The sequence below is a fragment of the Vanessa tameamea genome, chromosome 29 (genome assembly GCF_037043105.1).
Source record: "Vanessa tameamea isolate UH-Manoa-2023 chromosome 29, ilVanTame1 primary haplotype, whole genome shotgun sequence".
Lineage (NCBI taxonomy): Eukaryota > Metazoa > Arthropoda > Insecta > Lepidoptera > Nymphalidae > Vanessa > Vanessa tameamea.
The window spans coordinates 1,132,711-1,276,889 of NC_087337.1; the positions used below are offsets into that span (position 1 = coordinate 1,132,711).

At 35.5% G+C, this 144,179-nt stretch overlaps 6 protein-coding genes across 9 annotated transcripts; 2 read left to right on the plus strand and 4 right to left on the minus strand.

Moving 5' to 3' along the window:
- Window positions 1-3,093: 3,093 nt before the first annotated feature.
- On the minus strand, window positions 3,094-14,278 carry LOC113399279 (serine protease snake-like). Its single transcript, XM_026638374.2, has 11 exons — window positions 14,244-14,278; window positions 12,571-12,653; window positions 11,657-11,757; window positions 10,638-10,708; window positions 8,471-8,571; window positions 7,229-7,380; window positions 6,511-6,617; window positions 5,727-5,879; window positions 4,819-4,951; window positions 4,005-4,142; window positions 3,094-3,441 (listed from the first exon to the last, which is right to left on the minus strand). The coding sequence occupies exons 2-11, from the start codon at window positions 12,620-12,622 to the stop codon at window positions 3,274-3,276; spliced, it is 1,176 nt and encodes a 391-aa protein (XP_026494159.2). The 5' UTR covers window positions 12,623-12,653; window positions 14,244-14,278; the 3' UTR covers window positions 3,094-3,273.
- On the plus strand, window positions 4,055-47,633 carry LOC113403541 (cardioactive peptide). 2 transcript variants are annotated; one of them, XM_064219879.1, is made up of 5 exons: window positions 4,055-4,184; window positions 44,285-44,403; window positions 45,620-45,701; window positions 46,365-46,432; window positions 47,249-47,633. In XM_064219879.1, the coding sequence occupies exons 2-5, from the start codon at window positions 44,332-44,334 to the stop codon at window positions 47,402-47,404; spliced, it is 378 nt and encodes a 125-aa protein (XP_064075949.1). In that variant the 5' UTR covers window positions 4,055-4,184; window positions 44,285-44,331; the 3' UTR covers window positions 47,405-47,633. The 2 variants fall into 2 exon arrangements, with proteins under 2 accessions (XP_064075949.1, XP_064075948.1); XM_064219878.1 differs by lacking the exon at window positions 4,055-4,184 and adding an exon at window positions 34,062-34,170 and having other exon boundaries at window positions 47,249-47,632.
- Window positions 47,634-57,154: 9,521 nt separating this feature from the next.
- LOC113403542 (uncharacterized) lies at window positions 57,155-60,003 on the minus strand. Of its 2 annotated transcripts, XM_064219826.1 has the most exons (4): window positions 59,899-60,002; window positions 59,262-59,330; window positions 57,915-58,048; window positions 57,155-57,520 (listed from the first exon to the last, which is right to left on the minus strand). In XM_064219826.1, exons 1-4 carry the CDS (start codon window positions 59,936-59,938, stop codon window positions 57,362-57,364), a joined length of 402 nt encoding a protein of 133 aa, XP_064075896.1. In that variant the 5' UTR covers window positions 59,939-60,002; the 3' UTR covers window positions 57,155-57,361. The 2 variants fall into 2 exon arrangements, with proteins under 2 accessions (XP_064075896.1, XP_026499905.2); XM_026644120.2 differs by lacking the exon at window positions 59,262-59,330 and having other exon boundaries at window positions 59,899-60,003.
- A 5,545-nt stretch (window positions 60,004-65,548) lies between these two features.
- On the minus strand, window positions 65,549-86,920 carry LOC113396148 (serine protease snake-like). Its single transcript, XM_026633973.2, has 10 exons — window positions 86,673-86,920; window positions 84,844-84,944; window positions 74,739-74,836; window positions 73,617-73,753; window positions 72,606-72,757; window positions 72,108-72,217; window positions 70,448-70,600; window positions 69,826-69,955; window positions 68,826-68,957; window positions 65,549-65,843 (listed from the first exon to the last, which is right to left on the minus strand). Exons 1-10 carry the CDS (start codon window positions 86,737-86,739, stop codon window positions 65,676-65,678), a joined length of 1,248 nt encoding a protein of 415 aa, XP_026489758.2. The 5' UTR covers window positions 86,740-86,920; the 3' UTR covers window positions 65,549-65,675.
- An 8,479-nt stretch (window positions 86,921-95,399) lies between these two features.
- LOC113396147 (uncharacterized) lies at window positions 95,400-107,370 on the minus strand. The gene is made up of 9 exons (XM_026633972.2): window positions 106,960-107,370; window positions 104,137-104,252; window positions 102,974-103,095; window positions 99,668-99,834; window positions 99,030-99,332; window positions 97,813-97,977; window positions 97,500-97,580; window positions 96,949-97,155; window positions 95,400-95,658 (listed from the first exon to the last, which is right to left on the minus strand). Exons 1-9 carry the CDS (start codon window positions 107,215-107,217, stop codon window positions 95,557-95,559), a joined length of 1,521 nt encoding a protein of 506 aa, XP_026489757.2. The 5' UTR covers window positions 107,218-107,370; the 3' UTR covers window positions 95,400-95,556.
- A 1,199-nt stretch (window positions 107,371-108,569) lies between these two features.
- LOC113396152 (eukaryotic peptide chain release factor subunit 1) lies at window positions 108,570-135,038 on the plus strand. 2 transcript variants are annotated; one of them, XM_064219733.1, is made up of 9 exons: window positions 108,570-109,054; window positions 111,878-112,053; window positions 115,031-115,269; window positions 116,948-117,178; window positions 118,394-118,549; window positions 118,873-118,973; window positions 119,759-119,852; window positions 120,297-120,444; window positions 134,888-135,038. In XM_064219733.1, exons 1-9 carry the CDS (start codon window positions 108,972-108,974, stop codon window positions 134,971-134,973), a joined length of 1,314 nt encoding a protein of 437 aa, XP_064075803.1. In that variant the 5' UTR covers window positions 108,570-108,971; the 3' UTR covers window positions 134,974-135,038. The 2 variants fall into 2 exon arrangements, with proteins under 2 accessions (XP_064075803.1, XP_064075804.1); XM_064219734.1 differs by lacking the exon at window positions 134,888-135,038 and adding an exon at window positions 123,965-124,101.
- The last annotated feature ends 9,141 nt before the right edge of the window (window positions 135,039-144,179 follow it).

Consider the following 144,179-nt stretch of genomic DNA (forward strand, 5'->3'; position numbering starts at 1 on the left):
AACTAAGGTCAAATCTTGCAAGCTGTTCTGAATTTAAAGTTGATTTAGACAAGAGTTTATCCTCATTTAGTATATATTGTTGGAATAAACATTTTAGCCGAGCGACATCTGCGTCACGTCAAACAAATAACCTTTAAAAAAAAAAAAGGCGGGTGTTTTTGGCGGGAGAAACATTGGATCGCGATTATCATTTTGACTGTGTAGTGAGATTATTGATGGTTATTTGTCTTGTAGATTAAATGTTTTTATTTCTTTTGTGGTAGATTGATTGTTATTGTAAATTAAAGGTAATTGTCGTAGAGGTTAGCCTATTTGTTTTTTTTTTCTTTTAGTAATTCCTACTTCTGGTTCTAAAAATATATAAGACATATTTATTGATTTCCATACATGACATACCTACATACGAGTATATATTGTGTTTCAGTAAAAGTAAAAAATCAAATGTATATCTATATATACAAAAACGAAATACCGCTCGCTGATTAATCACGAAATCTCAGAAACTATAACACGTACAAACTTGTAATTTGGCAGGTAAGTTCCTTATAGGGTGTAGACATCCGGATTTTACGAAACTCCGTCCCTAAGGGGGTAAAACTGTGTTTGGAAGTTTGTGTTTTACTAATTTCGCGCGGACAAAGCTGCAGTTTCAGCTAGATTTATATAGTCCACTATTCATTTCGTTTCTGAAAGTTTCTTGAAGAATACTCTTTCCGAATTCGTGATCAAACATCACATTCAAGTTAATTCTGTAAAATTATCTTTTAAGAATGTTTGTTCTTAATATAATTTGATTGGTTTTTGGACTCGTATTAATGTCGCTAATATATCACTGTTCCACTGCTGGGTAAAAGCCTCCACTATTTTTTTTGAGGATAATGTTCAGAGTTTCCTCCAAAACGCTGCACCAATGCAGGTTCGTGGATACACGTGACAGATTCTCATCGAACACATGTAGGTTTCCTCACGATGTTTTCCTTATCGAGCACGAGATGATTATAAATACAAGTTATGCACATGAATTCAATGGTCTTTGCTCCGGGTATGAACTCAGAATCATTTGTTAAGTCAGTCTGCCAAATGTGCATCGTGAGATGTTACGTCCCTTGTACCTGTAGTTACACTGGCTCACTCACTCTTCAAACTGTAACAAAAATACTAAGTATTGCTGCTTGGTGGTAGAATACATGACGTGTGGATGGTAGCTTCTACCTACTCACCAAGTAAATTTTTCATCAGGTAAACTGGCCACGCATTGGGGACTCCCCATTCGTTGTACGTTTTTATGGACGATCTTACCATCAGTTGGACCTTCTGGTTCTTTGTCACCTTTGCTATAAAAAAATCAATGTGGAAAATTTCTTTAATACAAAGGGTTTAGCTACAATATACGTATATGTCGCATCCGGTCATACAGATACTTAACGGAACGAAACGCGCGCCTACGGTTGTGAATTTGACTTCTGTGTAGTTCGGTGCTAACTTCAGCGCGCTTTCGACAGAGTCGTGAAGGCGTCGCTCGTGTCGAGGCAGATCACTTACTGCAACGCATTCGCCGAGTGAGGTCACGGAACTGTCCTACCGTTGAAGTGCTGAGTGTTATCATTCTTATTTTGATTACTTTGTGTTTTAACCTAATAGTGTAATTAAATATTAACTAAGTGATCTTTGTATTCTTTTCACGATTAACCACTGTACGCCCACACGATGAACAATAATAGGGACAATAGATCTGATGTCCCTCTGACATATATATATAATTAGAATTAAATTAGAGAATAGACCGGTGTTACCACAGATTCAGAGTAGGCTTGATGATTGGCCGCATGTTCATTGCAGAGTAAGAAAATCGACCGTCATTTTTATACCTACTCATACCTACTTAGATATATCATTGTTTAAATAAAACGGAGACATACAATATTTTAATAAATCACATAACTATATCCTACAAATATTTTAGTATCTCAATTGATTCTCTCCGTTTATATTAAAATATTTATTTTGATTGATAATATGAGTTTTATTTTGACTCGAATTCGGAATTGTAATAAATGTCGGTACCAGCCATTCGTTTGCTCGATACCGAGCAAGAAAGATGTGCCGGAAAATTAATAATTATTATATAAAATTAGTATAATAATAGTCTTTAATTGTAATTCAAAATCTAGCTGAAATAGGGTGCAGTATTTTTTATGTATGATTTTCACAGGATCGACGATAATCTAGGCGCACCTGTATAGATACGCATTTGGCGCGCTTTAATATTCGACTAGGATCGACTTAGCCGCAAGGGCCCGAGAAATCGTGGACGACCTTTTTTTCGTAGCAAGCGTAAGTATGGCCGAGGGCCAAACGATATGCGTAGAGCACTGGTTATACAGCCAGGGAGGCAAATTACTCTAGACCTTGGCTCGGCGACCCCCCAAAATCTGGTTTTTGATTAGGTGGTAGGTGGTAGCTGAGTAGGTATTAACCACTCTGTTTGCAAAGCCCTACCAATTAATAATAAAGAAAAACATCACAACACTCACAACGGAATAGTTGCATTTGTATACACAGACATCTCGAATTATACAGCAAAAGGCAAATAGAGCGTAAGGAGCATTATAATGAGACAAAAAAAGCAAATACGAAATAACAAGTGAAATTGACAGCTCTCTTGACGTATTAACAAAAAGTCGCGACGTTTCATACCATTGCAAATATGTATTCGCTTTTTGAATTTGTATTCGCTTTTGTTGCTTCACAATAATCTTCCTAGCGCTACTAATGCCTTTTATTTAATGTGATAAATGAACAACAAACCTGATGGTGATCAATGGCTTACATCGTCAATGCGCCACCAACCATGGGAAGTAGGATGTTATGTACCTTGTGCCTGGAACACTGGTTCAATCACCCAAAACGGCACAACAATACTAAGTATTGCTGTCTGGTGGTAGAATGTCTGGTGAATGGGTGTTAACCACCCAAACCGGAATTCACGAAGTCCCCAAGTAAACTCGTGAAATAAAAATGATATACGTTGATATACATATCTCATATAAATTCCTGACATTTTGCTAGCGCTAGCGGTGAGTGTCGAGTTCGTACTTTAAGAATAACTTAATTCAAACTTGACTTAACTTAAAGCATTTATTTCTTACAACTTATAATGACAATGTTAAAGACAAGCAAGTAATCATTAGTAAAATCACTTAAATTAACTTCAATTTCTGAATTATATATTAAAAATTATGAATTGTCTAAAGTTTTCCGAAATTTCCGAAACTATGGCCATACGACAGACTCAATCCAATCTATATAGTTCGATACCCTGGTATAGAAACCTGGTGATCCAGGAATACCGCACCATTTTCCACTACTTATGATACCATTTATCAAATACATGCATTTTATCTCCGGGTGTTTTATTTGGATTGGACCCCCACTGTCGCCCTGAAAAATAAATTGTTTAATTAGTTGATTCTAAAGATATGAATTTAACCCTTTCAAGTCCTGTGTAACATTTGATTAAAACTTATTCAGACAGGGAAGCTCATCATGGAATAGAAAGGAGAAATGGTCCAGTGGTTAGAACGCGTGTATCTTGACTGATTGCGGTTTCATCCACCCAGCAGAACCAGTGAATTTTCATGTACTTAATTTGTGTTTGTATGAAAACATCGCGAGGAAACCAGAATTTGGGAATCTCAATGGAATTTTGCCACATATGTATCCAGCGTTAATAAGCTCCAAGCCTTCTCTCCACAACAAAAAGTGGGTATTAATATTTTCGGGTAAGGTCTGATGTTATTACAGATTACACATACAAGATGTATAATATCGTAGTTTTACAAACTATACATTAGGTTCAAAATTCAAATGGATTCCAATTTTAATTACAGGCACAAGGGACATAACATCTTAGTTACTAAGATTGGTGGCGCAACTTCCATGTCTTCTAGTACTTCTAGTATGGTCTATTCGATTATATTATATTAAATTTAAAAAAGACAAACCTGACAAGAATCTCTGCTCATGTATCTATGTCCATAACATATTTGTTTCGTAGGGTCATATCCGCTCGGCATGTTGCGGATCGCATGGATTTCGCTCTGCGCTCGGCATTCTTCGTTAGTGAACTTTTCGAGAGTCACCTGAAATATACGAAACGAAAGCTGGTATCTGCTGCAATATAGGTAAGATTAATTCGGACCTTAGTATTTACCAATTCTTCGAAGCTGAAGATACACCCTAGGTCAATAAAAAGATACATATTGATAAATTCTATCAAGTAATAATCTGTAGAAGACCGAAGTTTTTAGTTGGTACCATTTTTTTTCGCCTGCTAATCGCCTTTAAGCGTGTTGTACACATAAAGTGGGCGGGCATATGCAGGACCTGGCGGTGCTGAGTGTACCGCCCACGAATAAACCAGATGTACCCATTTCGTAACTTCGAGTGGCGTCTAGAAATCGCTGGATTACTTTGAACGGCTTATGCGGGCCTCCTATGGCGAGTTTCCGAGTTATGTCGCTTGCTCCGATCTTTTTTGGCTTACTGGGTCAGCGAAAGCACTCATCTCTTGTTCTCGTTCCACAGTCTCATTCTCCGCGTAGCAGAAGGAGACCAATTTCTAATACCTCTCGGTAACGAGCATAGTAGCATCACACTCGGGAGCTAGAGATTTCCACCGATAATTACCGCCAAGGAATGATACTGGGGTTCCTATGCGGCACACGCCATCAAGGTGTGGAATGACGTGTCCACGGCCGGAACTGAACCCAGGACCTTTAGATCTTTTTGGTTTATACCACTAAACTAAAAACTTACTTTCTGTAGTGTATCAGGATTAGTATCTCGCTTAAACTGAGTAGTACCCCATCCGGTAGCGAAGACTTCGGTATCATTAATGGGACTGCCATCATGGAGGCACGCTGGTACAGCGAATTGGCTCAGATGCATACTGAAAAATAATGCAATATTTTAAATACATGCGAGCCAACAAAAGGCGGTAGTATTAACTATTATAATTATTAAATAATACTCAAATATGAATGAATACACATAAAGAAAAATTAAAGGAACATCTCTGAGACGAACCTAAATGAAAGTTTTATGAAGTAAGGGAATAATAAATTACATCAGAAAAGTTTAGACCGCATATTGTACATGCTAGCTTAGTAGTCAGAATACATACGACAGCAATATCTGTGCAGTGGAGACCACTTACTGTCAGGTGGCCCATTTGCTCGTCCGCCTACCGATGCCATAAAATATATATATATACTATCCAGCCGCTCCGCTCCGTAAGGCTAGGCTGTTAATTCAATGGCTAATTAAGCCAACGACATACTTTATATAGGTCGCATCCGGTCTATCGTACAGACACTCAACGGAACGAAAACCGCGCCTACGGTTGTGAATTTGACTTCGGTGTAGTTCGGTGCTAACTTCAGCGCGCTTTCGACAGAGTCGTGAAGGCGTCGCTCGGGTCGAGGCAGATCACTTACTGCAACGCATTCGCCGAGTGAGGTCACGGAACTGTCCTACCGTTGAAGTGCTGAGTGTTATCATTCTTATTTTGATTACTTTGTGTTTTAACCTAATAGTGTAATTAAATATTAACTAAGTGATCTTTGTATTCTTTTCACGATTACCCACTGTAGCCCACACGATGAACAATAATAGGGACAATAGATCTGATGTCCCTCCGACATATCCGTTTGAGGTGATCTTACCTTCTGTCCGTCTCAATGAGAGCAATGTCATCATAAACCCTAGTTGGATTGTAGCTTGGATGTTTGTAAATCTCCTTGACACTGTACTCGGTCAACTCGGTGATCTCTTCTGATTGTCTCAAAAAACCAATTCGTACTTTTGTCACTGCACCGCTGTGAAATTAATTTTTGGTATAGAATTCAGTTGGTTGTATTGAATCAACTTATACGATGACAGGGCTCTGTGCAAGCCTGTGTAAGTATACACATTCATTAGATATTTTAACGTTAAACATCGATATATATTTACTTGGTGGCAGGGATTTGTGCAAGCCCGTCTGGATAGGTACCACCAACTCATCAGATATTCTACTGCCAAATAACAGTACTCTGTATTTTTGTGTTCCGGTTAGAAGGGTGAGTGAGCCAGTGTAATCACAGGCACAAGGGACATAACATCTTAGTTCCGGAGGTTAGCGGCGCATAGGTGACGTAAGGAATGGTTAATATTTCTTACAGCGCCTTTGTCTATGGGCGGTGGTGACCATCAGGTGGCACATATGCTCGTCCGCCAACCAATGCGATAAAAAAAACATATATTACATGGGTCGAGAAGCTTCAACAGTAAGACTTAGAACATTAAGAAGAGGAGTGGGGAGGAATGGAGATAATTAAATTTTCATCACAGCGAAGTGTGCGCTTATAAGTCTCCCTTAGCTTGATTCGCTCCTTGAGGTAGAAGGGAGTCGCTGGATTAAAAAAAATAATAAACGATAGATAGATAAACGTAATATCTTCTACCTACCTGAGTCTGCTGTGTGTGCAATGTCCAGCTGTCAGAACGAATCGATCACTGATCAATACTCCCGCGCATTTATACTGGACGTTATTCTTTCCATATCCGAGATGAGCCTAGACGTATTAAACGTACAAATTGAATTAAAAACAAAAATCGCTTTAATATATTGTAGTGAAGTCACACAAAATATATTTATACAAACAAAAAAATAGCACGCAGGTGTTAACCTAGCTTTATAACGGATCAGTTAATCCACGCAACTGCATCTGCTACAAAGTGTTTACGTTGACATAACAGATAAATTTTGATGAAACTGACTTCAATGATTCTTTACTATAACATAACATAACATAACATAATCAGCCTGTAAATTTCCCACTGCTGGGCTAAGGCCTCCTCTCCCGTTGAGGAGAAGGTATGGAGCATATTCCACCACGCTGCTCAAATGCGGGTTGGTGGAATACACATGTGGCAGAATTTCGTTGAAATTAGACACATGCAGGTTTCCTCACGATGTTTGCCTTCACCGCCGAGCACGAGATGAATTATAAACACAAATTAAGCACATGAAAATTCAGTGGTGCCTGCCTGGGTTTGAACCCGAAATCATCGGTTAAGATGCACGCGTTCTAACCTCTGGGCCATCTCGGCTCTTCTTTACTATAGACACTAAAAATAATCTTCTAAATCGCATAAAAATCGAAAATTTCAATAGTTTCTTTACCATGTGCGGGAATTCCCCTTGATAAGAATCCGTTCCTCCAATGATCAAACTCTCCGGCTTCCAGTTGCAGTTCTGCGCGCGAACTTTCCCCGCGTTCGGCGTCAGACTATACTGACACGGGTATACCAACATATCCTGATACTCCAGACACTCTGAAAAACGAAACCTGAATCTTTATTCTTGGTATTGTCATAGGTACATTATTTTGTAGCGTCCTAGTTTATAACACAAGGGGGGCGAGGGGGTATAGGTAAGTTTTGTCAATTTTCTTTACTATGACGTCGTGTATGTAAAAGTTCATGATGAACAGGTTAAGCCCCTCCAACCTTGGGAACTAAAATGATATGTCTCTTATATGGACCCTCACCCTTCACAGACAATACTAACCTAACAGGACAGTACCTACCCAGTACCTTCGCAGTCGGGTTTGCACATAGCTTTACCACCAGGAATATGAAGACCAATCATCGCAGATTCAAACAGGACAAGCAATGATTGTCGTGAGCTTAATCTGTGGTTGTGATACGTGCTCAGCGAGGTAGGAAATCACGAGGAACAGTTTTATCAGACGTATACTACCACGAGAAGTGTTTAGGCAAAAAGTATGGGTTGATTGGCCTTTTTCAAGTCGATATTATTCTGGATATTTCCAAGCTTTTTCTTAAATGCTACATGAATTAGTACCTCTTTCTCTTATTTGATACAGTCCATTTTTATAGCAAGAAAAATTTGATTATCCATCATTATCTCCAATCGCCGAGATGGCCCAGTGGTTAGAACGCTTGCATCTTAACCGATGATTGCGGGTTCAAACCCAGGCAAACACCACTGAATTTAATGTGCTTAATTTGTGTTTATAATTCATCTCGTGCTCGGCAGTGAAGGAAAACATCGTGAGGAAAACTGCATGTTTCTAATTTCAACGAAATTCTGCCACATGTGAATCCACCAATCGGCATTGGAGCAGCAAAGGGAGAGGAGGCCTTAGCCCAGCAGTAGGAAATTCACAGGCTGGTAATGTATGTAAAAATCTCCAATCGAGGGAACCCCTCAACAGTCAATAGCATGACCCCAAAAAATAAATTATGAATAATTTTAACTTTTTCTGCAGTTCTATTTTTAAATTTTGGTCCTTTTCTTTATGATTAATGGACAATCCCGACATTTTAGTTTAGTTTAATCTAAAAAGTTTGCTTATCAAAAATATCAATTCGAAACACAACAATAAAATACAATACTTACTTTGTAGCGATTTTCTCATCGGCAGAGTTATGTTAGATGACAGCGATTCGCAGGTCTCCTTATAGACTGGTGTTAACATTTTACGATTCCTCGTACTGTCTCTGAAAAAATACTCTGATGTATATCTAATCATAGCAATCAATCATATATTTAAAAAAAAAACCCGGACAAATGCGATTGAGACTCGTGTACTGAAGGTACCGTATCACAAGAAATAGTTACAATATATCAACGAATCTTTGGTTTTCGGTATTATTTCTATTGTGGTGTTACAAGATGCTTCTTGCCAAATATCATGTTCCAGGTCAACGGGAAGATTTATTTCTATTGTGGTGTTATTAATATCGTGATTCCAGGTCGAGCGAAAGTAGAATGTGCGTTTCGCAAATCAAAATATACTTTATTCAAGTAGGCTCTTGCAAGTCACCACCGGCAGGAATGTAAATTCTCATCATCATGGACTCATTGGTTATGACCAGTATCATAGATTAGTAAATTCAAAAAATATATGAATACTTATTGGTAATTCGACGTATTCCCGTTAGGAGGTAATAGGGGTGATTATATGCGATAATTCTAACCCCCATAAGCATGATGCAAAAGTGAACCATTTTTGAATTATCACGTTTTTTAGATTTTCTTCAAAATAAATAAAAAAAGCAACTTGAACTTGGTGAGCCATCTATATAATGAATGTTTACTTTTTTAATTGACGAAGACACATTACTAATTTCAATAGGAATATCCCGTTGACTAAAATAACATCAAATTGACCAGGAGTCATTGTGGTTGAACCATGTTTTTGTTACTGGTATTTGATTTTATCTCCTCATGAAATGTGTCATTATTTGTTTGCCACTAAACTGTCCGATTGAAAGCCCCAGTCTATTGTCTAGATATCAAATCCTAGGTTCAAATTCTAGATCGGAATTTACCGCCGAAAGATTCTCAGTAACAGCAACGGTGTGGTATTTGGGTATGAGTGCAGATCCTGTAAAGGGGACCCTTTCGAGTCGTCTCGGATTCGCCGTCCCATCGGACTATGAGAATGACAGAATAGAGAGTCCACCTGTGCTTGCTCATAATATGTGCTGTGTAGTTGACTGGCCTCCCTTGAGATTGGCCGACGTGGCCCAATCTCTCATTAGATCAACTACATTAAATTAGATTATATCTGTATTTAATAACAGACCCAATGAAATTAACATGATTTAAGAATAATTACGTGATAAGAAATAATGCAAGCCCGTCTGGGCAGGTACCACCCACTCATCAGATATTCTAACGCCAAACAGCAGTACTCAGTATTGTTGTGTTGCGGTTTGAAGAGAAGAAGAGAAGATGTTGGTGGCGCATTGGTGATGTAAGGAATGGAAAAGAATTTTAGGAAGGAAAACATTTATGAAGGAAAGGAATTTTAATTTGTATAATGGCAGATCTCCACATCTATCAGGGTAGTATATTAAGGGGGTCGTATGGAGGATTAACGGTTTTTCCTTAAGTGGTGATTACTGCTAGTTCACTCTACTTTAAGTCGCGTTAAAGAACTTCGTTCCAATCACTACATAGTATAAAACAAAGTTGCTTCCCGCTGTCTGTCTGTCCCTGTACATGCTTAGATCTTTAAAACTACGCAACGAATTTTGATGCGGTTTTTTAAATGATGGTGTGATTTAAGAGGAAAGTTTATACGTATAATACATGCACAATTTAGAAGAGAAACACTGATAATTTTAGAGCTTTCTAATATGATGTAAAAAACACATTTTTGCGCTTCATTTTGCAATGAATACTGGCTAAACCTCACGAGATACATAGATCAAAATAATTTTATGTCTATCTCTTAGGACTGACATTTTTACGAGAAATAATGGCTTATTTACGAAGCTATTTCAAGGAATACAGCATTTATCCAATTAAGTACCTTAAATACATTGTGCATTTAATATAGATCAATATAGCCCTTTACAGCGTGTAATTTAAATGAATATTTTCGAAGATATCACAGATTTAAAACGAAGGGACATGGCGGTTTGTATTGTCTAATGACAAAAAAGCTGTGAACGTTGTAAGACATTCTGTAGTATATTTAGTAATGGCATTGCACCCGTGCGAAGCCGGGTCGTGTCGCTAGTAATTTATTAATCATATATAAAATTTTACTTACATTTTTGGAGCCATAACCATTTGCAGTTTCTGCTCTTCGCAGCAAACTATCAGGTTAACTTTGTCACAGAGCTTAAATAAAACCGTAGTCTAATTAATAATCAAATTGACCATTATCAACTAGTTTCATAGAGATCACTCAGGAAGGCGAGCCCCTGTACAGTAACCAAGCCCGTCTGGGAAAGTACCGTTCACTCATCAGATATTCTGCAGCCAAACACTAGTACTCAGTATTCTTGTCTTTGGTTTGAAGGGTGAGTGAGCCATTATAACCACAGTCACAAGGGGCGTAACATCTCAGTTCCCAATGTTGGTGGCGCAATGGCGATGTAAGGAATGATTGATATTTCTTATAGCGCCATTGTCTATTGACACTTTTGAAAAAATTGGAAAAAGTGAGTTAAATACGTAATAAGCTTCCTTAAGCAACCACTTGGTGCAATAACCGTAACACATAGTTTCCGTAAGATGGCGTGAATGTCATTATGGTTTTGGCGCGAATCACGGCGACACTTGGAGAATGCCAAAGTTTTAAATGCATCTCCTGAAAAATTGCGTTTTCGCAAACTATCGAGCGTTGACGGTCTCGCACCGGGGGTGCGAATTATGCTACTTTTGTACCCAATAACTGACGACCACCACGGTACGCCACTCCGAGGTCCCGGGTTCGATTCCCGGCCGAGTCGATGTAGAAAAAGTTCATTAGTTTTCTATGTTGTCTTCGGTCTGGGTGTTTGTGGTACCGTCGTTACTTCTGATTTTGCATAACACAAGTGCTTTAGCTACTTACATTCGGATCAGAGTAATGTATGTGATGTAGTCCAATATTTATTTATTTATCTGATCCTAAAGCCTAGCTCTAGACGAAGGAAACACCAAATGTTCACTAGACCCGTTATTTTATACATAACATGATGTGATTCAAAAGCCTGGCTCCAGACGAAGGAACTCCTCGAATGTGCGTTGAACGTAATTTTATACATAAATCTTTTTTAAAATATTTTTTATTGTTTAACTTACGGGCGGTACAATCATCTGCTTTATTTGTTTGATAGCAGACTCACATTCCCGCACCCCTTTGCAAATCCCGGGCATGCCATTAGGGGTCGTACATTCGTCACCTAAAATCATTTTAAAATATTACAATCATCTATAGATAAAATAGAATCTGACCGTCTGTTTATAATATTCAAATAAACGCTTTTTACTAAATGCATATGTATGTACACGCGGTAGATATACCAAAATGACATGTTTTCGTCTGTATGTTTGTTCCGGCTAATCTCTTGAACTTCTGGACCGATTTTGAAGGGACTTTCACTGGGAGATAGCTGATGCAACAAGGAGTAACTTAGGCTACATCGATGTTGCCAAATTCAAAAGCGCATGTAATCGCGAGGACATTTAGTTTTTAATAAAACATTATTTTAATCTTAACTGATTATTATTACCGGTTCAAAACCAATTCTGAAATTGCATATGCTTGATTTGAGTGGAGGAAAACGTCGTGAGGAATCTGCATGTTAAAATTGACTTTACTCTGTCACGTAAGAGAACTTCGTTCCAAGGCAAAATTTGGTATAAATATTGATCTACAAAGTAAAAATTAGTAATTTTTAATCAATTGTTATATAAATAATAGCAACAGCCAAAATTCCCACTACTGGGCTAAGGCCTTCTCTCCTTTATTTTTGAGGAGAAGGTTCAGAGCTCATTCCACGTCGCTGCTCCAATGCGGATTGGTGAAATCAAATGTTGCAGAATTTCGTTGAAATTACACACATGCAGGTTTCCTCACGATGTTTTTCTTCCTCATGATGAATTATAAACACATATTAAGCACATGGATTGGAACTTAAAATCATCGTTTAAGATGTACGTGTTCTAACCACTGGGCCTGGGATTTTGTCTAACTAACTTAGTGTTAAAGTTACCTGTTTTCAGTCCGTGTATGGCCACGAATAGTCCAATAAATAAAACGAACATCGTTTGATCTCCTCCTTCCAGATTAAGCTGCCTGCAAATACACCCAAATCTTATGAATGCGAACAAATCCGTACAAACAACTCATTGACGCGTTTCGTTTGTTTTATTTCTAAATAATATTATTGTCTATGTTTTCATGTGTGGTTTTGCGATTAAACACAATCAATTAGTCATAGTATATACGAATACTAGCTGAAATTTGCCGCTTTACACGCGCGTTTATAAAAACAATCTTCCGATCCCCGTTTTACACCCATAGGGTTGGAGTTTCGTAAAATCCGTTCTCAGCGGATGTCTACACCCTATAAGGAATCGATCTGTCAAATTTCAAGTTTGTACGCGTTATAGTTTCTGAGATTTCGTGCTTTATCTGTGAGTGGTAGTTCGCTTATGTGTATATAGATGAATTATTAACACAAACGTAATTCTGTCCGTCTGTCTGTTACTCTTCCATAACCATACAACAGGATTCGATGGAAACTGATATCAAGCAATTTTACCAACTATTTCTCATTCAATATAACCTCACGCTGTCGTAGGGCGTTATGCAATTCCGTAGGTACCACCCACTCATCAGATATTCTACCGCCAAACAACAGTACTCAGCATTGATGTGTTACGCATTGAAGGGTTAGTCAGCCAATGTGGTGGTGATAACTATTTACGCTCAGTTGAACGATTCGCCAGTCTGCCTAACTATTTCTAATCGAAACTTTCTCCTGGTTGGCGAATTACAGCATAATTGTAACGAATTATGAAAATGAACTTAGACAGATCATCAATGACAGTCCTAGGCTATTGCTCGTTCAAGACAAATGACTCGACCATACTTATTTCAAAAAAGAGTAACTCAGTTTCTTGTCGGTTCTTCTAGGTAGAATCTACTTTCCGAAACGGTAAGCTTTTCATTTAAGTCATATAATATGAAAATTAATAAAATCAAATCTTTTTTAAAAATACGTTCATTAAAATGGCATATTATTCAATATAAGATTATACTGATGATATAAAAGCGTGGAGTTAATACTTGTCGACTTCCAGGCAGGAGACATGACATACATATATAATTGTATTTAACTAACATGACTGTATTTTAAATGTTAAAAAAGTGTAACTACTGAGTTTCATGGCGGTTCTTCTCGGTAGAATCTATGTATATTTCGAACTTGTCAAGGTCTACTTGAATAAGGTTTATTTTGATTTTGATCAAGAGTGTCAGAATTAATCATTTATTCAGAATCAAACAAATCAAAATTAAAAATAGTTACATTACATACATACATACATTAGTCGCCTGTAAATTTCCCACTGCTGGGCTAAGGCCTCCCCTCCCTTTGAGGAGAAGGTTTCGAGCATATTCCACCACGCTGCTCCAATGCGGGTTGGTTGAAATAGTACACTCACTATCCAAAAAACCACCTCCGTACTTCCGGTTGACATTTAATTCAACTTGTCAATCGGAATAGAGCTCCAAAAATGCCAGTACTATATTTTTTCTGTCGAGACCCTATATATATCGGAGCGAACTAAACGTTAGCGCGATTCAGAAATCAGCTCCTTCATACAAATCAAATTTAAATTACATTCATATTCGAAAATTAAAAAAAATAATAATACGTACCATCGATTACTACTAATTGCGTGGTCGTTGAAACCGGCTGATCGATCTTAATCGTATCTTCAAACGCACTTGAACTCACTCACTCACTCACTTCTAACACACAATTATTCGTATTAAATTAAATATATATAAATATTCAAATTATATATTAAAGCTGTTCAACCTTAATAACATATGTGTTTATTGCACCGAGGCTATATCCTGAAATGCTTTACAAACGACTAACCAGTGATGTGCTCGTGAATAACTATAAAATAGTCGATAGTTATTCACGATAATATATTAAATAATTGACATTTTTGCTTTGCTTTATCTGTTAGTTAGTGACGAGGTCGTGACATAACCTTTCGCGAATCATCACTATATTGTATAAAACAAAGTCGCTTCCCGCTGTCTGTCTGTCCATCTCAGATCATTAAAGCTACGCAACGGATCTTGATGCGGTTTTTTTAAATAGATAGAGTTGCTCAAGAGGAAGGAGGAGGTTTATATGTATAATACATGCACAATATAGTAGAGGAACATTGATAATTTTAGAGATTTCTAATGTGATGTCGGAAATAAACACATATTTTGACGCTTACATTGCAAACGCTGACTGAACCCTACGAGATAGATTAAAATAATGTACTACAGTATTATACACATTAAAAATGTCTACGAAAAGTCCGCAATGGTATCTCTATCTCTTAGGAATAACCCACAAAAACCATTTTTTATCCTTTACTTTTTACGAGATATAATGGTTTATTTACGAAAATATTTTAAGCAGTACAGCGTTAATCCTTATCCAAGTAAGTATTTTAAATTCATGTACATTTAACTGCGTTTTATATAGATCAATACGGCCCTTTACAGCATGTAATTTAAATGGATATTTTCGAAGATATTACAGATTTAAAACGCAGAGACATAGCGGTTTGTATTGTCTAATGACAAAAAAGCTGTGAACGTTGTAAGACATTCCGTAGTATATTTAGTATCAGCATTGCACCCGTGCGAAGCCGGGGCGGGTCGCTAGTTTGATATAAATAGTTAATGTTTATATGTTTGTGTATCGGAAATGATTTAATATAATAAATATTATAATATCTTAGCTCCCAAGGTTGGTGGTGCATGGTAGACGGTCGGAATAGTGTCGAGAGCGTATCATTACAGCTATATGTTGGTTAAATTAATGCCCTGATTTACAAAGCTGTTTAAATTCCACCCGTAGCTCGTAGCTGGACGCTAGTACATATATAGTATATTCAAGATACAAGACCACGTATTCTGAGTGTTGCTAGCAAGCAATATTTCGGTAAACAATTATTATCAGTTACGAACAGTTATTTTTGACGCTGATGAGATAATCGATTACCCGGATTTGAAGGGTGAGTGAGCCAGTGTTAAAGGCACGAGGATATATCATCTTAGTTTCCAAGGTTGGTGGCGGTTTGGTTATGTAAGAAATCATTAATATTTCATACGGCAGCAATTTCTATAGGCAGTGCCACATACCATCAGGTGGTCTATATCATTTACCCCACCTACCTTTATTATAAATGGAGGTTCTATCAAATGAAAATTTTACAAAATGAAGCTTGGTACATTATAAATTATAAAAAAAAGTACGTGTAATTATGTAAACTCTATTCCAACCATAACAGGAGAAAAGCCAAATAAACAATATTTGACAGCGAATTGACGCGACATCATCGGTCGAGAGCTCGATTAATCTATGATATTCACTATGGATCTGCGAAAAAATGGCGTTTTGAACGTCGACGAAACTGTAATCGGAATTTTGGAAGTGAAATTAAAGTGAAATTAAGTAGTTTAGTGTAATAGTGTTGTATTATAAATAAAGATATATTAATCATAAACTCTCAGTAGTGCTCAATATAGCTGAGTTATTAGCGAATCGCATGAAATACGTGAATCTAAGGTTTGTTTATCTTTATTCCTACTTCCATTGGAATAAGCTATACGCGTTAAATAAGACGAGGCGTGAAGTTGTCTATTTCGAGCGACTTGATACTTGATTGGCGGTTTAGTGAGCAACTTCATGCTGTAGTTTTCTTGTCTGCGCGCGCATCATAAAAAGTCACTCTCAACATTTTAAATAATACGCCAAATCAAATATAACTTCAAAAATTATTTTTATCTCTTAGTTTAATAGATAATATAATTACAGAACATTAATTAATTACTTTATTAAAGTAAGTTTAAGTGTCTATATACAATTTTTAGATTGAAGTAAAAACATTAAAACAAAAATTATCCTTTTTATCCGGCTAGGAAAGTTGAAATTCACGGCGTTTCTCTTCTATAATACGTATGTATAATAGGTATGAACCTTCCTCTTGAATCGCTATGTTTATTGATGAAAACTGCATTAAAATCCGTCGCGTAGTTTAAAAGATCCAAGCGTACAGACGGGAAGCGACTTTGTTTTATACTATATAAAGGTAAACATATTAATGCAAAGTATCTAATTGCAAATCTATATGCAATTGAAAATAAATAATAATTGAGAACCGGTATCGATTATAAGGCGAAATCAAAATAATTGCTTCAGAACTAGTATCATTGTTATTAAGACATTAGGCTGCTTAGACATTTAGCGTTTAAAAAACGCCCGGAATAAAAAGCTATCAAAACCGCTTTGGATTAATTTTCGAAGCAATCGCTGTCATTAGGGTTATTCTGTGAGAGGGAACTCGAAAATCACTACAAAAAACGAGCGTGATGTGTCAGAACGTGTATGATAAACGTGTCAAAATGACGTATAAACGTAAGTCGGATGTCAAAATTTCACCAGTGATATGGGATGTGAATTCCTATAGAATCACAGTGCTATTGCTTACAGACAGAAAGTACTAGATGTGAAACTTGACCTTTTAAGACTAAATTGCATCCAGCATTAACAATAGTTACTTAAATTACGATTAATAAAAATTACCTGTCATTAAATTGATGACCCGTGGTCCGCCATCTTGTTTATTTATACGGAAAAGAGTGTCAACTGGAATTGAAAGCGCTCTTGTGAAGCGTCGTTTCCCGCGCACCGCCTATGCGACGAATGCCAGTGTAACTACAAGGGACATAAAATCAAAATATACTTTATTCAAGTAGGCTTTTAAAATCACTTTTGAATCGTCATTTAACAAACTATTTAAAGTAAAGCTGCCACCGGTTCCGAATGTAGATTCTACCTAGAAGAACCGGCAAGAAACTCAGTAGTTACTGTTTTTCGACATCTAAAAATACAGTCATGTTAGTTAAATACAATTATATATGTATGTTATGTATAACATCTTAGTTCCCAAGGGTGGTGGCACATTGGTGATGTAATCAATGGTTAATATTAACATTAATGGTAATTATGGTGATGATAATAAAGGTAGTCAATGGGCAATTAGACCACCTGATGGTAAGTGATCACCACTGCCCATAGGCAATGGCCTTTGGGGCACACTTACCATCAGGTGGTCCATTTGCTCGTCCGCCTAACTATATCATAAATGTATATAACGGGGCGCGGTTACTTTGGTTGTTGATTTGGATAATTAATGAATCGAGTAGTTGGCAATGATGTTTGATGGCTGATTTACTTTTAAGAGCGGGTCGCCCCGAATGGAGTTGTAAGTGTCATGGCGACGCGAGCCGTTACGTTTTGACAAGCGACTCGAATGCGACGGTTGCTCGCGAACCCATTTGCTCTTAATCGAGATGAATCATTGTAATCCTTTGATATTTCTGGTGTACGATTATTGAATCAATTAATACAGTGATTAGACGATATTAAATACGTTTTATTTTGTGAATATCTCCATTGCACGCCCACATAGTCTTCCGAATGTCGGATCAATCCCCGAACCGAACTGTTCGACATCCTGCTCCTCCGACATATACATATATACATATATTCTTACAGAGCCAATGTACCTATTTGCCCATTAACTACCTTTATTATAAAAGCAAAAAAGGATAAATATAAATTTATAAAACGCCAAGTTTGAATTCAACCTTAATAGTCATAACTCCAGGTCAATAGATTCCATCAAGAAATATTATTTATACGAGGATTTATTTACTTGCAGTTCAATCATTTAAAAATCGTTTTAATAATTATAAATATACTAGGAAATCGCCCTGGGCTCGCACGGGTGCAACGGTTTGCAATTTTGGGTGCAAATCGGAAATTGTTTGATAACAGTTCTTTGTGCATCTGCGCATCAAGCGCCATCAATGGGAACTAAGATATTATTTGCCTGTACACTGGCTCACTCACCCTTCAAACCGGAACACAATAATACTGAGATATGTTCTTTAGCGGTAGAATATCTGATGTGTGGGTGATGGTACGTAGCCAGACGGGCTGCACAAAGCCCTGCCAACAAGTAAGTGGATGTTCGAGTTATGAATGTAATTTATCTCAAAGATTATAAAGATATTCTTCTAGTATATTTAGTACTAGCAACCCGCCCCGGATTTGCACGGGTGCAATTCTGATACTAAATATACTGCAGAATGTCTTAAAAGTAAAGGATAAAAATTGTTATTGTGGGTTATCCTTAAGAGATAGACATATACCATTGCGGACTTTTTTGAACATCTTTTTAAGGTGTACAATACTGTAGTACATTATTTTGATCTATCTCGTAGGGTTCAGCCAGCGTTTGCGATGTGAGCGCAAAAATTGTGTTCATTTACGACATAACTTCAGAAACCTCTAAAAATATCAGTGTTTCTGTACTATGTTATGCATGTATTATACATATAAACCTTCCACTTGAATCAATCTATCTTTAAAAAAAAAATGCATCAAAATCCGTTGTGTAATTTTAAAGATCTAAGCATACACAGGGACAGACCCGCTGTCTGTCTGTAAGCGACTTTGTTTTATACTGTGTAATGATCAGCATTGCACGCGTGCGAAGTCGGGGCGGGTCGCTGGTTGGAATATAAAACGAATTTGTAAACGTTCAAGGTTAGTCTCAGTCAAACTACCAATCAAAAAGCTATAAATACTTTAGTCTTGAATGCTTAACATAGATACGTTTGCCTCTGTAAAATAAACGAATGAGGCGCACGCGAAACTTGAATTTATTCAAAAGATTTTTTAACAATTTCGAAACCGATGACAGGTTTCTTTTGATTTAATTTCATTGTAAACTGCAAGTCACTCGTCTACATTTGGCGCTTAAACGATAGATCCTCATTTAAATGCTATATTAAAAGTAAAATAGTATACATCAGTTCGGTTAGAATTGGAGTTTGTCGATAGTAATTTACTTTAATTTTGTTTACGTTTTTTCTTATACAGCTGTAGTACCGCTCTATAACCGAGCAGTAACTTTTTCCGTTCTCTAAAATTAATTATTTGTTAAATCGTAACAATTCAGTAAATTGCAATCAAGAATCCTCTTTAATTTTCTGCACATACGGCTTGAGCTCTTCAAAATGAAACCATAACCGATGTTTTACGTGCAGCTATCGTCCCGTAATTACTGGGACAAAAGTCGGCTTACGCTATGAATATATGACACTAGCGACCAGCCCCGGCTTCGCACGGGTGCGATACTGATACTAAATATACTACAGAATGTCTTACAACGATTTGTTGTTCAGTTTTTCAGTCATTAGACAATACAAACCGCTATGTACCTGCGTTTTAAATTTATAATATCTTCGAAAATATTCATATAAATTACATGCTGTAATGGACAATATAGAACTATACTAAATGCACAATGTATTTAAGGTACGTAATTCGATAAAGATTAATGTGATATTGCTTTAAATCGCTCCGAAAATAAACCATTATTTCTCGTAAAAAATATTTACGACATCACTTCAGAAACCTCTAAAATGATCAGTGTTTCTCTAATATATTGTGCATGTACTATACATATAAACATTCCTCTTGAATCAATCTATCTATTGAAAAAAAACCGCATCAAAATCCGTTGTGTAATTTTAAAGATCTAAGCATACACAGGGACAGACAGCGGTAAGCGACTTTGTTTTATACTATGTAATGATGCATAGTACCATTATTTGCGTGTACTATAAAATAATATTGAATTAGTCATTTATATTAAGACCTTTTTCGAAATTGTTTCTTAATGCAACTTCTGTGTTTAGTAGAACGTCATCGTAATGGGACTGGGGTTGATGTTAAGTGGGTTGCTTATTTCACCTAAGTAAAATGTTTCATAAAATCTAGCTCGGTTAACATTTATGTATTCTCACACACTAGTCACGCGACATGGCTTCGCTTGTTTTGTTACAAGATTTTTTACAATACGGTTCAGGTTAGAAGTTTCGAGGTACCGTCGGTAGATTCATAGATACGTAAGATCAGCAAAAGAATCAATTATGTGCGTTATTTTTATTTTATATTTAATTATTTTACAATTTTATAATTAAATTAATAAACATAACATAACATAATCAGCCTGTAAATTTCCCACTGCTGGGCTAAGGCCTCCTCTCCCGTTGAGGAGAATGTATGGAGCATATTCCACCACGCTGCTCCAATGCGGGTTGGTGGAATACACATGTGGCACAATTTCGTTGAAATTAGGCACATGCAGGTTTCCTCACGATGTTTTCCTTCACCGCCGAGCACGAGATGAATTATAAACACAAATTAAGCACATGAAAATTCAGTGGTGCCTGCCTGGGTTTGAACCCGAAATCATCGGTTAAGATGCACGCGTTCTAACCACTGGGCCATCTCGGCTCAATTAAATTAATATATATTATATTAATATTAATTTAAATATAATTAAATTAATATATATTTAAAATTTATTTTCGATAGTCGTTTATGTTCGATAGTCTATATAAAAACATATGCATCTACATAGTTAAAAAGGAAATCGCTTCCCGTCTGTACGCTTGGATCACTTAAACTACGCAACGGATTTTAATACGGTTTTCATCAATAAACAGAGCGATTCAAGAGGAAGATTTATTTGTTTAATAAATGAATATCAACTTTCCTAGCCGGAAAAGATATACATATTTTTTCTTTTTATATTTGTAATTTAATATAAAAATTTGTTTATAGACACTTATTTTTGCTCCCTTCTCGATCTAGACGAAAGTTTTTCTAGAAATCTTGAATTTATGGGGGAATATATAAGTTTAAAGAGCCTGCTTGCATATATAATATTTTGATATAGATTTTTTTGAATTCGAAGACTATTTGCAGACGTCACGACAGCCGCGAGTCGTTTGCTGTTTGTTATTGAAGAGTTCCATAATCAGATCCTTAAACATTATACACTAAAAACGAAAATGGGCAATGAATACCTAAAACCCCATGGAGAATCAGTACTTTTGGAAAAAAAACGACATACGTACTGATCGAATGGATAACCTCCTTTTTTCAAGTCGGTTAAGAACAGAAGCCGAGTTGATTACTCTCAGTCACCCCCTCGACACGTCAACCCTCACACATTTCATCCCTTTTAGCAATATATATTAGCAGCACTATTATATTACACGATATGTAAAACGAATTCGATTTCATTTCGAATTTTATCAAAATCGGTGAAATAGTAACAGACAGACAGACAGATACAGAGTTACATTTGCATTAATAATAGCATTTTTGTATATCATATACTCGTACTATGAGTAATTGATTATGTTTAATCGTAAAACCACACATGTAAACATAAACAAGATTATTTGAAATAGAATATATAAATCAACGTATATTTATACATATATACTAATATTTTGTCTGTCTGGTAAAATTTGGGCTTTCTGCAAGCGCGCCTGGGTACCTCCCACTCATCAGATATTATGTAGTATTGTTGTGTGTCATAACATCTTAGTTCCCAAGGTTGCTTTGGTGACCACTTACCACCAGTACCATTTGCCGCATACAACAATAACAGCCTGTAAATTTCCTACTGCTGGGCTAAGGGCGAGGAGCCCTTTGAGGAGAAGGTTTGGAGCATATTCCAGCACGCTGCTCCAATACGGGTTGGATACAAATGTCGCAGAATTTCGTTGAAATTAGACACATGAAGGTTTCCTCACGATGTTTTCCTTCACCGCCGAGCACGAGATGGATTATAAACACAAATTAAGCACATGAAAATTCATTGGTGCTTGCCCTGGGTGCTGGGTCAAACCCGTAATCATCGGTAAAGATGCACGCTTTTAAACCACTGGGCCATGTCGGCTCCGCCGCATACCTATGTCATAAAAATATAATCTTCATGTTAAAAATATTGAACGTATTCTTTTGTTAGAAATATTTTTAACCTACAGCAGTTATCGTGGGCGAAGCCAAGCGACGCAACAAGAGAAATATAAATATTGTTAAAACGACGGTGTTTGCGGTAAGTGCCTTGGACAAGTGTTAAATTAAACAATTTTTCAATCTCTCTATAATCTTTTTAAAACCACAAAACTTAATATGAATATTTTTCTAAAGCATCTATCGTATATTTATACTTAAGTTTAACGATTAATAAATTTAAATTAATTAAAAAAATATATTACATTAATAAATAAAGCATATTATTCAACACAAGATTATATTGATGATAAAAAATCGTGGAGCTAATACTTGTTGACTTCCAGGCAGTATCATTACAAAGTCGCTTACCGCTGTCTGTCCCTATGTATGCTTAGATCTTTAAAATTACACAACGGATTTTGATGCGATTTTTTTTAGTAGATAGATTGATTCAAGAGGAAGGTTTAAATGTATAATACCTGCACAATATAGTAGAGAAACACTGATAATTTTAGAGATTTCCAACTTGATGTCGTAAATAAACACATGTTTTTGCGCTTACATTGCAAACGCTGGCTGAACCCTACGAGATAGATCAAAATAATATACTACAGTATTATACACCTTAAAAAGACCTTCAAAAATGTCTGGGATGGTGATATGTCTATCTCTTAGGGATAACCCACAATAACTATTTTTTATCCTTCACTTTTTACGAGGAATAATGGCTTATTTACGAAGCGATTTTAAGCAATACAGCATTAATTCTTATCCAATTAAGTGCCTTAAATACATTGTGCATTTAATATAGATCAATGTGGCCCTTTAAAGCATGTAATTTAAATGAATATTTTCGAAGATATCACAGATTTAAAACGCAGGGACATGGCGGTTTGTATTGTCTAATGACTGAAAAAACTGTGTACGTTGTAAGACATTCTGTAGTATACTTATTTTAGTATCAGCATTGCGCCCGTGCGAAGCCGGGGCGGGTCGCTAGTTATATATATAATTGTATTTAACCAACATAATGTATTTAAAATGGAAAAGAGCAACTACTGAGTTTGTTGCCGGTTCTTCTCGGTAGATACATTTGATCTAGTTAACATATTTCTGTAAAATGACGATTCAGAAGTATTTGTAACAGTATATGTTGATCTTACATAATACATCATATAACGTAACAGAATCTATGTTACCATATACCTTATCTTCTAGTTAATACTTTGAGGTTAAATAATAAAAGTTTCAATGAAAACAAAACCGTTAAACGGACGCGGGTTTACGAGTTCAGAAATGCTGAGTGGAGTTATCTAAATCGGTTTCGATTTTATCTACATAACCTTGAACATGAACGTTGGACATAAATTCCAGACAGATTATGTACGAACGCTAATCGTGGCGTCTTCGCTTGGACGCAATTAAAAAAAAAAAAGAAGCGTGTATTTGTTTACGCGCGTGTAAAGTTCTACTTATCCGACAGAATTGAAAACACTTTTGGTACTTATTTTTTATCATCATCATCATGATCAGGCTATGTTATTCCACAGCTGGACGTAGGCCTCCCCCAAGGCGCGCTACTGAGCCCGATCTTCTACCAGCCGCCTTCCGTACATCGTCGCTCCACCGACCGTGCCGCAGTGCAAGAACTGCCGTTTGTTTTTTTAAACATTTACTAAAAAAAATAACTAACCTAAATGACATTGGTGCATTCGTAGTTTTTTTTTTATTGTTCCGGGGCGTTAATATGTAACATTACCAACATACAAATGAGCACAATAATATATTCCTTTTAATACATTATTTGTGATTAAAAACGAAATTTCGATTCAACCGGGAAACGCAGCTAGCATTCTTGCCACCATTCCACGCGGTCATGAATTTTAAAGTAACTAGTAAGTAATTTTTTAAGTATTTATTATGTACACAGCCAAGATGGTCCAGTGGTAACAACGCGTGCATCTTAACCGATGATTGCGGGTTCAAAACCAGGCAAGCACCATAGGAAAAAAATGGCTGCTATTAATTGTAATATATATATGATATTTAATACAGAGTCACTGTGAACGTTAGCACTCACTAGAGCCCTCCCTCTAGTAATTCTTAATTGAGAATAGCTCAAGACAGAAAAAAATGGAGTGAGATGGAAGAGGCCTATACAAAGTCAAAGCCAAAGTCAAAAATTTTTATTCAATATAGAAGTGTTTACACTTGCTTATTGATTGTCAAAAATCTACCACCGGTTCGGAATTTAGCACCTCGGACCTGAGAAGAACCGGCGAAAGACACTCAGCGGGTCTTTTTTTTTTTTTTTTTTCTTTTCGTCGTGAAGTCCTTAGTTAAAATTAGATTTATAAAAAAAAAAAACTCTTATTACTATTATTATACTAAGGAATAAATGAGGCTTAAATAAATAAATAAAATATATATATTGTTCTATAAGTAGCTGCAATTTTAATTTAAAAAATAATATAATAATTATATTAAACCCAAATAATACAAAATAATCATAAAAATATATACGTATGGGAGCCCCGTTTAATATTCATTTTATTCTGTTTTTTAGTATTTCTTGTTATAGCGGCAACAGAAATACATCATCTGTGAAAATTTCACCTGTCTAACTACCACGATTCATGAGACACAGCCCGGTGACGGACGGTCGGACAGCGGAGTCTTCGGAGGTTCCGTTTTATCATTTGGGTACGGAACCCTAAAAAATGAGCCGCGGTATTAATTGCTTTAAATAAATATTATAATTATTCCCAAGCGAATAAACATAATCTAATTCCGTCCTTAAAAACTTCAAGTAATGTACACCACGATCAAATCTCTTAAAAAGTACGTTTATACGATTTCGTTATTGTATTTCATTAATATAGTATTTCTATCTGTTTTTTAACATTTTTATAAATAATAAATAAATATAAATATCGGACAACATCTCATACATTACTCTGATCCCAATGTAAGTAGCTAAAGCACTTGTGTTGTGGAAAATCAGAAGTAACGACGGCACCACAAACACCCAGACCCGAGACAACATAGAAAACCAATGAACTTTTTCTACATCGACTCGGCCGGGAATCGAACCCGGGACCTCGGAGTGGCGTACCCATGAAAACCGGTGTACACACTACTCAACCACGGAGGTCGTCAAATTATGTCTCGTTTGATATTTACATATATATACTAGCGGCTGTACCCGCGCGAAATTTGTAAATCACAAACTTGCAACCCCCGTTTTACACCCTTAGGGGTGGACTTTCGTAAAACCCGTTCTAAGCGGATGTCTACACCCTATAAGGAACCTACCTGCCAAATTTCAAATTTGTACGTGTTATAGTTTCTGAGATTTCGTGATTAATCCGTGAGTTGTATTTCGCTTTTATTAAAGCAGGAAGCCGAACAGTTTGTTTCGGGGATTGATCCGACATTCGGAAGACTATGTGGGCGTGCAATGGAGATATTCACAAAATAAAACGTATTTAATATCGTCTAATCACTGTATCAATTGATTCAATAATCGTACACCAGAAATATCAAAGGATTACAATGATTCATCTCGATTAAGATCGAATGGGTTCGCGAGCAACCGTCGCATTCGAGTCGCTTGTCAAAACGTAACGGCTCGCGTCGCCATGACACTTACAACTCCATTCGGGGCGACCCGCTCTTAAAAGTAAATCAGCCATCAAACATTATTGCCAACTACTCGATTCATTAATTATCCAAATCAACAAACAAACTAACCGCGCCCCGTTATATACATTTATATATATATGGTAACGTAACGTATGATTAGATCATAGATTAACTGTAATAAAAATATATTTTTTTTATGTAACAGATAGGCGGACCGGCAAATGGTCGACATGCTGGTAAGTGGTCACCACCGCCCATAGACATTGGCGCTGTTAGAAATATTACCCACCACTTCGCCGATGCGCCACCAACCTTGGGAACTCAGATGTTATGTCCCTCGGGCTGTAGCTACACTGGCTAACTATAGTAGTTTTAAATACAGAGTATATTAGTATTCAGTTATTACATATCCTTCCTAAGTCTAAAAAGCTATAAGTCAATAAACACTAACTCCATGCTTTTATAAAATATCTTTAATATAATCTTGTATTGAGTAATATGCCTTATTTATATTATTATTAATTATTTAAATAATGAGAAAAAAAGCCAGTGTCACGTCTTTCAAGAAGACGACAAGCTCGAAGTCCAGCGAAGAACTGCTGATGTTTTGTAAGAATATAAAATATAAAACGTCAAAATTTTGTATGATGTTGTAAATTAATTATATGCCTTATTTGTCAATGATTGTTTTACATGAGTTTTTACACATATATGATATATCTGTACTGGACAAACACAAAATACCTACACACACATATATTTAAAACGATCATAAACACAACTTAATATGAATATTCAGTGGTTACTCGGGTTTGAACCCGCTATCTTTAGTTACGATTCATAGGTTCGGCACACAGAGCCTTCTCTCTGTACTAAAGGTAACCTGCGGCTTTACTCGTGTGAAATGTATAAACTTTACCTATAGCACACAAACCGTTACCAATTTTACCTCCTCGAGGGGATAATTAAAAAAAGCTCATTTCATTCCCTGCCTCGTTGGTCAAGAGGCTAGATATAGGACCACAGAACCTGATTCTGGGCTCAAACCCCAGATCGAATCGATAATATGTTACTGGGTTCTCTGTCAAAAAATCTCAGTAACAGTCTGTTTGGAAGTTGGAAGTGTATACCGTGCCTCGGTGCGCACGTAAAGCCGTTGGTCCTGCGCCTGAACTCGAATCTTGTCGACCCATCGAATCTTGAGAGTGGGAATATAAAGTGCATCCTTTACGCACACACTCCTGCACAATAATACGTATCTGTAGGCTGGTCTTCATTGAGTTTGATAACCCTGTCCGAAATCGATCACGTCATCATCAGCGTACATAATAATAACATAATCAGCCTGTAAATTTCCCACTACTGGGTTAAGGCCTCCTCTCCCGTTGAGGAGAAGGTATGGAGCATATTCCACCACGCTGCTCCAATGCGGGTTGGTGGAATACACATGTGGCAGAATTTCGTTGAAATTAGACACATGCAGGTTTCCTCACGATGTTTTCCTTCACCGCCGAGCACGAGATGAATTATAAACAAATTAAGCACATGTAAATTCAGTGGTGCCTGCCTGGGTTTGAACCCGAAATCATCGGTTAAGATGCACGCGTTCTAACCACTGGGCCATCTCGGCTTTTTCAGCGTACAAAATTCCAAAATGATCAGTTCATTTGTTAAGATGTAAGAGTCTAACAGACAAACTCACTATTGTATGTATAGTATTAGCGAGGATAATGGAAGCTGTTTGTCATCCATCGTTCACCCCCTAAATTTCGAGGAATTTTCCCGAATTTCAATAAAGACGTAGTCGATCGGAAAATTGTTTCAACGCTGTGATAACATTATATATGACTCGTCTGTCAACGCGTCCTTGATCCTTGATCTTGCTAACAGGACCCGTACTCTATTTGACACCAATGATTTGCTCGCTAGGGTAACAATGACCACTCTATCAGAAAAAAGCACCGAATGTACCATTTTGGGTCACAGTCTTCAAAATTATCGATTATATTTCGTTTGCGATTATTCGAACAGCGATCACGTGGCGCCAGCCAAAGAGACAGGGTACTAAGGCACGTGCTTAACATCCTGGGTACTGGCGAATCCCACATACTTCATTTGAGAAGGGAAAAAGAGGCGATTATTTGATAATTATAACGACAAGAATTAGTAGTTAGTTAAATATTAAAGAAGAAATATGACGTAGAGGGAAAGAGGAAGCTATTATATAGACCACCTGATGGTAAGTGGTCGCCACCTGTAGATATTGGAGCTATTAAAAATATTAACCATTCCTTACAGTCCTGATGCGCTACTAATCTTGGGAGCTAATGTTTATTGTGCCTGTAGTTACACTGGCTCACTCACCCTTTAAACCGGAACACAACAGTAGTAAATATTGATATTTGGTGGTAGAATATCAGCCCTTCAGATAGTAGGCTAAGACGAAGAGGCTTCATATCGATCTTGTAAAAATTACAAGCTTAATGATTTAGATCCGTCTTATTGTTCACTTGAAACATTAAAAATTAAAAATATATTTAATTAAATTAGTTTGAATATATATCCTCAATAAATGTTAAGTATTTATAATGTAACATACGTACAGGTTAATTGCTATGTATGAATTATATTGACAAAGATGAGAACACGTCGAAAAAAATAGTCTCAATCTGCTGAAACAGGATTTTTGGAAAATTTCAGGTAGAAATTGGAAACTTAGAAAGCTTTGATTGTTTATATGACGTCAATCACCCCCCCCCCCCCCATGTACTTGTGGTGTATTAGGTTGTACTTTAGCTGAAGGCGCTGTTAATCTGGCATCATCTCATTAGAGATAGTATGTGATAACGCTTTGATTATTTATATGTCTAGTATAAGTCAAAGATGAGAGGCGTCGAAAACAGTGGCCAACGGTTGGCCACTAAGTAAAGTATGACGTTCGGCGAGTGTCAACCGTAGCTCTCACACACCAAGACAATAAAGTTGGCTCGTTTGTTTAAGTTCTTTTGTAATACGTTCCATCCAAATGTATGAATAATTTATTATTTTAATAGATGTAACATAAAATAATATATTAGGAAATTGACATTAAATCGCGAAAATCTTCATGAATAAATTGTTCCTTTGATCTAAATATTAATTTATACATTGGGCGTTATGTTAACATCGAATAAGAGCCAATGAAGCAACAATGTCTTATATAAATTTATATTATTTAAGGATAGACTCCCTAACTACACCAACACTTTATTTTAGTCAAATACTAGCTTCTCGACCCGGATTCGCATGTATCTAATTCTATTCCAACCATAACAGGAAAAAAGTCAAATAAACAACATTTGACAGCAATTTGACGCGATATCATTGGTCGAGAGCTTGATTAATCTATGATATTCACTATGGATTTGCAAAAAAATGGCGTTTTGAACGTCGACGAAACTGTTATCGGAATTTTGGAAGTAAAATTAAAGTGGATACAAGTAGTTAAGTGTAATAGTGTTGTATTATAAATGAATATATATTAATCATAAACTCTTAGTAGTACACAGTATAACTGAGTTATTAGCAAATCTCATGAAATACGTAAATCTAAGTTTTGTTTACCATTTTTCCTACTTTCATTGGAATAGGCTATAAGACGTTTATACGACATACATATAGCTATATAGCTATATTAGTTTACGCGGCGCATTACAGTCAATCAATCGAGTATCAAAATCAAAATATACTTTATTCAAATAGGCTCATAAAAGCACTTTTGAATCGTCACGATACACTTGAATCAAACGTTCTACCATCGGTCCGGAATGTAGATTCTAGCGAGAAGAACCGGCAAGAAACTCAATGATTACTCTTTTCTACTATTTTAATTACACTGTATTTCAGTAAATTTTAATTACATTTTAATATATCCTGCCTAGAATTCAACGAATACTTAGTCCACGCTTTTTTATCTTTAATATAAACTTGTATTGAGTATTATCAATCAACTTCGAAATTCATGAATTACACACATAAACCTTCCTCGTGGATCACTCCGTAGTTGAAAACCGAATTTAAATACGTTCGCTTGTTTTTGAGTTTATCGCGTACAGACAAACAGACGCAGCGCAACGACTTTGTTTTCTAAAACTTAGTTACTAACAAAGCGAGTCTCAAACGGTCGCGCTTTATTTAAATTAGTAATACCATTTTTATTTTTAAACAGTTATAAACAATTTGAGTTATAGAATATATAAAATTTTACTTGTGAGATGACGTCCGACAGAGATGTATGGAAGAAGACATGCTGCGCCGACCCCTAGTAAATTGAGATAAGGGCAGGAGGATGATGATGATGACACAATTTGTAGGCAGAGTGCAGAGCCGTCTCAAGCTATGCTGGGCCCCTTGGGCACCCATGAATTTGGGGCTCTTTTGGTAGATATTTACTACCATATACAAATAATTTGCTTATAGCCAGGCCTTAAGTTTAGTTTCAAATAACCATAGGATTGTTCCTATGGTTATTTTATAGTATATCTATTTCTATGAAGAGCACGTATAACTTTTTTTGCACTAAACAATAAAGGTTGAAATTTTAATACAAGGTAAGTTATAATTATTTACACCTTCTGTCCAATTTTCAACCATCTAACAATTTTTTTCACAAAGTTATAAGCAAAAACGCTTTTCACCCTCTCAACCCCCTAGCGTTCACCCCAGAGGATTGAACATTTTAATATGTTATTATTTTAACGTCCCAAACCACATAGAAAAAAATCATAATGATACTAATTATTTGACATTCACGGGCTTTATTGACTGGCTTAGTCGTCAACTAGCCTTTTTTGATAAATATGTTAGTTATTTCTTACAAATATATAACTTTCGAAAATTTACATAGCATACAAGTTGTTGGGCCCTCTCAGGATGGGGTCCTGGGCACGTGCCCTATATGTTTATGGTAAAGACGGTAATTGCAGAGTGTAGTCCACCTGATGATTAATTATAATTGGAGAGACATTTTCTGTTAATAGATAAAAACGTTAAATGATACTAGTAGGACGCCCGCGAAACTTCTCGTTTATTCAAAAGATTTTTTAGGAAATTCGAAACCTATGACAGGTTTTGTTTTGATTTCATCGTAAACTGCAAGTCACTCGTCTACATTTTGCGCCGCATGAAATCTTTTTAAATTAAAATTTTAAAGTAAAATAGTATAGTAGTTCAGTTAGAATTGGAGTTTGTCGATAGCAATTTACTTTAATTTTGTTTACGTTTTTTCTTATACAGCTGTAGTACCGCTCTATAACCGAGCAGTAACTTTTTCCGTTCTCTAAAATTAATTATTTGTTAAATCGTAACAATTCAGTAAATTGCAGTCAAGAATCCTCTTTAATTTTCTGCACATACGACTGGAGCTGTTCAAAATGAGACCATAACCGATGTTTTACGTGCAGCTATCGTCCCATAATCGCTGGGACAAAAATCGGCTTACGCTATTAAGATATAAGAAATGTTACTTTTAATATATACAGCCAAATTACATAAGTTACATAAGAATACCACTGTATATATATTTTGTGTCTCCCTCTAATATACCCAAAAATACCGCAATGGTTTACGAGTCGCCTAGCGATGTAAAAAGTCGCAAGTTCGATCCTAATTCCTTGGACTCTGATCGTCCCCACTTCTAACACTTTAGGCTTTAAGGGGTATATAGATAAAATGGGATATTGCTTTTGAAAAAATAATAGTTTTTTTTTTAAGAGTGAGTATTTTACTTAAAATAATTATTAGTTTATGTAAGTCAAATCTTACAAGCTGACTAAGTATCTGTTCCCCATATCATTCGGAGTTCCTTACCTGTAATTTTGTTTTATTCCACCAACCCGCATTGGAGCAGCGTGGTGGAATATGCTCCATACCTTCTCCTCAACGGGAGAGGAGGCCTTAGCCCAGCAGTGGGAATTTTACAGGCTGATTATGTACCTGTAATTTTAGTCCCGATGACATTGGAAAACTCTTCAAGGGATAAATCCTCTATAACATTTTTTGTATTAATTTATTTTTCTACTGGTTTCCAGGGATACGGACCGTAGATATGTTCGATCTCTGTGTAAAATGTCATTCAGAAACGTTTAGCCGTTCTAGCGTGACTGAAACATCTGAGAGGCGGAGGGATGTTTTTGTTGAACTCAATAGAACGTTAGAACTCATTACCAAATCGGGTTCTGATAATCCTGTTGAGTTTTATACAAAGGAAACGCAAGTATGCGTTTTCACAGCGAAAAATTCACCATTTTTCATTGTTTCAACGCTGGTGATACAAAGCAAAATTTGCCGTGCTGGGTATTGATGTTTAACAACACACACATTAACAGCCTGTAAATTTCCCACTGCTGGGCTAAGGCCTCCTCTACCTTTGAGGAGAAGGTTTGGAGCATACTCGGCCACGCTGCTCCAGTGCGGGTTGGTGGATACACATGTGGCAGAATTTCGTTGAAATTAGACACATGCAGGTTTCCTCACGACGTTTTCCTTTACCGAGCACGAGATGAATTATAAACACAAATTAAGCACATGAAAATTCAGTTGTACTTGTCAAGGTTTTAACTCGCAGTCAGAATGTGTCAAGGCTTGTACAAAACCCAAAAAAAAAAATTTAAAATTAAATAATACCCTAAAATTAAGAAAAATTTAAGACTTAATTAAAAATTTAAGGTTTCTTTTTGATGGGCGTGTACCACATTCGTCTTCACTTACACTTTCCATCAGGTGAGATGGAAGACAAACGCCTATTCCATTACAAATATAAAAAAAAAAGTGATCACCACTACCTATAAATATTGATGCCGTGAGAAATTTTAATCACATCTAACATCTCCAATGTGCCACTAACCTTAGGAACTAATTCATTTGCCTTGTGCCTGTAACACTGGCTCACTCACCCTTCAAACCAGAACACAATAATACTGAATACTGCTGTTTGGCAGTAGAATGTCTAATGAGTGGGAGGTACCTACCCAGGCAGGCTTGCACAAAGAGTTATCCAAGACATAACATCTGTGTCTCCAAGATAAGTTGGCGATATCGATGGCGACTTCCGTCCCATAAAATATGGCAGAATTCGTCCGACATGTGCAGGTTCACGAGTCGTACACCTCGGTTTGAACCAACGTCTTTCGGCTGTGATGTAAATGTCTTTAGACAGTTTACGTATTCAAAAATAAACTTATTTGTAAATCTGCAAAACAAAGCCATTTTGAATATGAATTGCTTTTTTTTTTACAGTCTTAATCTCTTGTCTTTTGAATTGAATTTCAATTAAAATGTGTTTCCGTGTTTAAAGTATTGCTGGTTGGCGGTAGAATATCTGAGGTACATAATCAGCCCTACCGATGTTGAGATATACGTTTTCACATAGTGAGTTACGATTTAATTCGCATAGATAATAGGAGGCAATTTCTTGGCGAGTTTATGGTGCTTGACATGGAATAATTTATCACGTATAGCTTTCATCATTCTTAGCTTTGAAAATGAAGGAAAACCACACTCATTGACTTGTATTAAACGGGCAACGTGTACAAAAACAGCGGGACTTCGAACAGAGACGGGGAGACTCTGAAATAATAATACCAATATATGACTGCGTGTATTTAAAAATATATTATATGTTGTTGTGAAAAGCGTAGACATACAATTTCGTAATTATATAATCAACTGAATTATGCAAACTGTTGCTATATATAAAAGTCTAAATCTAGTACTACAATATATAGCTTTAAATTGTTTGTTTGTAAGTACTGAATAGACTAAAAATATATATATTTTAAACTTTTTTTTTTCTAAAACTTTTTCTATTTGATTATTGACACGATATTATTACAATTTAAAATAAATATAAATGAAAATATAATGTAAAAATATTTTAGTATCAAAGCGCCACTCCACGCATGCCCCTGTTCTTCAGAGTCCGCCCGCCCAGAGTTTGCTTATATACCGCGACTCAGCAGTCCCGCTGCATTCCGTGTTCGACTCCCGGACGAGGTAAGTCTATATTATAAGTTTATTATAAATTAAAATAAGTCGTTTTTATTTTTATTAAGTCGATTTAGCACAGTGGTTAGAATGCGTGAACTTAGTCGAGATTACGAGTTCAAATTCAGACCAGCGCTGCTGAATTTTCATGTGCCTAATTTGTGTTTATAATTCATCTCGGTAAAAATATTGATACGGTATAAGAATCCACCAACCCGGTTTGTAGTAGCGCGGACTAAACTCCAAGCCAGTTATTAAATTCCTAAGGTTGAAGCATTCAATATAAAAATAAATATTATATATTTATCAATAAAATATATAATGTATACTATCAGAAGGTAGACAGTTTTCAATTATTGGTATTTATAAGACCATTCATACCTCGCAGCAATCAAATAAACAGTCAGTAACTCTTGATGTGAATTTTAAATGATTATAAAACAGGATCCCAAAAAACATTCAAAATCAAAATAATCTTTATTCAAGTAGACTCATAAAAGCACTTTTGTATCATGTAACAGTGTCCAATCAAATTTAAAGAACCGACAAGAAACTCAGTAGTTACTCTTTTTCAACATCTAAAAATACAGTCATGTTAGTTAAATACAATTATATATGTATGTCATGTCTCCTGCCTGGAAGTCGACGAGCGTTAACTCCACGCTTTTTTATCATCAATATAATCTTGTATCGAATAATATACGCCTTCTTTATCAATGTATATTTTACAAATGATTCGAATTTATGAAACGGCAAAGTTAAAAATGTCAAAAATGCTTCCGTTGACAAATTCAAAATAATTGTTAAATATTGTCTGTGTGCGAAATATTAGTATAGAATTTATTAGTGAGTTCATGTTATGATATCAATATTACTGAGGTTGGTACTCATCGGATATTCTACGGCCAAACACCAGTACTCAGTATTGTTGTGTTCCGGTTTGAAGGTTGAGCCAGTGTAACTACAGGCACAAGGGACATAACATCTTAGTTCCCAAGGTTGGTGGCGCATTGGTGATGGTTAATATTTCTTGTAGCGCCATTGTCTATGGGCGGTGACCTTTTACCATCAGGTCTTTGCTCATCCGCTAACCTATAACATAAAAAAAATCCTCGGTAACTCTACATCGGATGTTTTCGTCAATTTAGTGAATGGTCTTTTCAATTTAATATAATCATGCAATGTTTAAAATTTAATATTCTGCACCATGAGCGTGACATTTTCTTGAATAGAAAACTCTCTTTACAATAAATGATAATATAAATATAACTTATTAAGCTTATGAAACATTCTAATAATTAAATTTTGTTAGAATTCGAACATTACTCTCGAAGATTACTCCTTACATACAAACAAGTATTACGTCTTTACAATATCAGTAAAGAAATATGTCGTTTAGGAGTTTATTAATCAAATTAAATTATTCCGTTTCAATTTACGTAACGACTTACCTAGAATTTAAAATGCCTTAATGTTGAACGCAATTAACGCATCAAGTTACTCTGTAGTATTGAATATAATATCTTTTTGACGTGACAGGACTCCAGAGTCGTATGATATGTCACGCTTCATACTTTAACAGGTTAACTGGATATTAAGCTGGTTGTGTGGTCACAACCTAATTTACGTTTAGATTAATAATAATACTATAATAATTTCAGACCATATGTCAAATTTGTTAGTTTTTATGTTATCCTAGTGTTATTACAATAAATAATACTAAAAAAAAAAATAGGAAAACCATCACACCGTCAAAATGACACCGATCTTATCAATGTATAAAATCAAACATCAAAATCAAAGTATTCTTTATTCAAGTAGGCTTTTACAAGCACTTTTGAATCGTCTTTTACTGTTGTGTTCCGGTTAGAAGGGTGAGTGAGCCAGTGTAATCACAGGCACGAGGGACATAACATCTTAGTTCCCAAGGTTGGTGGCGCATAGGGGATGTAAGGAATGGTTAATATTTCTTACAGCGCCTTTGTCTATGGGCGGTGGTGACCACTTACCATCAGGTGGCCCATATGCTCGTCCGCCAAACAAAGCCATAAAAAAAAAACTATATTAAGTGAAGCTACCGCCGGTTCGGAATGTAGAGTCTACCGAGAAGAACCGCCTTGAAAATCAGTAGTTACACTTTTTTAACATTTAAAATACAGTCATGTTAGTTAAATACATTTATATATGTATAAAATACATCCTGCCTGGAAGTCAACAAGTATTAGCTCCACGCTTTTTTATCATCTATATAATCTTGTATTGGATAGTATGCCTTATTTACCAATGTAATTTTTTTTTACAAATTATTTGAATTTATGAAACGGCAAAGTTAAAAATATCTGCGGAATTTTATTATAGAAACGGATACCTTGCCCCAAGATTGATTTATCGACTTTGTGCCTGTTCCACTAATTCGTCAATAATATTTAGCTCAGATTATTTATATATCTTGGGCAAAACAAAAGCAGTAAGCCAAACAAGTCGGGTTTATGATTTCGGAAAAGGCATACTGTCATGGCGCCGCGTACACCAATAAAGCTATATGTATGTTATATAAACGTGTCAGATACGTGCGAAACCGGGACGGGGAGCTAGTATTTGACTACAATAAAGTGTATACTGGTACAGTTAGGGAGTCTATCCTTAAATAATATTAATTTATATAAGACATTGTTGCTTCATTGACTCTAATTCGATGTTAACATAACGCCCAATGTATAAATTAATATTTAGATCAAAGGAACAATTTATTCATGAAGATTTTCACGATTTAATGTCAATTTCCTAATATATTATTTTATGTTACATCTATTAAAATAATAAATTATTCATACATTTGGATGGAACGTATTACAAAAGAACTTAAACAAACGAGCCAACTTTATTGTCTTGGTGTGTGAGAGCTACGGTTAACACTCGCCGAACGTCATACTTTACTTAGTGGCCAACCGTTGGCCACTGTTTTCGACGCCTCTCATCTTTGACAGTCTATCTATACCTTTTTTTATGGCTTTCGTTGGCGGACGAGCATATGGGCCACCTCATGTTCAGTGGTCACCACCGCCCATAGACAAAGGCGCTGTACGAAATATTAACAATTCCTTAAATTAAAAAAAAACCCGTAAATTTATAGTAACACCAGTATCTGTTTGTCTATCTGTCTGACGGTCGGGAACCCTCAGAACGCGAGTCTGAATCACACTTGCCCAATTTTTTTAGTACAGACATGTATTTGAGTATTTTTTTCCATACTGAACTCAAATGAAATCGATTCCATAATCTTCTGTTCAAATCGTTATTAGGGTTCCGTAACCAAATGATAGAAACAGGACCCTACTCCTAAGAAATCGCTGTCTGTCCATCTGTCTGTCACCAGGCTGCATCTCAAGAACCGTTATAGGCACACAGTTGAAATTTTCACATATTATTTAGTTCAACAAATACTAAAAACAACAATAAAATAAATATTTAAGGGGGGCACCCATACAACAAACGCGATTTTGTTGCCTATATTTTATCGATATCAATAAAAGTATAGCTACCTCCCTGTTGTTTACCTAGTCAATGGTATGGAACCATTCCTACGCGAGTCTGACTCGCACTCGGCCTGTATTTTTCTATCCCCTGAGCAATATACAGTTTATAAATGAAAAAAGCGGCAAGCGGCAATTAAAATGAACAATCGCAAAATTTTAAAACCGTCGTCATTTTACACGACACTGTTCAAAGGGAATGTCTTTCTCGCGACAGACAGACGAAATACATCAAAAGTGACGTTTACAAGGGTTGATCTTGCCTACGAGGCAGAATTTATTTTAAATTATAACGTACTTTGTATCTTTGCGAATGTCAGGGAACTTTGACAACCCTAGTTTTATTGCGATACAGGTTGAACCCTTTAGAATTATAATTATATAACAAAATAATATTTTGATACAATAAAAAGGCCTCTTGCCACCATCGACGCTCCTGCTCTTAGTGAGCCTCGTGGAATTAGTCGTGATGATGGTAAAAGACCTGATGCATTAACATTGGTTCCCTGGAAACGAGTACGGGCCCTTGTGTGGGACGCCACATGCATTGACACGCTGGCCCCGTCTCATATCCGGGAAACAATGTTAAGAGCCGGTGCCGCTGCGGAATAAGCTGAAGCAAAAAAAATCTTTTCTTATGTCAAATTACTTATGAAATGCTGCTGGCATTCTGGCCACGATTCCACGCGGTCAAGATTCATACAGTAACTATTTTTAATTCATATTTGTATATATTTAAGCACTTAATGTTATCAATTCTTATGTTAATAAATTTTAATTTTTATAGCACACAAACTATCTTACAATTGGGTAACTTGTACCCCCTTGTAGGGAGAATTAAAAAATGTACCCATAGGCTTTACTTGGGGCTTAAACTTACTACGTCACTAAATTTAATCAGTATTTCTTCTTAACCGATGTTTGCGGGTTTAAACCCAGGCGAGCACCGATGAATTTTCATATGCTTAATTTGTGTTTATAATTCATCTCGTGCTCGGTGAAGGAAAACATCGTGAGGAAACCTGCATGTGACTAATTTTAACGAAATTTGCGAATATCATATATGAACAAAGCTCTCGACCAAGGATATTTCGTCGATTTGCTGTCAAATGTTGTTTATCTGGCTTTTTTCCTGTTATGGTTGAAATATAGTATATGTTCGTCTCCGGGATTAAAGCTATATCTAAACCAAACGTCATATATAAGCGTAAAGAGGTAACATAGTTACTTTGACATTTATTATATTGATAAAGATCACAACATGAAAATCACTCCAGTGGCGTCAATTTAAAAGCGGATGTAACAGCGAAACGAGGTTACTTATAATATTAAAACCCTTCTTCAAAAGGCGCTGTATCTTCTAATATCAGTCTTGATATATTTTAGACTAGCGACCCGTCCCGGCTTCGCACGGGTGCAATGCTTATACTAAATATACTACATAACGTCTTTATATACAACGTTCACAGTTTTTTCAGTCAGTTCCGGGCCATATTGATCTATATTAAATGCACAATGTATTTAAGGTACTTAATTGGATAAGGATTAGTGCTGTAATGCTTAAAATCGCTTCATCTACTATATTGTGCGTGTATTATACATATAAACCTTCCTCTTGAATCAATCTATCTATTAAAAAAAACGCTACAAAATCCGTTGCGTAGTTTTGAAGATCTAAGCGTACACAGGGACAGACAGACAGCGGGAAGCGACTTTATTTTATACTGTGTAATGATTACAACATGCACAGACATGTATGATTTAGCATTACGAAAACACGTAACCTCGCTCATCGTTACAGAATTGCATATATTCAATATAGTTAAGTACGTTTACCGTTCACGGAATTGAATTTATGACAATTGCGATTATTATACGCACTTGAGTCATTACGATAACAGAATTATCTTGTAATAATACGAATAGTCATAAAGAGACAATTTCGTACACTAGACGACAATTTCGGGGAGGGGCGGGTACTTTGGTGTAATCACACGGTACTTTTATAAATACGTATGTATCAATGACGCGCAAGAATAATATTATCGGGTGTGTGGCGTTGTGTGTTTAAGGCCACTGCTGGGATAGTTCCGTTGATTTTAAGCTTCGATTGTAAACCACTTCGCATCTGGAAGCCCTTGGGTAACTGAACAATAGGTAATATTTATAGTCCAAATTATTTACTTTAGTCGAGTTTTTCAATAATTTATTGCGGAACCAATTTGATTATTTCAATAAACATAGCCTTAGCCTCTAATACGGTGTTTTTTCATAATTAATAATATTGTATATTAATAGCGTGAGCCGATTTTTGTCCCAGCACTTATGGAACGATAGCTGCACGTAAAGCATCAGTTATGGTCTCGTTTTGAAGAGCTCCAGCCGTATGTGCAGAAAATTAAAGAGGATTCTTGATTGCAATTTATTAAATTGTTACGATTTAACAAAGAATTGATTTTAGAGAGCGAAGATACTGGCCAATTAGAGAGCGGTTACTACAAATGTAAATCGTGTGAACTGACGCCGTCGTACAATGAAATTAAATTTAAAAAAAAAACTGTCATAAGTTACGAAATTTGTAAAAATCTGTTTTCACAATAACATATTATGATTAAAATCGAAACTATTCATTTTAATTAGTTGTTTAAGAATTTGTTAGACTTAAATTGATATTATTTTATTTGGCATAATATTTAAGACTTGACGCAAATACGTATATGTCGGAGAAGTAGTCGGGTTTACAGCTTCCATCGCAGTGAAACGCAATCAACTTAAAGAATTCGTTATGTTAACAATTTATTGTCTTTTCACAAAATGTGTCAATGCAATATGGCATTGCTATAACGATGCCCGTTTCTAACGCGTCCTCCTCGAATGAATCAAACGGATATTCACAACTACAACTTTTTAAAATAAATTAATGCAATTACTGCAAATTCATTCTTAAAATATAGTTTAATATTAAAAATGAATATCTATTTGGTTCTTATTATTAAATATAGCTCTTAATTGACGAGATGGCCCAGTGGTTAGAACGCGTGCATCTTAACCGATGATATCGGGTTCAAACCAGGCAGGCACCACTGAATTTACATGTGCTTAATTTGTTTAAAATTCATCTCGTGCTCGGCGGTGAAGGAAAACATCGTGAGGAAAACCTGCATGTGTCTAATTTCAACGAAATTCTGCCACATGTGTATTCCACCAACCCGCATTGGAGCAGCGTGGTGGAATATGCTCATACCTTCTCCTCAACGGGAGAGGAGGCCTTAGCCCAGCAGTGGGAAATTTACAGGCTGATTATGATTATGTATTACATAGTCCGTTATGACGCATTACAGGTGGCGCTGCAAGACGAATCCGAATTAAGTCTTACTTATTGAATAATAGTGTTTTAGAAATTTACACAATAAAATATAAACATTGAAATGATAATTGACAATATATAATTATTATTTTATATTATTAATATTTTAAACCATTGCCGATGAATGGCGACTTGCGTCCATATATACGTTTTTTTTTTTTTTTTAATATTGTCTGTGACGCGAAACTATGCGACGATTGCTGGTTATTGAGAAATATATTCGCTGGAGAATTGTTATCAAGCTTGAATTTATTTCGTCAAACTGATCAACTGAAATTACAATAGTTATGTAAATATATAGAATTAGTTTTTTGTTGTAGCCGGGGCTTTCATTAATCGGGTTCGTAGGTAGGTGTTAAGCATAAAAAAGTAGCTTATATCATTCGTTGGAGTTCAAGCTCGCTGTGTAGTAAATTTAATCAAATTCAAAAATGACAAACAGACAGCCCCGGGACCGTAGGCAAGAATGCCTACTACACATATACTTGGTGGTAGGGCTTTGTTCAAGCCCGTTGGGTACCACCCACTCATCAGATATTCTACCGCCAAACAACAGTACTCAGTATTGTTGTGTTCCGGTTTGAAGGGTGAGTGAGACAGTGTAACTACATCTTAGTTCCCAAGGTTGGTGGCGCATTGGTATTTCTTACAGCGCCATTGTCTATGGGCGGTGGAGACCACTTACCATCAGGTGGCCACCAACCTATAACATAAGGTTGATAAGCAAGAAAATCACACAGTTCTTACCCGGGTTTGAACTTCCTTAGAATTAAAATTATCTTAAACCGTGTCATCTCGGCTTAGTTTAATTCAAGATCTCATCTGCTTAACCATTATAAATATACACTAATATTATAGACTTGTAGCATCTGTTTGTTTGTTGGTATTTCAAATAGTATATAGCATATAATGGTTTACCTGGTTGTAAGTGGTCACCACTATGGACGCTGTAAGAAATATTAAAAGCCGGGGTTACCCATTTGGGACACGATTACGATTTTTTAAATATTTTTTAGTGGATTATTGCAAATATTCTTTTCAAAAATTTGCTTTTTTTTCTTTTTAAATAAATAAAAGGAAATATCCCGGGAAAGTCGAAGTGTCCCGTGAAATTAAGACGTCTTGGGATACGAAGTTAAGCACAAATATCTCGAACTACAATTTGATTATAAAAGTAGAGGGTACAAGTTCGTTCATCTGTAACAGAACTGTCTTAACAAGTTAACCTTTGATTTCTGTAATTGTTAAGTGTTTAAATAGATAGATATTTACTCTTGGACCCTTAAAAGATAAAAGTTAATTTAACAATTTAACTTCATGATGTTGTTCAACATTTATAATGGATTAGAGGTCTTCCAAAAGCATTTGAGAATTATTTCGCAAGATATTTTTCTATCGTTTGAGAATCAAAGATCTAATGAGTCATATCAACAGAAACTCAGTAGTTACTAAGTTTCAAACGACTTTAAAAAAGGGAGGTTCTCTATCTGTCTGTGTATATACTGTAATCCGTCAGTCAGTATTATTGAGTTCTGATTTGAAAAGTGACTGCTCGAAGTATAAGGGATATCTCAGTTCCCAAGATTGGTGGCGCTTGGATGATGTTAATACTGCACAGATGTCTATGGGCGACGGTGACCACATACCATCAGATGCGCTTTTTAACATAACTAGGCCATACAAAAAAATATATATAAATTTATTCCGAATGTTTTGGATACTAGATTTTATTAAGACATTTTTAAACAATTTTTATTTTTTAAATATACAGAGAACGTAGTTTTTGTAATATCTTGATTATTTATATAATTTGGTTTGTGTGTGTGTTTTTTTGTTATAATATGTTGAAAAAATATTCATTTACTAGCAAAATTTCCACTAAAACTGATTTTATGTATGGCAACAATATTTTCAATAATCTTTATGTTATATAAGATTTTAAATTAACTTGTTTATTTTTTTTACTAACAGTATTTAAAACGGGATATTTACCATGTTTTTTATTTGTTCTCGTGAACAAGACATTCGTAGATAACGTCGAAATATCGAGCTCCACCAAATAAAAATAAAAAACATGGTAAATATCCCGTTTCAAATACTGTTAGTAATCTTTATGTTAATATAAAAAATGAGCTTTAAACACTCTTAGTATAATATATTAAATTTGAATACTAGCTGAATATGCGGGTTTACTAGCGCGAAACTTATAAAACTATAAGACACGAACCTTTACACAAATAAACCCCACGAGTGCACTAAAAAAGGCCATGTCAAATTACGTCTGAGCTTGTTTAACAGTGAAGAGTTAACAGACAGATTTAATATTACTATAGATATGTATCCGTTGGTATTTAGTAAAATGCATTTCATAGACAAGACATCCCGCAGAGCGCCACGATTTTAAACTAAAGATCGGAATGACATAGTATTTAACAATGATATTGTTTTATTAGAAAGTATATTTATGTTATACTAGCTTCCCGACCATAAAACATTTATATCGTAAAAATATTATACTTGTTGACACGCATCTTATATACATATATAATTGTATTTAACTAACATAGCTACTGAGTTTCTTGTCAGTTCTTCTCGGTAGAATCTGCATTTCCAACCGGTGGTAGCTTCACTTTAATATAGTTTGTAAAATGACGATTCAAAAGTTTTTGTTAAAGCCTACTTGAATAATGTATATTTTGATTTGATTTTGTTAAACCGTAAAAAAATGATTAATTTGTAATGACAATTTGCATGAAGGGGCTGATTTCTGAATCGCGCTAACGTTTGGTTCGCTCCAATATATATAGGGTCTCGACAGAAAAAATATAATATTGACATTTTTGGAGCTCTGTGTTCTATTGCAATTAAAAAGTTGTATTAAATGTCAACCGGAACCGGAAGTACGGAAATGGTTTTTTGGGTGGTGAGTGGACAATTGGTGTACGCGGCGCCAGGGAAGCTCCCAGTCATGATATTACCGACACCTTTAACAAACATTATTGTATTTCAGCTTTTTTTTTAATTTAAGCTTTGAAATATGACCATCTCAATGTAAACTTAACACATTTAAGGAGCGATATAATTGTATCGTAAATAACTGTCAGTTGCAATGATAATAAATTAAAAAAAAAAAGATATTTTGTCTTTCGAGCGGAACCTTTCCGTCTATATTATCTGTATGCAGTGTTTTAGCTTAAATAATTATTTTTTCCTTTTATTTCAGATACGCCATTTTGATTTTCAACTGTCAAGCTGTCAACTTTTCCCGCCATGTCCGTCTGTCGCGTTTCGTTAATGCTCTTAATCGCATTATGCGCCTTGGATTGCTGTCTTACAGCCACAGTATGTACATTTTATTATATCTTAAGAAATTAATAATAATAATAAATTATTATTATTATTAATTTATTAATAATAAATTAACGCTTGTCACGTCAATAGTCTAAATTTAAACGAAGTGAATCTATGAAGCGCCACCAATTATACAGTTATAATCGACCATTTACTAAAACGGTCACTGATTAACTAAGTTTTAGTTATATACCAAGAAAATATTATTTCAAAAGGCTCACCATCAAAAATTGACTACCACCCCATTAACATCTGCAACACCAGCGGCGTTGCCGGCCTTCAAGAAAAGTTTAGGCTCTTTTTTTTAAGTTACTAACAGTATCTAAAACGGGATATTTACCATGTTTTTTATTTTTATTTGGTGGAGCTCGATATTTCGACATTATCTACGAATGTCTTGTTCACGAGACTTTTTTTTAAGGTTCCCAAGTCTTATCGGTTACTATATTCAACAAACGAATCGTTTTCTTTACGGACAGTATGCACTATGAGATCAAGCGAAGTAGACAAAGTAGGATAAAAGTTTGAAGGTGACATTAGAAAAATACTATAATACTAATAAATTTAGCAGCCTGTAAACTAGTTAGCCAATCACGCAAAAACGACTAGACAGATTTGGGTGAAATTTCGAATAGAGATAGCTTAACACATAGAATTTTAGGCCGGCAATGCACCTGCAACCCCCCTGGTGTTGCAGATGTCCATGGGCGGTGGTAATCACTTGCCAACAAAAAAAAAAAAAAACTATCTAATATACTGCAAAGCTAGTATTTATGTATATTAAAAAAGTTAATTAAATAATTCAATAAAAAAAATAGTTTTAAATATAGTAACCGGATTAATAAATAATAGTCAAAGTCAAAGTCAAAAATCTTTATTCAATATAGAAGTGTTTACACTCGCTTATTGATAGTCAAAAATGAGAAGAACCGGCGAAAGAAACTCAGCGGGATATTTTTTTTTTTTCCATTTTGCATGTACAATAATAATTATATTTTAGTTATTTGAAACAGCCTGGAGGCGATAATTTCATTACTTTTTTTATATATAACTGAGCTATATAATACTATAAAAAAATGCTCTCGATTTTGTTTTTAATTTTTCGTACAGTTATCGTCGTAAGTCCGATACTATGAATTCGAATCATAATGGAAGCTACTATGACTCTTGAAATAACTCCATGACGTATTTGGTTTCATGTTTCCAGATCCCCAGATCTTACGACCCTCGGCTCAGTGATGATGTTATCCTGACAGCGAAGAAGAGGCCGTTCTGCAACGCTTTCACTGGTGACAATTTTACAATTGATTTGACAATTTGAAAGAAAGAATACTATCTTGAGAATCAGCTCACATTGCCATAATAAAGGCCATAAAAAATTTGGCATCAGCCGTCGCAACATAGTCGGTCGTAGTTCCGAGATTTTTTAATGTTATTGGCAGGCGGCATATATGCCACCATATGTTAAGTGGTCATCACCCCCAATTGATATTGGTGCTGTAAGAAATATTAACTAATTCTACATCGCCAATGCAACACCAATCTTGGGAACTAAGATGTTATGACCCTCGTGTGGTTAAACTGGCTCACTCACAATTCAAATCGGAACACAAACACACTATGTATTGCTGTTTGGCAACAGAACACCTTCACGCGGGCTCACAAAAAGCCCAAACACAACAACCATACACAGACAATCATCATGAATTTTATTTGCTTAATTTGTGTTTATATCTCTAATATATTTCTTCTGTTATATTAAATATATATAGTTAGAAGTGACGTTGGGCATGACCTCGTTCTGATGTCTCGGATTTTCCGTTCCACCAGATTATGAGAGTTAAGATGGACTGCTCTCCCTTGTTAAAATCCGTGGCTGAATATCATCATTTGACACTTGGCAGGTGAAAACTGCGGAGATTTGTAATTTAAATGTATGTTTATATTTCCAGGCTGCGGACGCAAGCGCTCTCAGACCATCCCCGGAATGCCAGTCCAGGAACTATACAGGCAACGTCAGGTAAAACGAGTTTATTAATTAAGAAAAAAAGCATATTTTTTCTATTACATATCTCATAGACATTAACGCAGTAAGAAAAATCATCATTCATCTGGGAACTAATATTTTATGTCCCTTGTACACTGCAGTTACACTGGCTTACTTAAACCAAAACACAATAATACTGAGTATTGCTGTTTAGCAGCAGACCACCTGATGAATGGGTGGTACCTACCCAGATGGGCACAAAGCCCTATCAATTAAATTGAATTCGAATTCATTTAAAAATTCTAATTTAGAATTTTTCGATTTTGGAATATATTCCGAAAATTACTCCGAGACCAAAAATTATATCTCCGCGTCAGTTAGTGGTGTAGTTTTCACGAATATTGAAGTCTTTTTATTTTGACGCCTGAATCTTTTTTAGTACTCGATGTCGCGATGTCTTCTGACGTTTTTACGATCGTATTCTGCACTGAATTTCGAAGTTGTTCTGACAGAATAGCGCTACCAACTCACTAAATCTCTACATAGAATAATACGAACTCACTTCCCGTCTGTACGCTTGGATCTTTTAAAGTGCGCAACGGATTTTAATACGGTTTTCATCAATGAACAGACTTATTCAAGAGGAATGTTTATATGTATAATACATACATACTTTTGTAGAGAAAAGCCCAGTATTTCAAGTTTCCTAGCCAGAAAAACAAGCATTTTTGTTTTTATGATTGTTTTTCAACCTAAAAGTTGTGTATATAGAACCTTATTGAACCGCGACTTTGTTTTATACTATCGGTAGATATTGATGATTATTTATATGATTCAAACATTTTCTAGTTCGGAGACGACGACACGATCGCGCCCATGGACTCCGATGCGAACGCCATCGACGAACTGTCCCACCAGATATTAAACGAGGCGAGATTATTCGAAGCGATCCAAGAAGCCAGCGCCGAAATCGCGAGACGGAAACAAAAAGAAATGTTCAATTAAAAAGGCAAAGAAGAAATGAAATGGCTGAATTAAAAAAAAAAAAACGAGTGTATTTAATGAAAAGAAAAGATAAACCGTAATGACTCTTATATTTTGTATGTTAAGGCTTATAATCAAGCGAAGTATTTTACTTACCGTAGCGTTTGATGACAATTTAAGGCGCCATTTTGAATATTTTCGGCGCGTAAAATTTTTATGGAAAAATATGCGCTATTCGTTAAATAAAATATATTCAAATTTAGCCTAGGAGGTGACATTATTAATTATTGTATATATTTTTAAATTATTAGAATATAGTTACGTAATTATTTAATTTTAAAAACAATGGAGACATTGTTATTTTCACCACGATTATTATTTAATAATTTTAAATACATAATTAAATTACTCCCGTAGTTTAAGAGCTATATTTGTTAATAATTGTTATTATTTTAAGAAATATTTATGTTTAAATCGAGAAAATAAATCAATCTCTCATAAATTATTTATTTTTATTAACACATACTCATTTAAAAACAAAGAACATTCATCGTTGCAAAAACTTAATAAAACAATCTTTATTAGGTTTTCTTTTATTCTTTTAATATAATTTTAAATAATGTTTTACTCGATTCGATTACATATCGAATACATATCCGAGAATCAATTTTCCCGCCATGACGAGTATCTGTCAACGTTCATGCTAACAGATTAAAAATATAATATTATAATGTTTAATAGACAAAGTGACAGATACTCTGTAATATACAGATAATAATAATTAATATAATATTTAATTAAATGTAATACATTCTAATTTAGTCGACGCCATCGTAAAAACATCGATATGGCTGTATATTTAAGACATTTGCCTTTAATATTTTAGTACCCAAAAAAATATGTATGTCAACTTCAATATACCATTTAAAACGGCTGCTGTCATTAGCTTATTTACAAATAAACGCTATTTAACGCAGTATCAATTCCATTTGCTTGAATAAAATGTTCGAAGTCGCTCAGCATGACTCCTGACCACTCATCTTCGATAAGCTTGGTTTTTGGTTTCCAGTATTGAACGTTTTTAGACAAAAACTGCAAAAAAAACGCAATTGTTTATAAAACTTAGCAGTTAAACGCGTTTAAACAATATCTATACTAATATTATAAATGAGAAATTAACTATTTTTGTTACCGCTGAAACGATTTAGATGGAATTTGGTATGGAGATAGTTTGAGTTCCGGGAAAGAGTATGGGCTACTTTTTTAATTCACCCTTCGACGGAATAAAATGGGGGATAGCGGTTTGTGTGATACAGCCGCGGAATTCTTGGGATTCATGAAACATTAGGAAAGGATTATCTACTAGGACGCGAATTATTTTATATAATACATTTTTAAGAACCTGAGTTACCCAGTGTCGTCTGGAATCCATCTTTTAATGCAATCACAGTATCGAATGTGTTCAACGTGCCTTAAACACGTTGCTTTATATGCCAAAGGTATCTTACATAGACAGACATACAAAATCAACTGACTGAGCTTATATTGATATATCTTTATAGTCAACCAGAATATCTTGATCTTTGTTTCGTACATATATAAATAAATAAATAACCTTGTCCTAGTAAATAGTAGAACATTTGACGAGTTAATTTTGAAATGTAATTTTTTTTTATATGATATCGCCCAATAAAAGATAATATTTAACAATCATAATTTACTTGGTGGTAGGGCTTTGTGCCACTCAAAAACTGCCACTAAAAAAACCACCCACTCATCAGATATTCTGCCGCCGAGCAGCAATATTTTGCATTGTTGTGTTCCGGTTTGAAGGTTGAGCCAGTGTAACTACAGGCACAAGGGACATAACATCTTAGTTCCCAAGGCTGGTGGCGCATTGGCGATGTAAGAGATGGTTAATATATCTAACAGCACCAATGTCTATGGGCGGTGGTGACCACTTAATACCATGTGGTCCATTTGCCGGTCCGTCTACGTATTACATCAAAAAAATCACTGTTAATTTGTCTCAAAGCGTCAATAGCGCAGTGGTTTACGAGCCTAGTGATGTAAAAACTCGCAGGATCTGATCCTGACCCCTTGGGCTATTTTACCCAATCCTAACACAAGTGATAAGCTTAAAAGGAAGGATAAATAGGAATATTAGTAATCCCTTAATTCATTTGGGGCGTTGCTAGTATTCCTTAAAAAAAAACTCGACACGAAATGCCACCCACCTGCAGTGTGTCCGGACCCCTTTTCCTCCTCAGATAGTTGAAGCAGCAGGATCTGAAGTACCTCGTGCCGCACGCGGATGCACACTCCTTCCCACACGAATTGCATGTCAAACCAGCTGTTAGCAAACTTCCTATAAAAATAAAAAAAAAAACATATGCAGTTCTAAAATGGACTCCCTGGCAACTTCCCATTCATTTTATTTAATACTAACCTTATTATTATTCTATATATAATTCTAAAATAAAAGTAACCTAATTTAGTCCTTATTACATTAACTATCTGCCAGTGAAAGTCCCGTCAAAATCGGTCCAGCCGTTCCAGAGATTAGCCGGAACAAACAGAGAGATAAAAATTGTGATACATATACATTTATTTAAAACGTTTATTTTAATATTACACTATATTTAAAACGTTTATTTTAATATTACACTATAACAGACATTCCAATTTTATTATACGTATAGGAAAATTACTGAGGGCAGACTACAAAGCTTTGAGGATGTCTTGACCACCATTGGCTATTTAAACCGTTATAATATTAATCTTGCTGTTGACATGGATACCCTTGTAATTACATCGAACTAAATGTTAAGATACGCAAAGCCGTAGGTTCAGCTAGCTAAATAATAAATACGAATAATTGATTTTCAATTGCATACCATCACTTGCAGACTAACTAAACGTAACATTATGTTTAAATCTTACTTTTAATCATTTGTAATTACAATAAAATAAAAAAATAAAACCAAAAGTAATCTGTAATTTTAGTAACACATCGATAGAATTCAAAATAATGTTTACTGTAAAATAATGGCTCAATTAAAATATAGCTTTTTTTTTTAAATAAACAAACGGAAATACGTCTGTTTTCTTTACTTCAATAAAAGGTTATATATTTAGGAAAAAACGTAGTGTAATTTTAATTTCGTATCACGATTTTTTTTTTAAATTCTAAAGTGATTTCGTTAATAGTGATTTTGGTTTCGGTTTAACTAAGACTGCGATGTGCGTGTTTATAATATTCGTAAAGAAGTATGTCGTTTAAGAGTTTAATCATTATCAAATGAATTTATTCAGTTTAAATTGATGTCACAACTCTTCTAGAATTTAAAACGACTTAATATTGAACGCAATTAACGCATCAAGTTGCTCTGTAGTATTGAATATAATATCGTTTTGACGTGACACGAATCCAGAGTCGTGTGATACGACATAGTATAGTTTTTTTGTATGTAGGGATAAACTCAGGAACTTGAACGGAGCGTGGAGTTAATGCTTGTTGACTTTCAGGCAGGAGACATGACATACTTATATAATTGTATTTAACTAACATGACTGTATTTTTAGACGTTGAAAAAGAGTAATCACTGAGTTACTTGCCGGTTCTTCTCGGTAGAATCTACATTCCGAACCGGTGGTAGCTTTACTTAAAATAGTTTGTTAAATGACGATTCAAAAGTGCTTGTAAAAGCCTACTTGAATAAAGTATATTTTATTGGTGAAATTTATTATTTTACATTTGGTAAAATGCTGAGTGCTATTGACTATAAAACATATTTATATCATCATTTTCTTAAGTTTTCGTGAATACTAACGAAAATCTAGGATTTTTTAAGTAAGGTTTTACAATAATATATATTGAATTATGGTAAGGTGTTGGGGTACTTTGAAAGCGACCAATGTATTCTAATTACGCAGCTTAGAGCCACAAAAGTTACTGACGCTGTTCAATTTATCTTACAATTGTTTTATTTTAATTGTATTTTAAAATCCAAGTATATTTATATTACTTAAACATCTTGTCATTTAGAAATAATGCAAAAATCAAAATCAAATTATACTTTGTTCAAGTGGGCTTTTACAAGCACTTTTGAATAGTCATTTAACAAACTTTATTAAATGAAGCTACCGCCGGTTCGGAATGCCGATTATACCGAGAAGAACCGGCAAGAAATTCAGTAGCGATTCTCTTTCAACATTTAAAAATACAAAGTAATTTCAGTTAAATACATTTATATATGTATGTTATGTCTCCTGCCTGGAAGTCAGCAAGCATTAACTCCACGCTTTTTTATCATCTATATAATCTTGTATCGAATAATATGCCTTCTTTACCAATGTAATTTTTACAAATTATTTGAATTTATTAAACGGCAAAGTATCCTTATTTATCCTTATAATTATGACACGGCTCAGAATAAGAGACATAAATATTTTAGTTTCGGTATATCTTCGCTCGCTCGTCTAAACACTTTGTTACAATACCCACGTTAGGTACAATGAATGTGACTAATAAAAAAAATGCCGTATAATTGCCCAAAATAACGGCAAAGATTTTATGTCCCTTGTGCCTGTATATACCCTGAATCACTCATTCTTCAAACCGGAACACAATACTAACCAAGAGATAAAACTTACCAATCAACATAAAAACAAAAACTGTTGTAACTTTAAACATGATAATGCAATAACAAAACGCAATACAAGATGGCCGTCCGACGCTCGTCCGCAGAATGAAGTTAACACGAAGTCTTCCTTTTTTATATTAAAGCTATGTTTACTTTAAGTTCGAGACTAAAATGTTTATTTAGAGGTTTTATTTCACACTAGTGATCCGCCCCTGCTTTCAATACTAAATATACTACAGAAAGTATTTACATACAACGTTAACAGCTTTTTAAGTCAATTCAGGGCCATATTGATCTATATTAAATGCACAATGTGTTTAAGGTACTTAATTAATGAAGTATTGCCATAAGCCATTATTTTATTTACTGTGGGTTATCCCTAAGAGACATACCATCAAGGACTTTGTACAATACTGTAGTATATTATTTTGATCTATCTCGTAGTGTTCAGCCAGCGTTTGCAATGTAAGCGCAAAAACATGTGTTCATTTACGACATCACGTTAGAAACCCTAAAATGATCAGTGTTTCTCTACTATATTGTGCGTGTATTATACATATAAACCTTCTTCTTGAATCAATCTATTAAAAAAAACCGTTTCAAAATCCGTTGCGTAGTTTTAAAGATCTAAGCATACGTAGGGACAGACAGCGGGAAGCGACTTTGTTTTATACTATGTAATGATATCTAAGTGTCACTTAAGAAAAATTATGCTTAAAATATTCGTAGTTTAAAATAGCTGGAATGAAAATCTTCGAAAGCAATTAGTTTTATAATATCTTTTAACACAAAAACGATCCATGATTGTATTCGTATTATACAATTTAAAAATTTTGAACATTTTCTTCTAACCTTTAATCCTGTCGTATAACCGTATTAACCCACAAAATAATTATTAACTCTGTGTTAGATAACGTCTGAAAGTAACGGAACTCATTTCGTCAATTTACGGTACGGTACGGAATTCAGATTCTAGAAGAAACTTGGCGGAATTCATAGTTTAACTAAAATACATGTAATTTAATCAAAGAATACAAAATTTATGCTCTTTTTCGAATATAATACATTCCTGTATTGTGTAATGAGCTTTATCTTGCTAGTTATCATTTGCGACTTAGGGGTTGGTCACTCGCGTTTTAGGGGTTGGTCGTCAGGTATGCGTAAAAAGTAGCCTATGTATGGGTTCGAGCCACAGACATACAAACAAACAGAGTTTTTTTCGTTTATATAATATTGAGTACATATAATTCTCCATGTTCGTCGAAAATTTATGACCGAGTTTCAAGTTCAACTGTAAATTGAACTGCTCTCCAGGTTTTCTATATTAAACATCTGTCTTCCTTATCGATATTTTTTATATATGAAACATTACCACAGATTGTACATCAAACTTTCAAACGTGGCAACTCTACCTGAGTACCGTCAGCAAAACAAAAAAACTCTTTATTCAAACTCCCGCAAGCACTTTTGAATCATTTTACAGAATTCCATTAGTATCATTAAAATCAGTTATTAGTCGTGACCACAAATTTAATTACTCTATGTTTAAATAAATACATTTCAATAACATATCCTATATGCTTAAGGAATACTCACTCTATCCTTTCTATCAGGACCGGATTTGGAGGTCTGGAGGCATCGGCAACCAGAGGAATGGAAGCCCCTAATTATTATTTTACAAATTAATTTGAACAATTTTATGCCTATCAGTAAAAGTTTTTCAATAATTTATTTGCTTTTTGACATTTTTACAGAAAAATAAACAACTATGACTATGCTCTGTCGCGGGTTCTTGGTTGGCTTGACATAAATAATTTGGTACTAAATGCAAAAAAGACTAAATGTATTTTGTTTTCTCTGCCAAATGTCGAATCAAATTCTTCTGCCGTCATTTTGAATAATGAAAGACTTGAGTTTGTTGAGTCGACGGCCTTTCTAGGGATAACCCTTGACTCCAAACTTCAGTGGGGACCCGTTTTGTATGCCCTGGCAGGGAAACTAAGTAGTGCCATTTATGCAATAAAAACAATAAGAAAATTCACGGACATAAGTACTGCTAGACTAGTTTATTTTAGTAATTTTCACAGTCTTATGTCTTATGGAATGTTGTTATGGGGTAATGCAGCAGATATTGAAATAGTATTTATTCTGCAGAAAAGAGCTATCCGAACTATTTACAATATTAGCTCTAGGACATCATTACGCGAAAAATTTAAAGAAATTGTTGTATTAACGGCTGCTTCACAAAATATTTATGATAATATAATGTTTATACAAAAGAATATACAAAAGTATTCCATAAAAGCGGATATACATATTATTAATACAAGAAATAATAATAAACTTGTAACCCCTTCTTTCCGTTCGTATGCGGTACAGAGAACGTTTTTGGGCAATGGTATACGCATATATAATAAGATACCGGGAAATGTAACCAATTTACCATTTACGAAATTTAAAAAGTTTATTAAGAATAAATTAATAAATAAATCTTATTATTCATTAAAAGAGTACTTTTTAGAAAAAAACGCCTCGATTTAGGCTCGGGTTCCATCACAGGACACTGATTATTGTAAAAAACAGCATTGTAAATCTGTTTATTTGAAAAGAGCAACTATGCGAGTTTCTTGCCGTTTCTTCTCGCTGGAGGCTGCTTTCCGAAACGGTGGTAGTGTTTAAATATCGACGATTCAAAAACGCTTCGTTGTGAAGTTTAGTTGAATAAAATTGATTGATTTTATTTGATTTTGATTTGATTAAAATACAATTCCATTATCTATGGATAGTATTTGTATTTACATAAATGTCAATGTACTTGATTTTGAAAATTATTTTCATTGTTTGCGTCATTGTCAATTTCAACAATTCTTAAGACTTTTTGTACTTTCAATTATGAAATTGTCTTCCAAAAAAAGATACAATTGGCTCATGGTAACTAAAGTAAGAAATGAAAATATTTGTTTCAAAACTATCTATGTATTCCGTAAAAAACACATCGAATGTTTTTTTTGTAGTTTTAGTACAGATTTTTCGATCATTGGACATATTTAAATTGTTTCATTTAGAAATTCAATTATATCTTTTACCATCGTCTCAGGATCAAGGATCTGAACAAATATGCAAAATGACGATTCAAAAGTGCTTATAAAACCTTACATGGGTAAAGTATATTTTGATTTTAAAATAACCCTAATTCCATGACAATATGTTTTCGAAAAAAAAACACTATTAAAATCGAATGATATAAAATTAATAAAGTTATAGTTATAATCATTTTCCAAAGAAATAGCAAAGTACATATTTTATATTGCACAATTAAAATTAATAACTATTATGATATCGAATTATTAATTTTCTACATAAAATATATTTTTTAATGGAATGTTCCTTTTTCACCATTTTAAACAAAAGATTTTAATAAGAAATCTGGAAATCTAGAAATCTGTTTTACAGTTTTACTTAAAATAATTTTCAATTATTTATTTTTCGTCTTAAAAATATTGTTTATTTATTGTGTACTCACTGTTGTACGACACAGTGATTCTACAATTAAACAATTCAAATAATAACCAAACGAAAACATAAAATATCTAATATTTGACTATACGTCAAATGTATCTATAGGCCAGTCAATAAAGCCCGTGAAGGTCAAGTAATTAGTATCATTATGATTTTTTGATATGTGGTTTGGGACGTTAAAATAATAATAAATTAAAATTTTCAACCATCTGGGGTGAACGCTAGGGTGTTGAGAGGGTGAAAAGCGTTTTTGTTTATAACTTTGTGAAAAAAATTGTTAAATGGTTGGAAATTGGACAGAAGGTATAAATAATTGTAACTTAACTTGTATTAAAATTACTATAGCTACAGAAATAATGTTATTAAGCATGTCGGTGAAGCGAACACACGACACACCCATCCGAAAAGCGTCTAACGCGTATAATAAAACAACTCACATTACCTACCATTATAACTTCCATTATATTAAAACCACTCGACACATATATTACTTATAACTTTAACAGCAAAGTCAGCAAATATCCGTCCTTCCTAGTTTGTCCTCCATCTTTTTCTCCCAGTTAAAAATCCCGCGCTTCACCGTGCCAGGCAGTACCAGCTCGCCTCACCGCGCCACGAGACGGAAGAGACGGGAGTGCCATAACACGGTGTCGGTAACCGAATCAATAATCATACTTCATACATGTTATTTCAATTTAAAAAAAAACGTATTTAAAAGTCAAAGCAGTACTAAATATTATTATTTCAATTAAAATTATATAAGTATATTTAAAAAATCATGACACGCGCATGTCAGATTAAGTAAGAAATAAATAAATAATTAGACAATTACAAACAAGGCTTACACTATGTATGTGTTTTAATCAATTCTGTAATAATAATAATTTAATTTAAGTTATTTTTGAATTGTGTCGATAACATTGATATTAAATAAGAGGGTACTTTGACTTTTCTGTTCAATATTGTGAGTCACGTGATTTGTAGTGAGGCTTATATAAGTGATGGATGCTCGGTACATAACACTTTTTACTCCTTTAACCTTAAAATATAATAAAGAAATATAAATTATTCTTAAAATATCCTGACATAATCCATTAAGTCGCTATAAAAAATCTAACACGCACAGCAGATGGCCGCCGCGCATGCGCCTGTAATGAGCATGTCGGTGACGCGAACCTATAAGATTTTCCTCTACCAAAAAATGCCCAACGCGGCTATAGAAGTTTACACTTCAAAAATGGTTGTTGTGCGTTATCCCTAAGAGAAATGTTTATACCATCGCGAACTATTTTGAAGACCATTTTAAGGTGTACAATACTGTAGTACATTATTTAGATCTATCTCGTAGGGTTCAGTCAGCGTTTGCAATGTAAGCGCAAAAAATGTAATTATTTACGACATCACTTAAGATCCTTCTAAAATTATCAGTGTTTCTCTACTATATTGTGCATGTATTAACAATATAAACCTTCCTCTTGAATCAATCTATCTATTAAAAAAAACCGGGACAGACAGCGGTTTTGTTTTATCGTAAGCTTACTTCAATATTTATTCGGGAATTGGAATTGTTTTACATAAAATTACAATGAAATCATAAATTCTCATTAAAATTTATTAATATCTTATTAATATTCTATAATATAAATTATAACATGCTTTTAAATAGTTAAGATTTTATATCTCTCCAGCCGTTTAAGATACAAAGTCTTTTAAAAGAACTAACAAATTTAAAAATATATATTTCCTTTTACATTTCATTAACGTTTAACTCTATATACAGTTTGAACATAATATTGCAGCCGGAGAGGACCATTTATGTTTCGTATGCTTGCAGTCTATTTTCAAACATATCATCATAGGGATACGGCTTATAATCCCCTGGCATCATGCTCCATATATCAGGGACGTCATCGACGGCAAAAGACCTTGGCTTCAGATTATCAGTCCAGTCGTGGAAATTATGCGACAGGAACTGTAAAAGAAAGACGTTATGAAATCTTTTGGTACATTTGAAGTATGACCAGCTCGTACGCCTTGTTACTTGCTAATGACGTCATGACTGACGTCCATTCCTTAACCGCACTTTACTTCCTAAAATAAACTGTTATTGAAGTAACGTTATCAGTGTTAGGGCTTTGTGCGAGCCCTTATCGGTAACCAGAGCCAAACAGCAACAGGTATCGTAGTGTTCCAGTTTGAAGGGTTAGTGAGCCAGTACAAGCACAAGGGACATCTTAGTTGCCTTACTTAGAATGGTTAATATTTACAGCACCAAAGTCTTATTGGGGGTGATAAATATTAAGTGTCCCCTTTGCTCGTCCATCTATCTCTACATTAAAAAAAAGGACACGATTAGATTAATTCACCTTAAGGGAGTCAGGTCCTCGCTTCTTCCTCAGGTAGTTGAAGCAGCAGGATCGGAAATGTCGTGTACCGCACGCAGACGCACATTCGCTACCACAAGAGTCACAAGAAATACTCGCAGCCCATAGCGAACTACCTATAGGAGACAATCAATATTAATAAACTTAAAGACTCCTAACACTTCTGAATTATCATGTTACAGAATTACCTTAAAATCAAAATATACTTTATTCGAGTAGGCTTTTACAAGCACGTTTGAGTTTCAGTGAGATGAACCGGTAAAAAACTCTTTTTCGACATTTGAGGAAGATTATGTTAGTTAAACTTACTTGTAATATATAATATATCCTGCCTGGAAGTCAACAAGTATTGGCTCCACGCTTTTTGTCATCTATATAATCTTGTTTTGAAAAATGCCTTATTTATTAATGTTAATCTAATGACATTAATCAATATATCGTCCGGCTTAACTTATGTCGTTTCTAGCTAACAATCCCGGCTTTGCAAGGGTAAAATAAGATTCTACATAAAACGTTAAATCGTAATACATATAACTCCAATTAGAAGCCAGTAAAGCTCTCAGTCGACATGAATTTATCGACATAATCAACAACCATCGCCTTATTTGAAATAATTTACCCAAAATGACAACTAAAGTTCGTGGAAATCAGGCGAATATAGGTAGTTTTTGAATTGATCGCTTTTGGAAATACAAACAGACGCAGGGACATCGTTTTGTGATATTTAGTTATTATTGTAAGGAATAATAGTATTCCTATTTGCCCTCCATTTAAGCTAAAAGCTTGTGTTAGGAGAGGGGACGAACATAGCCCAAGAGGTAAGGATCGTTCCTGTGACTTTTTACATCGCAATTCATTACCTTAGTACAGGCTTATCTTCTTTTTATTCTAACTTTGATGATAATGGCGCTGGAATAATGGGATGTACCATAAACACGGTCCCATCAGCGAAAACCACTGGTGTACTTTATAATTAATAAAATTTCTAAAAGTTCCTTCTCCTAATGTAACCTCTTCCCTCTTTTGTCTTAGTAATGATATTTGTCTTACGTAGTCCATATAAACGATTTTTGGTAAACGAAATAAAAAAAGTAGAACTATTTTAATAGGTTCAACGGTTATTCTTCCAGCAAATAGGCCTCTATGTTGGTTCCATTTTTAAAAATAAAGACAATGGCAGTTACAGACCAAGCCGTGTTATGCTAATAAATTAAATATCAAACATTTAGTATGAACATGAAATAAACAGTACACCGTCTTAAATCGATCAACATGCACGCTAACATATTCATGCATATCTAGATTCTAGAACATTCCTCTTTGGAATACCTGTGTCGGAGTCTCTGGACGAGGCGGCTTCTCTTTTATAACGCCTAGATTCAGCCTGCGACCATGTCGCTGGCACAAAATAATATTAATATCAATTTAATATGTATTAATGATCACAACGTCAAAATTTCCCACAGCTGGACGAATGCCAGTTGATACAATAGAAATGCCATCACCACAAAACAAAATTATTAATATGGGCGTTAAATACTTTTTGTACTGGGATCCCAAATATGTGAGTTTATTTCTGAAACGGCTTGGAGGCAAATGTTTCAATTCTAATTATAATTTTTTGGAAAGACGCAGAGTCATGTTTGCCGCCAGTTTGTAGTGGTCACCACCGCCCATAGACATTGGCGATGTAAGTAATATGAAACACTACATCACCAATAAGCCTTACTAAAAACCAACCTTAGAAACATAGATGTTATATCGCGTGTGCCTGTAGTTACACTGGTTCACTCAATTTTCAATCCGAAACATAACAGTACTAAGTATTTTTGTTTAGCGTTTGATTATATGATGAGTGGGTGGTACCTACCCAGACGGGCTGCACGAAAAATACGAAACTCTTTACAAACAAATGTTTTATTGTTTTTTATAGCTAATTATAATAATTAAATATTGTTATTCTTACCAACAAGCATTAAAGATACAATTGCGGCTAACTTCAACATGATTCAAGCAATAACGAAACGCTTCACAAGATGGCTGCCCCAGAGCCGCTGACGAAGTGACGGTTGGATGGAGAAACCCCTTTTTATAAGAAAACTAAGTTTGTTTACTACGTAGGAGGGAGGACGCGTTTTAAATATTTATTCAACGTTATTATTTCACTCTTATAGGGAAGATATTTTTTTCAAATTATGATATATTGATATTTATACTTATATATAGCATTTTCCAATGGAAGTAGGAAAAAAGGTAAGCAAATCTTACATTTACGTATTTCATGCGATTTTCTAATTGTGTGCTACTAAGAGTTTATGATTAATATATATTTATTTATAATAAAATATTATTACACTTAACCACATATTTATTATTATTTCCACTTTAATGAGAGTAGCTAATTGTAATTTAAAGTTTTTTCTGTTATTATACCTACTTATATATACTAAATAATAGCCTACAAATAAATTCAAATTAATATATTTCTTTTAACATTTCTAAATAATCTAATATCCGAAATCGGAACTATTCGAAACAATCGGATTATCCGAAATAATTTCGTATACGTAACCGTATCTGAAACCCGTAAAATATTATTTAAATATCCGTATCCATATCCAGATCCGAAATGACATATCCATAACATCACTGATTATAATATATCCACAGATTATCTAAAATCATTCAAAAGCAAACACTGCATGCCAATTAAACTGTAAAATACTGTTGATTGCCGCGAAAACAAAATAATAAAAGTTAAAGTAATTTAAAAATATATAGATTTAAATTACAAAACAATCACTATAAAGACTAAAATAAAATAAAAACTCTATTTTATTCGTAAGACATACATTCATTAAATCTTAATTTTATCTTTATTAAAATATTAAGCAAAAAGCTTAATCGCACAGACGGACAAAATCACATCTACTAGGATGTTTTACGTATAAAATATACAAATTAAATTTGCTAATATTGTATATCAAAGAGTTATAATCTTACACTTTCAAAGTTTTTCGATGAATACGTTAAAAATTGATGGAATACGGAACATGTATTGAATTTATAATTCCTTGATGTAACTCGCTGTTACGCTTTACGCTAAATTTTTAAACGTCGCAACGGTTTATTGCAGGGGACTATTCGAACCTATAAACCCCTTTAGGGTTTGATTACAGGTTCGAATCCCAACAGCACGCAGAGGGTCCATCGACATGGATCCGTGGAATTTAATGACAATATCATGTCATTGAATTTCATTGAATTTATATACGAATACGAAGCGGATATAGGTTGTCGAATAAAAAATCATTATTTTTTTAACGATCTCTAACTATGGATAGGTTTTGATCGGGTTATCATATACCTACACGAAATTATTAATATATATATTAAATACGAGAATATTTAGCTTATTTCAAATAAAATCAAATCAAAGTATACTGTATTCAAGTAAGCTTTTACAAGCACTTTTGAATTGTCGTTTAAAAAACTATGTTAAGTGAAGCTACCACCAGTTCGTAATGTAGATTACTAGATTCTACCGAGAAGAACCGGCAAGAAACACAGTAGTTACTCTTTTTCAAAGTCTAAAAATACAGTCATGTTAGTTAAATATAATTATATATGTATGTTATGTCTCCTGCATGGAAGTCAACGAACATTAACTCCACGCTTTTTTATCATCAATATAATCTTGTATCGAATAATATGTCTTCTTTACCAATGTATTATTTACAAAGTAAAAAATGTCTGCGGAATTTTATTATAGAATCGGAATTGAATTTGGACCCGCGACCTTCGCTTAGTATTAAAGTTTTCTTATCACTGAAATTTAATAGCGGACATATTTATGTTTTCATTGTGTGAATAAGGCAAGAGTTCTCTTAGTAGTATTTGTTCGTGTATCGGTTTCGCTTTGCTTATGCCAGCGAAGTGTTATGGGGTTGAAGTGCTTTGAAGTTAATACCGACTGTAACATATTTTGTATGAATTACATTACATACATACATTAGCATCCTGTAAATTTCCCACTGCTGCGCTAAGGCCTCCTCTCCCTTTGAGCAGCTCTTGGAGCATATTCCACCACGGTGCTCGAATGCGGGTTGGTGGAATACACATGTGGCGGAATTTCGTTGAAATTTTTAATTAACATACAGGTTTCCTCGCAATGTTTTCCTTCGCCGCCGAGAACGAGATAAATTATAAACACAAATTAAGCACATGAAAATTCAGTGGTGCCTGTCTGGGTTTGAGCCCGAAATCATCGGTTAAGATGCACGCGTTCTAACCACTGGGCCATCTCGGCTTATATTATGCCTTATTGGTGTAGTGTATATGAATTAAAAATAGTTACTGTATGAATCTTGACCGCGTGGAATGATCAAGAATGCCAGCAGCGTTTCCCCGTTGAATCGCAATTCCGATCCTCTGGGCAACGAACCAGCCCTCCTGTCACCAGTGGAGGCAATGCGAGGTGTTATACTTTAAATGAAGCTTTTTGCACTACTACTCCAAGGTTCAAGTGTTTCAACGGCAAATGGGACCAAAATAATTTGACACAAGACAGGAATATTTGGATCGTTTTTTCGCTTCAGCTTTTTCCGCAGCTTCACCGGCTCTTAAAAGTGATAAGATATATGACGTCATATCCCGAGGTTAGGTTAGGTTAGGTAGGAAGTGGATGAGAAGGGCCGAGGATCGGACTCAGTGGCGCGCCTTAGGGGAGGCCTATGTCCAGCAGTGGACTAATACAGGCTGACTATGATGATGATGATCCCGAGGTACATGTAAAAACCCCAAAACCGATAATTATTGGGTTTTTCAATGGAAAAATTCTCAGTGACAGCTCGGAGTTTGGAAATTGGAAGCGTGCCTCGTGCCTCGGAACTCTTTCCGGACATGTCGGATTTGCCGTCCGATCGGATTATGAGGAAGGGAATAGAGAGTGCAGCTGTGTTCACGAACTTGTGCACTAATATGTAATATGTCCGCCCTAGTATCACTTGAGAACGGCTGCTGTGGAAACTCGTTAAGATATCATACACTCTGAAAAGTATGTGTTAGAGTCTACTCTACAGGCACGAGGGCCATCTTAGATCCCAAGGTTACCGGGGTCCTTCTCTCAATTTCTATGGACGGAAATATCAATCAATATCAAAATCAAGCTTATAAAAATCTATACATGTAAGTACCAATCCAAAAATCTCCGAATCTTCGAAACTTGGATCTAGTTCCAATGCAATTGACGTGAATTTTAACATATTTCCTTCTAGAAAGGCATTTCGGAAATTTCAAACCATTCCAATTCCCGAATAAATATTGGAGCAAGATTGCAATAATATCATTACATAGTATAAAACAAAGTCGCTTCCCGCTGTCTGTCTGTCCCTGTGTATGGTTAGATTTTTAAAATTAAACAACGATCTTTGATTCGGATTTTTTTTATAGATAGAATGATTTAAGAGGAAGGTTTTTATGTATAATACAAGCACAACATTATTTATCCTTTACTTTGTACGAGAAATAATGGCTTATTTACGTGGCTTTTTAGCGATTTTAATAAATACAGCATTAATCCTTATCCAATTAAGTACCTTAAATACATTGTGCATTTAATATAGATCCATATGGCCCGGAACTGACTGAAAAAACTGTGAACGTTGTATATAAAGACGTTATGTAGTATATTTAGTATCAGCATTGCACCCGTGCGAAGCCGGGACGGGTCGCTAGTCTAAAATATATCAAAACTGATATTAGAAGATACAGCGCCTTTTGAAGAAGGGTTTTAATATTATAAGTAACCTCGTTTCGCTGTTACATCCGCTTTTAAATTGACGCCATAGGAGTGATTTTCATGTTGTGATCTTTATCAATATAATAAATGTCAAAGTAACTATGTTACCTCTTTACGCTTATATATGACGTTTGGTTTAGATATAGCTTTAATCCCGGAGATTGGTATAATATTTAAGACTGGCGTAAATAAATGAATTATTTAAAAAAAAAAAAAAGATTGATTCGTCCACGAAAAGATTGACATTATTGCGAGGGATTTTTAAATATATTTGTTGGAAAATTATTATCAAACTTGTATTTATTTTGTCATCCTGATGTATTGAAATTATACTCTATTCCAACCATAACAGGAAAAAAGCTATATAAATAACATTTGACAGCAAATCGACGCGACATCATTGGTCGAGAGCTTGATTAATCTATGATATTTTAATAGATGTAACATAAAATAATATATTAGGAAATTGACATTAAATCGCGAAAATCTTCATGAATAAATTGTTCCTTTGATTTAAATATTAATTTATACATTGGGCGTTATGTTAACATCGAATTAGAGCCAATGAAGCAACAATGTCTTATATAAATTCATATATTTAAGGATAGACTCCCTAACTACACCAACACTTTATTTTAGTCAAATACTAGCTTCTCAACAGTAAAGAAGCCAAATAAACAACATTTGATAGTGAATTAACGCGACACCATTGGTCGAGAGCTTGATTAATCTATGATATTCACTATGGATTTGCGAAAAATTGCGTTTTGAACGACGAAACTGTTATCGGAATTTTGGAAGTAAAATTAAAATGGAAATAAGTAGTTAAGTGTAACAGTGTTGTATTATAAATAAATATATATCAATCATAAACTCTCAGTAGTGCACAATATAGATGAGTTATTAGCGAATCGCGTGAAATACGTGAATCTAAGGTTTGTTTATATTTATTCCTACTTCGATTGGAGTAGGTTATACAGTAATATTTAGAAATAAAACAATTATATATTTATTATTATTTTATTTAAAAAAATATATAAACAAAAATGTCTTCTATACCTTATTTACTATTTTATATAAAACAACCTTTTATTGACTATTTTCTAATCCGCTCAGCTGTCCCACGCGTGGGATAAAATCTTGAGAAGACGTGGAGCTTACTTTAAATTACTTGCATCTGAGTAACAACCAAACATCAGATATCTACCGCCAAATAGCAATGCTTAGTGTTGCCAGCGTAAAAGGGACATTTTTTTAATGATATAGGTAAGCGGCAGGTAGAAGGGTACTTCACCATCGCCCATAGACAATGGCGTTGTAATAAATATTAACAATTCCTTCCATCACCAATACGCCATCAACCTTAGGAACTAAGTGTTAAGTCCCTTGTGCCTGTAGTTACACTGGCTCAGTCACCCTTCAAGCCGGAACACAACAATACTAAGGACTGATGTTTGGCGGTAGAATATCTGATGAGTGGGTGGTACCTACCCAGACAGGCTTGCACAGCCCTACCACCAAGACATCAAATCTGTGTTCGCAAGATAAGTTGGCGATATCGATGGCGAATTCCGTCCCATAAAATATGGCAGAATTCGTCCGACATATGCAGGTTCACGAGTCGTACACCTCGGTCTGAACCAACGTCTTTCGGTTGTGATGTAAATGCCTTTAGACAGTTCACGTTTTCTAAATAAACTTATTTGTAAATTTGAAAAATAAAGCCATTTTGAATGTGAATTGTTTTTTTCTTTACAGTCTTAATCTCTTGTCGTATATAAAATAATTTTAGTCAGTAATTCAGGAGCCAAGCCATTCGCAGCAAATCAAATGAGCAATTTTTTTTTAACATAATTATTCTTGTTGGCAAATTAAATAAAAGTATTCAGAAGTTTTTTTTTTTAATTTATGATATAACATCGAATATATAATCTGTGGCGCGTTCAGGGCCACACGATGGACTCTATCCACGGCACGTAGGCCGCCACGCGCGAGTAGATCCCCGGCTCGCCCGCCACGCCGCACGCGCGCCCGTACGACGTCACCCCCACCACCGTGTACATGCAGTGGATCTGTCTGTGCTTCAGATGGAGGGGGCCCCCGCTGTCCCCCTGGCAATTCAAATCATCTCATTAGGGTCTGTCGAAGCTGAGTCGAATAAAATAGTGACCAAAAGTTGGCCACTAAGTACACGCACACTAGTAAAGTATGACGTTCGGCGAGTGTTAACCGTAGCTCTCACACACCAAGACAACAAAGTTGGCTCGTTCATTATAGTTCTTTTGTAGTGCGACGTCATCTAGTATCTATATATAAATAATCTTAGTAGGAAACCCTTTTAAACGTAAAAAAAATTTTTCTAATCGTTTCATAAATGAAGTTCTAAGGTAACAAACATAAAGAAAAATATAATTACCAATTGAGAACTTCCTTTGGAGTTAAAAAACTGGGCTAATCACAGCCAAACTAAAGTTCTTTACAAGTTGTTTTTTGTTTTTAAATTAAATCTTCTTAAATGTTACCAGTTGAATAAATCGGTAAATTATATTAAAAAATCATCAATAGATCAAACATAATTCTCTCTTATGAAATCCTCATGTGCTTAACACTCTACAATCTAGATATAGAAACGATGTAAACAGGAAAGATTATCGGAGAACATTGGAATTAACTTTGTAAGGGGTTTTCCAATAGGGACGCTTGAACTTTGACAGCTGATTGCGGCCATGTTGTTTGAGTGACAGCTGTCAAATGCAGTGTGTTATATTCATTCCGTCCTCCCAAACCACCATGGCAGGTTACAGTGTCGAGCAGCACGTGCAAATCATAAAATTGTTTTATGAAAATGGGTCTTCAGTTCGAGCAACGTTCCGCGCACTTCGCCCGTTTTACGGTCGCGATGATCGTCCTGCCGAGTCGACTATCCGTCGATTGGTGGACAAATTCGAGTCAACCGGGTCAGTTAACAATCAGCCGGTTCCCGTGCGTCAACGTAACGCGAGATCTGCCGAGAATATCGCCGCTGTGCACACAGACAGTGTCCTCGAAAACCCGCGGCAGTCAATTCCGCGTCGCGCACAGGAACTCGGCCTTTCGCAGACGACAACTTGGCGAATTTTGCGTTGTGACTTGAGCCTGCACCCGTACAAGATCCAGCTGACCCAAGAGCTCAAGGTTAATGACCATAGACAGCGCCGTGTGTTGTATGCTGACTGGGCATTAGAGCAGTTGGAAGTTGACGCCGATTTTGGCAAAAAAATCATCTTCAGCGACGAGGCGCATTTTTGGATGAATGGCTATGTCAACAAGCAAAATTGCCGTATTTGGGACGAGACCAATCCACACGAGGTTCACCAAGTGGCAATGCACCCGCAGAAAGTGACTGTTTGGTGCGGATTTTGGGCCGGAGGCGTGATTGGTCCGTATTTTTTCGAAAACGATAATGGTGTGGCCGTCACCGTCAATGGTGAGCGATACCGGTCGATGATAACCAACTTCTTTTGGCCTGAAATCGAGAATATGGATCTGGACAACATGTGGTTTCAACAGGACGGCGCTACGTGCCACACAGCACACGCTACGATGGAAGTTCTGCACGAGCGATTTCTGGACATGGTCATCTCGCGCGGAGGCGACGTGAACTGGCCACCGAGATCGTGCGATTTGACCCCGCTGGACTTTTTCTTGTGGGGTTTTCTTAAGTCGCAGGTCTATGCCAACAAGCCGCAAACCACCGATGCCCTCAAAGTCAACATACGCCATCGATCAAATACAGCCCGATTTGTGCGCCAGAGTCATCGAAAATTGGACCTTTCGTGTGCGCGCCACCAACCGAAGCCGTGGCGGTCATTTGAATGATGTCATATTCCATACATAATAGGGTCGATAGACCTTCCAAATAAAAAAAAAATTCGCAAATATCTCTCCTACATGTATTTTTTTTGCATTTCAAAGATCAAGCGCCCTTAATGGAAAACCCTTTACATTTTCACCGCAAAATCGTTAACCAATGAATCTAAATGTTCTTTAGTCAAGTACTCTCATAAGTGCATAAGAATCGTCATGTTACAGTTGAATTAATTTTAAATCTACCATCAGAGATCAACCGGCAAGAAACTCAGTAGTTACTCTTATTTAAATTACAGAGTATATCAGTAAATAACAAGAAATTAATCTTATATATAAATTGTGTAAGCCGATTTTTGTCCCAGTGATTATGGGACGAAAGCTGCACAAGAAGATCGGTTATGGTCTCATTTTGTAGAGCTCCGAGGATTCTTGATAGAAATTTACTAAATAGGCTATTTGATTGATTTTTAAAATCCATTTTATATTATTTAGTAGAGGTTAAGGTCCAGTAAAAGTTGTATTTTTTTTTAATTCTAGTACATATTTTCTGAAAAATATCAAATTAAAAATTTCATATTTAAAAAGCGCGAAAACGCTACTTTGACAATATGGCGCTGCAAGGAGGTCGGTGGCGTCACTTGCCTGTATTGTAATCTGTGGCACATATAATCCACATACAGCAGGCAAACGAGGTTAACGAGCAAGTGACGTCATCATAAACCCGACCAATCAGGAGCGTTTTGTGTCACGTGACAAACGTTTCAAAAAATGCACTTGTATTTATGGCTTTTTGAATAAATAAATTATTGTTTTCAACTTTCGTTGATAAATAACCATTTTTAAACTCATAGTATATACTGATTACAATAATTGACACTTTATTTTTCGCATTGTCAAATATATTGTGAGAATTTAATTTTTTAATTTTAGAGAGATGAAATAAATTACTGGAAGGGTAGAGAACGGCGCTATGTCTAACCTGTCAATATTTATAAATATTTTAAATGTTGAAAAAGAGTAACTACTGAGTTTCTTGTCGGTTCTTCTCGGTAGAATCTACATTCCGAACCGGTGGTAGCTTCACTTAGTATAGTTTGTTAAATGACGATTCAAAAGTGCTTGTGAAAGCCCACTTGAATAAAGTATATTTTGATTTTGATTTCTTGTCTTTTGACCACTTAGTGTAGTGTTGTGTGTCACGAGTAAAAATTTGTCATTTATCAAATTTCCCTGGAAATAATTACCTGACAAGTGTCCTTGGACATGTACTTGTCGCCGTAGCATATTTGCGTGTTCTCATCGAAGCCGTTGGGCAGTTTGCGCTCCGGTGGGAACACCTCTGCGCATTCTGGTGTCGAGAATTTCTCCAGAATTACCTGAAACGCACAATTTGACGGCTGAAACACACACAGAGACGAGAAGACGAGATGGTGCAGTGGAACTACGAACGTTTGAAACTTAAGGCAGTCGTGAAAATGACCCTATCCTTGGAAACCGCCAAACTGCAATTCTTGGTTTCGTTGTGTTCCGGTTTGAAGTGATCTAGTGTAAAAGGGACATTTTTTATGATATCGGGATAGGCGGACGTTCAAATGGTCGACCTGATGGTATGTGGTCACCCACCGCCCATAGACATTGACGCTGTAAGAAATATTAACCATTCCTTACATCGCCAATGCACCACCAACCTTGGGAACTAAGATGTTCCCTACCACCAAGTAATTGAGCCATTATTTTACAATAAACATTATAATCCTAATATTGAGCTCAGCCGGTGTTTTACTAGTGTTTTAAGAGTGCGACGTATCTTTGCATATTTTTTTATTGTAATTACAAATGATTAAGTTACGTGCCGAGTTAGTCTGTAAGTGATGGTTTTTACATTAAGAGCCGAGATGGCCCAGTGGTTAGAACGCGTGCATTATTTTTTATAATTCATCTCGTGCTCGGCGGTGAAGGAAAACATCGTGAGGAAACCTGTATGTGTCTAATTTCAACGAAATTCTGCCACATGTGTATTCCACCAACCCGCATTGGAGCAGCGTGGTCGAATATGTTCCAAACCTTCTCCTCAAACGGAGAGGAGGCCATGGCCCAGCAGTGGAAAATTTACAGGCTGTTAATGATAGTCGTATTTATTATTCAACTAGATGAACCTGCGGCTTCGATTGGAAGCACTTTTGGGTACCACGTTAGTCTCCTACTAAATAAAAATATAAACGAATGGATGGGTGGAGGAGTGACCTTCTGCAGCTGGTCGGCGGTGGCGCCGCGGTTCAGCGTGGCGCCCCAGCCCGCCGCCTGCGCGCTGCCGTACGCGTTGGGCGCGCCCACGTCCAGGCACGCCGGCACCGCCAGCTCGTCCAGCTGCATTCTGCACACACACGCACACATACACCTGCCTCTTCACTACACGCACACTCGCGCACACACACGCACACTCACGCACACACACACACATTTATTCTATTTGATTTTTAATCGTTCTTTAAAGGATGGAGTTTTTCCAGACCAACGGAAATAAGCTTTGCTTCACTTAAAATAGTTTGTTAAATGACGATTCAAAAGTGCTCGTAAAAGCCTACTTGAATAAAGTATATTTTGATTTGATTTGTTTTGATTGGTCATTCGATTTTATTTATATTTCATTAGATACTAACAAGATGTACAGTAATAACCAGAAAAGCTTGATTTTACATACAAATTTTTTACCGTATCTTTTAACAATGAGATACAAAATCTTCAATAACGTAGGGTTTCCTGCCAAACTAGTTGACCTGTCCGGTTCTTAGGTTTGGCGACCTGGCAACCTTAGCTGGAGGTAAAAAATTCGCGTCCGAAATCCTGTAAAACTCATCACACTCACTCTCTATCCGTCTCCAGTAGAGCGATATCGTTATATTTCATCGGTGGAAGATAATCTGAGTGCTTGATGACGTTTTGGATCTTGTAAAAGCGGCTCGGATCTAACGGATCGGTTCGTCTCAGTACGCCTATTCTGGCGTATTTCACTTTACCGCTGAAATAAAAAAAAAAATGTATATATATATATATATATATATATATATATATATATAACGGGGCGCAATTACTTTGGTTGTTGATTTGGATAATTAAGAAATCGAGTAGTTGGCAATAATGTTTGATGGCTGATTTACTTTTAAGAGCCGGTCGCCCCGAATGGAGTTGTAAGTGTCATGGCGACGCGAGCCGTTACGTTTTGACAAGCGACTCGAATGCGACGGTTGCTCGCGAACCCATTCGATCTTAATCGAGATGAATCATTGTAATCCTTTGATATTTCTGGTGTACGATTATTGAATCAATTAATACAGTGATTAGACGATATTAAATACGTTTTATTTTGTGAATATCTCCATTTCACGCCCACATAGTCTTCCGAATGTCGGATCAATCCCCGAACCCAACTGTTCGGCATCCTGCTCCTCCGACATCTAACATCCGACTTATCAGAATGACAAGAACACCCAACGTGACTGACGTTCATCGAACATTAGTAAAGAAGGCATATTATTCGATACAAGATTATATTGATGATAAAAAAGCGTGGAGTTAACGCTCGTTGACTTCCAGGCAGGAGACATGACATACATATATAATTGTATTTAACTAACACGACTGTATTTTTAGACGTTGAAAAAGAGTAGCTACCGAGTTTCTTGCCGGTTCTTCTCGGTAGAATCTACATTTCGAATCGGTGGTACATTTACGTCTGTAAAATGACTATTTGAACGTGCTTATAAAGGCCTTTGCTTGAACAGAGTTTATTTTTTATTTTTATGGTGGACTCTGTGCAACTCAGACGTACTTCGAGCTTTTACTTGGCGGTATGGGTTTGTGCAAGTCCGTCTAAGTATCACCTACTCATCACATGTAAAAGTCGATGTAGAAAAAGTTCATTAGTTTTCTACGTTGTCTCGGGTCTGGGTGTTTGTGGTACCGTCGTTACTTCTGATTTTCCATAACACAAGTGCTTTAGCTACTTACATTGGGATCAGAGTGATGTATATGATGTTGTCCAATATTTATTTAAAATTTCTTAAATGGATATACTGAAATATGTCGACGGTACCCAACGGGCGAACCAAGTTACTCGAGGAGGCGCCACTGACGCGCAAGTTACGTAACCTCAACGTCATAGCCGACAGGGTGGATTTGTTTTGTTGCAGCCTGAGTGAACTCACAACTACAGCCACTTGGACTATATCGTATATAACGTAGAGACTTATTTTAAATATTGTTAATAAACCTGCTGTAATATCGAATTAGGACAAACATGTCCTGTAATGATATATATACAGTTTTGTATTATAAATAAATTATGTTCATTTGAGAAATTATAATTCTGTAAGGTGGTTTTAAAAATATATAATATAATAAAGCTAATTTATGTTTGTTACGTGTGGTATTATGTGGTAACCATTTACCATTATGTAATTTAAGTCTGACGAAATTTAAAAAAAAATAAAAATATGGGCATATCCCAAATCGTAAGAAAAACTCACAATTCCCTGCTGGAAGTGCAATGTCCCGCTGTCAGGATGAACCGTTCGCTCAATAACGTCCCCCCACACAGCCAAAACATCACATCATTCTTTTCGTAGCCCAACAGTACCTGGAATGAGAAATTTATCCCCAATCATTCTTCTGAAATCAAATCGGCTTACTGTAAGCGCTTGTTTTAAATGAACGAGCTCTATTAAATGGGAAATTTTATGTAGATATTTCAACTTGAATCTTAGCTTATTTACATAAGTAGATTGAGTTTCGCACTATAAAAGAACTAAATCGAACGAGCCAACTTTGTTGTCTTGGTGTGTGAGGGCTACGGTCGACACTCGCCGAACGTCATACTTTACTAGTGTGCGTGTACTTAGTGGCCAACCGTCGGTCACTATTTTTTAACGACGCGTTCTCAGCTTTGACAGTATATCTAGACACACAAATATATTTAAGTGAACGCTAATAATTTGAAGTCTAAATCTTTTTGCTATCATACGTACCATATGAGGAAATTCATTAAATGCAGCAGGAACACCACCAACGATGAGGTCGACGGCGTTGTGCTTGCACTTGTTACCTCTCCCCATTTTGCCGGCCAGGGCCACCGCCCTCTCGCAAGGGTAGACTAACTTATGCTGGTATTCAATGCATTCTGTAAAGATTAATTCGTTTTTGTCATAACAGGAAAAAAAACACTTAGAACTTCTAAGTTAGGTACCGTTTGCAGAGCTACGAAAAGAAATATTTTCGGACTAAAGATTAAGGATTCTTACTTGGTGGTAGGGCTTTGTGCAAGCCCGTCTGATTAGATACCCATTCACCAGATATTATACCGCCAAACAGCAGTACTCAGTATTGTTGTGTTCCGATTTAAGTATGAGTGAGCCAGTGTAACTACAGGCACAGGGGACATAACATCTTAGTGCCCAAGGTTGGTGGCGCATTGGTGATGTAAGGAATGGTTAATTATGAGCGGTGGTGACCACTTACCATCAGTTGGCCCATATCATAAAATAATAAAAAAAGGATAGACATCGTGAGGATGAATCAGATAAATTTTGCTTTGAATATATTCTCCTTGCACTGGAGAACCTTGGTGGAATAAATTCTTCTTAAATAGGAGAGAGAGGATTTGCCGAATCAATGTCCTTTTTAAAGATACAGACGAGACGTTAAAAAAAAAGAAACAAATTAGAAAATACTTTGAGGAATGTCGATGTAAATATTTCGGACAAATATGTAAAATACTTTTAAGCAATATAATTTGATGCTCCTCCACGTACCCCGAGATCATCATAATCATTCACTTTGGTCCAAACGTGTGTGTCCGGGCATAAAAAAATGTTGCCATACTGTGTTTGACATTTGACGTTTGACGTTTGGCGATTGTCAAGCGTAGCTGTCGCGCACACTTATTTAATAAAGTCCATTCTTTGCATCAGTTATTTTGTAATGTGACACTATATAGATATTAAAACAATTTAAGGATGTGTCGTGTATGATGTACTTACTGTCCCACGCCTTTTGACCGGTCTTTTTCGCCGTCATGTTGGCAGGTATCGCTTCGCATTCGTCTAGTGAGGCGTCGGCATCACCATTCATTACATAGTCATAGACCGGTGGTACATATTCTTTAGTCGGATCTGGTCTGTAATGGAAAATAATCATTTACTTTTCATATGAGACCTCTTTTGGCGTGTTGGAGGGGGGGGCGTCATATATAGTATATGCTCCGTTGCTATGTATTATTATAATAACAGGAAAACACACTTGGTGGAAGAGCTTTGTGTAAGGTTGCGTAGGTACCACCCACTCGTCGAATATTCTAACTCTAAAGAACAATACTTAACAGGAATAGCATGATGTCATTTCGGATCTGGATGTGGAAACGGATATATGGATAATATTAAACCGGTTTCAGACACGGTTACGGATACGAAATTATTACGGATAGTTTCGGTTACGGATATTAAAAGAAAACATTCTGTAAGATATTATATAGTCTTAGTTATAGTCACAGAAAAAATGAAAAGCTTGAAAATATAATTACAGTGGACCTGCAGTGTCGGGCTATCGAATTTGTCGGATTATAGAATACTGCCTAACACCCGTCTGATAGTCGTGATTTTTTACAAAAGATTACTTTGTAATCCGGCAAATTACCGAAGACATATTTGTTTTACACTCTAAAGTAATAATCTATATCCGCTTTCACATGTCAAAATGAGCAATCAGAATCAAAACATAAAAACGCGTCGAGCCCAATAGTGGTGCCGCGTACAAGTTGTAACCTTGAGCTGGTCATGAACAACAGGCAGCCCTCGACTTACGACGTTTGAAGTTACGTCGAACAATGTTTTGACTCTATTCCTCCGCAACAAGTATTTGTATGCTATAACTGTGAAAGCCCCACTTTTGGTCTATTTCAAATCAAATCAAAATATACTTTATTCAAGTAGGCTTTTACAAGCACTTTTGAATCGTCATTTAACAAACTATTTAAAGCAAAGCTACCACCGGTTCGGAATGTAGATCCTACCGAGAATAACCGGCAAGAAACTCAGTAGTTACTCTTTTTGCCTATATATGTTTTAAAAACCTGGATCTATAGGTTTCCCTATGATATAACTCACCTCTTAGTACTCGTAGTGGCGACAGTTGGTCGGTAAGTAGTCGGGCTATGCTTGTCCACACAGCAAACAATAGTATCGGGGCCTAAGAACGAACATACCTTCAACAAAAACAAACATACAATAAACATGTCTTGCATGAGACAAATTAATACTAAAATATAATTGAAAACGCTAATTTAATAATAATGATACATTCCATTTTGAAAATATCATTGTACCTTCATTAAAGAATAACACCTCGCCTTATTGCCTCCACTGGTGACAGGAGGTCTGGTACAATTTTTGCCCAGAGGATCGGAATTGCGTTTCAACGGAATGCTGGTAGCATTCTTGCCTCCATTACAAGGTCATGAGGTACAGTAAATATTTTTAATTCTCAATTGTTTATAATGAAGGCCTTAGTTAATAATTATTTTGAATAAAGGATTCAATGTAGTTTACAAGTGCGTTCACAAACATGCACTTTCTTATTCCGGGATGGCATCCCGGCATGATTAGGGAGTTTTCAGGCGGAGTATCATCAGATTTATGACCTTCCCGAGACTCGAGCTCAACGAGAAAAACCGCATGAGTATTTTATGCATAAAGTAAAGGTACCTAAAAGGTATCAGCTCGGAATGTAAATTCTACCGAGAAGAACCGGCAATAATCTCAGTAGTAGTTACTCAGTAGTTTGAACGAACTTGACCATGTGAGGCGCCAAGTCGTCACGGACGAGGCTTCTCGCGTGAACTCGCCTTAGAACGCAATGCAACGCACCTCAACAAGTCGATATATTTCGTTTTAAGAAACACACTCGAATGATGTTTATTAAAAAACCGGTTAAGGAGATACGACCTTCTAAATGTAATAAGTTTCAAATTGAAATAAGAAATGGCATCGATGGCATCAAAATAAACTTTATGAGCAGGCTTTATGAGCAGTTTTGTGTGCTGTAAATGCACTGTTTATGGGAGATGTCAAATCAATTCTTAGTTTAATGGCTTTTAGTTGCGCCGACAGGGCACAGATTATATCGCCAATGTCACGTAGGATGGAGAAGACACGAAAGAGATTGATCGGTACGTTTGAGATAAACTCTTTACTTTTTTTTATGACATCGGTTGGTGGACGAGCAAATAAGCCTCTTGGTAGTAAGTATCCACCACCGCCCATAGACAATTGCGCTGTAAGAAATATTAACCATTCCTTACATCGCCAATGCGCTACCAACCTTGGGAACTAAGATGTTATGACCCTTGTGCCTAGTTACACTGACTCACTCACCCTTCAAACCGAAACACATCAATCCTGAGTACTGCTGTTTGGCGGTAGAATATCTGATGAATGGGAGGTACCTACCCAGATGGACTTAGACATAGCCCTACCACCAAGTAACCAAACCTAACCTAACATATGTACATCCAAATTCCTAACCTCTTGACAAGAACTGTTACGAAAGGATTCCCAATGGATGAAGTCTACCTGCCTACCTTTAAGTTCAGCTGTATTGCAATACACATGACCTAAGGCTCTAACTATTGAATTGTTTAATAAGATTAATTCTGAATATATATTCTACAATGAGAGCTGGTAGGAAAACTTCCTATAGCTTATTCCAATCGAAGAACAGACGAAGATAAAAAAACCATAGATTTAAGTATTAGATTCAAGTGTATACACCGGTTTTAATGGGTACGCCACTCCGAGGTCCCGGGTTCGATCCCCGACCGAGTCGACGTAGAAAAAGTTCATTAGTTTTCTATGTTGTCTTGGGTCTGGGTGATTGTGGTTCGTCTTCTGATTTTGCATAACACAAGTGCTTTAGCTACTTACATTGGGGTCAGAGTAATGGATGTGATGTTGTCCAATATTTATAAAAAAAAAGTAAAAGTATTCCATGCGATTTGCTAATAGCTCAGCTATGTTGTGCAGTACTAACGGTCCTTGATTAATATATCTTTATTTATAACTAGTAATCTGCCCCGTCTTCGCACTGGTGCAATTTATAATAAAGAAAATTATATTATATAAATATAAAGTATACCCGATAACCCGCAGGATTAATTTAACTTTCTACCAGTATTTTATTTTATGATTGGTTTACTTTTTACTGAGTTTACACTTTACACACAAACAAACAAATACCTCTTTAGAATATTGGTATTTCAGTACATACTGTTAAATTATTATTTTTCCTGTATATCAACGAAGTGGTGTTTTGCGTTTATAAATTATATAGATGTAACACGCACGCATAGGTAACCGGAGAGGGATCATGAGAATAAAAGCATCATGAGTTATCGGTCACAGTATACGAATCGGTCTTAGGGAAGGGCAATAAATATCGATACCGGTTATATATCTGTCAATATTTTTTTACTCAAATGATCGAATTCGATAATTCTATACAGATTTTTTTTCATATTTCGTATTATTTACGTATGTTTAATTAAATATTTGACTCGTGATTAAGAAACTTAAATGCGTATTATAATTATAAATAAAACTAATCAAACTACGACATAACGGTTTTTATACAGAGCGAAAGCAACTTCGTTCGAACGAGGAGTCCCACGTCACATCTTTTTTTAAATAAAAAATAGTTTTTATCATTTCCATTATAAAATTGTTCTTAGAAGTCGTGAAGTATCAAGGCCATACGCTGTATACGTCTGATTCACACAACGTGTCCAGACTATACTGAACGAGACAACGATACATTTACCCAAGTGCGAGCAAGACAAACATCTGTTGTAGTAAGCACTAATACAGTTACGCTGGTAAAACCGTTCATTAAAAAAAAAACATACGTTATTAATTGAGGTCAATTTTAGTATTGTTTTACTCGACTATGACTTAAATTATTGTTTAAGTTTTCCATTTAATTTGGAATTACACTTGAGATTGATTTTAATTAATATTGTGAGGATTAATTAAGCGTATATTACTAAGACATCTCAACAACAACCTTAGTAATATATTATATTTAACAAATATATATACATTCCGACTTTATGCGTACAATAGGGAAATATATATATATATATGTAGCTTTTAGATTTAAGAACAAACAAAAAGAAAAATCATTGTTTTTAACGGCTAGGTAAGTTGAAATTATCAATGTTTCTCTACTATATTGTGCATGTATTATACATATAAACCTTCCTCTTGAATCAATCTATTTATTGATGGAAACCGCATTAAAATCCGTTGCGTAGTTTAAAAGATCTAAGCGTACAGACGAGAAGCGACTTTGTTTTATACTATTTAGTTAAACCATGAAGGCCTGAATGCTATTGGAGTATTCTGTGATTTGTCTAAAGCATTTGATTGTTTAGAACACGAGAAGCTTCTGTATAAGCTCAAACCGTAGTATTTGAGCTTATATTAAAGGTAAAGCTCTTGATCTCATTGCTTCATATTTAAGTCAAAGAGTCCAGCAAGTTTTCATTAATGGCACATAGTCTTTTGGATCTACGTTTAAAATGGGTGTTCCACAAGGATCAATTTTGGGTGCCTTTCTATTTCTAGTATATATAAATGATCTTCCTATCTATGTTAAAGGTATTTATGATATAGTGTTGTTTGCTGACGATACTTCACTGATTTTTAAGGTCGACAGGAAAAAAACTGACCGACGATGTGAACGGTGCATTATCACAGATACACGATTGGTTTACAGTAAATAATTTAGTTTTGAATGCTCAAAAAACAAAATATGTATTTTTTAGATGTTAAAAAGCAAAATTATAATATAAACATCTTTAAGCGGTGGCCGTCTTGATGTAGCCGATACTACGGTGTTTTTAGGAATAGCATTGGATTCCAAACTTCAGTTAACTCATTTATCACCCCTGACAGGAAGACTCAGCTCCGCTGCATACGCGGTTAGAAAAATTAGACAACTAACTGATATTGATACCGCTCGTCTAGTATATTTGATTATTTTCACAGTATTATGTCATATGGCATATTACTTTTAGGTAATACTGCAGATATTGAATCTGTTTTTATTTTACAAGAGAGCAATCCGGTCTCTATAATATTGGAGCTTGACTCTCTTTGAGATGATTTTAACAAAGTAGGAATACTCACTGTTGCGTCACAATATATTTACAACAATATTATGTATATATATAATATATATTATTATTTGCAGTAACATTGATCATTTTGATAAAATCAGTGATAATCATTGCATGTGCACAAGAAGTAATGATAAGCTTATAACGCCAAGTTTCGGACTCCGCAAAGTTAATAAATCGTTCTTGGGATAAGGTATCCGTTTCTATAATAAATTCCGCAGACATTTTTAACTTAACCGTTTCACAAATTCGGATCATTTGTATAAAATAATTTGGTAAAGAAGGCATATTATTCAAAACAAGATTATACAGATGATAAAAAAGCATGGAGTTAATGCTTGTTAACTTCCAGGCAGGATATATTACACAGTAAATTAAGATATAAATTTAAAGAAATTAAGATATTAACTGTTGCTTCTCAATATATGTATATTCTGTAACGTTTTGTATGTACGGAAAAGTATTAATGTTTTTATGAGAAAATGTGATTCTCATAACATTGGCACAAGGAACAAACAATCTTGTTACTCGACTGCATAGTCAGTAACTCTTTTGTGGGGCAATGTATACGCTTCTACAACGGGATCCCAGAAAGCGTTCAAAATGGCTCTATTGCCAAATTAAAAAAAAAATTAAGGAACGCTTGTGTGCAAAAGGTTACTATACAATTAGTGAGTTTATGTTTGATAGCACACCTTGGGAATGAAACGATCGCCTCCTGGCTGTTTCTATTCATATACAATTATGTATCTAATTAATTTGACAAAAAAAAAAAGACCCGCTGAGTTTCTTTCGCCGGTTCTTCTCAGGTCAGGGTGTTCCTTTTTCCGGACCGGTGGTAGTGTTTAATTTGACCATCAATAAGTAAGTGTAATGCTTCTATGTTGAATAAAGGAATTTTGAGTTTGAGTTTGAGACACATATATAATTGTATTTAACTATCATTACTGTATTTTTAGATGTTGACAAAGAGTAACTACTGAGCTTCTTGCCGGTTCTTCTCGGTAGAATCTGCATTCCGAAACGGTGGTAGCTTCGCTTAATATAGTTTGTTAAATGAAGATTCAAAAGTGCTTGTAAAAGTCTACTTGAATAAAGTATATTTAGATTTGATTTGAAACGCGAGGTTTCGCGGGAGACCTTAATTATAAAAAAACACTTTAACAAACATATTATATATAAATATATATGAGGAAAACATTAAAGTGATTAGTTTGTAAATGGTTTTAAAAGCAATATGTTTACATAGATACGTTATTAGTTATATATTTGTCTGAATGTCATTGGTAAAACCCACAACCCACATCCCAACGGTGAGTCATTGCTTTAAAGCCAACAGGCATAACTGACGTTTTTCAAATAACGAAAATATAATAAATTTATTATAATTACTTGGTATGTTTTGTACGAGTGCTGGGTAGGTATCATTCAATTAACAGATATTCTACCTGCAAATAATAATACTTAGTAGGGATGTGTTGCGGTTGGTGAGCTAGTGTAAAATTCACAAGGGACATAACATCTTTACAAGTTTAGTGGCGTAATGACTAATAGGCGGTAGTGACAATTTACCACCGACCAAACTATATAAAGAAAAAAAAAATATATATTCACATAATATAAGACCACTCATTGAACCTAGTAGTGAGATTCTGTATGAATTCGATTCGTATTTCACTCGAGAAACGTTGACAGAATTACGGTGATACGTTCTGATACGTCTGATTTGTAACGTAGAAGTGTATTTGAAGCGCTAATAGCTCTTAGGGCTAATAACTCTGATGACTAGATGACTATAGAATGAGAATAAGACTGATGCTTTTTGTGGTTCGGAGCATACTACACCACGTTGATTTATCCGGGTTTGTGGATACACGTGATACGGGTGTTTACACGTAACAGATTCTCGTACACCACTTGCTCTTCTTCACCACCGAGCACAAAATTTGTTTTTATGTTATAGGTAGGCGGACCGGCAAATAGGCCACCTGATATATAGTGGTCATCACCGAGCATAGACGTTGCGCTGTTACAAATATTAACCATCCCTTATTTCGCCAATGCGCCATCGACCTTGGGATCTAACATGTTATGTCCCTTGTGCCTGTAGTCACACTAGCTCACCCACCCTTCAAACCGGAACACAACAATACCAAGTATGGCTGCTTGGCTGCAGAATATTTGATGAGTGTATTCCCGCACCACCTAGATGTCCGAAAATCCAAAACAGCGCGATTTTTGAAACATTTTGTATCTCGCACAACGACTCTGTGGAAGCAGCTTTCGCCGGTGGTTATTCCGAACCGATACGACTTGGGAACCTTCAAGAAAAGAGCGTACTCATTCCTAAAAGGCCGGCAACGCACCTTCAAGCCCCCCGGTGTTGCAGATGTCCATGGGCGGTGGTAATCACTTTCCATCAGGTGAGCCTCCTCGTTTGCCCGCTGTGTCGTTTTTATAACAAATATATATATATATATACTTTGCTATGATATATATCTTGATAATTATAATAGTCAATGTTGCAAATCACATTCCGACTTTTCACGTTCGTGTTCAGCGGTGAGTTTCGTATCTCTTCTCACGGAATACCACAAATCATTACTTAATTTTCATGAGTCTTAGCTTTACATGTCCTGCATGGATCAGATGAAAATCTTCTGATGTGAATCCACAAACCCGAGTTGGAGCACTACGTCTTATATACTACACGCTGTCTCCTCTAAAAGATGCCTTCACCCGTCAGTATAATTATCAAATTACCATACAGCTCTTAATGATAAGCTCATTTGTAAAGTAATGCCGGGTTCACGCCAACTGTCCAACTTCACATGACTCCAATCTGTCCCAACTTTTCAAAACAGACTCCACACATACGTTCCAATGTGGACGTTGATTCTTCTACGCTATAACTTGATACTGGTAACATTAATATGGGTACGATTTACCCCCCATAAGAGTGATGGCGCCAACACGATCTAAATTGATCAAACATTCAAGGAACACCTCTCTACATGTAGGATGGACGGACACGGAGCTTGGTGCCAGCCAGCACAGAACAAACACAGATTAGAAAATGTACAAGTATTAATACGCGTCTGCTGCTGGCTGGCAGTGCTGACACCGACCTCAAACTTAACTTAACTTCTAGAACACCGCGGTAAATCCGATTGCCATTATCTAGTTATAAGCTACGAGTAGCTAGGAGTAGTCTTAGCCTTCCTTTTTATATCCATGACTATTATAACACATGAACTAAAAAAAAAATATTTTATGTTAGGCCTTATGTGAATAACTAAGTATTATGAAATAATAAAAAAACAAAACCGATTTTTTTAAGTTAAGCCATTTTGGTTTCGGACGTTGACTTTACAAGTGCAATTATGTTGATATCACCTTAATGGTACCAGTTTTTTAACGGGACAGTTGTCGTTCAAGTTTCCAAAACGCGTTTATGTAAAATATCCATTAACATTTGATGGGAAAATGTTTTTAACAGGGAACTCAAATATCTTATATATTAATAGCGTATGCCAACTTTAGTGCCTGTGGGTTTTCTGTTCCCGAGGTTCTAGGTTCAAACTCCAGGTCGGGACGATAAAAAGGTTTTGGGTTTTCTATTCCCGAGGTTCTAGGTTCAAACTTCAGGTCCGGACGATACAAAGCTATTGGTTTTCTGTTCCTGAGGTTCTAGGTTCAAACTCCAGGTCGGGACGACAAAAAGGTTTTGGGTTTTCTGTTCCCGAGGTTCTAGGTTCAAACTTCAGGTCCGGACGATACAAAGCTATTGGTTTTCTGTTCCTGAGGTTCTAGGTTCAAACTCCAGGTCGGGACGATAAAAGGCTATCAGATGATAACCGGAACACAACAATACTGAGTATTGTTGTTTAGCAGCAGAATATCTCATGAGTGGGTGGTACCTACCCAAATGGGTTTGCACAAAGCCCTAACCAAGTAAAAGGGAGAGAGAGTGACTGAATAGAGAATGTACCTGTGCTTGTGCACACACTTGTGCTCTACAATATGTCCTGGTCTCCAATGAGATGACGTCATCATATATGTATATTTGGATGTCCGCGCTTTATCAAAAACCACTGATTCGTCTTGGATGGGCTTCTCGTTATAAATTGCATATTTTATCAGGGAAGGTTATAATGTATAATATTTAAAAATCTGACGAATATCTTCGGAGATCTTCAATAATGAATAGCAAATATTTTACGTATTTAATTTAGAACGTAAACAGGCGAACATACAATTCAAACAATTAACGCAGTAAATCATTTTTAATTAGACGAGTTATATTTAACGGACGCTATGATATCAATAATGTAGTTTTAATTGATATAATAATTAATAGGTATTTAATCAAGTAGTTTTAGGAAGAACATCGAAATCACGCTTCTCAGGTCAATAGTCTAAATTGAAAGCGGTTTAAACTGCGAAACGCAACGAGTTATGTAATAATTAATAATACTACAGTGGAATAATATTGCCGGAGGGGGGGGGGGGTCTATGTAATCCGACAAACTTTTTGGCAGTGTCGGACTATCGAAATTGTCGGACTACAGAGTACCCTACTGCCTAAGAGAGAAACTCCAATAGTCCGGAATTTCTTACAAAAGAGTACCTTGTCATCCAATTACATATCCAATGATAAGATTCTATATTTCATACTCTGAAGTATAAATTAATTAATTAATATGTAATTTGTAATAGACGTGTCGGTATACAGGGGGTGCCGGATTAGCCAGGGGCCGGATAACCGGGATACCACTGTATACACCAAAACCTCCCCCGACACGCGCTGAGTCGTATGTTATAAATTTTATGTATATTGGTTTAGAAGTATTTCATTTAGTTATAACAAAAAAATCCATCATTTATTATAAATAGATTTTTTGGTATTAGTTGGTGGACGGATCGCCACCGACCATGGACATTGGCTGTTAGGAATATTAACTATTGCCAATACACCAACTTTGGGAATAAAAATGTTAAAACCCTTGTGGTTTTTTTTTATGTAGTAGGTAGGCTAACGGGCTAATAAATAAACAATGAGAGTGTGTTCCTTTGTTGAGCGAGGCTCTTGGTCTCTCGGTCTTGGGACAGCGCCAGCGCCAGACGTGCGTACTGACTGAATTAGTAAAATCAACATGTCGGACGACAATAGTGGTCGTTTAGATGGCTTTGCATTTGTATCAGCGGCTATATATTTATATATTTGGGAAGACAATATCTCTCTACCATATATCAAGACTATATGTTGAGAAGTTGTGTGTATATTTATAATTTTATATCAAATATATTTCACAGAGACATGAGTTTTTTTAATCTTAATTGTGGCTCCACAGGCTTGTTGTTCTTGCCTTTGGTATATCTTATCTTATTATATTTATATTTTATTTTTATATAAGTGTACCCGCATATTTGACATCGCAATTTAAGACCATACATCATAATACAGGAGTAAATTTTGTATTTTTGTATATATTTCAGGAACCAAAGTGCCAATTCTAAAGAAACTTCACTGGTATACACTATTCCTAAGTGCTATAGGTTATAAATCATAGGTTATAGATCCAAGGGGGCCCATGTCATGCGACCGCGAAAGAAAACTTTAAGAGAACGAGAAAGCCACGCAACCGCTTGCTATTTAAGATATCGAAGTTTAAATTTAAAATTGACTGAATAATTTTCTAATATTAACACAGGTCCTATAATATTGTCATTGCGTTGTGTGCAACTTGAAAAAAAAAAACAATTAAAATTTCAGTTTTAATTCACTTATTATCCAACTCAACTTTCGGATGTCTACTGGAGGACCAGCTTTTCGTCCAACGCTCGACAGTCGACGACCGTTTTCATAATAGGCAAAGGGGGGGTCATCCGATTTATTTTTTATGTGTTGGTCTCCGAAGGGGCATAACAATTTCTTCATTAACAAACTGAAGACGAACGAAGCCGGGCGGCTGGCTAGTCCTTGTATATAAAAGAGGTTTCTGTCCGTCTGTTAGAACATGTTTTAAGTTACTTACACTAGGATTTCCTCTGCGATTCTTGATGTCATCTACAGCGGACTTGCAGTTCCGTAAGTTCGTACATACACCCACCGAGCCTTTATCTGTACATCTGTCACCTGGAAAGATACACAAATAATAAAACGACGTATAATTTTTTTTTGCAAATATGAATTTATACAATTCCAACCTAAAACTCAAAAAGACGCCGTTTGACATTTGAATTCTTTTACTTTCCGTACTGACGAGGTTGCGTTACGTTGGACGTTCCTCGTCTCGCTCGTATTCCTTAATAACTCGAAAATTAAAGCATAGAAAATATAATAAAAAGCTTGTTCTTCTTTGAATATCGTTACATTTATATTAGAAAGTAGTTTTCTCGTATCAGGGTGGGAGGAGGGGTCGGTTGTTGGTTTTAGGTATATAAAGTATATAGCATATTCCAATGGAAGTAGGAAAAAAGACAAACAAACCATAGATTTGAGTATATCAACACCATTAATCATAGCTACTTATTTTCACTTAAATTCTACTTCCAAAATTCCGATAAGTTTCGCAAATCCATAGTGAATATCATAGATAAATCGAGCTCTCGACCAATGATATCGCGTCAATTTGCTGTCAAATTTTGTTTATTTGGCTGTTCTCCTGTTGTGGTTGGAATTGAGTATACGTATTTGTCTTCCTTCGAGGTTAAAGATTGCTTCATACACAATTTCATCAAATTCTTTGAGTGATTTAGAGAGTTACTTGTTCGTAGTATCAGTGGAAACTTAGCTGATATATGTAGAAAATAAAGTTAACATAACATAATATAAACAACCTGTAAATTTCCCAGGAACAGGAACGTTGGTTCGTCTGTCTGTCGATATGTCCCAGTGGCTAGAATACATTTTGAACCGAAAGTTGTTGGTTCAAAAGGAAAAAGCACCACAGAATTTGTGTTTAGTTTCGTATCGATGAATCTCGTGTGTACCATTGTTACATTAACAGCCTGTAAATTTCCCACAGCTGGGCTAATGCCTCCTCTCCATTTGAGAAGAAGGTATGGAGCTTATTCCACAACGCTGCTCCAATGCGGGTTGGTGGAATACACATGTGGCAGAATTTCGTTGAAATTAGACACATGCAGGTTTCCTCACGATGTTTTCCTTCACCGCCGAGCACGCGTATTTTATTTGTAATCAGATAAGGATTAATGCTGTATAGTTTAAAATCGCTTCGAAAATAAGCCATTATTTCTCGTAAAAAGTAAAGAATAAAAAATAGTTATTGTGGGTTATCCCTAAGAGATAGACCTTTTTAAGGTGTACAGTACTGTAGGACATTATTTTGAGGACTGTGCCAGCATTTGCAATGTAGGCGCAAAAAATGTGTATTTACGACATCACTTCAGAAACCTCTACAATTATCAGTGTTTCTGTAATATATTGTGCATGTATTATACATATAAACCTTCCCCTTGAATCAATCTATTTAAAAAAACTCGCATCAAAATCCGTTGTACAATTTTAAAGATCTAAGCATACACAGGGACAGACCGCGGTAAGCGACTTTGTTTTATTTTGAAAAAACAAATAGCTTTAAAATACAATTAATATTGAAATATTGCTACTCTTTTAAATATTATGATAAGTAGTATCTATTATATCTGCAAAAACATATTTTTGTTTTTTTTTCGGTTTTCAGTTACGGTTACGAAGAATAGAAGAATAATAACATCCCTGGTAGTTACACTAATAGAGGAAAATTATCTTATTAAACTTATTAATCATTTGTACAATCTTTGAATTAATAGATGTATTAATGTATTAGTTTAAAAATTGCTTAAAAAACACATTACGTACCTTCATATTGTCCGTTCGTTTGTATAACAAACAAGAAAATATAACTTACGAACACTTTACAATACATACTATATAAATATAAACACTGTAATTTTCTTATACCAATTTGTAAAAACAAACTATTGTTAGTTAACACATTTGACAAGCACTTTTCGCGCGAACAAATTAGCACAGATAAAATACTAATTTTTAATACTTGAAATTGTACTGCCACAGATATGTAATCGACATAAATGTTTTTTTTCTTAATAAAACATACAACACGAAATACGTGCAACCTACACAGAGATTGTCACTGAACTGAATAATAAGTCCGTAGTGAGGAACTGCGATAACATAGCTGCAGTAATAATGCCTCCATATAAATACTAGCCGCCAGTCCGGACTTCGTACGGTCCAAATTACGATTTTTGTTTAGTCATTTCTGCTTCGAACTCCTAAATATACAATAAAGGAAGCCAGTTAGTCGGCTTTACCGACTAGTCGGAACATCTTTCATTTTAATGTAACTTAACAATAATGTAGCTTATAGGTACATCAGAATAACACATAGGTTATATTGCTGTTGTTTGAATATTACCTGAAAATCAGCGGCTAAAATGGGAGCGTGGCCGCGGGCGAAAATTAGTAAAATATATTTCGTCATATTCTATTTTAAATTGAGGAAAATTGTCTATTATATTATTGTGGTTTGCGGTAGACTTTTTATCCGAGGTTGTAGTGTGGAATCCAGTTATTTGTCTTATTCAAGTAGGCTCATAAAAGCAGTCATTTTAATTTGAGAATTTATCAATAAAGTTCAATTAAATGTTTTAATATCCTCCCTAGAAATCAATGTGTACTAAGTCAACGTTTTTTTATCTTTAATATTATCTGGAAACTAGGATGTTTTGATCCTTGTGTCAGTAATTATACTGACTCACTCAAACCAGTACAAGGCAATACATAGTACTGATATCTGCAGTGCCCGATCTACTATATGGCTTTTTGGGCTTCAGCCCAGGGCCCCGTGGATTCAAGGGGACTCAGCTAAGTCAAATCAAAGTCAAAAATAGACGATAATGCGAAATAATCTATAACTTTATTAAATTAAACAGGTCGTATGGGTTCAAGTCCACGTTCAGATATGTCTTAGGTGGGCCCCTAAGTAGTGTTAGCCCACGGCCTCCTAAACTTACGGTCCGGCCCTGGATATCTGGCGGTGGAATTGATGACTGTGTGGTAATTAGACTACCCAGAGCAACCTCCGCGAATTAATAAGGTATTTGCTATTTCTGTGATTCCCAAATAAGAAATAGGTTCACTTGGTGGTACAAACCATAGTTCAGGAGTATTGTTGTGTCCCGATTTGAAAGGTGAGTGAGCCAGTCTTACAGGCACAAGTGACATAACATTTTAGGTCCCAAGTTAAGTTGGCGATGTAAGGAATGGTTATGACTTACAGCGCCATTGTCTATGGGCGGTGGTGACCACTTACCATCAGGTGGCCCATTTGTCTGTCCACCTACCAAAATCGTTAAAAAAACTGTCAATATTTTACTTTTTGGAATTTCGTTCATTTGCGAATTATATTTGTAACATAGTACTAATACTATAATGAGGTAGTCTGTTTGTTTGTATGTGTGGGTTAATATCAGGAACTAATGTTCCAGATCCAGAGTATATTTTTCAATGGTAGAAAGCCACATTATCCTATGGGGTATAAATTAAATTTATATCATATCATTTTCTTTAGTAAATTGCAGCCGTACGAAGCCGGGTCAAGTCGCTAGTATTTTTATAAAGTAAAAGTTAAGTCACGGCCTATTAACTTCCCACAGCTGGACTTAAACTAGGAGGACTACGACTATCAGGTAGCCCAATTGCTCAAAGTCAAGTCAAAGTCAAAAATCTTTATTCAATATAGAAGTGTTTACACTTGCTTATTCATTGTCAAAAATCTACCACCGGTTCGGAATTTAGCACCTCGGACCTGAGAAGAACCGGCGAAAGAAACTCAGCGGGATATTTTTTTTTTTTTAACCATTTTCCATCCGCTATAAACGATTTCATAAAAACAGGTACAAAATAAAATAACCAATAACAATAAAACATTAATTATATTTATTAACAACAACCGATTTCATATTATTAACAATAATTTCTATTATTACAAACTACTTACAATTAATAAAAACAAACATTACATCACTACTTTAACGTAAACATTAGTTGGACAGCCCTTTTGAACTACAACGTACGACGCGCAATATAACTTTGCCGGTCTGAAGTTAGACTCATTTTATTTAACGACTTCAATGTTGATTATGCCAATAGTCTTAATTTAGCTACTTTTATAGTAAAATTATATACTAAAACTTTCACCGGAACGTGACGCGTCTTCTGGTGTAAGTTTTATCTATATTGGTTTAGCAGTTTTGTATATATGTATTTAAAAAAAGACTTATATATAGATGAAAGCCGGCTGTACGAAAAATCATGAAACATTGTCACGTTGCATCTGCGCAGGGCGTGCGAGAGAGAGCGCGGAACAAGCGATAGAGAGGCACGATCATCCTAAGCGAAAACCGATTTTTTATTAGTATATATTTTTATTCGTTAACAGTTTTGTTTATCATTTAGATGTTTAATTCTGCGTTTCACTGTCATTCAAAGATTCTATCTTATTTTCACTGGTAAGTATGAAATGGATTTGAGTGTGGCAATTTTATGAAGTCGTTATAATATTCTAACCCGCTTTATTTTCTTAAAAACTACATCAGCCCACTTATAACTAACTTCAGACCGGCCGGGTTATATCGCGCTTATTATAAACACAATCATCGACATGACTTAAAGGATTGATACGTCTGTTCACTCACGAAAGCCCACGATGCGATGCGAAGTTAAATGTTTTTAAATTTCCCTTATTGTGTTCAATTGAGTGTATTTACTTATTCAAAACAGCGACAAGTCAGATAGTGTTGCCTACAACATTGCGATAAATTTGTTTTATTTTATTAAAACCATCGTGAGTGAAGAGATAATACTTAAATTTGAGAAGGAAAATAGGTAAACAGACCTTTGGTATATTTATATTACAGTTCTTGATTAAAATTATATAACGTATAATATTAACTAAACTAATCCAGTCTAATTTCATTTCACGATAAATCGCAGCCATTTCGTTTTCGCCATCTGTCAATTAGCACAGATTATAAAATGAACCGCAAAAAAGATAATTTAATTTAATCAGATTGCACCGAATTTTATATTAATGTTATTCAATTCATGATCTTCACCGCAGTAAGTATCTTAAGCATACAATAAAACATAACTATACATATTACATATATTGTTATATATCTATGACAAGAAATATATAAAAACGTCAGAAAACTAAACATTTTTACATAGTGTATGCGCTCTCAACTACGGGAACTAAGTTTTGTCCCTTGTGCCTGTTACACCGGCTCACTCCTTCCAACCGGAACACAAATGTATTGCTGTTTGGCGGTACAATATGAGTTGAGTGCGTATAACACAAAACGGTACAAAGCCGACCACCAAGTAAACTATTTTACTCCAAGTAATACTTATTTTAACAGGCAGGATTTGCGAATCAACAGCATATACAAAAGTAAATAGTCCAACGAAACAAACATCATAAAATTAATCGTATAATTTTTAATGATAAGCGCATCAATCTGTAAGTCCGCGACGTAGACGCTCACTATGAAAGGATATTGGAAGATTCAACTTTGGCGGAGGAAGTGGGAGGGCGTTACTTTGTATATATGACTATTATATTCTTAACTTCTTACTTCTGGGAACAGGCTGTCTTGGTATGGGCATGTTATGAGGAATGAGGACCATGTTGAGAGAAAGGTTTTGAGAATGGATGTGGATGTATAAAGAGGTAGGGGACGACCAAAAAAGCAATGGATGGATTGTGTGAAAGACGATATGGTTAGAAAGAATGTTACTTGTGAGATGACGTCCGACAGAGATGGAAGAAGAAGAGATGCTGCGCCGACCTCGAGTAAAATTGGGATAAAGGCAGGAGGATGATGATGATGACTTCAATATTACATCATTTATTCGATCGCACAACTCTTTATCTCAACAGACGAACTATTTACAATCTAATATAATCTCAAGGTCAAGTTGTTTACCCTTTTTCCTTCTTCGATCGGACCGCAATTTGTAGAAATGTTCCAACATATAAACACAAATTAAATATATTATGATTTAAAGTAGAAATGTTCATAGTTACAGTAACTCGGTTTTTATTTATAACCCATTCCAATCAAAGGAGTAAAGATATAGAAACCTTAGGTTTACATATCATGAGAACAGTTCATGATTGACATATATTTATTTATTATTATATTATATTATATACTAGCGACCGACCTTCGCACGGGAGCACTGCTGATACTAAATATACTACAGAATGTCTTACAACGTTCACAGTTTTCAGTCGTTAGACAATACAAACCGCTATGTTCCTGCATTTTAAATCTGTAATATCTTCGAAAATATTCACTTAAATTGCATGCTCTAAATGGCCGCATTGATCTATATTAAATGCACAATGTATTTTAGGTACTTTATTGGATACGGATTAGTGCTGTATTGCTTAAAATCACTTCGTAAATAAACCATTGTTTCTCGTAAAAAGTAAAGGATAAACAATGGTTATTGTGGGTTATCCCTGTGAGATAGACCATCGCGGAATTTTTTGAAGACCTTTTTAAGGTGTACAATACTGTAGTGCAATATTTTGATCTATCTCGTAGGGTTCAGCCAGGGTTTGCAATGTAAGCGCACAAAATGTGTTTATTTACGACATCACATTAGAAACCTCTAAAGTTATCAGTGTTTCTCTACTATATTGTGCGTGTATTATACATATAAACCTTCCTCTTGAATCACTCTATCTATTAAAAAAAACCGCATCAAAATCATACACAGAGACAGCGGGAAGCGACTTTGTTTTAAAGTGATACTTATATTTACTTTAAAAGTTCCGATAACAACTTCGTCCGCATTCAAAACATAGATTATTAAAGACCTTGACCGCAGACTTGGACTAGGAGACTGCAAAACGTCTGACCAAGCGTACCTACGAATAGTTTGTTTTCGTATAAAAATGCCGTTATAAACTGTAAAAACTCTTCTGGGGAAGTAAATCGTATTAACGGAGGACTTACTATAGAGTAATATTGTTGCTCAAACAGCTGTTTTAAGATTTTGTGACGTTAAAGTATAGTTTGGGTGACGTCATCGATTTTCAAACTAACCAATGAACGAGCGGTACCTAGAATGCGGATCTAGACAAATCTGTGATATCAATCAATTGCATCACGTCAATTCAAGCTGAAAGTTTATTTTATTTATCTGTAGTACACCTGTGGTTGGAATAGTCTTTACGTCAAAAATGTTATTCTATTGTTTAAAAACATTTCATAACATTTTGTAACAGGTGTGGTTTTAGGGCTTTGTGCAAGCCCGTCTGGGTAGGTACCACACACTCATCAGATATTCTAACGCTAAACAGCAGTATTGTTGTGTTCCGGTTTGAAGGCTGAGCCAGTGTAACTACAGGCACAAGGGACATGACATCTTAGTTCCCAAGGTCGGTAGCGCATTGGCGATGAAAGGAATGGTTAATATTTCTTACAGCGCCAATGTCTATGGGCGGTGGTGACCACTTACCATCAGGTGGCCCATTTGCTCGTCCGCCTATATCATATAAGTACTGTAACTATAAAAACGAATTTCTCTTCTAAATTCTAATATCTAACATCAGAATTTTTGAGGAACATTTCACAACAGATCCAATTTTAATCTATGCGTTCTTGGTTTTCTATTCACGAGACAATCTATCAAGCAATCATTAAACATCTCTACAATTATTTCTCTACAAGATTATATTAATACATTAAAGAAATAATGATTTTAAATATATTTAATTTTATGTAATGTGTACACTAGTATATCTCACTGGTGTAATGCCTCCCTCGAGACTGACCGCCGTGACCTAAATCAGACTGGACGATATCAGAGACATCAGACTGAGAAATCAGACTGAACGATATCATTATTCGTATTGCCTAGTTCGCCTAGATAGGCCAAACAGATTCATCTTAAATGCATAGTCGAGCCCATACTGTTTCGTCAAAACGCTTTCAGTGGTTAGTATTAGATTGACAAAAAAAAAATACCCGCTGAGATTCTTTCGCCGGTTCTCAGGTCAGGGTGTTTCCTTTTCCGAAACGGTGGTTGTGTTTAATTTGACTATAAATAAGTAACTGTAATGCTTCTATATCGAATAAAGGAATTTGAGTTTGAGTTTGAGTTCGAGTCTGGTACCCCGGAGGTTGCCAGTCACTCCCGACCCTCGGAGTATACATTATTTTAGTAGTAAAACCTACCAGAGCGGTCAAATGACCGCTTTTGAGACTTATATGAGGTTATAATTTTTCTTGAACTTACTGCACGACTTTTTCTATAATATATAGCTGTTTAACTTTTCAATATATATTTCTGTTCTTCTTTCGTTTTTCCTGATAATAATATGTACTCTACCGTTGTCTACCCTGAGCGGTCTTTTGACCGCTAGAATATATATTCAATTTTATGACGATCTGCATTGAACTCTCATTGTTCAATTTCATCATCTCAAACTACTGTTTTTGTGTTACAAAAATAGTAGTTTTCCAAGAGAATATCATCCGATTTTGTGTGTGGGAAACGCCATATGCTTACAGCTAGTTTTATGCTGGGTACAGAGCGACTGCTCACTCACGAGGTGAGGCAAAATAGCGTACATTCAAATTAGATCACTGGCTCTGAACGCGTCATTATCAATATTAACGACGTAATTAGTTCTATTTGTAATAATTAAATATGCTACAAACTTACACATGAACAAGAAAAAAATGGAAAGTATGGCGAAAACTAAAAATCCACTAAAATTTCTGAAAGACGAAAACCGTGTCAAATTGAGTATTTCCAAAAAAAAACCCATAAACATTTGTTCTACACGTGAAGATATGTTTTTGGAAAATGTTTACGGGAGAGACCCGTAATAAGTAAAAACTAAGACAGCGAATCAATTTTATTTTAGTTCGAATAAGGATATCCATGTAAATTACTGCAGTAACATAGAATTTTCCAGTTTCGAGCCTTCTTTCTAAAAATGTACTCCAAAAGCCCGAAAAATTAATGTTTTTTTTATTTATTATATGATAATTATTTTTTGTATATTGTTTATGCTAAATTCTGTATTAACTACAATCAACTGGACGAGACTATAATGTTTATTTCAAAAGCGGTCATTTGACCGCCATCGGTTGAAATAGGTATGTAAATATGTCGGTAAGTTTAGTATTAAATATTATACCAGTGATATCAAATCACCCTGTATATTGTTATTAAACTATATATACATCGAGACTGTCTGTATTAACTATGCCGTTTCATAGATTCAAGTCATTTGTAAAAAATATATTTGTAAAGAAGGCATATTATTCGATACAAGATTATATTGATGATAAAAAAGCGTGGAGTTAACGCTCGTCGACTTCCAGGCAGGAGACATGACATACATATATAATTGTATTTAACTAACATGACTGTATTTTTAAATGTTGAAAAAGAGTAGCTACTGAGCTTCTTGCCGGTTCTTCCGAATCTACATTCCGAACCGGTGGTAGCTTTACTTTAAATAGTTTGTTAAATGACGATTCAAAAATGCTTGTAAAAGCTTACTTGAATATAGTATATTTTGATTATGTTTTCGAGGCGTTAATATGTTATATAACCCGTGTCAATAAAGAATATATTTATAAAAGGCGGCCGATCTCGTTATCTCGCGATATTTAAACACAAAACATTATATATATATATACCCAAAACAATGATAGTTTAGAAAACTGACGCCTCTTCAAACTAATCGAAAAAAAAACAACATAAAATTAATTAATATTCGACTAATTTTCATTGTATTTATTAATATATGCCGTAAGGGCCGTGTATGCCCTTATAGTAAAGATACGCCATTTTGACGCGCGTATCATATATAAATCAATTATTATATTCTCCCAACGTCACTATCTGACATCTCACTCTCACTCAACTTTATAGTTTTAGAGTTTAATCTTACAGAATAGTAATGCAGTTCTCAACGACTAATGTGACCACGCGTCCCGTTTTAAGTGCGGGAATTCCTGCTTTCAAACTACGTGTCCCAATAAGATTTACCTAAATAACTCCAACACGTACGATAAAACCAACCATAGAAATTTAACTTTAAAAGAAATGCCATTATTGATAAATACTCAATGACCTTGAAAACGAAACTTACCAAATGCTCAATCTGTACCAGGGATCCTATTAACGGTTTTAGATACGGTTCTAAATTTCAAATTTATTTGTGGAGTTTTGATATTATGTAAAATCACGGTCAACTCTCCAAGTATGACGCTATGCAAAAATAAAATCATAATAATATTTCATATCGGATGCGGTTGCGGTTTCGGATAGAATTTTAATTCGGACAACATCCCTGGTTAGTAGTACTAGCTATAACGGTGCTTCATTAACTTGCCATCCAATCTTGATATTTATTCTCTAACACATAAGGTGGTTAGTTCAAAATCGCCTTCTGACACATCGCGCATGCGTTAATATAAACGTCGGATCTGTGCATTTAATTTATATCAAACAATATAATTAACGATATAATTATAAATCACGTTAGAATAACACTTTAGCGTCGTAAATTAAAGCTATATTTAAACTTACGCTTAAATCAACTACGTTTAACGGATGACTCATCATGATCCAAAAATTAAAACTGTCTCAAATAATGAGCCACTCGTTAATTGACTTCGGATCAAACGAAATAGTAGAACGGGTACAGGTATCGCCACCATCCACCATTGTTCTCTTCCTCGGGTGCTTTTTCGCTGTCTCCCTCTTGCACGCCTGACGCATCCTGGAAGAAAGAGATGGATATTGATCTTGAACGTGAAAGTCTGTTCACGCGCTGCTGCACGAGTTACGAGACGTCTGATCTTACTATCTCGCTCGCAAACTCGTTTACCATTGGACAAATATAGTTTATCGGAGCTAATAATTATAATCAACTATACCCTGTTCAAGTTAGCTTGATCTTTTCGACAGACGGGCCAGTGATGGGAAACAGAAAATATAGCATATATAACAGTCGATGGAACGATGGAATGCGTGATTCAAAGAAGAATTCATTCTTATTTTTCTAAAAAGAGTTATACCAGCTAAAGAGAGAGAAGAGCTTTTGGTTAAAAGGACCCCCGTTCGTAACAATAACTTAACAATGATCTTTAATAAGGATTTTTGTTATTCGCGTCGTAACGATGTAACGTTGTACAAGCGTCTATTATTTTCAGTGTTTCTATTTAAATTTTACTTTGAAGAAATAATATATAATAGAAAAAGTCTTAAAATTTTCGGATAACGCTCGAATCTTTAGGAACTTTTGGATTATATGTATTTTTTTGGAATATTTTTATAATTTTTAAAATCATTAAATTAAGAAAATAATATATTCGTCATTGCAAAGTTAAGTCGATCATAAAAACTTACATCTCTCAAAAAGATCAAGCTATCTCGTACAGGGCATAGCTGTGGACTTTCAAACAAAGATCGAAGCCCCGTTTTACCCCCATACGGGTGCAGTTCGTAATATTATAGACTAATCAAGCTCTCGGCCAATGATATCGCGTCAATTTGCTGTCAAATGTTGTTTAAGGTTCCTCTCCTCTTATAGTTCTAATAAAACGCAGGTAGAATAATAATCGTTACGATTAGGGAACAAGTGAACCCTCCCAATGCCTTCCGTATGCAGCTTATCGATGCCTTATATAGGCTGTGCTCCTTACAATATCAATAATCGTAGTGTTCTGACTGTAGTACAGCTCACTGATTAATCACGAAATCTCAGAAACTATAACATATAAAAACTTGGAATTTGGCAGATAGGTTCCTTATAGGGTGTAGAAATCCGCTACGAATGGATTTCTACATCCTATATATGTCGAACGGATTTTACGAAACTACACCCATAAGGGGGTGAACCTACCCGGGTGAGGGCTACGTCCAGCAGTGGGATAACACAAGCTGATCATGATGAAGGGGCTAAAACGGGGTTCGGAAGTTTGTGTTTGATAAATTTCGCGCATGTAAAGCCGCAGGTTCAGCTAGTCACGTTATAAATTACCAAAAAGCCATCTACCTGTTAGCCTACCTTATCACTCCTCGACGCATCCTCCCCCCCATTCGTCTGAACGCTGACTTCTCTCTTCACGTGTACTTTATTAATTTTATCGTCAACATCATCTTTGACGATCGCGTTGCTGTTTATATAATAGTTTTTTATGAGGTACTCTTCAGTCTGCGACCCCTGGTCTTGAGTTGTCACGCCATTCTCCATTTCCGGTCCTTGTTTCGACGACTGGAACAGAATATATTGATCAAAATTAAAACAACGCTTGTGTGGTAACGGTACGGTACGCTATGCTGAAGAATCGGAGAGGGTAGCGCTGTTTTGGTAGGTATTTCGGTGTACATGGGCGGCCTAGTCGTCCTGGGAATCGACGAGTCTCATATACGTGTTTCAGTAGGGGGGGGGGCACTTCACGTGGGTGAAACACTTAATGCGTTTTTTCTATTGAATAAAGTATATTTTGATTTGGTTTCCATGTATATGTATATTTCTCTAGATATGACTTTTATACGCTATGGAATTTTGTTTTGGTATATATATTTTATGCTCTATGGTAGTTTCTTTATTCTCACCTCCATATCTTGCTCTTTGATTTGAACGGCTTGCTCGTTGTTGACTTGATCTGGACCGAAAGGCACGAAGTCTGGGATGTCCTGGAAAAATAATTATATTTGTTTTAATCTGTACTTCATAACGCTGAAGAATTATCGAAGGATCAAACGTGCTCTCCACAGCTCTAACTACAATTTTATTTTATTTTTTTACTATACAAAGTAATAGCCTTGAAATAAAGTCGAACTGTTAAATTGTAATATTAGCCTTTACAATTTGAAGATGGGCCATAGTGGGGGGGGGGGGGGGGGTTGGTTAACGAGCGAGAGGCACCTGCGCGGGGCGGCGCGCGGCCCAGGCGCGGTAGTCGGCGGCGGCGCGGCGCATGCGCTGCAGGTAGGCGGGCGCGGCGCGGCTGGAGGCCCAGGCCGCCACGCCGCCCGGCATGCCGCCCACGCCCGGCTCGTCGTAGTACGTCAGCACGAACTCCATGCCCGGCTGGAAGTTGCGGTGCTCGTTTGATTGGTTCGCATTTGTCGCAACAATTATTTATAACACGAATACTTTTTTGTTACCAACACTTTGGGAACTAAGAAGTTATGTCCCTTGTGCCCGTGACACAAAAATACTATATTTACTTGGTGGTAGGGCTTTGTGCAGGCCCGTCTGCGTAGGCACCACCCGCTCAACATATTCTACCGCCAAACAACAGTACTGAGTATTGTTCCGATTTGAAGGTTCAGTGAGCCAGTGTAACTACAGGCCCAAGGACATAACATCTTAGTTCTCAAGGTCGGTGGCGCATTGGCGGTGTAAGGAATGGTTAATATTTCCAACAACTAATGTCAACGGGCGGTTGTGAACACGTAACATCAGGTGGTCCATTTACCGGTCCGCCGACCTATTTACGACGACCTCCGTGGTCGAGTAGTGTGTACACCGGTTATCATGGGTACGCCACTCCGAGGTCCCGGGTTCGATTCCCGGCCGAGTCGATGTAGAAAAAGTTCATTAGTTTTCTATGTTGTCTTGGGTCTGGGTGTTTGTGGTGCCGTCGTTACTTCTGATTTTCCATAACACGAGTGCTTTAGCTACTTACATTGGGATCAGAGTGATGTATGTGATGTTGTCCAATATTTATTTATTTATTTACCTTTACACACAAAAACCAAAAAGTATTTCTAATTGACGAGACCATGATTATTTACAGTAACGACCAAATAAAAGTATTACGTATACTAAAATATAGTTTATCCAAGAGTTATGGGTTCGGTAATGAATAAGATATAATAACATCTTAGATCTCCTTAAGAATGACATAGAACATGTCAAAGACAGATCGAAAATGACAGCTCTCAAAGGAAGGAGCGTTAGCAAAAAAAAAGTTCCAAAAAATAAAACGACTCAAATAAAGCCTGTAACGGCTTATCGTTTCATAAGATTATGTTTATTAATCATGTATTTCTGGAACTGTTTGTATGTGTATTCAATTTTCTGTTCCAGAAAGTCGCATGGCATCTATCGACTAAGATAAAAACGCCAATGACTACCTTCTCAGTACCGTCCACGCTCTTGACCACCATGTGGCTCCAGTACTCGGCAACGCGAATCGCGTGCTTCGTCTCCGGCACGTCAGGGTGTTCGCACGACTTCGACACGATTATATAAACTTTATTTTGTACATCTCCGGTCTTTTCATTCGCTTTGCTCTCTAAAGATACCGTTTTCGCTTTCGCGAGCACACTCTTCTCGAACGTCGGTAGCGCTTCGGGCGTTTTCGTTTTATCCTTCGTCGTGATATCGAATTCTTTGTGACGTCTTATGTAAACATAATCTCGGTTCGCGAACAGTCTCTGGAATTTCAATAATAACAACACAATTTAGTTTAAGCGACGACAAAACAGTTACAGCAAAAGAAGAAAAAAAAAATCTTTTTTGATGTTGTCGCTATACGTACCAATAACTTAAACATATAAGAGAAGTCGAGTTCAAAGATCCTGAATATTGTGACGTATTTAATTATTAATTTAATAACAAATCTTTGAATTAAATTTTAAGTTATTGTTAATATAAATAAAGCTTAAACACAGAAATATCTTATAACTTTAAGCCAATAGAACCCCATGGGATTCGAATCCGAGTTTTCGAATCTTCAACCGTACAAGCCAGCACTAGACGAGGCACTCACCGGCCACAGCACCTCCCAGTGCAGCACCGCTTGCCCGGGTACGCCGCGGGCGTCACGTTGCACCACAGCCAGGGCCGCGACCGCCGAGTCCCACGCGCGACGATAAGCGCCATCTATTTGCACAGCTGCGAAATCACTGGCCGCCACTTCCGGGTAACGACCGTAAACTGGAAAAAATATATAACATAACATAATCAGCCTGTAAATTTCCCACTGCTGGGCTAAGGCCTCCTCTCCCGTCGAGGAGAAGGTATGGAGCATATTCGACCACGCTGCTCCAATGCGGGTTGGTGGAATACACATGTGGCAGAATTTCGTTGAAATTAGACACGTGCGGGTTTCCTCACGATGTTTTCCTTCACCGCCGAGCACGAGATGAATTATAAACACAAATTAAGCACGTGAAAATTCAGTGGTGCCTGCCTGGGTTTGAACCCGAAATCATCGGTTAAGATGCATCTTTCGCGTTCTAACCACTGGGCCATCTCGGGACATCTCGGCAGCCGAAAAAATATATATTATACAATAACTGCTTTTTTATTAATGTATTCATTACAAATTATTTGAATTTATGAATGTAAATAAAAAAAATATTTCTTGGTGGTAGGGCTTTATTTAAGCCCGTAGGAGTAGTGAGCAATGCTCGGTATTGTTGTGTTCCGGTTTGAAGGGTGAGTGAGCCAGTGTAACTACAGGCACAAGGGACATAACATCTTAGCTCCCAAGGTCGGTGGCGCATTGAAGTAAGAGATGGTTAATATTTCCAACAGCGCCAATGTCTATGGACGGTGGTGATCACGTATCATCAAGTGGCCTATATACTGGTCCGCCTACATATTACATAAAAAAAAAAAAATATCGAAAAATTAGCGAGAACAGTTTCCCGCGCTTTTGTTTTGACATTACATGTCACAGATAACGAATTACGTAAATATTTAAGTATGTCACGCTCGTGTTATGATTAATACGTTAACAGATAAGGTAATTACATAATCTAGTGGTAATTCATACATAAACTAACTGAACCCCCGGCTTTATCCGAAATTTATATAACACAAACTTCCAAACCACGTTTTACCCCCATAGCGTCTCATAAAATCTTTCTTAGCGGATATCTACACCCTATAAGGATGCCAAATTTCAAGTTTGTAGATTTTATATACGTAGATAACTCAGCTGTTGATACATTTAAATCTCATGTCAAAAAAACAATTGATTAAGAAAAAATTCCCGATGAAATACAATAAATTATTATTTTATGCAGATATGTTTTGTATTGATAACACTTTATCGAAATAACTAACTAAACATCAGGTGGCCTACAGTCTGAATAACCAAATGCTTAAAAATAAAAATACTAATTAATGCTAGTCATTGGGACCGCGAGTTTAGAGTCTCGTTAAATGTTAACAACTATACCCTGTTCAAGTTAGCTCGATCTTTCTGACAGACGGGCTAGTGATGGGAAACAGAAAATATAGCATATATAACAGTCGATGGAACGATGGAATGCGTAATTCAAATTAGAATTCAATATTTTTTTTAACTTACAATTCTAAAAAAGACTTATACCAGCTAAAGAGACCCCAAACAAAAGGACCCTCCGTTCGTAACAATAACTTAATGAACTTTAATAAGGATTTTTGTAATCGATATTTGCAGCAGTTACTGCCTGTTATTCGCGTCCCTACCGTCCGACCGATGTAACATTGTGCAAGCGTCTATTATTTTCAGTGATCCTATTTAAATTTTACTTTGAAGCAATAATATGTAATAGAAAAAGTCTTAAAATTTTCGGATAACGCTCGAAAGTTTAGTAACTTTTGTATTAAATGTATTTTTTTTTTAAATATTTTTACAATAATTAAAATCATTAAATTAAGAAAATAATATGTTCGTCATTGCAAAGTTACGTCGATCAGAAAATTTACATCTCTCAAAAAGATCAAGCTAACTCGTACAGGGCATAGTTAAAGAAAGTCGCTGCGCTGCGTCTGTCTGTTTGTCTGTAGACCGAATTAAACTCAAAAACAATTAATTTTCAACAACGGAGTTATTCACGAGGATGTTTTATGTGTAATTCTTGAACGTCAAAGATAATTGATAAATACGTATTACTCAATACAAGATTATATTAAAGATAAAAAAGCAAAAATGGAATTAGTATTTATTGATTTCTAGGCAGGATATATTAAAATATGATTATATATTACTGACATACTCTGTATTTAAGATGGTTAAAAGGATTAACTACCGAGTTTCGTGACGGCGTTTCGCGGTACTAACCCGGTAGTGACTTTACATTCAATTGAACATTGTAACATGATTATTCAAATTAACTTTTATGAGACTACTTGAATGAAGAATATTTTGCATTTTATTTATGGCTGGTAACAATGCAACTCTTCCTTGATTGACCTCCATAAAATTGTACGTATGTTTCCGAAAGCATTTCTTTTTAAGGTTGTTTTTTAAATAAATAATTTCAATTACAGTACTTTTTTTTGACATATTCAGGGGATAGGGCCTTGTAGTACAATTTAATTACTATGTCGTTTAAGGATACGTCTTACCTACGTCGTATAATTGACCCCAAACATCATCATCATCATCCTCCTGCCCTTATCCCAATTTTACTTGGGGTCGGCGCAGCATGTCTTCTTCTCCCATACTTCTCTGTCGGACGTCATCTCACAAGTAACATTCTTTCTAACCATATAGTCTTTCACGCAATGCATCCATCGTTTCTTGGGTCTTCCCCTACCTCTATATCCATCCACATCCATTCTCAAAACCTTTCTCACAACATGGTCCTCATTCCTCCGCATAACATGCCCATACCAAGACAGCCGGTTTCCAGATAGCTTCTCGGTTACCGGTCCCTTCTATCAAATAAATTATGATGATCTCTTATGAACAAATAAACAAACTCACATTCGAATTTATAATAGTAAGCTAAGATTTTCTTTCGAGTTACTCCTCCTGCCATTGAAATAAATAAATAAATATCGGACAACATCACATACATTACTCTGATCCCAATGTAAGTAGCTAAAGCACTTGTGTTATGGAAAGTCAGAAGTAACGACGGTACCACAAACACCCGGACCCAAGACAACATAGAAAACTAATGAACTTTTTCTACATCGACTCGGCCGGGGATCGAGCCCGGAACCTCGGAGTGGCGTACCCACGAAAACCGGTGCACACACTACTCGACCACGGAGGTCGTCCTATCGTTGTCGTCAGTTCGAAATGTACAATATCTAGCTATTAAAGCAATTTATACTGAATATAAAATTATACCTTTGTAAGCGTATAATCCTTTCCCTGGTTTGTACTCCTTCCTCCATATGATGACGTCATCCGTCTCCATATACGGAACCCACCCCTCGGATGAGTCTTCTTTCGCCGTTGGTTCTTTACATCTTAAAATAAAAATTATAATACATATGTTTATGTATGTTGTTTTTATATTTATAACGGTCGGACTGTCAAATGGGCTACCTGGTCGTGTTTTTATGGGGAAAGCTACGACATTAGGAATTAATAAAACTTCTTAACACTTACGATGGCCGTTCTCGATTCCAATCTATGCCGTTATCGTAGCACAGTGGAGGCCATCTTGACTTTATGTCGTTTATTATATGACCACTTATCCGCTAATTGGAAAACCGACCCATTTTTTTTTTATATAGTAGACCTTGTCATTACGGAATTATTTGTGTATTGATAGCGACAAAATGTTATCTATTCTTGGTCCACCATCGCTCATTTAGTATAATGTAGTATTCAATTGAAAGGCCCGTCTGGGTAGGTACCATCCACGCATCAGATATTCTACTGTCAAATAGCAATACATACTACTGTTGTGGTCACCCAACACAGACACAAGGGACCTCCAAGCGTTTGTGTTTCATTGGTATAATGTAAGGAATGGTTAATATTTCTTACAGCGCCTATATCTATGGGCGGTAGTGACCACTTACCATCATTTGGCCCATTTTATCGTCCACCAAGCTGTTACACAAAAAAGAGCACTTTTAACCCTTCCATTCCCCACATCACCCTGTATCCCATTTCCAGAATTAGAAGTCTTGCGACAAAAATGTTTCATATATATCTCCGTAGAATTGTATATTCCGTTAGATTGTTATCTATCTCGCGAGATTGTGAACTGCCGAAATATTTTGAACGCTGATTTAAACCAAAATAAAACATTAAAAATTTCGATAGTTTACGATATTTCGGTTAGATTAGGTTAGTGTTTATAATTTAACTGAAATTACGCACTGCGATTGATTATAATCTAACGAAAGGTAATGCGTTAAATTGTAGGCAGCATGTTACGGTTCACAATATTTCGACAGTTCACAATCTCGCGAGATAGATTGCAATCTAACGGTTTTTAAAATTCTACGATGACATATAAATACAAAAAAAACATGTTTATATTATGATATTCTTACCCACAATATGTTACGGTAGCCTGTTTCCTGTCGATCGCGAGACGCTTCCCGCACCTCGTGCAGTACAGCGTCATCTGGACGAGATTCTGGGCATTATCTAATTCCAGTAATAAATCCTGTTGAAAAAGATACGTGTATATAGTGTATAACTCTTCTGTATGTTAGTCAACTTCTGCGAAACGGCTGAATTGATTTTGATGATTTTTCTTGAGAGCCGAGATGGCCCAGTGGTTAGAACGCGTGCATCTTAACCGATGATTTCGGGTTCAAACCCAGGCTGGCACCACTGAATTTTCATGTGCTTAATTTGTGTTTATAATTCATCTCGTGCTCGGCGGTGAAGGAAAACATCGTGAGGAAACCTGCATGTGTCTAATTTCAACGAAATTCTGCCACATGTGTATTCCACCAACCCGCATTGGAGCAGCGTGGTGGAATATGCTCCATACCTTCTCCTCAACGGGAGAGGAGGCCTTAGCCCAGCAGTGGGAAATTTACAGGCTGTTTATATTATGTATATATAGTATATAACTCTTCTGTATGTTAGTCAACTTCTGCGAAACGGCTGAATCGATTTTGATGATTTTTCTTGTATCTGGTGGCGCTCCGGTCGCAGTTACAATTTTATTGAATTAAGTCTGGGCTGGCATCTTGTATTAGTAAATATTGATCATGCCGTCATGATTTTGCATTTGTATTTTACGTGGTGGTCCATCTTACGTTACAAAATACGTCAGATTTGATGATTGGTAATCATTTGGAGACTAGTAATCTGTTCTACGGCTGATTATGTCATCCTTGGTTATATATTGGACTCATACGTAATCAGGGAACCAGCTTTCAGTTGCTCAAGTAAAGGTAGATAGATTGAGAATGTTGCGAAAATGTTAAAAAATGTTTTATTTAAAAATATGCGAGTTGAATACGTGACAAACTGGCAAGAGGCTCATCTGATGGAAAGTGACTACCACCGCCCATGAACATCTGCAACACCAGGGGGCAGATGCGTTGCCAGCTTTGAAGAAAGGTGTAGGCTCTTTTTTGAAGGTTCACTGGTACAGTGGTTGTGCGGGGCAGAAAATTTTCGGGTCAAACTTGGAATTTTGACGAGATGTCCGAAGGTGAAACTCAGCAGCCGGGATTAATCCAAACAATTCCTTGAATCATTCCCCGTGAATATTGCGGTCGAAAATGAAGAGTAATCCAACTCCAATAAGTTAAATTCTTTTCCTACCACCTAGCTACGCCATTGGTCACAAGGGAGATAACATTTGAGTTCCCAAGGTCGGTAACACATTGGTGATGTAAGCAATAGTTAATATTTCTATCAGCGCCATTGTCTAGAAGCTGTGGTGACCACATACTATCTCACGGACATTCGCTCGTCTAGCTATATTAAAAAAAAACATTTTTTCTCTCTGTCAAAGTCAAAGTCAAAAATCTTTATTCAATATAGAAGTGTTTACACTTGCTTATTGATTGTCAAAAATCTACCACCGGTTCGGAATTTAGCACCTCGGACCGGAGAAGAACCGGCGAAAGAAACTCAGCGGGATATATATATATATATATTTCTTTTTTTTTTTAACCATTATTATGTACAATGATAATTATATTTTAGTTATTTGAAGCAGCCAGTCACAACCCCCAATCCCTAGTTATAACAATTCAAGAACATATCAAACAGTATCCAACTATTATAGCTGAGATCAATGGTGCACCTCTACCAAATGAGAAAGGTCACCTAATAGAGAATTGATTACCACCCATAGACATTTGCTATTGAAGGCTTCCAGGTAACATAGCTAGCCTTAAAGTCTTGAAAATGGCACTAATGTGGTTGGAATTTATTATTATACATAGAAACGTCATTTTAAAAAAAAAAAAAATAATTTAAAAAATCTATCTAAGTATCTACAAATAAATAATGAATGTATATTTCGAAATTCAAATTGTAAGAATATACTATATTAGTAATTGTGCGCATTTAAAATTAAAAGTAAAAAGTACGGTAACACTGTGAGGCTAACTCTTCTGCTACTTTTTTGAGGAAAAGGTTTATAGATTTCCGCCACACTGCTCCGATGCAGGTTGTATACGTGTAGTAGATTCTCATTTTCCACATGCAAGTTTCCCTACAATGTTTTCCATCAACGACCAGCATAAGATGAATTGAACACATATTAAGTGAATATATCAGTGGAACGCCAATTCAAAACAGAATCATCGGTTAAGATGCACATCTTCCATCACCGTCCCACTGATTTATTTTAAATTGATTTCATACTGTTCATTTGTTGTTTCTGTTATGTCACAATATTTTTGGGCATATTCAGTGTGTCTATTTTTTAAAAATATTTTGGAACATCTATAATTAAATTAAATAGTAACACTTAGAATAAATAACTCTGTTGGTATGTCTCTTTCAGCTATCACCGCCAAACCTCTGAACTAAACTTAGTGAAATTTGTTATGAAACAAACTCAAACCCTATAGAAGGACATAGGCTACTTTCTTATACCTCGACGACGGTCTAAAACGCGCATAAAGACACTCGCAACAATTAGTATTTAATAAAGAAATGATAGGTTTTTATATTTACGTATACACATAAATTTAAACTATAATGTATATATGTTATGACAATAAATAACATTGTTGCAATCAGTTGTTTTTTCCACAGACACTGAAGCCAGTATTAACAGGATATTTCTTTATTTCTAACTTTTTATAAAGTTATTCAACAACTGTAAAGTTTAAATTTTTCGTGTTTCAACACTATATCTGTTATATACGACACGAATAAAATAATATATTTATCACCTGTAATTCATCGTCCGATATCCCTTGATCGCAGCTAAACGAACCGTCATGACTTTTATAAGCCGCTGTCGCGGACAACAACAACGTCCGTTTTGGACGTAATATCGTGTGTCTGAAACGTTGAATCACTTCTCGAACACCACGATCACGTATACACCTTCTCACAACAGTACTGAATATGTATTTATGCGTCCACGCACTCCATAGTCTCATCACACCCAAGTCTCTCAATATGAACCTAAATTTTGTCGTAGACATGCTAACTCGCTTATGCAGACACCGGTTTTATTAACTAACTTTATTTAGTGTCGGGATTACATCGTACATTCTACATTTGAGTATATTTGTTTCTCATTTAGATAAAAATTAATGAACGTGAGTTAAGGACGATTGCGAAATATAACCTCTGGAGTGTCATATTTGTTGACAGCTGTTCATGAGGTTGCTATTACAAATTATTTAACCCTTTTTTGTATAAAATCTACAACATTGATTTAGATTTTATGATTGTAAGAAAATACATATTTATATCTTTACAGGCTTCATAATAAAATTATTTGTTACTACCTTAAAACACTGCAGATCCTTAAGCCTAAATCTATTTTTAATAAAAGTCCAAAGGTCAGAGTCAGAGTGGGCAACGTTAACTCTCTCATGCCTCGGCAATGCGTTGGCCCTGCAACCGTATCTTGCACGTGTTCGCTCTGTCCGGTTTGGATAGCTATCCCATCGGATTATGGATATACAAAAGTTACTCAGATTTGACTTTATCTGTAAATTTTTATTTGTAAGATTGCTTTGCTTGTTGTGGCACTTGTAACTCAAATATGTTAAATATTGTTATTAAAATAATAAATAACATAAGATAAGAAGTATTTTTAGCTTGAACATAAACGGTTTTCTAATTTATTAAATAGGAGAAAAACTTCAATATTTTCAGCTTTCTGCTTTAAGTCTTTCTTGTTGATTTCCTCTGTTAGAATAAATTAAGTGATTGTTTCACATTTTAGTCAACTTGTAAATATATCTAAGTTAACGTTAATAAACCATGAGTTGATATTTTTTTCATTCCTATATAAACTTAATAGATTAATTTGATTACATCGTCTTAAAGCATTGTCAATCTTGCTTTTGTATCTAGTTGGATCCTATCATTATCTTAGGTCATTGGTTCACCTAGTTGAAGGACATCCTCTAGTGTATTTGCTGATTCGTATCGGTGGATTTGATAACAAAGTGTAGTTAATTAACATAATTACATAACATATTACTAGTAAACGTTAATTAAACTTTTTTATTTTGATACACTATTCAGATTCAATATTATCTTTCGTAAATTATAAACTATTTCAGCGTACAAAGTCGTAAATATTTCATTTTAATAAAACAGAACTATTTCTAATAGGAACGTGTATTTCTGTTATAATTTATGGAATGTGGGATATTATAATATTAATATATACAATATTATTTTCAATATATTTTAAAGTTAAATCAATAAAACGCTGAAATATTATCATACCCGCATTTAAATTATCCTTTATAATAATATTAATTGAACTTATATTTTCAATAAATACTTGGTGTATATTTTTAATGGCAATACTGAATTTTTTTCTTTCATTTCCTCGATCGACTACGAGTGGTGGCGTTAGTTCGATCGCTTAGTTACGTTCACGTCATCTCTTTTAATTTCTAATGTCTGAATTTTGTATCACACATGCTTAGGGGTAACCGAATTAAGAAGAAATCCAAGAATCCCCGAACAAGAAGAAAAGTACGAGTTAGAGTTGTAAAGTTAAATGTGAACTAGAAAGTGTGAACGAAGTCGCGAGGTGTCTCGTCCGTCCGGTTCGATCTGGATTTGAGCAGTTTGAACCAAGAGCCGGGCTCCCTTTCCCTTGCTTTCTTTATTAGAAAAGTTTAGTGGTGTGTTATAGATATTAAACAGTTTATTTACTGTTATTTGTAAACTTTTTTTTGTTGTAAAAGTCAAGTTTATCCGTTCCAAAATGTCTGAGGAGTCGTCAGCAGATCGCAATGTCGAAATATGGAAGATCAAAAAGCTGATCAAGAGCTTGGAAATGGCGAGGGGGTGAGTTATTGTTGTGTAATTTATTCACACTTTCGTATCATTTTTGTTTCGTATTAGTAAGGCGCGAAGTTTTTTGGCCACATGATTGGGCGAAATTGCCAACAAGGCTGCGTCATTAGACATCGAGACATGCGCAAGTTGCATGCGCGTTAAATAACCTCAGAATAACGCAATGGCTAGAAAAATGCGCACTGTCGAATTTCGCTTCCATTGTTCGCATTCGACATTTAAATTTATGTAAACGTTAAGACTATATCTGCATATATAGCCAGCTAAGCCAAGATTAGACAGCTAAGAGGCGAACTACTTTGAACTCTATTGACGTTTGGTTCAGTCGAACAAAAGACAATACGGTATTTGTTGATTAATTTTTATTAGGCATTACAATTTTTACTCTAGTCACTAATTAAAAAAAAAACGTAATTTAAAATGGATGATTACTATATGTTGTGTTATGTTAAATATAAACCAATTTAAAGATGAATGTTTATATTCTATTGCAGAGTAAATAGTAAATTGTAAAAATAAACCCTTTTTTCATTATATTAATAATATATTCAGGCCCTTTTTTCTTAATCAATCTCTCTAATCTCAGTGTCTTGTAGCACAGGCTTTCCACAGTCTGTTATATCCTCATTTCATCTTTCCATCTCATGTATAGTCTACCACAGTTCCCTTTTCTGTCTGTGGAATACCATTCAGTGATAACCTCGCTTAATTTTCCTCTGTTTTTATATGACACAGCCACCAGCATTTCTTTGATCAGTTTTGTTCTTATTACGATAGTTTTGTGTGTCCTTCTTGAACCCATTGCATATTTTTTATATTTCTCTTTTTTTAAATTAAATAGTGTAAGACTCAATAAGAATGTAATACTTAATATTAAATATTATATGAATTATTATTACCTATATATTACAGATAACTGTCTGTCATTTTGTTTATCAATCATTATAATATCTTTTTAATCTGTCAACATGAACATTGACAGACTGCTCGTCATGGTGGAAAAATAGACACTTTTGGATAATTTTTTATTGGGATTGGGATATCGAAAATAACAATGTTTACGATTATTTAAAAAATCCTAAGATACATAGTTTTATTTCTGAGTTAAAGTTAAGTTCTTTTAATAGTAAGTAAGTGAGCCGCCTGATACAAATTCACAGACATTGGAACTATAAGAAACATTAACCATTCCTTACATGACCAATGCACTGCCGTCCTTAGGAACTAAGATGTTATGTCCCTCGTGCACATACTTGGCTCATTACTCTTCAAACGGGTATTCAACAATACTACGTATTGCTGTTTGGGAGTAGAATACTTGATAATTGGTATTGTATGGTATGTATACCTTTGTATGAAGACCTGCACAAATCTTATTACCAAGTATTTCTTTAAGATTCCCGGATACTGACGGTCCTCTACACAATTTATCCATTCCCATCCAAGAATTGATATTCTTAGCTTTCCCTGACACTTTCTTAGTCAGTTTGTTTTTATCCTACATAATTGAAATTTTACATCCTGGTTCAACTAGGATGTCAATGAATTTTGATAGATCACATGACTTGAATTAATACATTGACTCCGGATGAAAGAACACCTCAACTGTCAATAGTGTAGACACAATATTTTCTAAATAATTGCCTGTTTTTAACGACGCATGCTTACTATGAATTTATTTTCTGATTTCCTCATAACTTTTCAGTATTCTACATTAAAAAATTTAAATTAATTAAAATAGTATATACTCTGAAATTGTATTAAATTTTTTGTTTTATTGTTATGTATTAGTTGTTTTTTACTCATCAATAAAATGTGGCCACAGATTTATTTATTTGTTTAATTTACGAGTCTCCAACAAAGGATACTCACTAAATACATATTCTCAATCATCATCATCCTCCTGCCCATATCCCAATTTTACTTGGGGTCGGCGCAGCATGTCTTCATCTTCCATACTTCTCATGGACGATGAATCAGTATTGAAAATGTATATCAATTCAATTAATGGTTGTCTGTTGAGAAAGAGCTTCTAAACCATTTCGCCCTTGCCTATTTCTACATACATATACTTTTTTGTGTATTCTGTGGCATGGCTGTCTGTCATGATGATGATAGACCACTTCTTTGGCTGATTTTCCTTAATATATCAGTAACTCCGATGGTCACAGTGCTCAGAATCCTCACACTATATTCAATCTATATAATAGGTTGGGAATACCGTGCCTTTGAAGCCTTTTGTGTTGTGAGCAAAAGTCTTTATCTATAATCACATAATTTATTAAATAGAACATAATAATATCCATACAGAAATGCATAAGTACTTAGCATAATACTAATACCTATACAATAATGTATGTTACGATTAGAAACTTGCAATATGTGGGATAATACATCTTTGTTAATATAATCTCATTACAAGATTTGAAAAATTTCTTTTTGCAATTGTTAGTTCTTGACCAATGTTATAGGCTATAGCCCTAGGGGATAGAGTAATGTATAATGTAAATCAAATAGTCGAGCAGTTAGTATATTCCTGTGAATTCTATCGAATTAATCAAATTTTTCAGTAATGTGATTTTTTTTTTTTTTTTACTTTATTTTATGGCATTGGTTGGCGGACGAGCATATGGGCCACCTGATGGTAAGTGGTCACCACCGCCCATAGACAAAGGCGCTGCAAGAAATATTAAGCATTGGTGTGATTTAAGGAGTCGTTTTTATTCTTACAGCGTCAATGTCTATGGACGGTGGTGATCACTTACCAACAAGTCCATTTGTCAATCTAAAATGATTTTTTTTTTTTAATTGCAGGAATGGTACGTCGATGATATCGTTGATAATACCACCGAAGGATCAGATCTCTCGGGTATCGAAGATGTTGGCTGATGAATTCGGTACAGCTTCCAACATCAAGTCTCGAGTGAACCGCCTCTCCGTGCTCGGGGCCATCACGTCGGTACAGCATCGACTGAAATTGTACACTAAAGGTAATTGAAAGGGGGGGGGGGGTAGGGCTTGTGTGAAACTTGTCGCTCGTCTCTCACGGGTTGGTCGGTATAAAAAAGTAACTTGTGTCCTTTGAGTTCAAGCTCGCTTTATATGGTTCAGCGGTTTGGACGCGAAAGAACAACAGGCAGACGGAGATTATTTAGCATATATAATATCAGTATAGATATTTGCATACAACAACTTGTTAATGGTGCTTGTCCGATAGTCTTAATTTAAAGCGGCCGGAACTGGGAAGCGTAGCTACAATTAATATTCGTATATATCTTCTGGTATAAGGTTTATTATGCGACGTTTAATCTACAATTTGGTAGGGCTTTGTGCAAGCCTGGGTAGGTACCTCACGCTCATCAGGTATTCTGCCCACGAACAGCAACCCTCGTAATCGTTGTGTTCGAGTTCGAAGGGCGAGTGAGTCGGTCAACACAGGCACAAGGGTTATAACATCTTAGTTACCAATGTTGGTGGCGCATTCGCGATGTAAAGAATGGTTAATATTAACAGCGCCGATGTCTATGGGCGGTGATGACCACTTAACGTCAGGTGGCACATTATTTTTTTTTTTTATTTATTGGAAAAGTTACATCGTTAACTTATCACTAAGCACTTAAAATTAATATCTGACTTGGGTAACATACAAAGTGATACGTCTTTAAATGTGTAAACAACATTTACGTCTAATAGATTAAAAAAAAAAAATGTTATTAGATTTCAATGTCGTTAGACTTTTAAGAAGATAAATTTTTAATTATGTATATTTATTTCGTCTATATAGGCAATAATACATAATAATTCATGTAGCTAGTGTCGAATCGTGACAGGCCCGTCTTTATCCGATGTGCAGGGGTAGCAAAAATGAGGGCGCCCCGTAAGTGGATTCTTAAATTATTTTATTTTGAGCAGTCGTTGGTTATGACTGTTATGGTTAAGACGGTGCTGCGATCGTGATGTAATTAAAAGTCGCCGAGGCTGTGCTCTCTCTGATCGAGCACGGAGCAGGGCCCGCTGGATTGCAGTAATTAGGATTAAAAAATAAAAAAAAAAATCACCATATACGGTATTTTTATATATTATCATATATTATTTATTATGGACTATTTATATATTATTTTAAATTGAAAAAAATAAATAAATAAAAATGTCAGTGTGGGCCACGTCTTCCAAGAAGACGACAAGGTCGAAGTCCAGCGAAGATCTGCTGATGTTCAGTAAAAATATAAAATAACGCCACAATTTATAAAAGTAAAATGTAAAAAAAGGCACGGGCAACTGTGAGCCCGTGGATGTTGTAAAGTAAATAAAAAAAAAAAAATATATGCCTTATGTATATTATTATATATTATTTATATAAATGAGAAAAAAAAGCCAGTGTCACGTCTTTCAAGAAGACGACAAGCTCGAAGTCCAGCGAAGAACTGCTGATGTTTTGTAAGAATATAAAATATAAAACGCCAAAATTTTGTATGATGTTGTAAATTAAATAAAAAAAAAAAGATGTAATTAAAAAGTTTACCTCGTTTGTCTATTGGCTTATATTCGATGACGTCGAAGTTTTAGGTTCATATAACGAAACGGATCATTGTTAACAAAATCTCAGTAGCGGCACCCTGGATGTTGGATGTGTTTATGCCGTGCCTCATGAAGCACGTTAATCTTCGTCAGTTCCGTAATATGGATATTTTCGCCCCGGGCGACATTGGTCAGGAGTTGCCCGATAATGTTACGAGGATTTTTTTTTTTTTATATATATGATATCGGTAGGCGGACGAGCAAATGGGCCACCTGTTGGTAAGTGGTCACTACCGCCAATAGACAATGGCGCTGTAAGAAATATTAGCCATTCCTTACATCACCAATGCGCCACCGACCTTGGGAACTAAGATGTTACGTCCCATGTGCCTGTAGTTACACTGGCTCACTCACCCTTCAAACGGGAACAACAATACTTAGTACTGCTGTTTGGCGGTAGAATATCTGATGAGTGGGTGGTACCTACCCAGACGGGCTTGCACGAAGCCCTACCACCAAGTTTATTGTCTTCCAACATCTCTTCTTGTCTCTCGTGCTTATAGTATGCTCTTTTTAATCGTCCTTTTATCTACCCGGCCGTTAGCGCGACTACTTACTGTTAAAACGTAACAAGTAATTTACAGGCAAACCAATATTGAATGATTTTTGTCGTTTCATAAATTCAAATCATTTTTAAATATACATTGGTAAAGAAGGCGTATTATTCGATATAAGATTATACAGATGATAAAAAAGCGTGGAGTTAACGCTCGTTGATTTCCAGGCAGGATGTGTTGCATACATATATAATTGTATTTAACTAACATAACTGTATTTTCAAATGTTGAAAAAATAGTAACTAATGAGTTTCAAGCTCGGTTATTCTCGGTAGAATCTACATTCCGACCCGGTGGTAGCTTTACTTTAAATAGTTTGTTAAATGACGATTCAGAAGTGCTCGTAGAAGCCTACTCGAGTAAAGTATATTTTGATTTTGATCATCTACATCATAATGAACGTTATAAAACCAATTTTGAGATTCGTAAGTTGTCTTGACTGGTCGTATAACTTGTTGCCCGTGTGTTGTGTTGAATTGTGTGATACAAGCTGCTCGTCCCGACTTCGCTCGGCTATATTACAGATTCTGTCATCCATGATCTTCGTTGAACTAAACGTTTGCGCAACGCACGTAACGGAAGCTCTCAAAAAGAATATTTTTCCCCTGTTTTTGGTAGTTATGTACATTGATAATACTTTTAGTCCGTAGTGCGATTGTATACACCCCAGTTTTCCTTGATAAATCGGTTACCTAAAAGTGAAATATTCTTTCAAATCAGACTAGTTTAACCTGAGATTAGCGCGTCACAACAATTCATATATGGACATTTTTTTTATTTTAATCGAACTATAAGTAAACGATCGATTTTTATTTTTATTTTCTTTCCACAGTACCACCGAACGGCCTCGTCATCTATTGCGGTACCATCGTCACCGAAGAGGGCAAGGAGAAGAAGGTGAACATCGATTTTGAACCGTTCAAACCCATCAATACTTCACTCTATCTCTGTGATAATAAGTTCCACACGGAAGCCCTGACGGCGTTGCTCGCCGATGACAATAAGTTCGGTTTCATCGTGATGGACGGTAACGGAGCCCTGTTCGGTACACTGCAGGGTAACACCAGAGAGGTGAGTTTGAGATTTTTTTTTATAATTTATCAGCTCGAACATTTATGTAACAGGATTTTCGCCATCTTCTAGATGTCTGATGAACTTTAAAATTGGAATCACTTCAATAATATAATTGTGTCTCAGTATAAATATATAAAAAAATTAAAATGACTTAGATATTAGAGTTCAGCTACGTCCGTTCCTCATAGTGATGTTAAATGTTATCCCTTCGAGTGATTTTGTTTTTTTTTTTTAAATATATTATTTAATGTTACGTATCAGGTTTCGAACGAAAAAAAGATAATGATCGCCACTAGCCTTTAGAGGCTTATACTGGTTCGGAATTTATTTATACATAAATGTATAATTATTTTTTAAATCGAGAAGAAATTGAAAATTACTGAGTTTTTGCTATTTTTATTAAATTAAATACATTGTCAATTAAAATTTATGACCTGCAAGAGAATAAACGAATATTTATGAAATAAAAAATATTCGTGATTTTAAAATACTATAAAAAAAAAAAAACCACCACCGGTCCTGAATGTAGATTCTACCGAGAGTCCCGGCAAGAGAAACTCACTAGTTTATATAACATATTAATCGTAAAGATATGAACTCAAATCAAATCGAATTCCTATTTTCAATACAGAAGCATCTGATTAATTGTCAAATTAAATACTACGACGTGTTCGGAGAAGAAAATACTCTGACCTGAGAATAACCGACGTAACGTACACATAACTATAATAGTTTTTTATTTACTGCCTTAGTACTCGATTCACTAAAATTACTTAGCTGTGTATTATTTGGGTCCCTAGGAAGACGGTACCAAATCAAGGAAATACTGATGACGGCTATCCTGCCCCATATATCAATTACGTACATTGTAAGGCGTCCCCTATGTTTTAAACGACGTTAAAAACGTGTGTCGGTCCATCTGTGTAGGCTACGCTTAATGTTTCAGCGACCACGATGTCGATGTCTATAGCTGTAGTATACCAACCGTCACCCCCCCCCCCCATTTTACTCCTTTAGGGGCGAATTGAAAAAGTAGCTCATGTTCCCTGGGACTCGAAACTATTTCCGTAACTAATTTCATTTAATCGGTTCAAGCGTAGAGGTAACAGGCAGAGTTAGTTTCGAATTTATAATGTTAAAGTATATATATAGCCTATTCAAATGGAAGAAGGAATAAAGATAAACAAACTTTATAAGATTTTAAATTAACATGGTTATTTTTATTACTAACAGTATTTGAAACGGGATATTTACCATGTTTTTTGTTTTTATTTGGTGGAGCTCGATATTTCGACGTTATCTACGAATGTCTTGTTCACGAGACTGACGTTTGCGGGTAGACGTTGACGGCATTAGAAGCGTCCATATCGGACTACCTCCTACCTCCGGACTACGTGTTTCGAGTGTAAATAAAACAAATAGTAGGGGGTGAAAGTGACAATGGTAGTGGTGACCAGTGTTTGCGCAGCAAACGTACGAGAAAGGATAACAGTTTCGTCGGCGTTCAAAACGCCATTTTTCCGCAAATGCATAGTGAATATCACAGATTAATCAAGCTCTCGACCAATTATATCGCTCCAATTTGTCAAATGTTGTCTATTTCCCCTCTTATTATTCTTACGTAATAAAATACACTTAAATGCATTAAATAAATAAATAAACAACTTAATTCCAGGTCCTCCACAAGTTCACCGTTGATCTGCCAAAGAAGCACGGTCGTGGTGGTCAGTCTGCTCTTCGTTTCGCTCGTCTGCGTATGGAGAAACGTCACAACTACGTGCGAAAGGTGGCCGAGGTGGCCACTCAGCTGTTCATCAGCGCTGACCGACCGAACGTCGCCGGACTCATCCTGGCCGGTTCGGCAGACTTCAAGACTGAACTGAGTCAGTCGGATATGTTCGACCCGGTATGTGCTTTGTTATGTTTCTTTTGAGCTTCGTCCGCGAATGGTCGTTATTTAGAACATAATAATAAAACATAATCAGCCTGTAAATTTCCCACTGCTGGGCTAAGGCCTCCTCTCCCGTTGAGGAGAAGGTATGGAGCATATTCCACCACGCTGCTCCAATGCGGGTCGGTGAAATACACATGTGGCAGAATTTCGTTGAAATTAGATACATGCAGGTTTCCTCACGATGTTTTCCTTCACCGCCGAGCACGAGATGAATTATAAACATATTAAGCGCATGTAAATTCAGCGGTGCCTGCCTGGGTTTGAACCCGAAATCATCGGTTAAGATGCACGCGTTCTAACCACTGGGCCATCTCGGCTATTTACAACAAGTGTAATGAAAATGTATCTAAAGGCATATATTTTGATGGCATCAGGGATGTTATGGATATGTCATTTCGCATCTGGATATGGATAATATATTAATAATATCGTACCGGTTTCAGATACGGTTATGGATACGAAATTATTACGGATTATCCGTTTGTTTCGGACAGTTTCGGTTACGGATATTTCATTATTTAGAAATTGTAAGAGAAAAAATTACAAGATATGACTCTATATATAGTCCTTTATTTAGTATTATGTATAATCAGAGAAATAAAAAACTAATAACTTTAAAACATATTTAGTTAGTTATTCCCTTTAAGTGTAACACTTTCTTGGTGGTAGTGACTTTGTGCAAGTCTATCTGGGTAGGTTACACACCTATCAAATATTCTACCGCCAAACAGCAGTACTCAGTATTGTTGTGTTCCGGTTTGAAGTGTGAGTAACTACAGGCACAAGAGACATAATATCTTAGTTTCAAGGCTGGTGGCGCATTGGTGATGTAAGGAATGGTTAAAATTTCTTACAGCATTTTCTATGGGCGGTGGTGACCACATACCATCAGGTGGCCAATTTGCTCATCCGCCTATACACATATCATAAAAAATACTATGCAAAAACAAAAATATATATAAATATGTTTTTTATCAGTTTCGATTACGGTTAACAGCTCCATAATGACCCTGCTTTATATTGTTCAAACTACAAAATCCTGAAGACGATACAATATCCACCGTCTACCATGGAACAGCTAACTTGGGAATTGAAATGTATAAGTGATTGTTAAATATTTTACTTAATCAAGTATGTCATAGTTGAATCTTTGCTCGTATATTCCAGCGTCTCCAAACGAAAATCATCAAGCTGGTGGATGTATCCTATGGCGGTGAGAATGGTTTCAACCAAGCTATAGAGTTAGCTGCTGAATCGTTGCAGAATGTCAAGTTCATCCAAGAGAAGAAACTCATTGGGAGATACTTTGACGAGATCTCACAGGTATATCTCTCTTATCAATTGAAGTGATGGCACATATTTGACTTCCATGACCTGACTGACCATCTGATTGTATGGTGTATACGTGTTTTGCCAATATTATATATATATATTTCATTTGTATCATGACTAGCTTATTTGGCTGAAATCATGGATTCGAATCTACAGTTAAGATTTTAATAAATTCTTAATTGGTAGTTAATTTTGGTACTGTTATGATTCCTTACCTGTACGATTGGACATCTCGAGGATGGAAATTATGAAAGCAAATAGGATCAAAGTTACACGATGGTATTGCCATTTAATATTATATTGTTATGTTTCAGGATACTGGCAAGTATTGCTTCGGTGTGGATGACACGTTGCGGGCGCTCGAGCTGGGTGCCGTGGAGACGCTCATCTGCTGGGAAAATCTCGATATCCAAAGGTGACCGGTGACCGTAGTTACCTGCATTCTGTTTGAGTTATAGGTGTCTGTTGATCAGGGTCGAATTTCAAACTTTGTCCGTCCTAGGATTGACTTTTAAATTTTTTACCTTATAAAAGATTTAAGATTTCGGTCATTTGTTTTTGCGAGTTCCTATGGACACATTTTTACCCCCATTTTGAATCCCTAGAGGTCTGAGCTCACTCGGTCGATAGGGTAATCTTCCCTGCTATTTGTTGAGTGACTGGCATATAAAACTAGGCAACCTTAAAGTTCGGAAGCGAATTTTGCTTTGACAATGTTGTTTCTAGTATGAACTCTTTCCGGTCTTGTCAGCTTAGCCATCGAAAAAGTTTCGAGGCTGGGAGAAAAGAATGTCGCTGAGAGTCGGGCACGCCTTAGCTGTCAAATTTGTTAATGTTGTTTTGATATTGTCCAAATTATTTGGAAAAAACCTGTCTCCTGACAAGTTTCAGAACATGCGCTTCTTAATTTGATCATTTCATTGTGAAAATAGTAACCATCTGACTGATTTTGTCCCATATAGTGCTTGAATGTATTGACAGACACAGGTACACTCTATTCCTCTAACTCTCCTAACCCGATGGAAGTAAAATCCAACATTAACGGAGAGAGTTCAGACAGAGGAACAACATACCCGCAGAGACCTAGCAGATACTCGAATAACTGTCAACTTGGTGTTTCCTTAGTAAAGCTTCAATGACCCTTTCCTTTCTTTACTGTGAACAATAACCGAAACTTTATTCTACTCTGTACTGTTTCAGATACGTTTTGAAATCACACGCTACCAACCAAGAAACTATTCTGCATTTGACGCCCGAGCAGGAGAAGGATAAGTCACATTTCACCGATAAAGAGGTGAGATTAAATTCAATTTAACGTATCCAGAGCTATTCCAATGGGAAAAGGAATATGTAAAAATAAACCGTAGATTTACATATTCCATGGTTTTTGATGAATGAACTTGGTACGAAAAAAGCTTAAAAAGCAGCAGTGCATCACACTTGCAAGTCCTCCTGCGTTGCAGATGTCCAGAGGTAGTCGCTTCTTCGCTTTCTATCTGGTCGCCCGCGGCTGTGCTTGCGTTTTCCAAGCAAACCAAAGTTTTTACCGAACACCCAAAAATCGTGTTCGGTAAAAACAACATCCAGTTCAAACTTACTTTATACCAAGTTGTGTCAAATTCGATTCATCGGTTTGACCTTGAAAGGGCACCAGACAAAGAGAATTGCTTTCGTTTTTATAATATTAGTAGAGTTTATATTATTAAAAAGTATTAACATGTAAATTCATGTGAATCAGACCGGGGTGGAGCTGGAGCTGGTGGAGTGTCAGCCGCTGCTGGAGTGGCTCGCGAACAACTACAAGTCATTCGGTGCGACATTGGAGATCATAACAGACAAGAGTCAGGAGGGCAGTCAGTTTGTACGAGGTTTCGGTGGAATTGGCGGTAAGTTGGATTTGAACGATTTAATTTTACAACCCGTATATAGAATATAATATCTCCCAACTATAGGGTAGTGTTTGTGTTGATCGTAAGGATTGTATAGTTTCGAACTGTACAAATATTAAGGATTTTTTTATATTTTTATGATATAATAACTACTGAACTAATCATAATTCTATAATGATATATTTAGTAAATAACTATATATATGTTGCAGTCAGATCTTTTCGCTGATATAATTATTTTTGACTGGCAACACATTCAATAGTACTTTTGACTTGTGACATAGATTGTGTAATTGTTCAATAAATGGCTAACTAAAAATTTCTCATAAAACAAAATGATCTTTGAAAATATATTCCATAATGGTGTAAAATAGGTTTAAGTTTGAAATATGAAAGTCTGTAATTAAATGTTGTTTGTCGGTTGAGAGGGTAAGAAATTCAGTGGGATTAATTTGGCTTGTAAATAAATAAAACTAACCCGACTATATGGTCTATGTCTCAAGTTTAAAGTACTTTTAAATAATAGTATCGGTCAAACCTGTTGACTTATATGTGATTGATAATATTACTTTTGAACACTGCTTTGAAGGGTGCAGATTCAATTCCCGCTTTGAAACATTTGATATGATTTGAAGTTGTAGTTGTAGTCCAATCTGGGTAGGTACCACCATATCATATACCAATCTACCTCCAAACATTGTTGTGTTCCAGTTTATAGGTTACAAGTCAGTGCTATTAAGGGTTAAGAGACATCATCTCAGTTCCCGTGGTTGATTGTGCTTTGCTTATGTAAGAAATGTTTAATATTTCTTACAGGTAATGTACATGGGCTGTGGTTTGGGACTTAACATCAAATGGCTAAATGTGTTGTTTGCCTATAAATAAAAAAATATGTATTTAAAGTTTTAAATAATTCTTGAAGTGCATTTATATATAAGCAACTTTATCACTTACTATATTCACTGAGCTTCATGTGCTTATGGGGGGGGGGGTATTGGGGTTATGCGATTTTATAGAGCCCGTGAAGTACTTCGGGAATAGGATTAGCTAATCCCACTGGTAGTCGTAGATGTAAGAGTGTTCAAACAAACCAACTCGTCGTCTTTATTACATATTAGTATTTGTTACATTTGTAAATCATATCAAAATGTTACAGCGGTAATCGAATCTTGTACTCTTTGTATCGTGGGTATGTGTTTGAATAATGTATCGTCAATGTTTTTTTTTGCAATGGACGAATCAATTTATAATTAACACTAAATAACCATTTCTGTAGCGTGTTTGTTTTTAAAGGGATTTTTGAAGTGTTTTCAATTTACAATGTCTATGTTAGACGTGATACCAACACACAAACAGACAGAGTTATAATGTTATCTGACCGCTGAGATATACCTGTTGACTTTCTAATGTGTAATATCATTGATACACTAAAATTGAGGTTGTAAATTTGTGTTAAGTTACATTTTAAATATGTTGGATGTCTTTATTTATCAAAATCCATACAGTGCCGTTACAATTGCATGGCATCGGCTTATATTAGCGTTTAACGTGTGAACGGATAGACATTTGAGAAGGCAATGTAAAGGCTTTAAATACTTATTGATTGTCAAATAAAATGTCACAACCGGTTTGTAGGAAACAAAGCTGAGAAGACGAGCGATACGCACTCAGTGGTTCTTTTGTCTGTTTGTGTTTTTTTTACGAAGATATAGTCAGGGGGTGAACTCATAGTTATTCACCAATTCTACATAATATAATAAACTTTACCACATAATATTCTTTAATATATTTTTTGAATTTTTTTAAGTAAATTGAATTCACTTCTATAATGCACTTTGATTGCGAATGTTTTTTATACCTCGCTGTCTTAGTTCACTGAAAATGTTTTAACTTATATCCAATTTGTTTGAACCAAACGATAGCGCGATTCAGAAATGTTCCTATTGTCCGTACAAAAATGGTATATTATTATGTTCGTCATTTTAAAGAAACATTGATGATATATTCTGTATAATATGTAATGATAATGTTTTTGGTGTAAGCTAGACGTGTTCTGGGATCTGTATTTTTGTATGTATTTTTGGACACACTTGCCAGTAAATAATTGCTAATTTCAACCCTATATAAAAGCTACTAAGACCCAATATCCTACAAGGACCTTGCATAATAAAACTTTAATTTAGTTTATATGAATTAACTGTATATAATGATATTACGACGGTTTTTTTTAAAATATTGTATATTTAAAGTGTATAACGTATTATAACGTTACGTTATAAAACTATACATAAACAATATGAATAAGAAAAGGCAGAAAAACGAAAAAGTTTGAATTAGAAATCTTTTTTTAGTTGCGTTACGTAACGATACTGAAAATAACTACATAAGTTTAACGTTACTGTGTTACACCAGTAATGTAACAATATATTCTAGTATATTCCAGTGGCAGGAGGGGCAGAACGATAAACAAACCTCAGATGTGCATATTTCATGCGATTTGCTAATAGCCCTGTTGTATTGTGCACTAGAAACGGTTCCTGATTAATATATCTCTATTTACAACTAGTTACACGCCCTGGGTTCGCATACGTCCAATTTGATGTAATATTTTATAAATATTGGCCAACAGATTATTAGAAAGCCCATTTCAACTGCAATAGTAAGAATCTTCTACAAATTAATAGCATACTTAAAAAAAAAGATAGAAATTAAATCGGTAAAGTCCTTCCAAAGTTATAGCCTGACCAAGGGAAATAGGGATTAAACAACAGTATTCAACAAGAAATTGTATCTACTCTATCTATTTGTCACGAATCCACAATACCGCAGATAATTATTATTGATGTCTCGAATGTCACGTCGATTCAAGGTTAAATTTGGTTATTTATCTCCTGCCATTGAGATCGTTTATCGATGTTCATTCGGACATTAATAAACGTCATTAAAAGCCAACATGTGCTCTCTAACGTTTACGTTAAGGTTTCACTTAACACGTAACTGCTCTTAATAAGTAAATACACGGAGCGTGCAAGTCTTGTGTAGATGTTTTTAGGGTTAAATTGATTGCGTTTGAAATAAACAGTTATTCAAAATACATATTATATAAGTCATATTAGTGACGACATTGATTCCAAAATGGCGGCCAATCAATTGCCATCTCATGATAAATTTTACAAATTTAATAAAGGTAGTATATATATTAATTATTAGTACTCATATTTAATTACATAACATTTTATAATGAAATATCCACCAATGACGTCGCGTCAATTCAAGGTCACGGTTATCTGCTTGTCCTTCCATCGAAATCGACTTAAATTTAATTCAAAATCGGCAAGTGTTGTTCCAAAATGAAATTACAAACGATAAAATCCCAAAGCACGTTAAATCAATAGATTTACTCTATACTGTACTAATTTATTATTTCTCCCATTTCTCCGCTGCTCGGACGCCGCTGGATTAATCGAAATATATTTATATATATATATATATATTAAAATCGATTATATAACCGATAGGTATATTGCGGTACAAAGTGGACTTTCAATCGCTTCAGCTGGACGAACCGCTGGACGATGTAGACCTCGACGACTATTAGAACGATTACGAAATACGTTAAACGAAATGCACTCTAGTTTTAAGCGAAACGCTTGTATGGATAATTTAAGCGGGGATTACTTAGAGCGGCCTACGGGCGGGTGGAATGTTACGGTTTTTTTTTTTCAACGTGTTTTGAAGGTTTTTTTTTTTTCTTTTTTTTGATAATTGTCTGAAGCGACAGAGAATGTTGGGTTTTTTTTTTTATTCTTGTGACTAACTTAGTTTTCGTTTTGTGTGTTTTTAATATTAAAAACTGTTTTTGTTAATACATTTGTAATAGCGCAGATTGTCCGATAAATGAATTCAAAAAAAAATTAGGCTTTCCACCCGCCCGTACGCATCCCCCACTTTCGTCTAACATCTTTTCATATCTAACTCGTATTTATCTATCTTTTATTTGTTTTTTTGTTTTTTAATCTGTAACTAACAACCTCTTTCGAATTCTAAAATCGTTTCACTCTTGCACCAAATTTTTACCTCGGGGGGGGGGGGGGGTTAGAAGTTCTGGGGATTTCAAGTGTCATTCTGTCCCTACAAGGGGGATGCCCCAAATACGCGGAATTAAAGTTGTAACGTAGATTCTACAGAGATGGAACTTTTGCATCAATAATTTAACTGATCATCATATATAATCATATTTATCTATCCTGAAAAAAAAATTTACCGTTATAATGCGTCTAACATCACGGAGGCGTCTCCTTGATTTTGTCGTCTAATAATTATCTAACCCCCTATTTCTTATTAAGAAAACCCCATTAATCCCCCCTATCATTTCCGCGTCGAACCACCAACAATGCCTTTCGCAATAGTTCTTGGCGGATCAGGAATAATTTCGGACGTTGACCCGTCGCGTGTCTCTGTCGCTCGCGTATGAATCTATAGTGCCATCGCATTCGCACGGCTCCTTTGAGCGTTAATTTAGTGTTACGAATTAATGATGGAATGATGCACGTACATACATCGACATGCTATTACATTACCGGTGTAATTAAAACGACAAAGTTGTACGGAAATTTTGCTATATATACACTTGTTTAAAACGAAACGTAAGCGCGATTCAGAAAGTAGTGTTTACCTTTAAACATATAGAGGCCATAAATAAAAAGCCACTCTCCTAGTTCGTGATGAGTGAAGATGTAATTCCGTTAGATTAAATTTTGATTGATAGTGTTTTAAAATTTGTGTGGTGGATTTTGACGGTTTCTTTTTTCTAGTCGAAAATAGTGTAGATATTTGCACCGAGTTTTTTTTTTTTTACTTGTAATAGGAAGCTATGCCAAATTCATGATTAGTAACGCTGGTTGATCCTTCAAGTTAATTAATAATATTTAGGGGGGGGGGGAGTTGAATTGTTTTTTTTTATCTGGCTGTTTTACATCAAAATATATAAAGCGAGGCATCATTCCATCATTATAAACGTCATATAGGCTTAATAAAATGAAATGAAACGACTGTGGTCAAAATATTGTAAACATATAACACATATTAAAAATTATATCGTGTCTGGAAATATGAATATATTATACATCTCATAACTAACGAATATTTAAATGAATTGTAAATGGATTAGGATGTGACGTCAGTACGCTGTATTTTAGGTGAGGTTAGCGTGAGCCACGGCCTACGGCCTCATGATTACGAGAAGACCTATCACTGATACTAAACGTATATATAAATTCATTTGTACTTATAATAAGAGCCGAGATAGCCCAGTAGTAGGGACGCGTCCATCTTAAACGATTATTTTCGCGTCCAAACCCAGGCACTGAATTTTCAAGCTCTTGCTCGGTGAAGGAAAACATCGTGAGGGAACCTGCATGTGTCCAATTTCAATGAAATTATGCAGCATGTATATCTAACGTCTCGCATTGGAGCGGAAAAGACCCAAGCCTTCTCAAAGGGAGAGAGGCCTTAGCCCAGCCCATTTAAAGGCTGATAATTTTAACAACATTGGTGTGGTAGTCCAAAACCGGTGTACCTGATCTGTCGATGTTTTATGTGAAAAGACAATTTCAAAAATCTTTTATATTAAAAAAAAAGCGACAACGAAAATTCAAGGTCAGAGATCGCCTCCCAATTTTCGATTCAATTACGTAACTAACTTTACCCCCAATTCGGTGTTAAAACACCCGTGCGCCGGAAAGCTCGTAAAGCCGTTGGTCGTACGCCTGAATTATTCGCTCTGATTGTCTATAACATCGTGTGATGGAGAGTGATCTCGGTGGTAGGGCTTTGTGCAAACCCGGGTAGGTACCACCCACTCATCAGATATTCTGCCGCCAAGCAGCAATACATGGCATTGCTGTGTTCCGGTTTGACAGGTTAGTGAGCCAGTGTGTTCCCGAGGCTTGGCATAGGCGTATTGGCGATGTAAGGAATGGTTAATATTACTTAAAGCGCCAATGTCCATGGGCGGTGGGAACCATATCATCAGATGGCCCATTTTTAACGCCTAATTTATCATCATCAAAAGAAAAACTTATATCAAACAATACTGGTATCAATAGAATTTGCGTGACAAGCGTATATGCTATGACGTACATAATATTTGTTAGTTATGGGATTTGAGGACAAACAAACTATTGTTTTTTTAAAATAGATAACGTATTTTATAGAATACTATATCGTGTTCCGCTTAATATGTAAATTGATTAACGATGTTCATTATAAAAGTGCCTCCAAATGTACTAAAAATAGTAAAAATCAGTCTAATTTTAATGTCGATACTTATAATATATAGATATACATATTTAAAGGTAAACGGTACGAATGTTATCCTATTCGAATAATCGATTGTCACGTCTGGTCTGTAAATCGATTGAGAATTGAATGGAGTTATGCAAACTAATATTCTCGTGTGAACTGTTAAATATATTTTGCTATAACTACGTCCAGTATCTATAGATAAATGCATCAAGTTCTTTGATTAGTATATAAAGTACGATATAATACACCGATTTTTAGTATATCTGAGCGTAGCTTAATGTAATGGTCCCCGTACCTCTTGTTCGGGAGTCGAAATGTTGTACTAAAGTCCATTCCACGGAACGAGTTCGAAAGGAAATTGCCGCGATGCGCTGATTGGTCAATGCGCGTGACCTTCACCGGTCGGATCATTTCATTCGCTTCGCTTGTCCGTGGCCGAGCGCGTTGACCAATGACGTGCAATTAATTCGTAGCTTTGGAGTTCGACCCGTGGTATGAACTGTATATCGTCTTCAGTAAAAGCCTCGTGATCTCGTCACGTTATTTTTCAAGAGACAAAAATTTTTTTCGTCCGAAATTTTAATTTAATGAGCTTCTATAGGTACATTGGTACCTTTAAAATATTTACATAAGAATTTTAAACATTAAAACATCAAGTATATACAAATAAAAGTTAAAAATAGTTAGTTACCAAATCATGACCGATACAGATGGTGATGTTTGAGATAAATGAACTATCAGGGTAGGTGCCATCTACTCCTTATATATTCTACTTCGAAACAGCAAAACTCAGTGTCGTTATGTTTTGGGAGTGACGAGGCTTCCATTGCAGAACGCAGTATGGTTACTATATAACAAGTATTAGACTGAAATATGAAAAATATCAAAGTAATCAATTTACTCCAGATATAACGAAATTATGTCATAAGGCCGTAGTTTCGTTCAACGACTTAGAGAACTAGACGTATGTAATTTATATTTATATTGTAAATCGATTCATTCTAGTTTAAGGTGCCTTTTAATATCTTACTTAAGCAGATTTAGTAATTTTATAGACGACCCCCTCTTGTCAGCGGATATAAAAAAGTTCTTAACGTTAGTGCTTACCACGTGAAGGCTAGTAAGCAATGATCAATTGTTGCGGGGAATCCCTGAACATAGTTTTCGCTTTCGAGCATAGACGAGTAAGGTAGTAAGTAAGTATGTATTCCAATCGGGATTATTAAATTTAGTAAAATGGCAAAAGAAAAGATTACTGACGTAGAAGATAAAATCCAACCATGTTATTAAAAATAAGCAAAAACAAAAGGCCCCTTTTGGTGCTTACGTAATACTCGAATAGCCCCCAATATTGTTATGATTGTAGACTATTTAGGAGGCCCCGGCGGATTAAATACAATAAGGAATTAACCAAACTGTAAAATGTATTAGTGAAATTAAATAAATATAAAAATAATATATGTATTAAAGAAGTTAGTTCGCACAAAATAAATATAGTATACAGATTATAAAAGGTAATTATTGTCACGTCGTAAGGGCTTTATATCATCAATCTAGGAAGGAGTAAAGATAAAAAACCATAGATTTATATTTACATATATATATATAATATAACACTATTGTATTTAACTGCTTACATCCGCTTTAATTTTACGTCCGAATTTCCGAAAGCAAATTCTCCGACATTCGTAACGCCAATCAAATCGATTGGTCAAGATCTCGACCAATGAAATCGCGTCATTTCAAGGTCAAATAACTTAGCTTTACTCCTTTCGCGGTTGAAATAAACTAGTACTTTTTTAATTGAAACTGCGATCAATCTAGTCTAAGTGAATATACCTTTCAATTATGTATACGTGTGTGTTTTATTATGTATAGCATATAATAATTAATATAATTTATACATAACAATTATTTTTTTCAAGTTTCCATGTACATTATAAGTTACTCGCCAGTCGAGAAATTAAATTGTCAGTTTAATTACCATTGCGCAGAAGTTTTTATATAATTTAAACTATGTGTGTGTGTTTCACTGTCGTAAAGTTATATTTCAGATCATTTAGCATTGCATCGAAATTAAATTTTGCGTGCTACGATCTTGCAATGTATTTTCGTAATTGCGCAAACTTGTTTGCTCGACTACGCGCGAAGTTATACTCGAGTAAACGCTTCATTTTTATCTGTTGTGTGAATTATATTAAAATAAAAACATGTAACTTTCAGTTTTAATATATAAACGTAGATTTATTTAGATATGGATGTTTATTCCTGTGTTCCTGTTTATTAATATATTATGTTTTTATCGAAAAGTACATAACGTATCGATGTGAGACTATGACCAAATGATCCCTGGATGTTTATAGACTATTGATATTTTGATTCCCTTTCCCCCTTCTTTTATTGAATTCCCAGCGGAATGGGCAAATAACAGCCAATATTTATATATGGTACGTTTAGTTTAATCATATTAATAAGTTATCTGTTTGTATCCTATCAATATAAATAATAATAATACATAATAACCAATTCATTAAAAAAAAATGATTTAACGTTATTATAAAAAGCAATAAAAATATGCCTTAATGAAATGTTCTAAGACCTAAAGTACGTCTATATTAATGTAAGTATTATATACATGTATACATAAACCGCTCACGTAAGTCGCATCAAATTAACCAATCGAAATTGTGCTTTTTAATAACCATTTCCGTGTATCTGCCAATGGTTGGCTCGGAATAGCCCGGTCGATCGACATATCATATATTTTAAAATACAGCTAAAATTTTAAGGCTTTTGATTCGTCACATTAGAAATTAATTGATTGTATTTGTGAAGTCAATTTCTCGGAACGGTAATGCAGAAAGTTCATTGGTTGTCCGTTGCGTCATTAAATGTTACCGACCAATGACCATTCACTTGGAAATGTTATGGTTTAAAGGTAGTCGCATATCATCTCATCATCCCTTCTCGTAGAGAGAGACGACGACGACAGTCAATCGTGGACGTTGGCCTCTCCCAAGGTGATCCAAAGCTCTACGTACTCTACCTTCCGCATCGAGTCGGATTCCGCCCATCTTGTCATGGATTTGATTATATGTAATATGTTTAAAACACAAATGTCTTTGAAGACTTCAATTATTAAATGTCGTTTGTTTGTTTCGTATTCCACAGACAGACACACGTACTTATGCATAAGCGAGTATGTTAAACTGTAATATATAAAATGCAGGTGGAAGTCACAAAAATTTCATTGTCAATTAAAAATGAGAAAAAACTGACATAATAGAAAAAAAAAAAAAAGAATATTGACAGTTATTTCTAAATCAGTTTCAAACGCAGTTTCACATGCATATGTACTTCAAACATAGACATATCATTTTAAGTCATAATATATTTTTGAAAGTAATAAAAATATATATATATATAACAACTTTTATCGTAACGTAATGGTACCTGATAGATTTTCGATAAATTCTCGTGCCTTTGTTTAAGTTTAATTATACATATGGTATTTGGCAACGATCCCTGATTTTATTACGAATAACTTGGCACTATAGGGCAGGTGACATTGGCAATATAGAGATCTCTATGGCTCTCGTTGTAAATTTAATGCGACTTATGTGCGCGGTCTCCGTAGACAATGATGGACTGCGCAAAATGTACTAAGCTATGGGAACGAATAACTTTATTACATGTTCTAGAATATTCATATTCTTCTTAAAAATTAATTCTTAAGTCTGCGGCACTAACATTTCATATTTGGTGAAAAGCAACTAATGGTTAGTTTAACAACATTGTCGCTTACTCGAGTTTACGCGAGCGAAATCGTGCGAACTCGCTCGAAGCTGCGCAAACACGCTCTGCGCTCCGCTTCGCCGTTTTGTTGCATATTTTTGAACAGAAATTAATCTCATTACATAATTAATTAAAAATAAGTAAATTGTTCATTCGCCTTGAGTCTTCATACTCTCCCAACCCAACCATGTCGCTTTCAAGGACAGTCGGGTCAAATAAAGGGCAAAAAAAAAGAAGGAAATTGTTATGCGGTCGGTACTTATTTAGTATCCATATTGTAATGCCTTATAGGAACTGTTTAACGTACTGTATAATAAATTTTATAGACTAAGCATCGGTTTCTTTAGCGTTCTAATAAACACTGAACGCTCATTGGTCGTCCGTTGCGTCATCGTTTGCCACCAACCAATGACCATTCAGATTGATGTTTAATAATTAAACTGGATTTGATTAGTAGATATATTGTTGTAGAGAACTAAATTGCGCAGTCTTTCAAGTGCTCTATCGATATATTCATATTTCCAGACGATTTAAAAAAAAAAAACAAACAAGTGATATTATACACGGTTATTGAGTGAAATGTGAGTGTTTTTTTTTTTTTAATTATTTTACGCTAACCGGCGTATTCGTTATGTTTTCGAGTGATATTGGAAATTAATTAAGTTTTTTTTTTTTTAGTTTTAATGTTTTAAAATTTTAGCTATAAGTTTAAACGAAATATTAATTAATAGTTTTTAGGTATCATAGAAATGTAATTGTATTTAAATTGTATGCTTTTCCGATATATAAAAAAAATGTTAGCAATGCAATCAAAAGAGTTGATTATTTCCATTTTTTTTGTTTCTTAAATCGCTGTCTATCTGATCGCGGTTATTTATTTTTTTTTTTTTTATTTCTACCCAAACCTTTTCATTAACATATACCCCTACTTAGCATCGAACTAAATATAACGTAAATATAAAAGCGTCATAAAAACAATTCGATGCTTAATTTTTTTTTGCAATGAGTCTTTCGTGACAGAAGAACAATCGGATAAATGTAATTAAATAAATATTATATTTATTTGGATAAAAAAAGACAAACCGTAACCTGGTATCTTTCTTTCAGTGAATAAGATGAACGGAGAATATGTGTTCTAAAATAATATACGATAGAAAAATAAATCAGGTAGCGATAACAAAACAATGACCAGTAACAGTTTTCCCACATAGAACAAAAAAAAGTATATTTTTAAACAAGATTGTTGTTATAAATATAGTTCAGCTGCATAAAGCAATTACTAATATTATACAAAATTATACTCATACGTATATTAGACTCATAACTAACGTCTTATTTTTCTAACGGTACACCAGTTGTTATAATCCTGATCACGAATACATTGCACGAGTATTTATCGACACATTTATCAAAAATGTTAACCTTAATGAACATAAAAATAAATTGCATAGATTGTTTCGCTGCTAACGCTACTAACAGACGTCAAAACCGCTACCGGATGGTACCGTCAGCAATTCATTTCAAACTTCAGTTTAGAATTATCAAGTTCAATATATTATTAATGATTTGTTTGAGATTATTTATTAATTGTTTTAAAAAAAGAGCTGTTTGGATACCCGCTTGGAACGAAGTTGCTTTCGCTAAAGTAATTAAAACGACAATGACATAATTGTTATTAAAAAAAAATCCGTGTGAGTTAAAACTATGAGTTTAATAAATAATGTTATACAAAACAGTGAATAGAGAAAGAGAAAAAGAGGGAGAGGCCGCCTGGAGGGGGCGTGACGCTTTATCCTTACGTGTCTCTGCCAGTCTCTTTAAGCCTTGTAAAAGAACTAACGTATAGAACGCCTTACGTGTCGATCTATGCCAGTTGACTCCGTGTCGATCTATGCCAGTTGACTCCGTGTAAAAGAACTTCGTTCCAAACACTAACAGATTTTATAATTGTATTCAATAAATTAATATAATACTATCGTTTAAATTTAAGTTCATTTCATACGTGTTACATTGAACGGTTAACTTTGAAAGTCTAGCGATGAAATTTTTCTTCCAAGCGTATCCGGGATATAAGGTAAATCTAACATTGCCTGTGCATGGTCCTTTTTAGCTTTGTGCTTTTTGTTTCTCTAGTTAGAATAATGTTTTGTTTTTTTTAAATAATATGCGCTCGGTGGTTGACCTTTGTGCAAGCCTTTGTCTGGGTAGCATCCACTGGTCGCATGTTCTACTGCCAAACATGAATGGTTTGACGCACGCACATAACATCTTAGTTCCCGAGGTTGGTGGTGTTGTAAGGATTGGTTAATATTACTTACAGCGCCAATGCCTGTGAACGCCAGTGACCGCTACTCATCAGGTTACTCATTTGCTCCTCTGTTTTGTAAAAAGAAAATATATTCATCGAATTTAAGTATCTGGGTGGCTGCGTAAATCTTATAGTCTCCTTTCTCAATATACGGACTATCTGAAGCAAAGAATATTTGTTCAAATTTAACTAATAGATCCCGATATTTGGAGCGCTCGAACAAACATATTATTCAACTTTTTACAGGGTTATTGGTAATTCGACGTATTCCCGTGAGGAGGAGTGATAGGGATGACTATTTGCGATAATTTAAACCCCCATACGAATGATACAAAAGTGAACCATTTTTGAGTTACCACGTTTTTAAGCTTTTTTTTTCAATATAAGTCAGAAATGCAACTGTATAGAGTATATTAATTTTTCTTTTTTGTTATAATTACAAGTCTTGCAGTGTATTTAGTATTTATTATTTTGTCGACTATTTTTCAAGTCGTGTGTATAACTTTAGACAGCAATCATTTCTGTTTCATTTTAATTGTTCATTTTGTTTTTTTTTTATTTTTTTTTGTCATACGGCCTAGCGTAGTTTTGTTCGTGTTTTATTAGCGTTTTCAAGCATGTTCCGTGTATTTTTAAAGAATCTGTAGTCTTTGATTTTTTTTTTTATTTAATTTATGTAGTTTCATAGATATGAAATATTTTTAATTTTTTTTGGTTTAGTATAAACATAAACATTGATTTTTTTAGAATGATGGTAATTTTAATTTTCTAATGGTAGTACTTGATGGTATCTGTTCGTTGTTGTCCGTAGACAATGTACTCGCACTGCTAATTATCGCTAATGTAATATAAAAAAATCGTATTCGCTTGTGTTGCGGTTCTTAACAAACAACGGTGCATATTATTGTTGAATAAATTAAAAAAATAAATATATAAGAATAATTCGTAATAACAGTGTTGCCGTTGTATGAAAACGATTTAGTTTTAAGACACGAACGATATCCTTGAAATGCAAATTTTTGTTTTTTTTTTTTTTATGATTGACACACGTGATTCGGATAAGGAGCAAATGCCCTTAATAAAAAGTATTCGATACGAAATAACGATAAAGGTTTATTTAAACAAAGTAAAAAAATAATACCAAGAATACAAAATAATAAAATTAGTGGTTATTAAAAAAGAGATCAGAAATAAAAATTCGGCGTAAAAAAGGTAACACCGAGTTCTCGAATCATTGATATTATTATGAAAATATATACGTACATACATTTAATTTTATAATTATCAAGATATAAGGATTCGATGATAAAAAAAAATCGTTTTGGATATTTTGCGTCTTTTTTTTTTATTGCTTTTTTTGTTTGTTAAACTAATCTTTTTTTTTATTGTCAAAACGATTCAAGGATTTCCAGTGAAATTATAATTGAAAATATTATTATTATTTTTTTATCAATTAGCCTTAATTAGTAGCGACGTCGAGTACTCGAGTTTCAAAATTATAATCGAAGATCTTAACTCGATTATCGATTTCGAATCGTTTTTTTTTTTTTTTTTCAATTTATATCGTATCGATAATCTTTGTTTGTTAATCTGTGCCGAGCTATGGATGTAATAAATTGTATGAATTACGTCGAAATATTAAAAGACTCGTTTTTTTTCTGATATAATGAAGGAAATTATTATCGCGCGTACCGAGTGTTTTTTTTTTTTAAAGGTTGGTTTAGACTAGACGAACATAGAAATACATGAAGCGTCAATAGCGCGATGATTTAAAGGCCTAGCGATGTAAAAAGTCGCAGGATCGATCCTGACCCCTTGGGCTATATTCGTCCCCACCCCTAACACGAGCTATGCGCTTAAAATGAGGGATAAATAATGTATGCAGCAATTCCTTATATGATAATTCACACTCACTCGTCTAAGCCTACCTTAACACGTAAATACGCCAAACAGATATTATCGACGGTTAGGTCCTTTTGCATTTGTAACATAAATATTTATATATCTAATGACGTAATCCGTGATGTTACAGGTCTGCTGCGTTACAAGGTGGACTTCCAATCGATGCAGCTGGACGACGAGGAGATAGACAATTTGTACGACGTTGATGATTATTAGAAACAAACCGGCGCCGGCTGATCCGTAAACGAGCTTATGCAATAAAAAAAAATATGTTAATTAAATATTTAAAAAAAAAATTGTTAATTTTTTTTTTTTTTGTTCGTGCTCTGTTCTCTTCCAAAGTGATTGTATTAAAGGAGTCGGCACTTTTCGTATTTTATTTCTATTCGTTTATTTTTTTATTTATTTATAAGTCATACTTTTGTTGGAATGAGGAAAATACACAATGGTCACAATAAACTAGTTGTTGGTAATTATAATTTGATTGATTTAATAATATTTTCTAGTAAAGTTTCATGAGTAAAAACACGGTCAGGTCAGTCACGAGGAGCGAAGACAGACAGACAACTTTGACCTTGAAATGACGCGATATCATTGGTCGAGATCTGTTTGTGGTACAGTTACTCTATTCGAATACAGAAACCGTGAATATGGAATGGTATTTGTATGGGGTTATAATAGATATGTTCCTAGGTGACGAAATGAAAAAGCGAATACATTAAAAGACTCAGACTGATACTCAGCAGTGGCATTTGATATTTGCGTCTTTAAAATAAGACTTCGTTTCATAGATGGATCAATTTTCATAAAGAAATCACGTCCATTCCAATTCCAAGTCCATTCTTGAACCTTCACTAAGATTTTTAAAATCAAATGTCAAGTTTCCAGTGTTTTTCGAAGCCTCTTCTTCTATGAGTTGTGAATTTAACATTTCCAAGTCGTCCCATTTCCGTAGTTTTCATAAGGTCTGTTTTTTTTTATTAGTCTGACGGGTTGACATACCGGATGCTTTTTATTTAGGGATGTATGTATATATGTACCGATGTACCGATTTGGTGCGTGATCATTGTTTTTGTTATTTCATTTGTAATAGTGTACCTGTGGCTTATACCAATTTTCATCTATACGAATTATTATAAATGACTTTACTAATAATAATACTCTGAAGTTAGCCAGCATACTAAACCGAAATTTGGCAACCTCCGTGATCGAGTAGTGTGTACACCGGTTTTCATAGGTACGCCACTCCGAGGTCCCGGATTCCCGGCCGAGTCGCTGAAGATAAAGTTCATTAGTTTTCTATGATGTTTTGGGTCTGGGTGTTCGTGGTACCGTCGTTACTTCTGATTTTCAATAACACAAGTGCTTTAGCTACTTACATTGGGATCAGAGTAATGTCCAATATTTAAATTAAAAAAAAAAACGAAATTTGCCGTCGGAGTTGGAACGGAGTTGCTTTCGCTAAATATTTATAATAGATTTTTGTTTTTAATATAACACTTAACGTATTTGCACTGAAATTTAACTTACAGTTTCTAAAACATTTCCGTACAATTCAAATTAACGCCTTTTTTTTCCGTAACACCGTAATGAGTAGGTAAAGATTTCGACCAATGACTCACCTTATATTGTCACAAAATTCTTCAAGCATATTAAATAAAGTATTCATTCAAGTTAAGACTATTTTATTTTAAGAACCATGGCCTATAAGTAATATTTTATTTTTAAATTACTTATCAGGAGTTAGCACGGCCGGACCGTAAGTTTAGGGGGCCCTGCGCTGACACTACTTAGGGGCCCACCTAAGACATATCTGAACGTAGACTTGAATTAAATTATTTTCAGGACTCGCAGGCTGCAAACCATACGATCTGTTTAATTTAATAAAATAATTGATTCTTTCGCATTATCGTCTATGTTTGACTTTGACTTGACTTAGCTGTGTGCCCCTTGAATCCACGGGGCTTCAGCCCAGGGGCTGAAGCCCAAAAAGCCATATGGTAGATCCGGCCCTGGGAGTTAGTCATGCAAAAGTAGTATATGTCCTTCCTTCGAGGTCAAGGCTTTTAACAAATATCATCAAATTCCGTTCAGTGGTTTGGACGGCAACAACTGAAGAGCAACAGACAGGCAGAGCTATTTTCGCATTTATAATATATGACGGAGTAGAATGTCCAGGCTTGTTTTTAAAAACACGACGTCAGCATTGCTGACGTCACGAATGTCACGGTTTGGATTTGTATCCATCCTCGAAGGTATGAAATTAAACTCAGGAAATATTCTTCTCTGATTTATTCCAAACTGAGGAGGTCCTATCGCTCCGACGGCTCGAACAAGGCTCTCGATACCGGCGCCGTTCGACATTTTATAACAAAAATGGGTGGGGGCACTATTCACAAATATAACACCTTATTTATGGACGGTAAAATATTTCAAACTAATTTAACAACTAAATATTATTAATTTAATAATCAAACTGTTATCAATTTTTCGAGTTTTTCTTAAACACGTGATTCTCCGTCGACATATAAGTATAGATTATTTAAGGAACGTTCACCAACAATGATTTGGCAGAGGTAAAGTCGATAAAGGTACCACCCACTTATTAGATATTCTATTACCGAACAGTAATACTTAGTGTTGTGTTCCGGATTGAAAGTTAGAGAGTCAGTGCAACGTAACAATGATGTTAGCAATGGTTAAAATTTCTTGAAAAGTTCTACTACAGTAATATAAAATTAATCGATGTGAGACTGAACAAGTGAAAGTCCCGTCAAAATCGGTCTAGCTGTTCCAGAGGTTAGCCGGAACAAAGAGACAGACAGACACAAACAAAAAATGTTATTTCGGTATATGTACCGTGTCTACATACAAAGAGACAGACAGACACAAACAAAAAATGTTATTTCGGTATATGTACCGTGTCTACATACATATGCATTTAGTAAAAAGCGGTTATTTTAATATTACAAACAGACACTCCAATTTTATTATGTGTATAGACTAGCTTTGCCCGCGACATCGTGCGCGTTTTATTTAACTAAATCGTTATTGTTCAATTCCCAGATTTTGATATAACTTATTAATTCTGTATTGGGCAGCTTTTGTGATATTGAATCGGTGGGAGGCACCCGACGTGACGGCGGAGACATGCGCGAGGGCTACGCGCATTACTGGACAGTATTTGGACATTGCAGTGTGACTTTATTATTATTCTATATATAATTCTAGATTTAAAGTAGCTTAAGTTACTCCTTATTATACCAGCTATCTGCCAGTGAAAGTCCCGTCGAAATCTGTCCACTCGTTTTAGAGATTAGCCGGAACAAACAGAGAGACAGACTAAAATTGTAAAAAATATTATTTTGGTATATGTGCCGTGTATATATATACATATGCATTTAGTAAAAAGCGGTTATTTTAATGTCATCCTTGAAAAGGAGCGCTCGGCTTCACAGTTTGTGATTGGTAAGGTTAAATGTATTTATAAGATAGCACTTCGGGAATACGTCAACAAGCTTCTTATCATATATAAACCTTTAACGTCATGACAAAAACGGAGACCATCTTCCTTACTGAAGAAACCAGAAAATTCTTCATGACGTTTCCTTTAATAGGATATTCGTACATCAGATTTAATAAAATTAAATTCCATTCTTTTAACTGCGATGTGTTTGACTGAGGTTTAAACAAAAAAAAAAAATAGAAGGATTTTAGTTTACGACTATTTAAATTCCTTTATAACATTTAATTAAATCACAGCTCTAATCGACTGAGATCATAAGTAATTCTTAAATCACTTGAATCACTCTCAGTCAACATTTTCTCATCTCAGCTGTTCATTCATTCATTCATTCATTCAATTATTTTTGTTAGTACTAGCTTTCTAGTTTTCTTTGTAAGTATTTTCAAGTACAGCTTGCAATTTGCCATTGTCAAGTTTATAGAAATCTTCCGGAAATTAAATTTTGAAATTTAGTTTTTTTTTTGGTTTTCTTTACCACTCTACTCTTTTTCCAATTTCTTCTTTTCTCTTATAACGCCTTTGCTTTCTCTTCTTTAATTTTATTTCTTTTCATTTTCCCGAGCTTTCCATTCGGCTGATTTTTTTTATTTTTTATTTTTACTTTATTAGGGAAACAAACAGTACAAGTCATTTTTAAAGCTAAAGCATAAAAATTAGCACATATACCAGTAAAGTTTCCACTTATAACTAAAAACATAATAAGAGCAGAACAAAATTAATTATACTATCTGATATAATAATAATAAGAAAAAACAAACCTATGAAAAAAGGGCAAATTTGAAAAAAAAAACAAATAAAAGATTAGGCTTTATGGTTCTAGCATAAATTTCCTGAAGTTAGCAACTGATTCTGTAAATATATCAATACTGGAAAATTTTGTGTTATATTCATTACAGACTATATATAAAAGAATTTCGTGCATAACTTGACTTTAATAAGATATTAGTATAAAGGCGTCTACTTTGTATTTTTTATCCCTTTTCTTTGTGGCATTTTCAGTAGCACCAAAAATATCTTGTAGTTTAATGACAGTATGTATTGTCTTCCTTAGCCAAAGATTTATCAAAGGTTTATTGATGGGGTTTGATTAATTATGGATTCTTTCGTCTATTTTTGACTTTGACTTGACTTAGCTGGGGCCCTAGGCTGAACCCCAAAAAGCCATATAGTAGATCAGGCCCTGTATGCGACTACGGTAAGGCTCGCTCGTTTTTTTTTTAATAATAATGTCTTTGACAATAAAACTTCAAAATGAGTATAACGCGATCCGAAGAAAAAAGACAAAGGTCGAACAAAAACTAATGACGCAATATCCTTTAGATTTGAAAGTCGGACCTCTTTTTTAACTTATCACGGCCACGTCTATTGAAATAGTTGTTTATATACAATTAAAAAAAAAAAAACGATGGATATTTTTCGTGACGTTTGCAATTTTTTTTATTAAATGTAACCTTCAAATATTATACAGCCAATATATATTACTTATTAGGAAGTTCTTTGCTTGTAGTAAAATATAAAAAAAAAAAACCGACAAAATTTGCAATTTTTTTTATATACAGAGTTATTGGTAATTCGACGTATTCCCTTTAGGAGGTGATAGGGGTCACTATTTGCGATAATTTTAACCCCCATATGCATGCAAAGAATGCGACTTTGCGTTCGCAATAGGGGAAGTCACTTCGAGCAAGAACTAGGCTAAATTACAAAATATCTTAATTGCAACTCAGCTACTGAACTGTTTATGTATCTAAATTTTATTTTAAATTTGTTTTTCAGCCATTTATCCAATTAGTAACCCCGAGAAGGTTCACAGTCCAAAAAATCACGGGATTTTTCTGACTTTTATAGTATATATAATAGGAATAATTTTTAAAAATTACTAAAATTGTCTACGTTTAAACCTCATTGTCTTTTAATAGTACATATATGACATAATATTTGATAGTACCGCCAGGTGAGCTCTGTCGAATTTACGAGCGGAGCCCTGCACGGGTGGGGCCGTAGATGTGATATATCGACACGATCCCGCAGCCTCTCCAATCCGTGCCGAGGACGGGCATCGCAGTGGTTTTAGTGGATAGGAATCCCACATAACCCAGTTTACAAGAAGTCCGGGCACCTTTCTGAAGGTTTCCAATGCGTAAAAAAAAAGAGGATCTAAGCCGGAGAACGCTGTAGTAATAATATCAGTATATAGTTTAGTTCGTATTTAAATAAGACTCAGTACTAAAACAGAACTATACAACCAGAGCCGTCTCCAATTTGGGGCCCTTTTGGTGGATATTTATTGCCATGTACAAATAATTTGCTTACGGCCAGGCCTTAAGTTTAGTTTCAAATAAACGTTACTTATGGCCAGGGCCTTATGGCCTTAAGTATAGTTTCAAATAAACGGTGCGGTAATTTTCGTAAAATCGTTGGAATCTGATTGGTTGTACAATCTTATGGCTATAGTATATATATTTTTATCATGAAGTGCACGTCTACAGCTTTCAACTTTTAATATCGACTCTCGTCACTAGCCTTTTGATAAACACGTTAGTTATTATTTAAAAATATGCCAATTTCGAAAATATAATGTATAGCAGTCAACGTGAGCATAAACGTGTGAAACAAATTGTTAGTTCTTCGGGGCCCTCTCAGGATGGCCCTCAGGGGGCCCTGGGCACGTGCCCCGTGTGCCCCATGGTAAAGACGGTAATGTATACAACGATGTTCGTCCGTCCATAAAAACGTTTTATACGTAATCATGTTAAAGTTAATACATCCTTCCCGGGGCACGGTATACGTTTTTATAATAAGATTCCACAGCTATTTTAACTTATTGAAAAATGTAAAGCTAATGACAAAAATACATTGATAAAAAGGGCTTATTATTCAATACAAGATTATATTAAAGGTAAAAAAACTTACTATTTTTTTGACTTAGTATTTTTTGATTTCAAAGCATGATAACAGTGGAATCGGTAACCGAGAAGTTATGTGGAAACCAGCTATCATGGTATGGGCATGTTATGCGGAGGAATGAGGACCATGTTGTGACGAAGGTCTTGGGCATGGACGTGGATGGATATAGAGGAAGGGGACGACCAAAGAAACGATGGATGGATTGTGTGAAAACGATATGGCTGGAAAGAATGTTACTTGTGAGATGACGTCAGACAGAAGTTTGGACGATGAAGACACGCTGCGCCGACCCCAAATAAAATTGGGATAAGGGCAGGAGGAGGATGATAAGCAGGATATATATAAATTTAATTGTACTTTATCGGTATCGTCCCTTTCCCGTTCCTGCTACGTGGTATCCTTCAAGACCACGACGGTCTTACAGAAGAAGGCTACGCCGATTCCCTGCGGAGCTCGTCAACACGTTTACTCCTAGAAAAGGTCTCGTCTAACCCCTCGGACCACGATCTGCCTCTCCGCGTTGCACGGCACGCTTTCTTATTTTAAAATGTTTATTTTATTAAAAATTAAAATTTTTGAGTGAGTTTTATAATGTCGATAAAATAAGAAATTACATTTGTCGAATGACAATAATTATTTGTATGCAATTAAAAACTATTTTTAAATACGTCGAATAAGTATAATTTCTCAGGCTCGTATATAAATACACTCGTCTTTTTTGTTCGTATAAAAGGAAATTATTAACATAAAATCTTGTACCACAGATAAGTCAAGTAAAAATATCAACTGTCTCCAAAAATACATTTTTTTTTATTTAGATAGCATTCATGTTTATTTATAACTTGAAATTACTTTAACCTTACATAGCGTTATTAATTATTTCAATTGCATTCAGACGAAAATAACTGACACATTCGCTCCGTGACCTTTTTGTAAGAACTTCCATTCAGTGTTCTGAGACTAAAAATAAACGATTAAAAAAAAAACAGTAGTTGTCAACCACGGCTTCGATCCCAATTAGGGATTAGTCGTCTTGTGTTAAGCAAAGACAATTGTGTTTAATTCAAATTTTAAGAAATTTAATTCATTGATTTGGTATTGAAATAGACTTTCGTATTTATTATATTAGTATAGATAATCAGGTCAACGTGTCACCTGATTATATTATATATAATAGCTCTATTAGGAACATTAATCATCTGTTATATTACCAATGCGTCATCCTTAGGACTATTCCAATGGAAGTAGGAAAAAAGATAAACAAACCTTAGATTTACGTATTTTTTGGCATCGGCAAGAAACTCAGTAGTTATTCTTTTCCAACATTTAAAATACAAAGTAAATGTATATTTACAAATACTATATGTAGATATAAAAGTATGTTTTACCGATTACTTTTTTATGACATAGGTAAGCGAACATCACTGCATAGGCAGAGACTCCGTCAGAAATAGTAACCACTCCTTAAATTGTCGATGTGAAACCAACTTCGGGAACTAAGATGTTATGTCCCTTGTGCCTGTAGTTACACGGGCTCACTCACCCTTCAAATCTGAGCACAACAATACTGAGTACTGCTGTTTGGTGGTATAATATCTGATAAGTGGGCGTAGTGCCTCAGGCAAGCTCACACAAAGACATACCACTAAGGAAATATTACTATCAGAAAACAAAATAAACCTGTTTTATTACACATGAATATTTGTAACTTGATAAAAGGCGAATCACATTGCTAAGATATTTTGATCCTTATGTGATACAATTAATTTAATTATATAATTCAAACTCGTATGTCTTGGCTGGGCTGTTTCGAAATTTATAAGGTGCGTTTAGATAAAAATACTGATGTAGTCGTTTTTTTTTTTTGATCCTATTTACTGCAATCCAGCGCGCCCTGCTCCGTGCTCGATCAGAGAGAGTACAGCCTCGGCGACTCTGATGTCGCACACCCACCGCTCGGCCGATGAATCTGCCGATGGCGTCGCTACCATCGTCCGTGTAATAGACACAGGCGTTAGTGTGTCTAGTGATTGCCACAACTGCGTGAGGAACGTTGGACGCTGGTCTCAGCTTTGGTGGTATTACTTGACCCTTATCGGCCCTTGTTAGATGGGCGTGTGTTGTTTTGGGCTTTTCTGGATCGTTGGCCATCAGGAATTCCCTCATTGACTGCGCCTGTCGGTTCGATGAAACCGACGGGCAGGGGTTTGATTGGGGTGAGTGCGACGTCTTGTTCTTCGGAGATACCAGATCGCGGATTGAACACGTCACCGCCGTCTCTGCGGGTCCAGGGCTCGGACGTCTGTCTCTACAGCACTTCGGGGCCTGGGCCGTTCTCTGCGCCGCTATTTTTTGCTGCAATCGCTCAGATCCGCTTAATTGGGATTCGATGGTGGCCGGCTTTGCAGTGGGGAATGTTGTTGGGACCTCGGGTTTCAGGAAACTCAGGTCTTCCCCCCCTGTCCTCATATGCGATATCCTCATGTTTTTTCGAGTTACTTGGGTTCTCTCCGTGGTCCTCCTCGCCCATCTTCGAGAGCATTGTGCACGCCATTGCAAAGGGGGCTTCCCCTTCCCGTTCGAAGAGTGCGACCACTTTGTTTCGTAGTCGCATCAGTCGACAGGTCAAAGCACCCGGCATTTGCGTTGTTAGCGCGTTGATGGTGGTCCGCTTGATGCTAACTTTGGAAGTGCTCCCTTTAATGAGTAAGTCTATTCCAGCAGACACAATCAAGCTATCTGAGCCCTCCGGGCGACAGAGACCAATGCCCACCCTCTCAGTATCTCCACTCATAAAGGTGTGACACCTTTGATTTTGATGCCCACGTTTTGCAACAGTTCCGTGAACGCGGTGTATTGAGTGGGCTGGTTGGACGTGATGGGCTGGTCTCTCTTTACGACCAATTCCCGAAGAGTATGTGGGAGAGCCGGTAGTTTTTGCCTAAGGGTGTTGCCGGTGGTCCGGATCTGGGTTAGCTGGGAAATCGAC

Excerpts from the sequence above, each read along its gene's own strand:
- LOC113403542 (XM_064219826.1), bottom strand. The coding sequence starts at position 59,938 with ATGTTGAAGTTAGCCGCAATTGTATCTTTAATGCTTGTTG. Across the intron at positions 59,331-59,898 it reads TGTATCTTTAATGCTTGTTG|CGACATGGTCGCAGGCTGAA; the intron begins GTAAGAATAACA and ends ATTTTGTGCCAG. Across the intron at positions 58,049-59,261 it reads GTCCAGAGACTCCGACACAG|GTAGTTCGCTATGGGCTGCG; the intron begins GTATTCCAAAGA and ends TGTCTCCTATAG.
- LOC113399279 (XM_026638374.2), bottom strand. The coding sequence starts at position 12,622 with ATGTTCGTTTTATTTATTGGACTATTCGTGGCCATACACGGACTGAAA. Across the intron at positions 6,618-7,228 it reads AAGGGGAATTCCCGCACATG|GCTCATCTCGGATATGGAAA; the intron begins GTAAAGAAACTA and ends TAATACGTCTAG. Across the intron at positions 3,442-4,004 it reads TGAGCAGAGATTCTTGTCAG|GGCGACAGTGGGGGTCCAAT; the intron begins GTTTGTCTTTTT and ends TTTATTTTTCAG.
- LOC113396147 (XM_026633972.2), bottom strand. The coding sequence starts at position 107,217 with ATGTCTACGACAAAATTTAGGTTCATATTGAGAGACTTGGGTGTGATG. Across the intron at positions 103,096-104,136 it reads GCTACCGTAACATATTGTGG|ATGTAAAGAACCAACGGCGA; the intron begins GTAAGAATATCA and ends TTTTATTTTAAG. Across the intron at positions 95,659-96,948 it reads ATGCGTCGAGGAGTGATAAG|GATGCGTCAGGCGTGCAAGA; the intron begins GTAGGCTAACAG and ends TCTTTCTTCCAG.
- LOC113396152 (XM_064219733.1), top strand. The coding sequence starts at position 108,972 with ATGTCTGAGGAGTCGTCAGCAGATCGCAATGTCGAAATATGGAAGATC. Across the intron at positions 115,270-116,947 it reads TGCAGGGTAACACCAGAGAG|GTCCTCCACAAGTTCACCGT; the intron begins GTGAGTTTGAGA and ends ACTTAATTCCAG. Across the intron at positions 118,550-118,872 it reads ACTTTGACGAGATCTCACAG|GATACTGGCAAGTATTGCTT; the intron begins GTATATCTCTCT and ends GTTATGTTTCAG.
- LOC113396148 (XM_026633973.2), bottom strand. The coding sequence starts at position 86,739 with ATGTATTGTAAAGTGTTCGTAAGTTATATTTTCTTGTTTGTTATACAA. Across the intron at positions 72,758-73,616 it reads CGGTCAAAAGGCGTGGGACA|AATGCATTGAATACCAGCAT; the intron begins GTAAGTACATCA and ends TAATCTTTACAG. Across the intron at positions 72,218-72,605 it reads TTAATGAATTTCCTCATATG|GTACTGTTGGGCTACGAAAA; the intron begins GTACGTATGATA and ends TTCTCATTCCAG.
- LOC113403541 (XM_064219879.1), top strand. The coding sequence starts at position 44,332 with ATGTCCGTCTGTCGCGTTTCGTTAATGCTCTTAATCGCATTATGCGCC. Across the intron at positions 44,404-45,619 it reads ATTGCTGTCTTACAGCCACA|ATCCCCAGATCTTACGACCC; the intron begins GTATGTACATTT and ends TCATGTTTCCAG. Across the intron at positions 45,702-46,364 it reads GTTCTGCAACGCTTTCACTG|GCTGCGGACGCAAGCGCTCT; the intron begins GTGACAATTTTA and ends TTATATTTCCAG.